The sequence below is a fragment of the Miscanthus floridulus genome, chromosome 4, assembly GCF_019320115.1.
Source record: "Miscanthus floridulus cultivar M001 chromosome 4, ASM1932011v1, whole genome shotgun sequence".
Taxonomy (NCBI): domain Eukaryota; kingdom Viridiplantae; phylum Streptophyta; class Magnoliopsida; order Poales; family Poaceae; genus Miscanthus; species Miscanthus floridulus.
Genome location: NC_089583.1, coordinates 39,691,891 through 39,836,069, shown reverse-complemented (window position 1 = coordinate 39,836,069; position 144,179 = coordinate 39,691,891). Strand labels below are relative to the sequence as shown.

The 144,179-nt window shown below is 45.0% G+C and overlaps 1 protein-coding gene and 1 long non-coding RNA gene across 2 annotated transcripts; one reads left to right on the top strand and one right to left on the bottom strand.

Moving 5' to 3' along the window:
* Positions 1-48,027: 48,027 nt before the first annotated feature.
* LOC136551373 (uncharacterized) lies at positions 48,028-100,656 on the top strand. The gene is made up of 3 exons (XR_010782539.1): positions 48,028-48,172; positions 49,128-49,179; positions 100,531-100,656. It is a non-coding gene; the product is annotated as an uncharacterized lncRNA (long non-coding RNA).
* An 11,508-nt stretch (positions 100,657-112,164) lies between these two features.
* On the bottom strand, positions 112,165-119,719 carry LOC136551372 (serine carboxypeptidase-like 7). The gene is made up of 14 exons (XM_066542937.1): positions 119,387-119,719; positions 119,081-119,229; positions 118,911-118,987; positions 114,766-114,888; positions 114,352-114,454; positions 114,180-114,217; positions 113,934-114,035; positions 113,705-113,788; positions 113,378-113,551; positions 113,197-113,268; positions 112,996-113,117; positions 112,793-112,906; positions 112,611-112,656; positions 112,165-112,512 (listed from the first exon to the last, which is right to left on the bottom strand). The coding sequence occupies exons 1-14, from the start codon at positions 119,587-119,589 to the stop codon at positions 112,429-112,431; spliced, it is 1,491 nt and encodes a 496-aa protein (XP_066399034.1). The 5' UTR covers positions 119,590-119,719; the 3' UTR covers positions 112,165-112,428.
* Positions 119,720-144,179: the final 24,460 nt, after the last annotated feature.

Sequence of the window (144,179 nt, the reverse complement as noted above, 5' to 3'; positions counted from 1 at the left end):
TTGATCGCCTAACCAAGATAGGTCATTTCTTACCAGTTAGAGATAAATATCGAGCGAAATAGTATGCAAAGCTTTATCTTGATAGAATCTTCAGTCTACATGGAGCACCCAAGACCATTGTCTCTGACAGAGGGTCATTGTTCATATCCAAGTTTTGGAAAAGTCTACATGAGTCTTTAGGAACTAAACTTATCCGTAGTTCTACTTATCATCCACAAACAGATGGATAGACTAAAAGAGTAAATCAAATTCTTGAAGATATGTTGAGAGCATGTGTCCTTTCCTTTGGTGCTAAATGGGATGAATGCCTTCCCTTAGCTGAATTCTCATATAACAATAGCCATCAAGAGAGCATTAAAATGGCACCATTCGAAGCACTGTATGGCCGTAGATGCCAAACACCTTTAAATTGGTCATAAGCTGGAGAATGTTGGTTCTTTGGACCGGATGTGGTCAAGGAAGCTAAAGAGAAAGTTAAACTCATACAAGCTAATATGAAGGTAGCTCAATCCCGATAGAAAAGCTATGCTGATAAGAGGAGACGACCGCTAGAATTCAAAGTGGGAGATCATGTCTACCTCAAGGTATCACCGATGAAAGAGTTCATCGTTTTGGGATTCGGGGAAAGTTGGCGCCCCGTTATGTCGGTCCTTTTCAGATCCAACAATGATGTGGACCGGTCGCCTATCGCATCAAGCTACCAGATCACATGTCAGTTGTGCATGACATCTTCCATGTATCCCAGTTAAAGAAGTGTCTTCAAGTACCTGACCAAGTGGTTGACTTTGGTGATGTAGAACTAGAACCTGACTTGACTTACGCTGAGTACCCTATTAGAGTCTTAGATCAGAAAGATCAAGTCACTCGAAGACGTACAATAAAGTTCTACAAAGTACAATGGAATCAACACACTGAAGATGAAGCTACTTGGGAGTCCGAGGATTACTTAGAAGAAAACTTTCCTGACTTCTTCACTTCTATCTAGTTGCAATACCTTGTCTATATTGTAACTTGTCTCATTTGTCAATAGAATGGAAAACCCCCTCACTAGCCTTTTGAATAAAGTTGTAATGTGTTAGCTTGACACATTTCCTTTTCCATTACTTAGCTCTAGGTTTTAAATCTCGGGACGAGATTTCTTTAAGGGGGAAGGGTTGTAACACCTCTGGTGTTTTGACCTAACACTAAAACTTGCCATGTGATCATGAGCATTGCAAAGCATTCATAAAGTAGAAAATTTTGAATGCATTCACTAAATAAGCCTTATTTCATAACGTTGTTATTTCATGTGATGTGTTTCAAAACCCTAAATAAAGATCATGACCACAAGGGTCAAATTTCATGTGATCATGTGAGGTCATGTGTCATTTGACTCAAATAACCCTAATGGGCCATGTTACTGGTCAAAAATCAAAGTTAAAGTAAAAGGAAGACAAATCAAATTTGAATTCAAATTCAAATTATAAAAGTCCTTTTTGCCCCTTTTGACTAATTCAAAATCCATGTGGAATTTGGGGTTGAGGCAAAAAGCAAAGTTGAAGATTATTTTATAAGGATCAACTTTGGTATTCAAAGTTTTTCAAGTTTACATATAAAATTTGGAGTAATTTTGAAATGATTCAAATACTCAAATGCACCCCAAATTCAAATTTCAAAATGGAGGTAGAATTTGAAAATGTTGCTAGAAGCAAAGTTGTAGAGTTTGAAAAATTGAGCAACTTTCATTTTTGGAGATTTTCAACTTCTTTAGAAAAATTGGGAGTAATTTGTAAAATTAATGCAGTGGCAATTTTGTAAATACTTCAAAATTTGAAAAGCAGTCGGCGCCACATGGTTGTCGCCGCCGTTTAGATTGCGCCGCTTCCTCGCGCTTTGACATGCAGATGGTGCCATGGCGGGTCCGTGCGTGCGTTGTCAACGCCAGGAAAACCCCTTCTCGGCTATAAATAGCAGCAGCAGCCGCCGTCGTCCCTGTTTTCCCCTTCTGCTCTGCTCCGCCGCCAGCTAGCTCCGCCGCTCGCCGTAGCCACCGTCGAGCAGTCTCCGTTGTGCCCAACTATGCCAACACGATCACCTCGGCCTTGCGCTTCTCTGTGGCTTGCTCACGTCGCTTGGGTTGGTCGGAATTGCCCGGCGCAACGTCTTCTTCCCTGAGCCCGGCCGGAGCTCCGCCACCATCGACTCGACGTGGCCAGGCCGTTCCAGACCGTCTCCGTCTTCACCAAACATACCGGCGTGACCATGGTGAGCTACTAAACACGATACTCACTTTGTTTTAGACTCTACTGTGCCGTTGCCGGGGTTACGCCGTGAGCCGTCATGCTTGAGCCGCCATGGCTGGCGTGGAGTCTTCTCCGATGCACCTTCTGCCATTCAAAGGGCGGGGATGGGTTCGTAGGAGTGCGTAGAACATTTGGGTGCGGTCTGCCTCGTCGGAGCGTCACCGTCGGTGCATTTTGGGCCTGCTAGTGATGGCAGCGCTGCCGTGACCTGTATGAGTCACTGACGAGTGGGGTCGGGCTGTCAGTGAGAAGGAAGGAGAAGAGCAGTGATGTTTTGTTATTTTCTGATTTTGAATAGTGCTAAATCTTTGGAAATTTGTAGAAAAATAATCATAGCTCCAAAAATTCTGAAATTTTGTGTGTAGCCTCTGTACATGCTCTAGTATGGTTCAAAATTTTGAAACTTGAAATTTGAATATATTTTTAATGTTCAAATATTCAGTCCATTAATTAATAAATGCAATTTCCATGATTTTTGTAGGCCACTGAATAATTCCAAAAATTATAAAATTTGTTTTGGCACACTAATTTGTCATGATGAAGCTTTCATAAAATTTTCAGGTCATTTGGAACAAGTTCATTTTTGGGCTTATTTCCAAATTAATTCGAAAATAAATAAAAGCAAACCCTAAGTGTTTGATTAGTGTTTGATCTTGTTTTGGTCATCTTTTGTGACTAGTAGGGTTTCAAGATCAGTTGGGTCAAATTACATGTGTGGTTCTTGATGGTAGGATTACAAGTTGGTTTTGTTGGCTTGCAACTGTACCGTGAAGGAAAATCTTATTCAGGGTGTTTTTACATTTCATGTACCGTGAAAGCATCATGTTTACATTATCATCATGTTAAAGAATATGTTATCATTTCGTGTAGAACCCGAGAGTGAAACGATTCTAGTTGAGCAAGTTCTGGAAGAATCCCCGGTTGTCACGGGATTCGATAATCGTGATACTGATCCGGAACCTGAGATCGTCAACGAAGGCAAGCCCCGGTTTATGCATTAAACCATTACCTTGCTTACTTTGAAAAGTTTATCACCTATGTTACTTATTGCATTAAGTTGATTTATTCAAATGTTACCTACTTGATGCATTTCCTACCTTGTTAATTATTTACCATCCTTGAAGATGATTTTATTTACAAAGGCGTAGAATGCTTAGTATGCTTTATAGTAGGCTTTTAAAGTAAAAGTTTCGATACAATCAAAGATGGCATACTGGCCAAAGAAAGAAAGAAGATAGAATGAACTAGAAACTAGTCGGGTGACTTATCTTGAATGTTGGATAATGTTGTCGACTATGTCGCTTAAAGGCCACTCATTGTGGATCTTATGAATGAGACACTTTGTAGTACTAGTCACATACTCCGGTAAGCCTACTTCGGCTAATCCGATACTAAGACAAATGCCTACGCACTAGGAGTGGAGAGATGGCGGGAGTAGCGTGTACCCTCATGGCTGGAATGTGGCCAGATTTGAGGTGTGCTGTGCTCTCGGGTGGCGTGGAGATGGCTTAGTATAGGAGGATCCGGTAGCGAGGTTGATATATGCAAGATTAAGTTCTACATATGTCGTGTGATAAGGAATCCCCAGCTAGGACTTGAATCAATTCAAATTGCCGGTGCTCCACAGATATGGAGACTCGATTCATTACAGAAGCAATGCAGGACTGGTGAATTACTAAAACATGAGAAAAGAATGGAATGAGAAGGAATGGAATATGGGAAATGTACATTTAGTTGAGATAATGAACTAAAAGAACTTAGGGGTAAAACTTGAAAATAGAATGAAGAATAGTAAGCTTTTGGCAAAGAACTTTTGAATCTTGCTACATCCTTACCTTGCCCCAAACCCCTGCATCTCTAAAGTCTTACACCCCATTACGTTGGGTTAGTCTTGTTGAGTACCTTTGTACTCAGGGTTTGTTAACCCTTGTTGCAGGTGAGTCGCATGCGTAGGCTTGTTTTGGTCCCTACTGCATGTCTGTGTTTGAAGTCAATGACGATGAGGAATGATGAATGGCCTTTGGACAAGGCACTAGTTTGTTTGATAAGTAAAGTTAATGTAATATTATCCCGCTACTATGGTTGTATGACACTTATGGTATTGTAAGTTTGAAAACAACTGGTTTGTAAATTATGTTATCTTAAGACTTCCGCTATCTTTACTCTGATGTATATATTTGAATAAACTATTGTAATCTGCAATATCTATGAGTGGGATCCTGTTTGAAAAGAGAATCGTGGATGATTCGGGTTTCCCAAGGACACCCGACAGACCTATTGAGTTGTTGGGAACTCGTGAACGCTATCCGAGGTCTGTTAAGACAATGATAGGTGCACGTGGGCCCGATTTCTTAGGAGGTTCTACCACAAACATGTACTTATGCTTGCTTTATTTTTCAATTATTTTGATAAGAATCCCGGATGGGTAGCAGATTGCTAGAGTTTGGAGAAGTTAGACTTGTGATCAACCAGTTAGTTGTCTCTGTGGAATTGGAGTCTTCACCCAAAGATCAGAGTTGTCTTTTTGCTTTTTGTTGTCTAAGGTTATATCCTTTATACTAAGTATGTTATCTTTTGAGCATTGTCTTTTGATATTACCCTTATTTGTAGCTATATGTGTGATTTGACTTTCTGGGCTCACATATGGTGTGTATCTGGTTTTGTTCTTAAAACCGGGTGATCACTTCTCACTAGGCCTTAAATGCATATGCAAGTAATCCAACACCTAGTGGCACTAGATGATCGAGTTGTCCTGATAAAAGCTCCACTCTTAATAGTTCGACCATTTATCCTAAATGTGATCACACTCTCTATAGTGTCTTGATCACTGAAAACAAAATGGCCCTATAAATATCACCTTTGCCTTGAGCCCATTTTATTTATCTTTCTTCTTTTCCAAGTCTAGAGCTTGATCAACATTATCACATGTCCACCATCAACAACATGGACTTCATCGTGCTCCATCACTTGCATTGGACCATCTTATCTAATCACACACTTAGATGCAAAGATTAGTCCAACTAGGTTTCATCAATTAACTAAAACCAAACTAGGGCTTTGAATCTCCCCCATTTTGGTAATTGATGACAACCTCCACAAAGATATGAAATAAATTCAAATTTGAATCCATGTTGCTTGCCCACGCATTTTACCATGTGTAAAGGATTTGGACAAGTTTCATGAACCCCTATTTGTAGCATTTGCTCCCCCTACATATGTTCTAAGAGTTTGGATTGAGATCTTGCACATATGCATAGATTAGAGTTGTGGGAGAGTAATGTCTACCAAATTATACTAAGGTATAAGAGATGGACCTTTGAAGCGTGAGACCAATTGGAGTGCACCAAATATACCATCCTTAGCACCATTGTTAGTTAGATACCACTTGGAATTACTTGCAAAACACAAACACTAGATACCACATGAGATCAACATTAGAAGCAAGGCTCTAGTACCACTTGTGAAAGCAAAGCAAGTAAGCAAGGCATATCTAACTACCACCTATGCATGATAGTTTTGCATTTCATCAATCAAACCTACAACTAGCATACACCACACAAGCATGGAATTTTAATTTAAAACTTGTGCCATGCAAGCAAACATATGAAATGCACATTCAAATTCATCAAACAAGTTCATGACCTTGCTCCCCCTACTTGTGTGCTTCAAAATTTTAATTGATCCTCTTCCTTTATTTTTTCTCTCCCCTTATGTCAATACTTCCCCTTTGTCATCTATCTATCTTATCTTTGCAACTTCTCCCCCTTTGTCATCAATGACCACAAAAGGTTCAATTTTAAATAAGTTAAGATTTTCAATATCAATCAATGGGGTGATGACCACTTTCCCAAATTTGGTCTAATCTAGAACACTTGCTAAAGATATTTAACTCGGTTTGATCCAAGGACAAGCTTCTTCACACCTCATTTTAAGGGTTATCTTGACCATGTTGAGTTAAACACTTATAGCTCATTTCTTGATTAAACACTAGGTTCACAAGCCCACAAACATGTCATATGCTACCATGAGATCAAGTCAAGCATAGAAGCAATAGTGGTACCATAAAAGCATCAAATTCAATTAATTTTCATGAATGAGGCTATTACTTGTGAGGAATGACTAGATGCACTAAACAAGTCCTTAGCAAAGGATGTATGCATGCCAATCAACTTTTACCTTGGATTGCTCAAAGGAGAGGCATGTCATATAAGTGGGGGTGCATCAACACATATTTGAGAAATCCAATATGTTCAACTCATTTCTTAGCTTGCAAAACATCTTCTCATCAAGTGGCTTGGTGAATATGTCGGCAAGTTGATCTTCAGTGCCCATACTCTCAATTGAAATGTCCTCTTTTTGTTGATGATCTCTTATGAAATGGTGGCGGACATCAATGTGCTTTGTTCTTGCATGTTGAACCGGATTGTTGGTTAGCTTGATAGCACTCTCATTGTCACATAGCAATGGCACATTCTTGAACTTGATTCCAAAGTCAATCAATGTGGCCTTCATCTAAAGAATTTTTGCACAACAACTACCGGTAGATAATTCAGCTTTGACGGTTGATAATGCAACACTATTTTGCTTCTTTGATGACCATGAAACAAGTGATCTTCCCAACAATTAACAAGTGCCTGAGGTGCTTTTCCTTTCAACCTTGCATCCCGCATAATCCGAGTCGGAGTAACCAACTAGCTCAAACTTTGCACCTTTAGGATACCGCAAACCAACATTTTGTGTATGTTTTAAGTACCTCAATATTCTCTATAGCCTTCAAATGACTTTCTCTTGGTGAGGCTTGGAATCTTGCACACATGCACACACTAAACATGACATCCGGCCTTGATGCGGTCACATAGAGTAGGCTTCCAATCATAGAGCAATACAACTTTTGATCCACCATGTTACCACTTGCATCATTATCTAAATTGTCATTTGTTCCCATTGGTGTACTAATGGCCTTTGCTTCATTCATGCCAAACTTCTTAAACATGTCTTTGATGTACTTGCCTTGACTCACAAATGTACCATTCTTCAATTGCTTGATTTGAAGACCAAGGAAGTAACTTAACTCTCCAATCATGGACATCTCAAACTCATTAGTCATCATCTTCCTAAACTCTTCACAAAAGTCTTGATTGGCTGATCCAAATATAATGTCATCCACATAGATTTGTAACACAAACAAGTCCTTTTCCAATCTTCTTGGTGAAAAGTGTGGTGTCAACCTTGCCCATAATTAACCCTTTAGAGAGGAGAAAGTCCCTCAACCTCTCATACCATGCTCTAGGTGCTTGCTTTAAGTCATACAATGCCTTCTTCAACTTGTAAACATGGTTGGGCTTCTTGTTATCTTGAAAACCAAGAGATTGCTCAACATATACTTCTTAATTGATGTAGCCATTGAGAAATTTAGTCTTGACATCCATTTGATAGAGCTTGATGTTGTGAGCCAAGCATAGACTAGCAAGATTCTAATTGCTTCCAATCTAGCAAACGGGGCATATATTTCTCCAAAGTCAAGACCTTCCACTTGAGTGTAATCTTGTGCTAACAATCTTGCTTTGTTCCTTACTACTATCTCATCTTGATCTTGCTTGTTTCTAAAGACCCATTTGGTTCCAATCACATTGTGGTTCTTTGGTCTCTCCACTAACTCTCATACTTGATTTCTAATGAAGTTGTTCAATTCTTTATGCATTGCATTCACCCAATCAACATCCTTCAATGCTTCTTCTATCTTATTTGGTTTAATGGATGACACAAATGAGAAGTGCTCACAAAATGAAGCCAATCTTGATCTTGTTTGTACACCTCTAGAAATATATCCAATTATAGTGCCCAATGGATGATCTCTTGCTATATTGATTGGTTGGAGTGTTGGAACATAGTTACTTGCACTTGCTTACTCATTTGATTGTGATGATGCACTAGCCACTTGATCTTCTTCATTGTCATGAGAGCCACTTGTACTTGCTTGATTAGTGTCAACTTGCACATTTGAGTTAGATAGCACTTGCACTTGATCATCTTCTTCATCTATCACTTGCCTAGGCCTTAATTCACCAACATCCATGTTCTTCATGACATTTGAAAGTTGAATGCCTCTAACATCTTCTAAGTTCTCATTCTCATCTTGGGAACCCTTGGTTTCATGAAATTCTACATCATATACTTCTTCAAGAGTACCACTAGCCAAATTCCAAACTCTATATGCTTTGCTAGTGGTTGAGTATCCAAGTAAGAATCCTTCATCACATTTCTTGTCAAACTTGCTCAATCTAATTCCTTTCCTCAAGATATAGCATTTGCAACCAAAGACCCAAAAATATGCAATGTTGGGCTTTCTACCATTCAAGAGCTCATAAGGTGTCTTCTCTTTCAATGGGTGATAATATAAGCGGTTGCTACAATAGCAAGCCATGTTGATTGCTTCGGCCCAAAAGGATTGACTCATATTGTACTCACTAAGCATTAGACCTTGCCATATCAATAAGTGTTCTATTCTTCCTCTCAACAAGGCCATTTGATTGTGGAGTGTACTTGGCCGAGAATTGATGTCTAATTCCAAAGTCATCACACAACTCAACAATTCTAGTGTTCTTGAACTCACTACCATTGTCACTTCTAACTCTGTTGATGGTTGTTTCAAACTCATTGTGTATGCCCTTGATAAATGATTTGAATGTTGCAAACACATCACTCTTGTCCACTAGAAAGAATGCCCAAGTGTATCTAGTATAGTCATCCACTATCACAAAGCCATATTTGTTTTCACCGATGCTATTGTTTTGTGTTGGTCCAAATAAATCCATGTGCAACAACTCAAATGCCTTGCTATTGCTCATTATGCTCTTATTAGAATGGGTGTTTCCAACTTGTTTGCTGGCTTAACAAGAGCTACAAAGCTTATCCTTTTCAAATATAACATCTTTCAAGGCTTTAACCAAGTCATGCTTAACCAATCTATTCAATTGTTTCATTCCAACATGACCAAGCCTTCTATGCCATAACCAACCCATACTAGACTTAGTGAACAAGCATGTTGATAATTGAGCTTCACTAGCATTGAAATCAACCAAGTATAGATTCTCATATCTAAATCCTTTGAAGATCAAATTAGAGACATCTACACTTATGATCTCTACATCATCTACTCGAAATATGCATTTGAATCCAAGATCACACAATTGAGCCATGGATAGCAAATTGAAGTTCAAGATCTCAATTAGCAACACATTGGATTTGCTCAAGTCATTGAATATTGCAATCTTACCAAGCCTTTTGACCTTGCCTTTTCTATTATCACCAAATGTGATACTATCATAACCATTGTTATCATTGGTGCTGATTGAGTTGAACATTCTTGAACCACCGGTAATGTGTTGAGTGCACTCACTATCAAGAACCTAATGCCTTCCTCTGGCTTTATAATTGAACTACAAAAGAAGATCAATTCTTTTTAAGTACCCAAACTTGCTTGGGTCCTTAAAGGTTAGTGACCAAGCTTTTTGTCACCCAAATGGCTTTCTTCTTTGAGCCCACAATTGGTGTACCAACAAACTTAGCCTTCACTCTATTCACACCCTTGGTAAGCAAATAACAAGAATCAAACTTAATTGAGGATACATTAGTGTTCTTGTTCTTGTTCTTGCAATGTTGCTCTACATGCCCAACTTGCTTGCATCTATTGCAAAACCGACCATTGTTCTTCACAAAACTAGTCTTGTATAGAGCAAAGGCCGCCTTGCCTTTCTTGGGGGTATAGCCCAATCCCTCTTTATTGAGAGAAAATCTTAGGCTACCCAAGCACTTTGGCAAGTGGGCCTCACCACCATAGGTATTGCCCAAGGCACGAGTGAGCTCATTGACCTCCTTCATGGTCTCATTCTCAATCATAAGTGAGGCATCACAAGTGAAACCATCACTCATAGGTGAAGTGGAAGTGGATGATGAGCTACTTAAAGGGTTAGTGGGAGCAACAATGATAGGCTTATAGAAAGATTTATCAATTATGTCACTTGTTAAGCCTTTGTTACATGTTACAACATGCTCCTTCTCATTTTGCTCATTAGGTAGAGAGGAATGTGCTTTTTCAAGCTTCTTGTAAGCCTTGCTAAGCTCCTCATGGTCTTTGTTTAGACTCTCATGAGATGCATTGAGCTCATCAAAGGCTTCCTTAAGGGCTTTTAGTTCTTTATGTAAGTCTTTGCATTCGCTTCTCTTAATGTCAAAATGTTCTTTAGCATCTTCCAACATGTCAATTAGTTCATTTCTAGTTGGTTCATCATCATCATCATCACTTTCACTTTCATTATCATGTTCCTCATCACATCCATCATCACAAGTTTATACCTTAGTGGCCATAGCCATGAAGCAAGTTGATGGAGTGTCGAAGAGAGAAGACTTCTCATGTATGGCAATGCTTGCAAGAGCCTTCCTCTTGGTGGTCTTGTCATCATCACTATCACCATCATCACTTGAGGAAGCATCACTATCCCAAGTGACCACATGTGAACCACCCTTCTTCTTTTTCTTGAAAGTCATCTTGTCCTTCTTCTCCTTGTCCTTCTTCTTGTCCTTCTTGTCATCATCTTCATTCTCACTATTGTAGGGGCATTGAGCAACAAGATGATCCTTTCTACCACACTTGAAGCACCTCCTTGCCTCATCCTTGTTCCTTGATGATGACTCCTTCCTCCTTGCATGATATCCCTTCTTTACCATGAATTTGCCAAATCTCTTCACAAAGAGAGCCATCTTTTCATCATCATCATTATCCTAAGAAAATGAGCCTTCATCTTCACTTAATGTGTCTTGCTTGGCCTTGCCTTGGATGATGTGGCTTTGAATTCCACACTCTTATTCTTCTCATCTTTCTTCTCCTTCTTTTCTTCCTTCTCATCATCATCTCTATATGTGTCATCGGTCATCATATCTCCCAACACTTGGTTTGGTGTCATTGTGTCCAAACCACTCCTCACTAGAATAGTGGCTAATGTACTAAATCTTGAAGGTAAGCATCTCAAGAACTTGTGGGAGAAGTCCTTGTCCTTCACCTCCTCTCTAAGTGCTTTGAGATCATTGACAAGCACTTGAAGCCTATGAAACATCTCTGACACACTCTCATCTTCCTTCATCTTGAAGCTTCCAAACTTCTTGAGAATGTATGCCTTTGCACCCTTCACCGCTTGAGTGCCCTTAAAGGATTCCTCCAACTTATTCCATGCCTCATGAACCATCTTAATGTTCTTGATTTGTTCAAATGTTCTCTCATCCAAGTCATCATGAATGGCACTAAGAGCAATGTCATTGTTTTGTAGCAACATTTCTTCGGCCGTGGTAGGAGCTTCAGCATTGACAACCTCAATCTTGGTCTCCACCACCTTTCACACCTTTCTATTGATTGACTTGATGTAGGTGGTCATCTTAGCCTTCTAATATGGATAATTTGAGCCATCAAATTAGGGTGGCTTCTTGGTGTTATTGATTTGAGCCATTTTGACACTAAAGGTTGTTAAGCCTCAAATCACGGTGACCATGGCTCTGATACCACTTGAAAGGTCCTAATGGCTAGAGGGGGATGAATAGCCTATTAAAAATTCTACAACAACACTAAAACAAGTAATTAGTAAATAAGATGACAAAGCAAATTTTGCACTAGCACTACACTTGTGTTGCAAGCCACCTACCCACTTCTAATCTTTATGATATCTAGTATATCACACAAGAGCTATGTCGCTAATTTACACCTAGGTGATCAAAACTAACTTGAGATCTACAACTAAAAGGCTACACTAGCTACAACTACCACTAGCACTACACAAGGTAAATGCAAAGTAATGTAAGAGAGTGGTAGAAGAGATATACCGCCATGGCAAGTGATCAATCAATGAATACCAAAGAATACCAAGGAGACAAATATGACACAATTAATTTTTCCTTCGAGGTTCACTTGCTTGCCGACAAGCTAGTCTCCATTGTGGCAATTCACTCACTTTGAGGTTCATGTGCTAATAGGCATCACACGCCAAACCCACAACCAGGTGTTGCACAACCAACACAAGATGAGGATCCACAAGCCACGCGCAATCCACTAGAGTTTCCTTTGGCGCTATACTGGGGAAGGCACAAGAACCCCTCACAATCATAATGATCAGAGCCGGAGAAAATCACCTTCCTCCACTCGATGATCCACCAATCACCAGGCCATCTTGGTGTCGGCAAACACTAAGAGTAACAAGATCTCCACCAGCCCAAATCGTCCAACTATTGCCACAAGATGCTAAACCACTAAGCAATGAACTAGAGGCTCTCCAATCTCACTCAAGAGGATGAAATCAAGAGTGTAAGTGAGTAGAGTGGTGTGCTCAGCTCTCAATGGGTGTATGTAGGTGTTAGAAGTGCCAAGAGGGTGGCCATGGCCGGTCACCACCTCAATTTATAAGCCCACAAGTAAATAGAGCCGTTACCCTTTGGAGCAGCTTTCTGCGTGGTCACTAGACATGGCGATGAGCCACCGATAGGGAGTGTCGGTGCCACCTCCAATGGTCACTAACGACTAGTTTGACTGGTTGACCAGTCATCGGACACACGGCAGTGGAACTAGACAGGGCTTGGTAGTGCCACCCTGGCCAACACACCAAAAATCGAAGTCTCTGGATAAAAGAGGCGGTGCATTGCCATGGGGTGGTGGTGACTATGACGGCACCCAACTCCAGAACCCCTTCTCTGTCGTAGAACCGGCCAATTTATAAGGGCACAAGTACAATGGTAGCCCACAAGCGGTCGCACGATCATACTTGAGCCCATATAAACCCAGTAGTCTGTCGAGTACCACGACGGGTCTCGATAAATGATCCACAAACAACCAAGATCGTACATGATTCAACATACATGTCACATATTACATAAAGCTCACAGATACATTTCCATCATCAGAGTATGAAACAAAGTTATTACAAACCAAGTTTGATAGATAATAGCGGAAGCAAATTAAGTTTCAAAGTAGCATTTACCAACATAGTTTAATACAGTGCCAACATACGATCACAGTCCACAAAAGCATGTAGAGGGATTAGTAAAGAAGCCTGCCCAAGGCTTACTCCTCATCCACAGCGGGATAGAAGCAACTCTTGCAATACCCATGATAAACTATGCCATCTGCAACAATGGGAAATAAAACCCTGAGTACGAGAAGGTATTCAGCTAGACTTACCCATCATAAACCAGAATAAATTGACTCCAAGGATTATGCAAGGCTATATAAGTGGAGGTAGCTTGACAACATTTGCATAAAAAGCGATTAACTTACTTATACAATTATAATTCTATTATCAAGTTATTTATAACTATCCATCTCCAAATCAGCAACTATCCTGTGCCAAACATGTGGTATATCATTTTAAGAGCATACAATAGTAACCATAGCAAGTATAGTAATTCCATGTTTATCCGAACCATCATATTCCATAATATAATTACTACGATGTTAGGGCTAGCCAAGTTTCTCACTATCTAGGAGAGACGGCGATTCGAATCAATTTCAACCAGCTAGGAATTTATTCCTAACACAAACCCAGGCGGACCAGATCAACGGTCACCTTAGGTCACCTTTGGTACAACTCAAGTCCACATGTCGCGGGTTCGCCCAGCGCCGCACAATCAGGGACAACCAACTGCCAGGACGTTTAGGACTATCCTGCCCTTGGGCTCATGTCTGTCTTCCCCGCATATCCTTACTACCATCCAGAGTGTGCACTTTGATAGAGCGGGGCCCAGCCTGAGTTGAGCTACTCGGCTTTATGGTTGGAACAAGTTATCCGGCCAGCTAAGTGATAGGCATGCGTTCAATCTTGTCAAAAGTGCCAACAACGGTATGGTGCTTAATCGGCATAGACGGAATGACATGAGTCAACCTACCATAGACTCCATCTGGCCTCGATTTACATTACCATATGGTTCTTTTCCACGATAGCAAATATAGCCAACCGTGCTTCGGTATCCACCTATATCTCGCAGGTGACAGAAAATCACCCGACTTCTACCGATGTAAGCATGGCTAAGCATATATTCAATCCTGGACCTACATAGGGTTAAAGGAGTATTTCTGGACAAGGAAATTATATGCATCAAGTGGTTCCAATCAACTCTTATAACCTAATGCATCAATCATAAAGGACTCGAGTAATATTTTGTAAAACACTGGGAGACTTAGAATGCTCTGGGGTTTGCCTTTCAGAAAAGAAGTGGGGCGGTGGTTAGGGCACTTCAGAAGCTCTTCTGGGGTTTGCTCCTCTTCTTCAGGGAGCTATGGCTTAAGGAATCTCCTACTGGTCCCCTTCCTCTCCTTCGTTGAACTCCAGCAACGTTATCTCCTCTGTCGATCCTAGATGCATGAATATGGCATAAGATATTGCGAATGCATATATGCTGACAAGTATAGTATGATGACCCATGATGAATGCATTCTTGTATGTATTCTTAATAGCATGGTGTTAAAGTAATAACAAGTGCATCACATTTTAATGAGTATGTGCATATCTCTTCTTGATTACTAAATCAAACACTTCAACAATTCATTTACTACACCAGAAAACAGCAGCTACTTGTTTTACTCATAACTGAAGTTCTGCTTATCCAAATGCTCTGATCTTGGACTTTCTAGAAAGCTTATAAAATTGTCTACAACTTTATTTTAATACTCTTACTATGATTCAAGAGTTATATAGGGCAAACAAATCGTTCAATCAAATCTGTCCAGAAAGTAAACATTTTGGACAGCAAACTTGTAACAGCTAGAACTCAAAAACCCTAAGCCCTATGACTGTGAAAATTTAACAAAAGGTAGATTAGTAAGTTATCGACAACTTTTTTATTAACAAGTTTTACAGCAAAGACCATTATCCATATGAAGTCATCCACACAATCGAAACTATACATGCAGCCTTGTATTTGAATTATAAAGTGATAATTAGTTATTTGCATACAATCAATGGCTTCTAAGCATTACCATTAACATCAACAGTTAGTATGCATCATAAGAACCATAGAAAACATCATGGTTAATCACAATCTAATTATTGAAACGCATTTATTAATTCAATTAAATAATTAGGGTAAATAATAAACATACACCAAATTTGCACAATAAATTCTCAGAAAATTACATTAGACTCCTAATGCTCACCATATGCTACTGTGAAAATTTTATACCATTTTCATATGTATAACATCCTATGCAAAAATGATAAGCTAGCAAGGGTTATTTTAGTGAAAATGGAAAACCCTATAGAAAAGTGTCAAGCAACAGATTATATATTTTTTCTAGCTTCACATTAGTGCCATACTATTGTACAAAAATTTGCATAGCAATATTTTACATATTTTTATCCCTACAAATTTCCTTAGAAAATGCCATTTATTAATAAATAAATAGAAAGACCATATTTAAATTAAGTTTACAGCAAACTTATTATTTTTTCTATCTAGAGCATATCAATACAAAACCCACAAAATTGGAATCACAATTTTAGGAGTTTTCTAGCTCAAGATATCTAATTTACAAAATTGTAAACATACAAAAAACATTTATCTAAATGCATTTAAATCCCCTATAAAAATATTAGAAACTATACATATCATATTTTTACAAAACACTACACTTCATAAGGAACACAACAAAATTTGGTTCACAAGATTTGGATCTCTACAACTCCACTTATCATTTTTCAAAGTTTGCATCAAATCTAAAAACAAATGAACTAGCTTTAGCCCTACAGTCACTGGCAGGCAGGACCCGTAGGTCAGTTGATCCCACATGTCAGCGACACAGGAAGCAGGGGAGCGGCGTAGCTCGACACGGCTTAGCCCCAGCTCGTCGCTGGCGAGCCCTTCGACGAAACCAAGTGCACAGTCGTGATCTACATAACAAACCGCATCTAGTATCCTAGGTGGTGGCAGCGCAGGTGCGGCGGAGCGTGCTCGTTGCCGGCCATGGCGGCGCTGCTCCGCGGTGCACCAACCATCTCTGGCCTTGGCAAGTCCAGGCGAGGAGCGCACCAGCATCACGGTGACCATACAGACCTATATAGGTGACCTAGGCGGCTCGAGGTGGTCCGACGAGCTCCGGCCACGTGCACGGTGGCGCGGAGGTGTGAGCGCGGCGGCGTGGGTCACCGTGTTCTACGCCGGTGAGACAACTAACTATGGTAACATCATTACACGAGCTAACACACATCCTACCCAAGCCCTAATGCAAACAATTAGAAGCAACACGCGCATGAGCCAAGCAGTGGTGAGTTCACCATGGAGGCGGCCATGCCGGCCAAGAACTCCGGTGAGGAAGAAAATGGCGAATACGCCCTCACTTAAGCTTGTCAGCTGCTGCAATCAAGTCGAGGAGGTAGAGGGGGATGTGGCACAGCTATGGGCGAGATGGAGGTGGTGGCAGTGCGGTGGAGCGCACGTGAGGCAACGGCGGAGGTGGTGCGGTGCTCGGCGGCGCTGTGCTCTTCCGCGACGAGAGGAAGGGCGAGCACTGGAGAGTGAGAGAGCAGGCGGGAGTGAGTGGAAGGAGGTGTGGGGTGGTGCAGATAACGAGCGCCAGCTCGTGGCATCGATGGTCAGGCATCGGCCAATGGCGGCCATGCAGTGGCCATGCTCTGCTGCCGGTCGGCCATGTCCGGGCACGGCGCGGCGTTCATCAGGGCGCGATCAAAAGCTTAACAACGTGATTTCAAGATGCTAATTCTCTCAATACAGATCGATTCAGTGAATGGCGCTCAAACGAAACTTGTAGCCCTAAGTACCAGCTACAATAATGCTTAAGAAACCAAAGTCCAAATCTCAACGGTTAGTGAGTAAAGTCATCACCAAGTTGAGGCTGTCGAACTGTTAGTGAAGCATGACTTAGCAAAAATTCTAAGTGCTGAAAATAGTGTAAATCTGATTTTTGTGAGCCAATTTCTAGCATGTTAGGAACTAAACTAGTCTATGGCCCAAAAATAAAAGTTGTTCCTCTCATAAAAAACTACAACTTTGCTTTAGTGACCACATCCATGCAAGGTCTCTATGACATAGTTCAAACTAGGTCAAACCTACTACATTCAAATGATGGTATACACTTAAACTATGACCTAGTGACCAAATTTGCCCTAGCCATGAATACCAAAGTTGTTCATAATGACATTCTAAACATGTTTAAGCTATTCCTAAGGTCACACAATCATTTCATACATTGGTTACACATAAAGCTTTCCAGGTCAACATACATAGCATCACTTAAGGACTTGATCATGCAAAGTGACCTTCATAAACATTATTCCATTAGTCATCCTAAGTGTAGCTAAGATGTTTTAGTGACTCACATCAACCATTTACATGTCTTCACTCATGATCATATGCATATATACAAGGAAACATAAAATAACAAGCATGTTTCATATGTTTCAATCACATGTTTCAATTGTAAAAGCTTATATATGAATGCTCGATGTTCATGCAATGCAAGTCAAATTATGCAAGCTTAACACCTAGGGTGTTACAGCCCCTCCCCCTTATAAAAATCTCGTCCCGAGATTTGCAAGATGTACCATTCTTGGAAAAAGGCGGGATAAACCTCACGTAAGTAATCCTCTCTTTCCCACTTAGCATCTTGTTCACTATGATTATTCCATACCACCTTATAGAACTTAATGATCTTACTCCATGTTACTCTTTCCATCTCTTCTAACACTCAGATTGGCTTTTCTTCATAGGTCATTGAAGCTTTATGTTGGTGGGTGTAATAGCTTCCTCAGGTACACGAAGACATCTCTTCAACTGAGAAACATGGAAGACATCAAATATTGCACTCATCTCTAGTGGAAGTTGTAACTGATAAGCAACATTCCCTTTCCGTTCAATAATCTTGTATGGACCTACATATCTAGGCGTGAGCTTTCCTTTCACTCCAAATCTTTGCATTCCTTTCATGGGTGACACTTTCAAGTATACGTAGTCTCCCACCTCAAAAGTCAGTGGTCTTCTTCTTTTATCCGCATAACTCTTTTGTCTGGATTGAGTGGCTTTCATATGCTGTTGAATAATACGCACTTGTTCTTCAGCTTCAGTGAGAAAGTCGATACCAAAGTATCTCCTTTCATCGGGCTCAATCCAATTCAATGGGGTTCTACATTTTCTACCGTACAAGGCTTCAAAAGGAGCCATCTTGATGCTTGCTTGATAACTGTTGTTGTAGGAAAACTTGGCTAATGGTAACCATTTCTCCCATGAACCCTTGGAAGATATAACACAAGCTCTTAGCAAATCTTCTAAGATCTGGTTCACTCGCTCAGTCTATCTAGAAGTTTATGGATGGTATGTCGAACTTCTAATTAGCTTAGTTCCCAAAGCCTGGTGCAAGTGCTCCTAGAAATGGGCTATAAACTGTGGTCCCTGATCTAAGATTATAGTCCTAGGTACTCCATGTAGTCTCACGATCTGAGAAACATACAACTCAGCGTACTTCACCATGTTATACCTTATGTTCACTAGTATAAAATGTGCTGACTTGGTGAGATGATCTACAATGACCCATATTGAATCATGACCTTGCTGTGTCATTGGAAGGCCTGTGATAAAGTCCATACTAATTTCTTCCCATTTCCAACCTAGAATAGGCAATGGCTGAAGTAACCCGGCAGATTACATATGAAGAGCTTTTACTCTACTGCAGTTATCGCACCTAGCGACATATGTTGTGATCTCCTTCTTCATCTTAGTCCACCAAAAATGGGTTTTCAAATCTTGATACATCTTACTGCCACCTAGATGGATGGACAATTTGGACGAATGAGCTTCATCTAGAATTTGATTTCTAAGCTCACGGTTCTTCGGTACAACAAGTCAGTCCTCAAACCATAGCACACCCCTTTCATCTAATATGAAATGCTTAGTTTCTTGCTCTTGCATCTTTCTCTTAATGTGAAATATACCTACATCTGTCTTCTGTAATTCTATGATTTTACTCTCAAGTGAACAACTGATAGTGATATTATGCAGTACAACAGGATGTAGCAAATTAAATCCATCTTTCAACAATGCTTCCACAGTGTTGCAATGAAATTTCCAACTAAGTGCATCGGCTACAACATTGGCTTTCCTAGGATGGTAGTGCACTTCCAAATTGTAGTCCTTAATCAGCTCTAGCCATCTTCGTTGTCTCATGTTCAGCTCAGGTTGGGTAAAGATGTACTTGAGACTTTTGTGGTCAGTATATATATGACATACATTGCCCAATAAATAATGTCTCCATATCTTTAGTGCATGAACCAATGCTGTAAGTTCTAAATCATGCGTAGGGTAGTTGACTTCATGTTTTCTCAACTACCGAGAAGCATATGCAATAACTCTTCCTTCTTGCATGTGCACACACCCCAAACCTATACCTGATGCATCACAAAATACATCAAAAGGCTTTTCAATGTTGGGTTGTGCTAAAACAGGAGTTGTAGTTAACAGAGTCCCAAGGGTGTGAAATGTTGCTTCATATTCTGATGTCCACTTGAACTTCTCATCTTTCTAAAGTAGCCTAGTCATGGGCTTAGCTATCTTGGAGAAATCTAGAATGAAACGACGATAGTAGCCTACTAACCCTAGAAAACTCCTAACTTCATGAACCAAAGTCAGGGCCTTCCAATCCATGACCTCTTGTACTTTTGATGGGTCTACAGATATTCCATCTCTTGATAAGATATGACCTAAGAAAGGTACTTTACTCAACCAAAATTCACACTTGCTAAACTTTGCATATAACTTATGCTGCCTCAATCTGGATAGAACAATCCTCAAATGCTCTGCCTTGTTCTCTAAATAAATCAATATATCATCGATAAACACGACCACGAACTTGTTGAGCTCGGGCATGAATACCAAATTCATCAGGTACATGAAGTAGGCAGGAGCATTCGTTAGTCTGAAAGATATAACCAAATACTCATATAGGTCGTACCTAGTGGAGAAAGCAGTTTTAGGTATATCCTCTGGCCTGATCTTTATCTGATGATAGCCAGATCTCAAGTCAATCTTGGAGAATACCTTTGCTTTTGCCAACTGATCGAACAAGATGTCAATGCGAGGCAACTGAGTACTTGTTTTTGATGGTCACAGCATTGAGTGGCCTGTAATCCACACACATTCTCAAGGACTTATCCTTCTTCTTTACAAACAATGATGGACATCCCCATGGAGATGAACTAGGTTGAATGAGACCTTTGTCCAATAGATCTTGTAGCTGAATTTTAAGTTCTACTAACTCATTTGGTGGCATCCTATAAGGCCTTCTTGAGATAGGTGCCGTACCGGGTACTAACTCAATCTTAAATTCCACATCCCTATTAGGTGGTAAACCTGGTAACTCATCTGGGAATACATCAGGAAACTCACAAACCACTGGGATATCACAAAAGGTAGTGGTTTGGATAGCACAAGCTAAGTGGTGGAGTTCAAAATTTCGGGAGAGTGGTACTAGAAAAGCATCTCCTCCCTTGGGTTCTCTCAACATAACAGTCCGAGTGCTAGTGTCAACGAGAACACCATGATCGCTCATCCATTTTATGCCTAAGATCACATCTAAAGATAATTCGGGTAATACTATCAAATCCATAGTATACTCCCTCTCTTGTATAGAGATGAGCACGTTTCTGACTATCTTATTTGTAGAAATAGTAGCCCCAGCTAAACTTATGTTATAACCACCCTTGCTTACTTCAATTATTTTCTGATCATGTCTAGATGCAAATGCTGGGCTCATAAATGAATGAGAAGCTCCCTGAATCAAATAAAACAATAGCAGGATGCTTGTTGACAAGAAAATACCAGCCATGACAACTTCTCCTGTGGGCACTTCCTCAATAGTGGTATAGTGCACGTATCTAGGACGTGCCCTTGAGTTTGCCTGCCTCTAATTGTTCTAATTCTGATTGCCATTCTTCTTAGGGTGGGGCCATTCTTTGGCCCAATGACCCACTTGATTGTAGTTGTAGCAAGGTTGATTGCTCCTAGGTCCTGTGGTCCACCATTCCCTTTGGGTAAGGCAATAGTGAATGCCTTACGGAATACCTTCTGAGGCCTGCTGTTCTGAGCTTTTGGTGGTGGAGGCCTGAACTTAGGTGCAGGTGGGCAGAACTGTGGTCTAGCTATTATAGGAGCTCTAGACTGTGAAGATCCGGGGGCACCTACCTCAATTGCACTCTTGCGGCCCTTAGCTACCGCATGCATATTGTTATGGTTTTCTTGGGTCAAAGCATCACTAATAAACTCGTTGTAGGTGGTGCACTTGCAATTGGCCATAGTCTTCATCAGCTTTGTGCTAAGACCCCGCTTGAAGCTCTCTATCTTCTTCTCTTCGGTATCAACAAAACCTAGGGCATACCTAGATAGGTTGTTGAAAGCATGCATGTATTCAGTGAGGGTCTTAGTCCCTTGTGTGAGCCTCATTAATTTAGTCCGCCTTCATACGCATCAGCCCTAGGGGAATGTGATGTCCCTAAAAGGCCAACTTGAACTGCTCCCATGTTACAGGCACATTAGCAGGTAGAGAGGATAATAAATATGTCCACCAAATCCCTACTATCCCTGTAACTGATGGGATGCATACTTAGCCTTTTGGTGCCCGGTGACCCTTAGCAGATGAAACTTCTGCTCAATAGTGTTGAGCCACTCGTCCGCCTATAGCGGTTCCTCTACCACCTTGAAGATAGGAGGCTTTGTATCCAGAAATTCTTTGAAGGTGCTGCGCTAGTTTGGCTCAGGCCCTTGTTGCTGTGGGTGGGCATGAGCTATGTTCCGCGCAATGAGGTGCAGAGCTTCCTCCATTGTCCTTTGGCTTCCCAAGAATTGGGCAAAGAACTCCTAAGCAGACGATGGTGGCGGTGGTGGTAAGTCACCGTCGTTGCCATCATGGCTACTGCTAGCTCCTGCATGGGTGCGAGTCATCTACAAAGTTGCAACAATAAGTGATTATTGAATGATGTCAGGAGATTGCAGATGAATTTTATAATCATGCCAAACTAAAATTACTGGAGGGAATCTTAAATTCATACAATAAGAATAGTGGCATAATAATTCATTCTCGCAACATGACACCACCAATTTGATCACTTATTGGACTCATAGTGCGTTAACATTCAAATCATGATCACCGATAAATGAACTGGAATTGCATTAGCGTTTAACCAAACGTGAGATAACATGCAAATACCAATATTACATGATAGTCCAATCACCAACACCAAACTCAACTATAGGTCCATTACACAGATAGCGATGATACATCTAGTGTTTCCACTAGTCACTAAGCAATCTAATCCTCATTATGATCACTATCAGGGTCAGAGATAGGATCATCTCCCTCCTCTGGCTCCACTTCTTCCTCGTCCTCCTCATCATCTTCTTCCATATTTGGACCATCTTCTTCCCCATCAAGGATTGGGTTCAGCTGGTTGTTCAGATAGTGCACCTCATGCTAAAGGTCCATCACTCGAAGCTGAGCCTGTGCAAGCTACTAACGCAAGCCCCTTTCAGCACAGTCCTACGTGGTACTTATGGCATGGTGCCTATCTCGTTCTATTCTTGCTGTAGCGGCATGATTGTTTGCTGCGTCTCGCTGGCACGTAGCTGTGGACGCCTCGGCATAGGCGGCCTCCAGCTGCTCTTGTAGGCTTGCAAGCAATGCTTGATCATCAGCTCTTGCTTCTTAGGCTGCTACACCCCCCAATGTGGCCGAAGCCTGGATTCTTTGAATTCGTAAGCCCTCTTTTCCCCTGCTCTTTTCTTTTTCCTGGATCTCCATTTTTTAACACTTGCTTTGTGATGTTGGGACCAGCCGAGGGGGCTGGTCTTCAAGGATAGTCCGGTTCCGCTGTCGAAGGACAAGGTCATGGCGGTGGCAAATTGACTCGCGGCCGAGTGGGACAAGAAAGCAAGGGAGGAGATGAAGAAGGTGAAACGACTGAAACAGGAGGCACAGGATCGGGGAGAGGATGTGAGCAGTGAGGACGACGATGATGATGATGATGATGATGACGATGATGATGAGGTAGCCGTCGACGTGGATTGGGGCATCCTAGAGGACGAGGACATGCTGACAAGTGGCCACCCATCCATGTAGGGGCCCTTCCCTTTCCACATGGAGGGAAGTGAATCGATGACGTCGGTGGAGGCCGGTGAGTCTGCCGCTTCGCACAGCGTGCCAGCCGAGGACTGGTGGATGGGGGAGGGCGGGCTTGCTGCCGCCAACCCCGAGGCAACGATGGAGGGGATTAGCTCTGGTGCCACGCCCGACGAGACGATGGAGGGGGGCGGCTCTGGTGCCGTGCCCGATGAGATGATGGAGGGGAGCGGCTCTGATGCCGCGCCCCGTGAGATGATGGAGGGGGGCGGCTCCGGTGCCGCGCCCGATGAGACGATGGAGGGGAGGGGCTTCGGTGCTGCGCCCGATGAGATGAACCCCCCCTGCCTTAGAGCAGGGGGTAGGCTCAAAACGGTCCCGCCCAGATGAGTCGGGGCAGGGATCTGGGGATCCATCCCCAAAACACTTCCGCCGGCCGAGGACGTCAACGTAAGCTACTAATTCCCCTGTTTTCATCCTTTTTCCATTTCTATTTTGACTTAATGGTTATTACCTTTGTGCAGGTTCTTGCGGATGGGTCACCCCCTGGGGCTAGCGCCCAAGAAGAGTCTCGCCATTCAGGCGGTACAAACAGCGTTGCCTGGAGTCACCCCCATTTCAGGCAGGAGTGGTGCCAACATTGGGGCCATGTTGGCCAACCCGACGGCGCCCGTGGTGGCTCCTACGCTCGCGGAAGTTACTGAGCGAGCAGCCTCCTTCATGGCGGACGTGGAACAGCTGACCGAGGGCCGCATACCACCGGTGGAGGTGGTCATGACCGTGCCAAGCCAGGATCAGCCGGGCACGGATCGTGGTGGCGCCCGAGGGCATAGTGCAATCCGCGCCACCAGGAGCCCAGGTGGATCCGCCCGTGGCACTTGAAGCGGCCCAGATGGAGGAGGGTCCAGCCGGAGGGTCCTCGAGTGCAGCGGTGGTGCCGCACAGGGTCAGGAGGGAGCTGCCCCCAGCCCCTTTGTCAGGAGGAAGCCGCTCCCCTGCGCGGGGGGAGCCGCCGCTCCAGTGGATGGCCGCTCAGGACCCGACATCGGCTCTTTTCTCGCTTGATGATCATTCCGAGAGCATGGAGCGGGAGGGTCTTGACATCGGGATCTTGACCATGTTGAACGCCCTGGACCAGGCTAGAGGAGACCTCCGTGAGATCGTTATCCCTACTACTCAGGTATTCTCTGGGCTTTCTTCTTTCTTCGCATGTTTTTGTGTTTTCGCATTTCTGATACCAGTCTTCTTCCTCTTCAGATTCTTATTGCTCGTAGCTGGAAAAAATCTCAATTCCTCTGCGAGCAGAAGGCGGAGTGGGATCGCCTCTCCGAGGAGGCCCGGCTATGAGCAGACATGGCTACCCAGCTTGCTACCGCCTAGGAGCGGGAGGCCCAGGTGCGTCAGGACGTGGAGGAGGCCCATAGGATGTTTGAGGATCTATCGGCGAGGTCTAAGCTGGATGGGGAGGAGATTGCTAGGCTCCAAAAAGAGCGAGACGAGTTGCTACAGAGGAATGCCGTGGCCAACAAGAAGGCCGGCGAAGTCTTGAAGGAGCTGGAGATGGAGCGGGACCTCTGGCGGAAGGCCGAGAGTAGGGCCACGACCCTCTAGCAGAAGGTGGATGAGGACATCGAGGTGGTCCACTCTCTCCGGGCGAAGCTCGGTGACACGGTGAACCAAAGGTTGAGCGCTGAAAACGTCTCCATCAAGCTAGAAAAAGAGGCTGCCTATGCACAAAGGGCCCTTCAGGTTGAGAGCGATGAGCACTGATCTTCTGCAAGCTGCGGTCGGGGTGGTCCTTAATGCCCTGAATGTGATGGAGCTGGTGGAGACCAGCCCACTCGCGGCTCGTGTCGTAGGTATCATGGCTCGGGTGGGCCAGCTTGAGGAGAGTGCCTTTCACACCGGGATTACCCAGGCCTTCACCGTCGCCCATGCTCATTACGAGAAGGAGATCAACCTGAAGGTGATGAGCGAAGGCTTCCCTTCCACCTACGAAGATGAAGAGCTAGAGGAAATGGAGGAGATGGTTGCTCCCCTTGCAAAAAACCTGGCAGACAATCTGAAAGAGATGGTTCTCCCTCCGCAGGAGTAATTAGTCAAACAATTTTGAGAATAACCTATATGTAATATGTGGACAAGTGTCGGTATTTTTCGAGTCTGGACGTGGTTTCATGATTTTGTGTATTGATTTTTTATGATCTTACCAATCTGTTCCCCTGAATTATGCCATTGGTCATGATGTGAGGAGATTGTTTCGAAAGAAAGAAAGGAGGTAGCCATACCTTAACCAGCCCCCGAGTAAGGTCCGATCCCCTGCATTTGCTGGGGTCAGGGGTTACTGGAGATCAGAACTATGGCTTTGGTGATAGGGTCGATGAAGCCCATGGATGACATCGCAATATTCCCCGCCCTATCTTCCAATAGAAATCCCAAACTGGGGATTCTATGGGCTCGGCAAGGTGGGGCCTTTGAACCTGTGTCCCTGTATTGATTGGCTCAAGCCCCCGAGCCTTGTTAGGGTCTGATAGGGGTCGGCCGTTATTTGCGTGTTACCCCGTCCTCAGTTTTCACAATCGAAGGGGCTGAGTGAACGACACTTGCCTCGACAGCTCAAGTATCGTGCTCAACGAGCTCACTAACGGGTACGTTCGTGTGGAATCCGGGTCCATCATTTGCTGATGGGGTCGGCAGAGCCCTCTGGTGGCACTCCACAACTTCTTAACCCGCCTCCCGGTAGATGCCTGAGCCGTTTGATAGGCTCCGGCGGCCCGATGGCCTCTCCTCGATGGAGATTCTATGGGTTTGGCTCGGGGTTAGAATCGAATGAGAAAAGGTCGAGACGTCCCTGTCCACTTCTGAGCGGAGTCAGGTAGGGCCGCTGGGGCTTGTCTTGGTTATTTCTCCCTGGCTCTGTTTGGCATGAGGCAGCCTCGAGCCCTTCGCGGGCCGACCTTCGAACCTCAGCCTATGGTTGCCTATATCGAATGAGGCGACGGCCGTTTCGTGATGCGACACGAAGCGTTGGGATGTTTTGCCTACGTATAATATAATTAAAATGAAGGCGGGGTCAGTAACGTTACCTTGGCGGTATGAGTGACGAAAGGCTCCTACCAAATGTGTCTGTGCGGGGTTCAGATCCTGATGTTCATGATGAGGTTGGAGTAACCTACATAAGAATCGCTATTCTTTGTTTTTCGTATCTCGGTGGTGGTCCAAGCCGTTTAATTAGCTTGGGCAACCTGACAGCTTCTCCTTTGGGGGAGATTCTGTAGGCAGACCCCTCCGAACCCTTCCTGAGAAGGCAGACGTCGAAGCTAGAGATGCGAGGGGCGTTGAGCATGATTTTTCTGGTGAACAGAAACACCATAGCTATCGAGGCGTAAGGTCTGCTAGTTCGTCCAGTTTTACTCAAAGTTCTATGCCCGTGTTTCGCATCCTTAGTTTCTAGCGTACGAAGGGGGTCAGGTGAGGAGGATGTCTAGATTGGTAGACATCCTTGGTAGCCCCCGAGTGGTGTTCGTGTTCCCGCTTTTTGACAGGGTCAAAAGCTCGAGAAAGAATTTTAACGCATAAAGTAAGAAAGCAGAGATGCTTATCTTTCTTTGGACATTCGTCTGTCATGTCTTCTGGGCCGAATGGCCGGCCCAGGAGATCTGAAAGGTCCTATCGTCGGATTGTCCGTGGTCCTGCATGGGGAGATGAAGGGCTGTCTGCCTATGTGGGCGCCTTAATTGCCACGTCCGTAGTGGGTCAGTGGCTGGCCATACCCAGGCAGTGGTCAGTTTGACCAAAGAGGGATGCCTCATCGACCGGGGTGCGTCCCATCAGTTCCGGCGTGTCCCCTCAGATATCAATCAGCATTGATTCCGTATTTAAAGAGGGGAAGGGAGAGGGTTTTTGTCCAACCTTTCGCCTTTCCTTAGCTACAGCGCCTCTTCTTTAAATAGGGAGGGGGAGAGGAGCTCTCATCCCACCTCTTCTGCCTCTGAGCCGCTATCTCTCCTCCTCCTTCCTTTCTGCCGAATGTGTCCATGTGTCACGGCAGTTCCTGAGTGAGGAAGAGTAATGCTAGAGAGAGAGAAAACTCACAAATTTGCTCGTGAGTCTGGTGTGTGATGTCGAGCCGGAGGTTATCCAACGTAGATGAGATGGTGCGTGCTGCCCTTGCTGAGGAGTCGCTGCTGCCGAAGGAGAAGAGGCACCGGTGGACGTCATACGTCGTCGACTGCGCCGTCGTCCGCTGTGCTCCTCCTTTGGCGGGAGGCGTTTCCTGCCCATACGCTGTTGTCAGGGTTATGGCTGGGGATGATGGCGTAGTCCCCAGACACCCTGGCGATGGCATCGCTGTCGAGGTTGCGGCTGACGACGATGGCATAGTCCCCGAACGCTTTGGCAGAGGTGTCGCTGTCGGGGTTGCGGCTGACGATGATGGCGTAGTCCCCAGACGCTCCGGCGGAGGCATCGCTGTCAGGGTTGCGGCTAACGACGATGGCGTAGTCCCCAGATGCTCCGGCAGAGGCGTCGCAGATGGTGGTGCCTTCGAGGATCCAGTGAAGCGGCGGGATATCAGGATGTCACCGATGGAGAGCATGGCATGGTGACTGTAGTAGACGAGCTAGCCCGTGTACACGCCCCGGGCATCGCCGATGGAGAGCATGGCGCGGTGACCACAGTAGACGAGCTGGCCCGTGTACACGCCCCGGGCGTCGCTGATGGAGAGCATGGCGTGGTGACCACAGTAGATGAGCTGGCCTGTGTACATGCCCCGAGCGTCGCCAATGGAGAGCGTGGCACGGTGACCACAGTAGTACTTGTAGTAGAGCTAAGCAGAGACTGTAATGAAATAACTTTGTGGGGAAGCCCCCGAGTAAACAGTCCTCTGAATTTATCTGTATATTGTTCCTTTTTGTAATGAAATCGCTTTGTAAGTGACGAATTTGTGCAAAAAATGAACAAAATTACATCCTTTGCTTATGGCAAGCAATTTTTTATCTTTCTCCTTTCTGTAGGAATGATTTTAGTGCTTTCCGACCCTTTTGATGGTCTAAGTCATAAGAAGCTAGGAATGTGGGTGAACTAATTCTGATTAAACTGGTGAGCAAAGAGGTTGCAGCCGCTGGGGCGTGGGTGTCTCGTAGTCCTACTAGTTGTATTCAGAATTGGTTCCCAAAATCTTAGCCCTTGGGACTCGTTTATGAGGCGAATGGAAAACTTAGAGAATGTTCGTAAATATAACACAGGAGGTTTTTTTGCAAGTGTAATACTTGTATTACATATGTCATATGTTACGATCACATGCCAGCCCCCAAGTGAGGTCTGACCCCTCCTGATTAGCAGGGGTCGGAAGTCACTAAGGATCGGGGTTTTGTTATGACAAAATCTGATGAGGAAGAAGTGTAAGCTTATTTTAAGGATAGAAACGACGTAGCTGCTCGATGTTCTAGGCATTGGTGAAGACCTCGCTGTTGATGGTTTTCAACCGGTAGGCGCCTGGGCGAAGTACTTTCGCGATGACGTAGGGTCCTTCCCAGAGCGGGGAGAGTTTGTGGCGGTCCTTGTTGCTCTGCACAAGACGAAGGACGAGGTCTCCGACGTTGAAGGCTCGACCCTACACTTGTCGGCTGTGGTACCATCGTAGTGCTTGCTGGTACTTAGCCGAACGGAGGAGGGCGATGTCACGGGCTTCATCTAGCTGGTCCATGGCGCCTTGGTGAGGTGCTTCGGCCCCTTGTTCATCGTATGCTCTGATTCTTGGAGCTCCAGTAGTTGAGGTCCGTTGGGAGAACAGCCTCAGAACCATAGACCATGAAGAAAGGTGTGTAGCCGGTGGCCCGGCTAGGAGTTGTCCTTAGGCTCCAGAGCATGGCTGGGAGCTCAGCTAGCCAGCGTGCACCGAATTTGTTCAATCAGTTGAAAATTCTAGGTTTGAGGCCTTGAAGAAGCATGCTGTTTGCGCGCTCGACCTGCCCGTTCGTCTGGGGGTGTGCGACGGCTACCCAATCGATCCGAATGTGTTGTTCATCATAGAATCGAATGAATTTCCTACCGGTGAACTGCGTGCCGTTGTCCGTGATGATGGAGTTCGGTACTCCAAAGCGATGGACGATGTCGAGGAAGAACAACACGGCTTGCTCGGATTTGATCGTGGATATTGGTCGAGCTTCAATCCATTTTGTAAACTTATCTATGGTGACAAGTAGATGGGTAAAGCCCCCAGGCGCCTTTTTGAGTGGCCCAACCAGGTCGAGCCCCTAGACCGCGAAGGGCCATGTGATGGGGATCATCTGGAGAATCTGGGCCGGGAGGTGTGTTTGCCGAGCGTAGTACTGGCACCCTTCGTAGGTGCGTACAATTTGCTCGGCATCAACTACTGTGGTGGGCTAGTAGAAACCTTGTCGGAATGCATTCCCAACCAAGGTTCTTGGTGTGGCATGATGACCACAGACTCCACCATGGATGTCGCCCAGCAGGAGTTTTCCCTGTTCACTAGGGATACAGAGTTGCAAAATTCCGATGTGACTTCATTTGTAGAGTTCGCCCTCTACAAGAACGAAGGATTTGGCGCATCATACGAGCCATTGGGCTTCCGTCTTGTCTACCGGTAGTATGTCGTGGAGGAGGTAGTCGAGGTAAAGCATTCTCCAGTCATCGGGAGGGTCGGAGTCCACTACTGGGTCCTCTTCAAGCTCCATGACCTCGGGGTCAGGAGGAGCAGTTGGAGGATCGACCCCTGGAGTCGGACTAGATGGGCCATCGTCGGCTTGTTCTAACCCCGCGTAGCGCACCAAGGGTTTGTGTTGATCACTGGCAAAGACGCCAGTTGGGATTGGCTCTCGGCCAGATGCTACTTTTGCAAGCGTGTCGGCCGCTTCATTGAGGCGCCTGGGGATGTGATTGAGTTCGAGGCCATCGAATTTGTCCTCCAGCCATCGAACTTCTTGACAGTATGCCTCCATCTTAGCATCGTGGTAGTATGACTCTTTCATGACCTAGTTGATGACCAGCTGAGAGTCGCCCCTGACGTCGAGGCGTCGGATGCCCAGCTCGATGGCGATTCGTAGGCCATTGATGAGCGCTTCGTATTTTGCAGTATTGTTTGATGAGGGAAATGGAGCCAAACCATATACCTCATATGGACCCCGAGGGGAGATACAAAGACTAGTCCTGCTCTGGCGCCCTTCTTCATCAGCGACCCGTCGAAGTACATTGTCTAGTACTCTTGATCGATGGCTGCTGGTGGCATCTGGACCTCGGTCCACTCCACGATGAAGTCAGCCAGTACCTGAGATTTGATCGCTGTTTGGGGAGCATAGGAAATGCCCTGATCCATCAGCTTGAGTGCCCACTTTGTGGTTCTTCCCATAGCGTCATGGCTATGAATGACCTTGCCGAGGGGGAACGATGTCACTACTATCACAGGGTGTGACTCAAAGTAGTGGCGTAGCTTCCTTTTGGTGATGAGGACGGCGTAGAGGAGTTTCTAGATTTGGGAGTAGCGGGTCTTGGAGTTGGATAACACCTCGCTGATGAAATACACAAGGCGTTATACCTTGAAGGCATGCCCCTCTTCCTCTCGCTCTACTACTAAGGCGGAGCTAACCACTTGGGTGGTGGCCAATATATAGAGTAGGAGGGATTCTCCATTGCATGGAGGAACTAAGACCGATGGTTTAGTTAGAAATCGCTTAACCATGTCAAGCGCCTCCTAAGCCTCGGCCGTCCACTCGAAGCGGTCAGCTTTCTTTAGGAGTCGATAAAGGGGGAGTCCTCGTTCACCGAGGCACGAAATGAATCGGCTGAGGGTGGTGAGGCACCCTATGATCCGCTGAACCCCCTTTATGTTTTGGATTGGGCCCATCCTTGTGATGGCTGATATCTTCTCCAGGGTTGGCTTCGATGCCATGCTCGGAGACAATGAAGCCAAGCAGCATGCCTCTCGGGACCTTGAAAACACATTTTTTCGGGATTGAGTTTGATGTCGTTTGCCCTGGAGTTTCGCAAAGGTTTGCTCAAGGTCAGCGACCAGGTGGTTAGCTCGTTTGGTTTTGACTACGATGTCATCGACATAGGCCTCAACGGTTCACCCGATGAGGTCTCCAAAGCAATTGAGCATACAGCGCTGGTACATTGCCCCAGCATTCTTCAGACCGAATGGCATTGAAACATAGCAAAATGATCCGAAGGGGGTGATAAAAGATGTCGTGAGCTGGTCGGACTCTTTCATCATGATTTGATGGTAGCCAGAGTATGCGTCAAGGAAGCAGAGGGTTTCGCACCCTGAGGTGGAATCGACTATTTGGTCTATTCATGGCAAAGGAAATGGATCCTTTGGACACGCTTTGTTGAGGCTAGTATAATCGACACACATTCTCCATTTCCTGCTCTTTTTTTAGACAAGAACAGGATTTGCTAACCACTCTGGGTGGTATACTTCCTTAATGAATCCTGCGGCTAGTAGTTTGGCTATCTCCTTGCCGATGGCCCTGCGTTTCTCCTCATCGAAGCGGCGCAGGCGTTGTTTCACCGGCTTGGAGCCCGGGAGGATCTGGAGAGTATGCTCAGGGACCTCCCTTGGGATGCCCAGCATATCCGAGGGTTTCCACACAAAGATGTCTTTGTTGGCGTGGAGGAAGTCGACGAGCATGCTTTCCTATTCGGAGGAGAGCACGGTCCCGATACGGACTTTTTTGCCCTTGGAGCTGCTGGGATCCAAGAGGACCTCCCTAGAGCCTTCTGCTGATTCGAACGACCCGGTTGATTTCTTTGCATCGGGTGCCTCTTCGATGACCTTCTCCCTGAGGGTGGCGAGCTCTTCGGAGGCAATGACTGCGGATGCGTGTCCGCAGCATTCGACCTCACACTCGTAAGCGCGCTGGAAGGAGGTACCGATGGTGATGACCCCGCGGGGGCCCAGGCATCTTCAGCTTCAGGTACGTATAATTGGGAATGGCCATGAACTTCGCGTAACATGGTCGCCCTAGGATGGCGTGGAAAGTCCCTTGGAACCCCACTATATCGAAGGTGAGGGTCTCAGTCCGGTAATTGGACCGATCCCCAAAAGTGACGGGCAGGTCGATCTGCCCTAGTGGTACGGCTTGCCTACCAGGCACGATGCCATGGAAAGGTGCTCGGATGGGATGAAGGTTCGTTCGGTCGACGCCCATCTCATCGAGTGTTTTGGTGTACATGATGTTGAGGATGCTACCCCCATCCATCAGTACTTTGGTGAGCCACTTTGAACCGACGATCGGATCGACGACAAGCGGGTACCTTCCCGGGTGTGGGACGGCATCCGGATGGTCGATCCGATCGAAGGTTATGGAGGATTCCAACCACCGGAGGAAGGCTGGCATGGCTGGTCCAGCGGTATAGACCTCGTGACGCCCGACCTTCTGGTGGCGTCTGGAGTCATGGGCCATTGATCCTCCAAAGATCATGAGGGCACCGGTCGGTGTTGGGAAGGCGTCGTCCTTCTCCTCTGTGTTGTCTATGGTGGGAACAGATTCCTTCCCCTGCTCCCCTTTGTTGAGGCCCCCAGCCAAGTATTTGCTGCATGAGGCCGCAATCCTTGTATAGATGCTTGGCCGGGAAGGCGTGGTTTGGGCATGGCCCTCGAGCATTTTCTCGAAGTGGTTCAGAGTGCCTTCCGCGGGCTTTCGACCACCTTTGCGGTCGGCAGCGGCCACGAGCGAGTTGTCGTGCCGTTGCTTCTTATTTTTCTTTTTGGCGGGATGGTTGGAGGCGCCTTCGCCGGCGTCCTTGTCCCGCCTCATCTTTCCGTCAGAGCGATCAAAGATAGCTCCGACCGCCTCCTCTCTAGAGGCGTGACTGGTGGCGATGTCCAGGAGTTCCTTGGTAGTTTGCGGGCCCCTGCATCCTAACTTGTGGACCAGGGATTTGCATGTTGTTTTGGACAGAAAGGCTCCTATCATGTCGGCGTTGGCGACGTTAGGGAGCTCGTGCACTATCAGGAGAAGCGCCGAATGTACCCATGAAGGGTTTCATCGACCTTCTAGCGGCAGTTTTTGAGGTCCCATGGGTTTCCAGGGCATTTGTACGTGCCCTAGAAGTTGCCCACGAAGATCTCTGTTAGATCCGCCCAACTCTGGATAGCATTGGACGGTAGGTGCTCCAGCCATGCTCGTGCCGAATCGGCCAAGAACAGCGGGAGATTGCGAATAATGAAATTGTCATCACTCGCACCACCGGCCGACATGCAAGCCGATAGTCTTCGAGCCAAAGCCTAGGATTTGTTTCACCAGAATATTTAGGGATGTTGGAAGGCGGTCGATACCTTCGGGGGAACGCATCATTAAGGATGTGTCGACCGAAGGCCTGAGGGCCTGGCAGGCCGGGGCTCGGGCTTCGGTCCTCGTTGCTGTCGTAGCGTCTGTCAGGGATGATAGCCGCGACATGCTGCTTCTCCATCGTTGCTGTGGGCATGTCTCCGAGCGTCGATGATGCTGCAGTACATCACGGCCATGGCCGAGGCATTGATGTACTGGGACGACTGGAGGGCTACCCGCTGGCTGGTGGTGTTTGGTGAATGGACACGTCCTTGGTGGGATGCACTGAGGGCGTGCGTTAGCTGGTGTCGGGTTCACATCGTTGAGACAATGAACTTTCCGCTTGCTGCGCCGCTGCACGCTCGAGCAACTTGCAAATTTCTCAGTGAGCGTGGCAATCCTCGGACGTTGTGGCCTCCGGAAGGCCATGCAGCAAGGCGGTTGCTGCGGCGATGTTCTGGCTGGCTCGGGCAAAGTGAGGAAGGGCCCCATCATCAGTGAGGATCCTTTGATGTAGGGTGCGGGCTGTGGCACGCGCGCGCCCCCCATCTTTGCGGCGTTCAATCTCGCGATTGATGTCCGCGTACTCCCGGACGAGCCCTTGCTTGGCCTCATTGATCTCTTGCTGACGAGCCCTCAGCTGCTCCATCCTTAGGCAAGATGGGGCTGTCATCTCTTCCCCGGATCTGCTGTCAGGGTGGTTTGTAGGGGTGACCTCTTCCCTGGAGGTGCTTTCGACGTGACCTTTGGGGGTCTGTGTCATGAAGCAATCCTGGGAAGGGTGGTGGCCCCCCCTACTAGAATCCAAGCTAGAGAATGATCATGGCTCCTTGTTGAGGAGCCCGTAGAGGGTCTCTATATCCTGCTCAATCGCCCCCATGAACAAGATGTCCATGGGTGATTGAACCATACATAGCGCCAGAAGGCGTCCAGCGGTCGCCGCAGCATTGCGGAGACCGAACAGAAACGCTATCGGGGCGCTCCGTATGGACCCTTCCGGACACAGGGTGGCATTGTGAGAGGCCTCCTTTGATGACTGGGACTCGCAAGGAGTTGCCCTGGCGGGCCCTCAAGCCTAAGATGGCTGAGGTTGATGGAAGGGGGAGATGGGATGGCTGAGTGAGTCAGTGCCAACTCTCCTCCTAGTGTGATGATGAAATCTAGGTCGTCGAAACACACGTGTGCGCCCAGGGCCCAAGTGATTGCGTGGGTGGCCATCCGAGGCCTAATTTAGAACGCGCAAGCTCCCCTACCTGGCGCGCCAACTGTCGGTGTTTCGTACAAGCACCGGCAAGTAAATTTATAGTAATACGCGTTAGGCTCGGATGGTGCGCTAAAGGACACAAGATTTATACTGGTTTGGGCCGAAAGTCCCTACATCCAGTTTGTTGCTGCTCATGTTATTAGCACCATGAACGGTTTGTAGTAAGGGGTACAAACGATCGAGAGAGGGACTGGTCCCAAGTCTCTGATGGAAGGGCTAAAGGGAGGTCAAGAGGTTCGAAGCCACTTGACTGTGTGTATCTGTGTGTCGTATTGTTCAGTCTCAAGAGTCCATCCCGCTGATGGAGGAAGCGCATCCCCTTTTATAGAGGAAGGGGGTGGCTTTTACAAGGGCAAGGGTTTAGGATGTATACGCTACTTAGTCTTGTGGCTCACGTCTACCTAGCTTCATTCTTCATTTTGATGAGTACGAAGGAAGATAAGCGCCTACAATACTGTTGATGTCTCTGTAGAATATCAGGTTGATTACAGAATGCTGCCCTGCGCAGGGTGTGGGCTGTAGTACAGTGGTTTTGACTTATTGGCCTCTCCTAGTCTTGCTCCGCACGCCTTCTGGTTCCTGTGAGTCTTCGTCGGAGGGATGAGGGGTCGGGGTCTAGAGCAACGATGTGGTCAAGGCCTTCTGACTTGGCGGACCTGAGGGGTCGGGAAGCGGGTGCCGCTCCCTTGGGTCCATAGCGTGGTGACGGAATGTCCGTCGTGCGTGGAGATATTAAGTCCTTTTCTAGAGCATAGCGGTTGCCGTATATCTTCATCGGGTTGCGTGTCCCAGGGCTGAAGGCGGCGCCTATAACTCTACAGGGCGAGGAGCACGCACCTGTACAACCTTCTAGGCTCTGTGGTGCCCGGAAGGGTCTAAAGCACCTGTCCTGTCATCCCGTGGCAGTACTTTTCCTGCCAGGGCATAGGGTATGGTCCTTGGAGCCATGGTTGACCCGAACGTCTTGTCTTGCCCTATACTTATCATCGTCGGGCGAAACAGAGACCAATTCCTATCTCTCGGGTGAGACCGTCCTCGCCCCTCTGGGGTCGGGCGAGGCAGAATCTATCCCTCAGCCCTCGGGCAAGACCGAGCCCGCCCTCAAGGCGTCGGGTGAGACGGAGTTTATCCCTTGGCCCTCGGGCGAGACCGAGCCTGTCCCAATGGCGTCGAGCGAGACAGAGATTAACCTTGAGCCCTCAGGCGAGGCAGAGTTATCTCCCAAAGGCGTCGGGCGAGGCAGAACCAAACTCCTGTCACTCAAACAAGGGATGAAACGGCGCCCTTATGCGTCCAGAAGTTTTTCACGTTCGGTGGTTATTGGTTCCACCTTCTGGGGTACCCCGGTATTAGGTCCCCGACCATAACCGAGTAAGAAATTTATAAGGGGAGGAACAATGCAAGTATTGGTTAATTATTATCATGATGCATGCACGTTCCGTACGTCCTCACAAACTTAGGAAAAATTTATTTCTAGCGACATACACGGTGGCATACATACGTTCTCTCATATATGGCGTAACTAGTCGAGCTACACGTTTCATTGTTAGTGTACCTGCATAAGAATTTCATTTTAGCCCAAACCCCACAATTATATATGCAGAATGTAAATCTAAATACTTCCATATATGTATACCCATACATATACTTCTGTATCAAAGCTACCCGATGACAGTTTATACCCACAATTAAATACGCACCATATACACATGCAAGCATGCATACATAGCTGTACCAAAGCTAACTCTCCCTGACCACATGCTCACATCTTGCGGTCATGCCACTCATCAACTTACCTTCTTACCTTAGCGTAGAGGCATTTGATCCATACATTACCATTCAAGTGAATGGCATCCATACAATAGCACACCGTATGGACGACGAAATTAAAAACCCCCAAGTTAGTACTTAAATAGCCACCTAATAGTCCTTAATTTGGGCATAAGGAAAGTGATCACTGGCACACTTATATTTCAAATACCTATTTATATAGCTATTAGTTGCTACAAAAGGGTTTTGGAAAACAAAACTTTTGTTTTAAATACACATGTGACAATTTATGTTGAATCTTGCTCTGATGCCAGTTGTCGCAAAACCGACCAATTTATAAGAGCACAAGTACAATAGCAGCCCACAAGCGGTCGCACGGTCATACTTGAGCCCATATAAATCCGGTAGTTTGTCGAGTACCACAATGGGTCTCGATAAATGATCCACAAACAACCAAGATCATACATGATTCAACATACATGTCACATATTACATAAAGTTCGCAGATACATTTCCATCATCAGAGTACGAAACAAAGTTATTACAAACCAAGTTTGATAGATAATAGCAGAAGCAAATTAAGTTTCAAAGTAGCATTTGCCAACATAGTTTAATACAGTGCCAACATACGATCATAGTCCACAAAAGCTTGTAGAGGGATTAGTAAAGAAGCCTGCCCAAGGCTTACTCTTCATCCACGGCGGGATAGAAGCAACTCTTGCAATACCCATGATAAACTGTGCCATCTGCAACAATGGGAAATAAAACCCTGAGTACGAGAAGGTACTCAGCTAGACTTACCCATCATAAACCAGAATAAATTGACTCTAAGGATTATGCAAGGCTGTATAAGTGGAGGTAGCTTCACAACATTTGCATAAAAAGCGATTAACTTACTTATACAATTATAATTCTGTTATCAAGTTATTTATAACTATCCATCTCTAAATCAGCAACTATCCTATGCCAAACATGTGGTATATCATTTTAAGAGCATACAATAGTAACCATAGCAGGTATAGTAATTCCATGTTTATCCAAACCATTATATTCTATAATACAATTACTACGATGTTGGGGCTAGCCAAGTTTCTCACTATCCGTTAGAGACGGCGATTCGAATCAATTTCAACCAGCTAGGAATTTATTCCTAACACAAACCCAGGCGGAATAGATCAACGGTCACCTTAGGTCACCTTTGGTACAACTCAAGTCTACATGTCGCGGGTTCGCCCAGCGCCGCACAATCAGGGACAACCAATTGCTAGGACGTTCAGGGCTATCCTGCCCTTGGGCTCATGTCTAGCTTCCCCGCACATCCTTACTACCATCCAAAGTACGCACTTTGATAAGTAATAGGCATACGTTCAATCTTGTCAAAAGTGCCAACAATGGTATGGTCCTTAATCGGCACAAACGGAATCACATGAGTCAACTTACCATAGACTCTGTTCGGCCTCGATTTACATTACCCTATGGTTGTTTTCCGCGATAGCAAATATAGCCAACCGTTCTTCGGTATCCACCTATATCTCATAGGTGATAGGAAATCACCCGACTTCTACCGATGTAAGCATGGCTAAGCATATATTCGATCCTAGACCTACATAGGGTTAAAAGGAGTATTTCTAGACAAGGAAATTATATGCATCAAGTGGTTTCAATCAACTCTTATAACCTAATGCATCAATCATAAAGGACTCGAGTAATATTTTATAAAACACTGGGAGACTTAGAATGCTCCGGGGCTTGCCTTTTAGAAAAGAAGTGGGGCGGTGGTCAGGACACTTCGGAAGCTCTTCTGGGGTCTGCTCCTCTTCTTCAGGAGCTGCAGCTTGAGGAATCTCCTGCTAGTCCCCTTCCTCTCCTTCGTTGAACTCTAGCAATGTTATCTCCTCTGTCGATCCTAGATGCATGAATATGGCATAAGATATTACGAATGCATATATGCTGACAAGTATAGTATGATGACCTATGATGAATGCATTCTTATAAGTATTCTTAATAGCATGGTGTTAAAGTAATAACAAGTGCATCACGTTTTACTGAGTATGTGCATATCTCTTCTTGATTACTAAATAAAATACTTCAACAATTCATTTACTACACCATAAAATAGTAGCTACTTGTTTTACTCATAACTGAAGTTCTGCTTATCCAAATGCTGTGATCTTGGACTTTCTAGAAAGCTTATAAAATTGTCTACAAATTTCTTTTAATACTCTTACTGTGATTCAAGAGTTATATAGGGCAAACAAATCGTTCAATCAAATCTGTCCAAAAAGTAAACATTTCGGACAGCAAACTTGTAATAGCTAGAACTCAAAAACCCTAAGCCCTATGACTATGAAAATTTAACACAAGGTAGATTAGTAAGTTATCGACAAATTTGTTATTAACAAGTTTTACAGAAAAGACCATTATCCATATGAAATCATCTACACAATCAAAACTATACATGCAGCCTTGTATTTGAATTATAAAGTGATAATTAGTTATTTGCATACAGTCAATGGCTTCTAAGCCTTACCATTGACATCAACAGTTACTATGCATCATAAGAACCATAGAAAACATCATGGTTAATCACAATCTAATTATTGAAATGCCTTTATTAATTCAATTAAATAATTAGGGTAAATAATAAATATATACCAAATGTGCACAATAAATTCTCATAAAATTACATGAGACTTCTAATGCTCACCATATGCTACTGTGAAAATTTCATACCATTTGCATATGTATGACATCCTATGCAAAAATGACAAGCTAGCAAGGGTTATTTTAGTGAAAATGGAAACCCCCATAGAAAAGTGTCAAGCAATAGATTATATATTTTTCCTAACTTCACATTAGTGCAATATGACTGTACAAAAATTTACATAGCAATATTTTACATATTTTTATCCCTACAAATTTCCTTAGAAAATACCATTTATTAATAAATAAATAGAAAGACCATATTTAAATTAAGTTTACAGCAAACTTATTATTTTTCCTAGCTAGAGCATATCAATACAAAACCCACAAAATTGGAATCACAATTTTAGGAGTTTATCTAACTTACAAAATTATAAACATACAAAAAGCATTTATCTAAATACATTTAAATCCCCTATAAAAATATCAGAAACTGTATGTATCATATTTTTACAAAACACTACACTTCATAAGGAACACAACAAAATTTGGTTCACAAGATTTGGATGCTCTACAACTCCACTTATCATTTTTCAAAGTTTACATCAAATCTAAAAACAAATGAACTAGCTTCAGCCCTACAGTCACTGACAAGCGGGACCTGTTGGTCAGTTGACCCCACATGTCAGCGACACAGGAAGCAGGGGAGCGGCGTAGCTCGACGCGGCTCGGCCCCAGTTCGTCACCGGCGAGCCCTCCGGCGAAACCAAGTGCACAGTCATGATCTACAGAACAAACCGCATCTAGTGACCTAGGTGGTGGCAGCGCAGGTGCAGCGGAGCGTGCTCGTCGCCGGCCATGGTAGCACGGTGGCGCTGCTCTGTGGTGCGCCGGCCATCTCCGGCCTTGGCAAGTCCAGGCGAGGAGCGCACCAGCATCACGGTGACCATACGGACCTATATTGGTGACCTAGGCGGCTCGAGGTGGTCCAATGAGCTCCGGCCACATGCATGGTGGCGCGGAGGTGTGAGCGTGGCGGCGCGGGCTACCATGTTCTGCGCCGGCGAGACCACTAACCATAGTAACATCATTACATAAGCTAACACACATCCTACCCAAGCCCTAACGCAAACAATCAAAAGCAACGCGCGCGTGAGCCAAGCAGTGGCGAGTTTGCCATGGAGGCGGCCATGGCGGCCGAGAACTCCGATGAGGAAGAAAATGGCGAATACGCCCTCACCGAAGTTTGTCAGCTGCTGCAATCAAGTCAAGGAGGTAGAGGGGGATGTGGCGTAGCTATGGGCGAGATGGAGGTGGTGGCAGTGCGGTGGAGCACACGCGAGGCGATGGTGGAGGTGGTGCAGTGCTCGGCGGCGCTGTGCTCTTCCGCGGCGAGAGGAAGGGCGAGCACTAGAGAGTGAGAGAGCGGGCGGGAGTGAGTGGAAGGAGGCATAGGGTGGTGCAGATAACGAGCGCCAGCTCGCGGCATCGGTCAACGGCGGCCATGCTCTGCTGCTGGCCGGCCACGTCCGAGCGCGGCGCGGCGTTCATCAGGGCGCGATCAGAAAGCCTGACAACGTGATTTCAAGATGCTAATTCTCTCGATACAGATCGATTCAATGAATGGCGCTCAAACGAAACTTGTAGCCCTAAGTACCAGCTACAATAATGCTTAAGAAACCAAAGTCCAAATCTCAACGGTTAGTGAGTAAAGTCATCACCAAGTTGAGGCTGTCGAACTGTTAGTGAAGCATGACTTAGGCAAAAATTCTAAGTGCTGAAAACAGTGTAAATCTGATTTTTGTGAGCCAATTTCTATCATGTTAGGAACTAAACTAGTCTATGGCCCAAAAATAAAAGTTGTTCCTCTCATAAAAAAACTACAACTTTGCTTTAGTGACCACATCCATGCTACGTCTCTATGACATAGTTCAAACTAGGTCAAACCTACTACATTCAAATGATGGTATACACTTAAACTATGACCTAGTGACCAAATTAGCCCTAGCCATGAATACCAAAGTTGTTCATAATGACATTCTAAACATGTTTAAGCTATTCCTAAGGTCACACAATCATTTCATACATTGGTTACACATAAAGCTTTCCAGGTCAACATACATAGCATCACTTAAGGACTTGATCATGCAAAGTGATCTTCATAAACATTGTTCCACTAGTCATCCTAAGTGTAGCTAAGATGTTTTAGTGACTCACATCAACCATTTACATGTCTTCACTCATGATCATATGCATATATACAAGGAAACATAAAATAACAAGCATGTTTCATATGTTTCAATCACATGTTTCAACTGTAAAAGCTTATATATGAATGCTTGATGCTCATGCTCATGCAATGCAAGTCAAATTATGCAAGCTTAACACCTAGGGTGTTACATTCTCTTTGTTGAAATAGGGTGGTGCCACCAGACAGGCCAAGGCAGTGCACCATCGTGCACATTGCGGTGCACACCACCACTAGTAGTGCCAGCGCTAACCTTGGCTACTCGGCCGAGGCAAAGTGGTCACTGCCACAAGGGTGGCGGTGCACCGGACAAGGGGTGTCGGTGCCTTTAGAGGTAGCACCTCATTCCCTACTTCGCCTTTTTCAACTCCTTTGCAAAGTGTGCCAATACCACAAGTGTTTCACCATCACATGCAAATGTGTTAGCATTTTCTCAAATATTTTTCAAAGGTTAATCACTTCTCACTAGGCCTTAAATGCATATGCAAGTAATCCAACAACTAGTGGCACTAGATGATCAAGTTGTCCGATAAGAGCTCCTCTCTTAATAGTACGACCATCTATCCTAAATGTGATCACACTCTCTATAATGTCTTGATCACCGAAAACAAAATGGCCCTATAGATATCACCTTTGCCTTAAGCCCATTTTATTTTTCTCTCTCTTCTTTTCCAAGTCTAGAGCTTAATCAATATCATCACATGTCCACCATCATCTTGCTCCACCACTAGGATTGGACAATCTTATCTAATCACGCACTTAGATGCAAAAGATTAGTCCAACTAGATTTCATCAATTAACCAAAAACAAACTAGGGCTTTCAAAAGGGAGAGGGGATTATATTAAAACTCAGTATAGGATATCATCAAATTACGCATGAAAATAATCTAAAATAAAAATACATAATATTCTGTTTAGATTCTTCCATTGTCTTCTTCCCCTTGGCTTCCCTCGAATGCTAGAACAAAAAGTGCAATCCCTATGCTGAATCCAATGACCAACTCCTAAATATTGCACATACCGCAAGATCCAACGCTTTAGAACTAGTCTAGAACGCATCTGAACCGATGAAAAATATCGTTAGTTGCATCGTCGGGTACAATATAGGCTGCAGATACATCACCTCTAAACCTTGATTTTCTCTCTGCGATCATCGACGAAGAGATCGATGACCCAGAGTGCCTGTCCTCGTTGGGAGTGCCCAGAAGCACCCCTCCCCTTGCAAATAAAGGCCACAAATTGGCCGCCTGCCAATGAAATCGACGTCAGCAACGACGATCTCGTCGTGGCAATCACCGAAGTCATCGCAGCAAAATACGATCCTGACTAAAAATCATCTGATTTCATCAAAAGATTTATTTGGACTAAATCCTAATCAACTAGATATGAAACTGTGGGAAAAAGGATGTGTCTCCTCCCCTTCTTGTCCCTGGCAGATGCACCGGAGAGGAAGAAGGAGAGTGGCCCTAGGTGTGGCGGGGGCAGCAGTGGTAGCGAGGGAAGAGTTGCGGTAGGCAGCGTCTTGGTGGCGGCTCTATGTTAGGGAAACAGGATGGTGTTATAGAAGACGCAGACAGATATGCTCTGTGTGTTTTTCCTTTCAGTTGTCCTTAGAGGTTTAGAAGCTTGTGAAGATTGTAGACCCGAAAGACATCTTTAGAGTCTTTTAAGCCACCATGGAATGAATAGTCTTCATCTAGATAATTTTCCACTAATACCAAAGAGGTTAGGAACTGAGGACACCGGGCGCTAGTTACATGGTCCCTCCAGACATACAAAGAAACAAAAGAGAGAAGAACATGAACACCAACAATATACATGACAAGAAGAATAAATAACGACAAACAACATACACGAGGAGGAACAACAATGCTACAAGGTCAAGGTATAAACTGTCGATCGCCCAAAAATGCACCACCAAGTGACAAAGTCCTAATGATCTCAATTCCACATGCGACCTGTGATGCACGTCATCTATCGAACACATTTGAGATCCAATTGTCATCCTCCAATGCCACTAGAGGAGAGGAAGCCTCAAGGGAGGGAGAACCAATGGCCAGAGAGAATCAGGAGATACATGGGAGGGGATCATGGACATATGTTGAGATAATGCAATTGAGGATGATAGGATGTGAGGCAAAGAAAAATTAGTAGCTAGACACCATCCAGTGAGCAGCTTATGCACCCATATAGGAAGTGTAAACAAAGGACACTATAGAAAGGTTGTTGTTAAGACTGAGAGGAACCTCCACAACAATGCCTACAAGTAGGCTGCAACATCGATGATGCTACCACCACTGGATCGAAAAAACCGGCGGTACTCTGCAGTTATAGGGTGGAGAAGGCTGTAATGATGCCTCCAAGGAGATTAGTGGCGCCCGAGGTTGTTTCCATGGACAACACTGACATGTCAGGGCATGGCTTTCGCCTAAAGCTCCCTCTAACCCCTAAACTGTAGAGGGTAATGAGTCCAAGGCACAACCTTACCCACCAATACGCATATGCGGCAAGCATGGGCGCGTTACCACGCCCAACATTGCATGAGCACCCACTTCATGAGGCTTGAGCCCTTGACAGCTCGCAAAGAGTAGTGGGACAGGTCACCAATGGTTGTGGATGAGTGCCCCGAGTAAAGAACAAAGGCAGACAGACACAGGAGCCACTACCACTACGGTGCCGCCAAGCACCTACCCATAAAGCTTATGTTCTCTGGCGCCCTGTAGTCAGTAAAGGATGCGACGAGTGTGCAGCATGGAGCGCCTATCACTTTCATGTCCTGGAGAATAGCAACAATAGCCACCGCATGATGGCTTCATGGCGCCGATAGGCCACCGCACTGCTAGAGCCGCTGGAGGGCATGGTGCACCAGATGAAGGGCATGATGGCCTTGGAAGACATGGATCTGACTCGTCACCGAGCATCCAGAAGCGGAGCAAAGCTTGGAGAAGAGAGAGAGGGGGAATGAAGGGTGAAGTGTGTTGTGGATGGCTGTCTTGTTGGACGCTCGTCGGCAAGATATAATTTGAAACATCACCTCCTAGTACGCAACTTATTCATGTCAAAACATCAATCTAACCATATTAATATTTTACAACATTTACTTCCTTCACTCTATTTCCACGGTCCGCAAGATATAATTTCAAAAATCACCGCACAAAAATTATGAAAACATTTTGCGATGATAACCTAGTCACCCAAAATTGTTTACCCAAATCATTTCGTTGGACGTGAAAAGTTAAAAGGTTGGACAACGATGGATCACCAGAAAAATATCTGAGGGGGTAAAATATACTAGTGAGTAGAAAAAGCAAAAGGATAAGGCGACATATATATCATTGCAACTTATTATGAGGTTCAGGATATGTATGTCAATGTCTCACGTAAAAGAAGACTGTTCTTTAACAAACGTTATTACTAGTATATAATAGTTTCTCTTATATAATACTATAATAATTGTACGGTGTGTCAAATCAAAGAAAAAGAAACTAGTGCGTGTCATATCCTATCGTTTTGGTAGACCGTACCACGAGTTTTGGTTGTATCTCAGGCGCGGCAGGGTGCCGTTGTAATGATGGGACCTGCGAGGCGAGCGCATCTAGCATCTTCTTACTTAGTTATGTTCACACAGTGACAGTGCAAATCAAATGGCCAGGGGCGAAGCTGCCTTGTGCATAGGGGCACATGCACCCCTAAAATTACAAAAATAGTGAGTTTGATTAGAATTTCACCATATATGCACTATGTATGAGACACATCTATGCACCCACAATGCAAGTGCACCGTCCTCTAATTTTCTCTAGCTTTGCCACTGCAGCTAGTCGTCGCATATCAACAACGTCGTGACTGAAAAAAGTCAGGGCATAAGTCGTGTTTACTACAGGGGTCCACGCGCGCACCTATATATGTCTCCGACACCCGTGTCCATCGACAACGAGGAACGCGTTGGTCGATCATCTAGTATGTACGTGTTCTTAGTTGGTGTTTCATCGTCTTATCCTTCTTTCTCGCGACTGAAAAACCTTCTTTCACTTGTATACTCATCTCGGTACAGTGGCGCATGACCTCTTGTTTGTTTGATATTTATCTCAGATCCTTGTATAAATTAATGTGCTATTGTGCACTAGCTTACATCTTGACCTTGCCTTATCCCTTGTATTGTTCATCATAGAGACAAAGCTTGTCGAGCAAAGTATCCACAGAGGACTAGGAATACGAGGACGTCGTGGAGGTGTGTATATGTTGACGGTGCTCCTGACGCACCTACATTGGCGAAGCTAGAGGAAATTAGAGGAGGGTGCACTTGCATTGCGGGTGCATAGACGTGCCTCATACGGGGTGCATATATGGTGAAATTCTAATCAAACTCACTATTTTTGCAATTTTTGGGGTGCACGTGCCCCCCTATACACAAGGCAGTTTTGCCCTGCGCACCTGTTGACTGTGTTATTCACCTTGCGGCTATTCCAGACAAGTCCCAGAGAGTAACCCCTTCTTTACAGTGTAATTGTTCTTCTTACTATGTTTTACTATGCATTGGGTTATAGGAGTTGCTTAATTAGAACCCACAGGCATACACATCTTCAAAGCCTACCTGCATTTTTTTGGCTAAAGGTATGGCTTTCAAAGAGGAGAAACCATTCTCAATATCCCCTGTTATGTTCTGTTTAATATTCCATGTCTGAAATATTAACTTTTGGACGTAGCATGTTTATTGCAACTGTTTTTGTATGTTTGTTTTACTGCATATGTTATTGTACTCTGATATGCATGGTACAAGTTTTAGATCACATGTTTTTTCTAGGAAGAACATATATTCCTTAAACAGGTACGTAAACTTTGATGATATATCTTTTTGGTTCACATGCTTTTCTTTTTTCAGTACAGGATGACTAGGTCACTGAAGCGTAAGAGAGTTGGAGCACCACGCATCCCAACTTTTGAGTACGTACATCCTCATACCAAGTGGACTCATGTGTTCGAGTGTTCCACAAATTCCACGTGGAGAGGTTTGCCCCGGGCAAAAAGAGGCTTTACATGGTGTTGTTGGATGAGAACGTAATACATATATGCTCCTTTAGTTTCAGCTACACTGAATAATATTTATACTGACCTTGAAGTATCACATCTATTTATTTTTTGTAACAGGCTAAAAAAATGGCTGCAGTCATATATGATCGTGAAGTGGATCGACTCGAGCTTTTCTTGTAGAGGGTCGAGTATAGGGGGCAGATGTCCCCCGAACCAACTATGACATCCCAGGAGTACAAGTGGGCAGATAATCACATTGTGTGTCGTTTTACCTCAGTGACAACAGTTAATGAGGTCATAAACATGGACGAGAAGTAGATCCCATTATTCCCACCTTTTATGTGTTTTAACAAAGTTTGGGAGTTCTGTTCTGTTAATGATACATACGTTGGAAAGTTCTCCTATTTTCTTTTGTATAGGCTGTTCTTTTCTAACCAAATATTTATTAATTTATTTCTATTTAAATGTTAGATGTTATTGGTATGATTTTCATGGTTAGTTTAATAGAACAAACCGACGGTGACTATAATCGAAAGATCCCAACTATACGTATGGTTCTACTGGATGGCACATATGTATATATAGATCATGGATTTTAATTTTTAGTGTTTCAAATAATTCAAAAAAATAATTTAAATTTCTTATGCTTTCTTGTAATCTTAATTGAATTTTTAGCTATAATGTTGTGAAGATAACCGTGTTCGACAAGTTAGTGATGGATAATCTAATGAAATAGAAAAGGCTATTAGATGATCGTGCTATTGTTGTGCTGACAATGTTACGTGAAAATAGTCTCGGTAAGTATGCAACTAAACTTAGTCCTATATAAATGACATGTCATCTTGGTTATGTATTATTTGGTTAGTATTTATTATGGTGCTCTTGACTATGAAAAACTAATGCCACAGGCATTATTCTTTAAATTGGAATAGAAAGTCGACTTGAAACTATGGAATTTAGTAGGATTTATTTTGAGCCGAAGATCGCAGCTGCGTATGAAACCAGGAGAAGGTAATTATAAATTTTATTATTGAAGTTGTATTATTGTTTCATTTATATTGTCTACTAATTACTTGTAGTTAATTGTTTCTATAGGATAAATAATGCAGACCCAGAGATCAATTCACCTGATCGCTGAAGGTTAGGCTGCCGCTGTTGCTGTGTAACACATCAAAAGAAATAGGTGAAAGGCTTGGAAGAGGGCCAAGGCCCAACCATATCATCCCCTTTCCCTGGCCCAAGTCGCCCTCCCCCTCTATCCTCTGCAGAGAGCGTTCCTCTCCCTGGTAGCTTCTGTTTTTCTCCTGCCCGACCTCCCTCTTCCCTAGCACGCCCCTTCCTCTTCCCTGCACTCCTCCCTCTCTATACCCTCCTTCCAATCAGCAAGAACCAAGGGAAAGGAGGAAAAGTGGAGAGGATCGAGTAGAGCTACATCTTGGGCGCAGATCGACCTTTTTCCTAACTGTTTCTTGTTTCCCTAGATCGGGGACGGCCAAGGTGAGATGTCTACCTTTGTATCTTCTAATTGAGGTGTTTTAGATGGTTATTGGTCTTGGAATCTTGTGGTTTTGTGGGAGGAATCACCCTTGGAATTCAATCTAGGATTATGCTTCCTGACAGTTTGAGCATTGTATCTGTTCTTGTAGTTTGTGAAACCTAAATTTATTTTTCTCCGAAAGTGGATAATAGGAAAGTTGTAGAGTACCTTGATATCTTTTAGCTCATTAAATTTCATGATTTTACCGTGAATGGTTTGAGAGATAAGACTTTTCTAAGTTAGCTGTCATGTTCTGACAAAGTTTTGGACAGAACTGGATCTAGCAGGATTTTGACAACCTTAGAGGCTTTATATGACATTAGAAATCATAAGAGACTTGTAGTACTTTTCATTATCTTTACGGACTGGTAAATATCATGTCTTTTGGATAAGAGGAACTCTAGATATGGATTTTAAAATTTAGATGTACTGTTTTCTCTCCAAAATGTTTCAATTAAGTTTTGCTCATGCATTAGGCCATCTTGCTGACCCTATATGCAAATGTGAGTAACATGAAAGTTGTAAATTATGAAGTGGTTTGCTATCTGGTGAAATTTGATAGATGTTGGGCATAAGGGTATGAAGATATAAAAATGTAAAGCCTGTTGTCTCTATTCTCGAGCAGATTCTGAAGTCTATTTTCAACTCTGGATTAAACCGTCTTAAAGGCATGATGAAAATATTGCGCCTATATGAAAGTTGTAGGTATTGGTCTATAGATTCTGAAAGTGTATTATGTTGCTATCATAACCTTAAAGGGTTAAAAGATATAATAAACTGAAGTAGCATTACTGCATTTGACTTGGCGCTTTGTTGGTTGTTTTGCTTGTATGTCGGGTTGTGGAGTAGGAGTACTGTACCTACTATTTGTATTTGTTAAAATGAGTTCTCTATGATATTATACTACTTAAGCAGGCGGTAGTGCTTCGGATCACATATAAAGCGATCATCACTTCTTTGGAGGCAAGTGAGTATAGCGATGGTTTGCTATCATTCTGGCTTTGTTATTTTCATCACCTTTAGTATAATGTCTATAATAATGTCATAGCATTAATAACCAAATCTTGTGATCTTGTTTATTCAATATTATTTAATTGAGGATTTCATGTGGATTACACCACTAAGGATCACCCATGGCTACGGCCATCCCCGGTGGAGAGACATATCGTTGATCGGAGATGAGGACCATGGGCGTGACAATAGATTGATCCGTGACTATGAGGAGGGGATGGGGTGGTGATTTTTTGAGGGAATTGCTAGGAGGTGATTTGGTTGGTGGCAAAACAAGCCACGACAACTAAGGGTAGATCAATGGGCGCTACGGGTTAGTGGTTTTGAGTTAAGCCAAGGGATTTGAGCCAAGCCATGGAGAGCATGAGCCACGGAATGACCCATTGGTTGCGTCGGGTGGGTGCGGATGCAGTTGGGTTTGTTGTTTAGGACCGGCTATAGAATATGTTATTTTGTAGCCAGCTATATGGAGAAATAGTTCTAATTCTATTATTCTATATGATATGATCCCGCTAGGGTTTGTTCCTGATCTTTCGATGAGAGGTGTGGGATAACTCGATTGATGGGTGGAGACGACGTTCACTGGCCTGGCTACAGCTTTCCATGCTACGCCTTAGCAACCGATACACCACCTCCAATGGCTGCTGCGATCTTGTGGAGTGCGTCACCCGACCACTAGGGCACTCGTCCTGCAAGCAATCAAAGAACTAGCAAGAACAAGTATAGCAAGTACTGAATTACTAGATGTAGATGAAAGTTTCAAACTCAATCTCAATTAAGGTGGGGTTCCAAAGACAAGAAGACGGCAGCTGATCCAGCACGCACGCTTACAAGCAAGTAGCGAGAGCTAAATTTGATCTAAACAAAACCCAACTAATCTTGGTGGTGGCTAAGGAGTATATGAAGGTAGAAGGATGACCACTAGGGTGTTGGGGTCGTTCTCCAACCCTAGGATGAGTCCCTAATGGACCCAACTTGATACACGGCCCATTGGACCAAACTAAGGTGACGCAACACCTTTGGACAGACAAGCTCTTAGTTGTAATTCAGTCATTGTGGCCGCCTCGAAACAGATATGGACTTGATTCTAGATCCATATGAAAATAGACTTCATAAGGATTCCATGAAGTACTTGAACACCCCAATCCGAGTCCATATGCGACCGTGGTGACCATCACAAGTTGGAGCTGTCCTAGAGTCCGAATTCAGTCTCCGTGAATCCTTGTCCCTTTCGGTCCTCTCCCTGGTTCCTAAGCAAAACAAGAGTGCACGTGTCTCCATGGTCTAAATATGATGGATAGGAACTCAAGAGTGAACTTACTTGATGATTAATTTGACGAGCATGGGCGCGAGTAATAGGACTAGAAACTGATACTCGTGTCGGCGTGGATGTATCGTTGGTGTTGATGTCCTCATCACTATATTAATATATGTGGTTAGCCCACAATCCTGAAGATACAGTTGAAGTGTCATCGGTGGTTTATGTTAATTTTATTAGAGCACATCAAGTGCATTGCATCATTTATTGATATTGGAAGTTTTGTCATTGACCTATGGTCACGACCGTACTGGTACAACATCATGGGATGTAGCTCCACATCTTGTTTGGTGTGTAAGGAGACATTTTGCATTGCATTCATATGCATTCACGAAGTATATTGAAGTGGTATGTCCATGTTGTTATGAAGCTCTACCATATGGCAATGTTCTAAATTGGAAGGCAGTCATTTTTATACTAATATGGTATCATGTTTGTTCTATAAGTGGAACTCTAGTTTAAATCATTGATTAATTTAACTTGTGGTTTAAATAGTTTGTTAAAACAAATTTGCTTGTTGTTGGTATAAATTAATGCACACAGATAAATCTACAAGCGCATGGATACCGCTGTAGCTTTTAGTCAAAAGTATTCCAAGTATCATAACCATAGGGAAACGTGCAAAACTAACTATGATCTAACTTAACTAAGGGTAGCAATAAGGTTAGGATAAATAGGAGCGCATAGAGGATTACTAAGGTTCTCTAGTTCTGACTTTGGTAAGTTGTCTTCTACTATTCAACTTGGGACATTACTAGGGAAAGACATCAGCAGACGATGCTTTCCTTCGTAACCGGCTCCTAGGCCTACAAACACGAGGTGGACTACAGAGGACTCAACGAATGTGTCACACTTGCGTTCTAACGCTACTTCGCGATCTACTACCGATCCAGAATATAGGGTGCATCCATGATTAATACTTTACTCCCCCTAGGAAAAGAATAAAGCACTCAAAAGAGTTGTGATCCTGATGAATAATATAAACAAGATGCTTACTTGAATTAGAAGTTGATTACTAGAGAAATCATAGAAGCAAGCTCAAGTAGAACTTGGATCCGCCAAGGTTTAAGCCGTAGAGAGAGCACCAACAAGACAACACCTCCTCCAAACTTTCCCTCACTCTCTATCTTATTATTTCTATTTATAGGACTAGATCTTATGTAGGACTAATCTTCTCTTGATAGCTGGCTCTGATCCTAATAAGGAGGATATGAATTAGGGTTTCAGAATGGCTCTTCAGAGGGGAGTATAGGGCTGTGTATATAGGGGGTAGCGTCAATTCTAGACCCTCGGATTAAATTGACTTGAATAAATGGTGTAGATGTGATCTTTAAGGTGGTGGAAAATCGACGTTCGAAGGAGAGGCTGCCAAGTGGGGACCGAAGATCGGTTGGCCTGCAGGTGGGGTCGGCTGAGCCAGGTTTTGGTGGAGTGCCCTTTGGAGTCCTCTAGATCCTTCTGGTGCTATTTACACCGTGGATAATCACGATTTACTTTGGCAAATAGGTCCACCTTGACGGTTTTATAGATAAACCCTGCTGAAAACACAGATTCACCAAAACTCATGGAATTTATTAGTTTAAACCCCTAAACCTATGTTTGGTGATGGAATTAAGTATATATGCAGGTTACGTTGATGGTTTATAATTAGTGTTAGTGACCGTCAATAAGCTCCCCCAAGCTTACCCTTTGTCAATGCTTGAGCAAAGTTAAACTTGAACAATAGATCAAGAGTTGCTACAATGCTTTCACACCTCAAAAGTACACTTGCGTTCAAACAAGAATTCTCCTTCGGATTAGAATAAACTGATCTGACTTTCAAACTTACCCATATTACGTTCAACCAAGGGGCTTCTTAGCCTTTACTTCGGTCTTGAACAATTAAAAGATAGAACGATCAAGTCAAGCACTATGTCTCAAGTTCTTTGTTCTACCATTGTTCTAGAATTTTTATAAGTTTTCAAAATAAAACTCAGAGATTCCTTTTAATGACACTCTCAACTCTCTTAATATATATGGTATTTATGGATCCTCACCAAGGCAATAAAGATGTCATGCCTTTTTTTTCCTACCACTAAGGCTTTATGTGGAGTTCATAGGTAGGGAGAAATCTAGAGCATACTTGCAATGCATATATTGTAAAGTCAAACAACAGATCTAAAGAGAGCTGAGTCATACAATCAAATCAAGATGTGCATATGTGTGGATGTATGGTGGATATATATGATGGCTAACCTAATTCTACTTTGCTCTTTGAAAACTTATCTCTCTTTTAAAACTTGGAAACATTTTTGCGAGAGAACATGGGCTATCTTATTCATCTCTTTTTTTCAGGCGGGCATCTGAGTACCCATTATTTTAGATATGTCGGACACATGTCCATTTTTTCTCAACTCCTTTTTTTCTCTTTTTTATATGAATAATTTTTGCATAGCCCATGCCTCTTTTCTGCAACAAATTTTTTTGAGAGATAGCAACAAGAACTTGGAGTATTTATTTGGTGGATGAGAAACCTATCAAACATGTTTTTGTGTTCTCTCCTAGTGTAGGAGTAAAACATTTTTTGGTGAATCTAGATGGAAGGCAAGTTTTTGAGTACTCCTAGTGTCGGAGCAGCAGGTGTATATATGGGTGGTGTGTACTCGATCTTGATTTTAAGAGCATGACAAACCTCTCATAAGGGTCAACAAAGCTTGATAAACTTTAATGCAAAAGCAAGCATCATATATGTGAAAGTTTTCCTAGCCTAAATAACATGTATGGCTCTGGTGGAAATTCAAGCTTTGTCATATAGGAACTCATCATGTAACATTTTTGTGTTTTTTAAAAAGTAAATCTTTAGAACTTTAATGTCACTTAGAACAAGATAAACAGGAGCTCAGACCTTCTCATATTATATCCGTCAATTATCTAGACTTAGATTAGGCATATGCTACCCACGAGTTTCAAGTTCAGAGTAAATCCTTATATCAAAACAGTCGTATTCAAAACTCGGAGAGAATTTAAGGCTGAAAACTAGGTACTTGAAAGGAATTACAACAGAGCAACTATTTATCATTTTCTATTTAAGAGATTATTTAGAGTCCTCTTTATTTGTTTCAGCTCTTAAAAACAAATTAAAGCAAACTAGACATATCTTTTTATTTTGTTTTCAATTTTACTAGATCCACATTATTACTATAAATGACTAATGCAAAGATAAATTTTTATTTTATTTTATTTTTCATTTATCATCATTTTTTACTTTTTAAAAGAAATTAAAACTAGAACAAAAGAGGAAAGAATACTTACCTGGATACACGAGTGTGCATCTCCCCCAAGCTAGCTCTTTCGATGAGGGTTCGGTGTTGTAAGTCCTTCGAACTAGACTTCTCCTCATGAAGTTTATTAATCGAGTACCTCGGTTTGCTCTAAAGATGAGGGTTCATGTGATGATGCCTCTAATGGTGATGTCACCTTCTGTCAAACCCGTCTTGATTTCAAGTTTAGATTTTGGTTTGACAGGTTCAGAACACTTGTAGAAATTTAGAGAATCAATTGATTCCCCCATACTTTGCTTGAAGTCTGTCCTGATCATAAAGACAAGGTAGAGATCAAGTGCATGGGTTCTATTGGTGGGAAAATACCAACATAACTAAAACTTTATTTATTCTTCTCTAACCTCAGGCACATTGAATATGATAGAGTTGATGTTATGTGCTTTGTTCATTTATATCATGGGTGATAAGATCAAAAGATTGAGCATGAATGTAGCATTTAAGTATATTTGGCTAAAATGGTTGAGTTTCTTAACCTATGGAAGGATTATCTATCTGTGCATAATGTATCAACTTTTACATGTGTAGGGGACCGTGACGCCTAAGAGGGGGGGGGTGAATTAGGCAACTTAAAAATCTACTTCTAAACTATGGCCTCTTTTTCTAACCCTAGCAAAATCTATGCAATAGATAAACTATCTAAATGTGCAACTATGGTTTTGCTAGTGTGTTGCTATGTCTACCGCAAAAGGAGTAATACAATCAATGTAAATGCAGAAGCTAAAGAGCAAGGTAGAGATATGCAAACTCTCGTTGACAACTTTGGTATTTTTACCGAGGTATCGAGAAGCACCTCTAGTCCTCGTTGGAGCCCCTCGCAAGGAATCCCTCGCAAGGGCCAAGCTCCCGGTCGGATAACTCCGTGGATAGCCTTGGGCCTTCCCCACGCGCAAGTGGGTCTCTAACATGCCTTCCAGCAAGCCTCTCCTGGATGCTCCCCGCCGTCTTCACTATCAAGCTTCCGGCCGAAATGCCGCGGGCCTTGTTCTCTTCGGTACACGGTGGCGGACACACCACAAATACGGTTGGTATGATCTCGCAAGACTACAAGTCCCTCCAATGTACAACAATGGTGCGCACAAGCACCGAGTGGTAAGAGGTATGCAAACCTCACTAAACGCTAGGCCTAAATCTAGAGCAAGCACATAAGCGGTGGTCTAATCAACCTAAGCACCTCACAAAGCACCTATGCTAATCACCTAATGAATCACTAAGTACTATGCAAGTGGAGATCACTAGAATGGTATATCAACACCCTTGATATGTTTCCTTTGCTCCAGACACTTCAAATGGCCGGTTGGGGGGTTCTATTTATAAGTCCCACTGAGAGAGTAGCCGTTGGGGATGAAATCCTGCTTTTCTGCTACTGACCGGACGATGATCATGTCCTGACCGGATGCATCCGGTTGTCCCGACCGTTGGAGCCGCAATCAATTGATCGAACGCTGCCAGCGTCCGGTCACATGCCACCGGACGCGTCCGGTCGCAATTTTGCTGCTCTGAAACCTTTCTGTACTCGATCGAACATTGCAGTCCTGCATTCGGTCGCTGTAGCTGATGCCTTCTATTGTCGAGCCTCTTGATCGGAGCATCCGGTCGCTATATGCCAGCATCCAGTCTAGCGTCCAGTCACCTCTAGGAGCTTGTTTCTTCGCGATCTTGCGTTCAGCTTGGTTTCTATCTTCGTGCTTAGACTTTGCTTGATATCTGGGTCTTTTCTTGTGCTTCTAAGGTCTTGCTTATGGTGTTGATCATCAGATCCTCACGTCGCCTTCGTCCAACTCATGTCTTGCACCCTATTGAATTATAAAACAATCACTTGCAAATTTATTAGTCCAATTTGGTAGTGTTGGTCATCAAACACCAAAATCCAAAGTAAATGGGCCTAGGGTCCATTTTTCTTACAATCTCCCCCTTTTTGGTGATTGATGACAACACGAACAAAGCAAGCAAATAATAAAAATTTGCAATTTAAAAGCTATCTACTTGCTAGGATGCAATGCAAGGGACAAGGTTATATGATGCTAAAGGATACTACTTGTAAGACTAAAAGATACTACATAAAAACTTATCTTACCCTTGCAAATGTCCCCATGTGGCGTTATGGATTTAAACCTTGCTTCCTACAAATTCTCCCCATTACATAGGCAATCCATAATCCACTATCCTCCCTTTCTCGGACCATTACCATTTGTAGACACCACTTATAGACCATTACCACTTGTAAATTATTATGATCTAGCTTTTAGTCCTACAAATTAATGCTTGCTTTTGGTCCTCTAAATTCTCCCCCTTTGGAATCAAACACCGAAAAAGAAGATATTAGGCACAAGGGAGGGTCAAACTTTGTGATCCTTTGTATGAAGAGTGGAATAGGTCACAAAATTTGACTCTCATATTATATAGACTAAGCTCCCCCTAAATATATGCATACATATGGTAGAAGGCAAAGCATATGCATAGTTGGCAAAATATTGCTTAAGGGAATTTAATCTATATATTGCATGGAGAAAGCATATAAATATCAAAATGAAATCAACATGATGATATTGGTTTAGAAATACCACATGTGGAAACCAATTTAATTTCTACCACTTGCAATAGGTGGTGGATATTTAAAGTATGATGCTTAACTTCGGGGACTCCATTTTCCTTACAATGAGACTACTACACACATGATAAGCTTGAAAAGATGTTAGTCTCAAAGCATCCAACTTGTAGAGTAACCTTCCCCTAAATTTGTGCACATAAGTATGGAATACTTGTAGGAAACATGCACATTGATTTTAGAATAAAAATACCACTTGAAAGATGACATCACATGAGTGTGAAAGTTATTTTCGAAGACGATATTCAGGAGAAATTATCTACAATTTAGACTTTGGCACATATTAGATGAACAATCGAAAGACAAGCTATGTGACATGCTCCTAAATACTTTTAAACCATGTAGATTTGCGCCAAGGGTTAAGAATGAAACCGAGCAAGCCTACCATAAGATATACCTAGTGTATGTATGACAAAAGATATAAGCATACAAATGTAAATCTAGGCATGAAATGTAATTAGATGCTTAAAGATATCACTTGTAGGAAATTAAATCTAATACTACTTGAAGAAAATTAAATCTAGTTACCTAACATGGGAAAGGGAATTTGGGTCCATAGTATTCACTAACCCACTTGGCAATGATTTTGTCCATCATGATGCACCCCATGACATGCATCCATACTTTGCCAAGTCTCCAAATTTCCCGACATCCATCGGACTTCTCACTTTCCTTTCAGGATCCAAACCTTCTTGGTGCTCTTCATGTTGGAGATGATTTCCTTTGGCACCCAAAAGCGTTTGACCCCATTGTTGGCTTGCTTGTTCATCTTGATGGCCACCACCTTGTCATTTTTCTTCTTCTTTAACAAGTATGGTGTGGAGGCCTTCTTGTCCACCTTGTTGGTGTAGGTGTTGGAGAGCTTGCTTGTTTGCTTCTTCTCTTTCTTCTTTGCTCCTCCCCCATTCTTCACCTTGCACTCATAGGACTTGTGACCTTCCTTGTGGCATACGTAGCAAACCATGGTTTGTCCTTCATCAAGCTTCTTCACTCTCTTGACGGTGTTGATGAAGTTGGGCTTGCTTCGCCTTGCCTTTCACTTGAGTCAAGTCCTTGGTGAGGCGAGCTACTTCTTGCTTGAGTTGCTCATTTTCCTTTGCAACATCTTGTGTGAATGTATGTACAACAACTTTCTCAACATAAACTTGGTTGCACAAAGATGAGTCTAAACATAAATCATTACAAGAAGTAGAGACATTCTTTTTAGACATGTTAAATATAGAACTTTTCTTTTATAGATGCCTTGGTGGGGGTTGTATTAACGGTTTCAAGATTAGCAACTTTATTAGTTAGCTCATCATAATGTTTGCACATGGTTTTCATTTTAGCAAGCAAACTTTTAGCATCTTGTGAGCTAGCTAAGTTTTGTTTTATTTTTTTATTTTTCTTTATAAGTTGCTCATCATTGATTGTGCGTGCATTTGTTGTTGCACTAGCCTCAAGCTGCTCAATTTTAGTAGATAGTTCAACATTGAGATTAGTAAAGTTCTCATATTGTTCAAGCAAAGTTTTGTATGTTTCTTGTGAACTACCTAGCTTTTGTTTTAATTTTTTGAGCTTCTTTTGTTGACTAGTACAAACTTAGCATAATTAAGATTTTGTTGCACAATTTTATCATAAGAAGGTATTTCATCATCACTATCACTCTCACAAGAGGATGAGCTTTCGTTACCTTGTGTCATAAGGCACATACGAGAAGAGCTTGATGATGAGTACTTGCACCTCTTGTGATGGTGTTCTTCTTCACTTGAAGAATCATCCCATGACCTTATTGATATAAGGGGTTAGTTCTTGCATGCTTTCTTCTTTATCTTGGGTGTGGGCTTGATTGGATAAACTTCCACAAAGTGCCCCAACTCGCCGCATCCAAAGTATCCTCTCTTTTTTTGCTCGTTTCTTTGATTGGTGAAAATGAGATCTTGGATTTGGATGGGCACACCCTTGACATTGAGCCTTTGGATCATCTTCTCCACCTTGTTGATTAGTTTGTTTGATCCTTCATCAAGTTCGGAGGAGGAGGAGGAAGATTGATCATCTTCACTTGAATCTTCATCATCATCATCATCGTCCTCATCTTCTTCTTCATCTTCACTTGAGGAGCTTGAGCTTGAGCTTGTCTCATCTTGCTTGCCCTTCATTTTCTTTTTCTCGCTATATGCGAGAGCTTTGCCTTTGCTTGATGAAGAGGCTTCTTCTTGACCCATCTTACGTGGCATTTCAAATGCTACTATCTTGCCAATGACTATGCCCGGGACCATGGTGCTTAAGTCCTCCATGTTGTGAAGGATGGTGATGATGCTTGCATATTTCTTTTGTGGTAGCACGGAGATGATCTTCCTCACGATGTCCACATCATCTAGCTTTGTTAATCCTATTAAATGGAGCTCATTGACAATTAGATTCAAACGAGAGTTGTCGGTGCAGAAAGTGACCAACTAGTGAATATTTGTAGTTTTGTTGTACGTTGTGATAGGAGGTGGCCTAGCACTCAATGACACAGGGTTTATACTAGTTTAGGCAACATGCCCTACGTCTAGTTTGGGTCGGTCAGTGACTTTATTCCTAAGCCCAGGTGCTCGAAGTTTGTAGTGGGGTTACAAACGAGAAGGAGAAAGAAGGGTTGTACAAGAGGTTCGGTCAGAAGGGCCGAGAGCGATAGGAGCTACGCTATGAGTTAAGTGTTCAAGCATGTGCTTGAGGTCCAAACCCAATGGTTCTGTGGTTGTGAACTAGTGAACTTGATCGGTGCTTGTTAACTTAAAGAAGGGCTCTCCTTTGTTGGGGGAGCGCATCCCCTTTTATAGATAAAGGGGATGGCTTTATAAGTGAGAGGGTGAGGGTATGTATGCTACTGAGCTTTGTTGCCCATGCCGGTGGGTACAAGATAATGGTAGGCGTCTACAACACTGTTGATGTCACTGTAGAATGTCAGATGCATGTGAGAGGTCGAGTTGCTTTCTTTAGGAATGGTAGATGTCGGTACCTGCAAATATTGTTTGATGCCTAGAGGCATGTGAGGAGTTTCACCACGTTGACCTGGTATGGTAAATCCTGGCACCCACAACACTATTGATGCCTAGAGGCATGTGGGGGGGCCTTATCGTATGGGAGTTTAGCGACGCCCATAATACTGTAGAGGGAGATGTCGATGCCTATAATTCTATTTGTGTTAGGGTGGTTGTAGAGTACTGTTCCTATAGGCATACAGGGTATGGTCCCTGGTATCGTGGTTTGACTTGCACGCCCTAGCTTGCTTTCTCCGTTCGTCCTCTGGTCCTTTCCGAGCAGGCATCCCTGGTCGGATGGCCCCAGTTGGCTTTAGTCGCGCCAGTGGAGAAGAGTGGCGAGCAGGGTTCCTTGCGAACCCCGGTCAGAGACGTGGGGTCGGAGTCAGAAGTAGTGCTTGGGCTAGGCCTTTCAATCGGAGAGGCCATCTGAAGGCGGCCGGAGTCTGAAGCGAGCGCTCTGGTCGAAGAGGTGGGCCAAAGTAGTCGTCAAGCGGGTGCTGTTCCTCTTCGGCCAGACCTTTTGGTCGATGATTGGACCGCCCTTTTGGCGTGTCATTTTAGACTCTTGGGCCGGCCCATGAGCTACGTGCTGTCGGCTCAGGCCGAGTCCTAGGCGTGGAAGCTGATCCCCGGGGGACCCCGGGTTTATGAACCCGACAGGAGCCCCCGAGCCTCCAAGCGGTTTGGGCAGAACCATCTAGGGGGAGGTTTTCTGTTTCGTCGGTGGGTGCGCGCGAGCGCACCCGCGGATGTAGCCCTCGAGCCCCCAAGCGGTTCGGGCAGAACCGTCTAGGGGATGTTCATTTAGCGGGCGTGTGTGCATGTTTTTTAGTTTGAGATAGAGTTTGTTTTAACCAAGACGTCATTGTGCAGCCGAGGCGTTTTAGTCGTTTTTAAGAGATTGGGTGAGAGGGAGCTCATGGATCCTGGGGTCGGTGCGTGCCGTGGGATCGGGCGAGGTAGTTAGTTTGGACGAGACAGAGCTCACTAATCCTAGCATCGGTGCGCGCCATGGGATCGAGCGAGTTAGTTAGTTTGGATGAGACAGAGCTCACTGATCTTGGCATCGGTGCGCGTCGTGGGATCGGGTGAGGTAGTTAGTTTGGAAGAGACATAGCTCACTGATCCTGGCGTCGATCCGCGCCATGGGATCAGGTGAGTCAGAGTCGTGGGGTGAGATTGGGGTCGCGGACCCAGGTGCTTTGGAGCGTAGTTGGATGGGGCGAGATCGGGGTCGTAGACCCGGGTGTTTTGGAGCATAGTCAGAAGCGTAGCCGGATGGGGTGAGATCGGGGTCACAGACCCGGGTGTTTTGGAGCGCAGTCAGAAGCGTAGCCAGATGGGGCAAGATCGGGGTCGCAGACCCAGGCTTTTTGTGTCTTGCAGCCCCCAAGCCCTAGTTGGGCCTTAGTAGGGGTCGGTGTGAGTTGTGTGCGTTACCCCATCCTCGGTTCCTCACAACCAGATGGGCTAAGTTTTGTTGCTTATCCCGATCGCTCAGGCTCGAGTGACGCGCTCGGTGAGTTCGCTAATGGGTGTGATCGAGTGGAATCTGGGTCCATCGTTTGTGACGGGGTCAGCATAGTCCTATTGTGACATTCCACTACTCCTTTACCTACAACCTGACAGATGCCTGGGTCGTTCTGGAGACCGACCCGGGTGGCCTAACGGCCTCCCTTTGATGGAGATTCTGTGGACTTGGTGAGAGGTTTAGGATCGAACAAGAAGGTTGAGATGACCTGGTCTGCTAGACTTGGCGAGGGCCGCACGGGGCTCATCTATGTTTTCTCCCCTAGCTCTATTGGTTTCTCATGTCAAATAAGGCAGCCGCTGCTTCGTGACGCAACACGGAGCATCGTGATGCATTTCGCTGCACGTGCGATGCTTAGTTCCTGAGCCTCCGGGTGGTTCAGGGCTTGAATCGTCCGGGAGGCATGGGCGTATGGAATGAATGCACGTATGGATGTATGAAATGATTATAAGGAAATAGAGGGGGTTGGTAGTGCTCACCTTGATGACTTGAGTGACGGGGTTCGGAGAGCTTCAGTCGGAAATGTCCGACCGAAACCCACGCTCGTCGTTCGTGACTGGAGTCGGCATGACCTACAAGTAGTTTTTAGTAAAAAATGTAATAGTTGAGTTCGTGGGTGAGCCCCTGTGTGAACAGTTTTTGTATCAATGAACACATCAGTTCTATTCTCTATGATGGAATCACTATCCGTTCCTTGTTTTATCATGGCGTAGCTATTGTTTTTGTCATTTCTTTTTTGCACCTGCCTGTTAGTTTCATAGACTGCAGCTTTTTTAAGAACCTGGGCATGGCCTGTGGGGCTCGGCTGCTCATAACCGTAGGTTGTGGCGGGGTGCGTTCGGTTAGGACTGAGAACAAAGTTACATAGGACAGTCAATGAAAAAGGAATGTGCTTCCATTCGGGGACAAATTTGTTTACCACGTGACAATAAAAACAGAGGTAATATTCGGTATTATACCCTATGTAGCTTCCGAGCGACCTAGGCTGAAATTGTTCGGGTCGGAGTGTGAAAGGATCAAGATACCCAAGAGGGGGGTGAATTGGGCTAATTCTAAATTTCTTTGCAATAATTAAACTCTACGGTTAGCCCAATTAACCCCTTGTGCCTAGAAAGTGTTTCTATTGATCTAACGCACAAAAAATTAGCACCCTAAGTTCCAATCCTACTCTAGCATGACAATTCTAGGAATGTAAATGACAAGAATTGAATTACAACAACAACAACAACAACAAAGCCTTTAAGTTCCAAACAAGTTGGGGTAGGCTAGAGTTGAAACCCAGCAGAAACAATCAAGGTTCAAGCACGTGAATAGCTGTCTTCCAAGCACTCCTATCTAAGGCTAATTCTTTGGGTATATTCCATCCTTTCAAGTCTCCATTTATTGCCTCTACCCAAGTCAACTTTGGTCTTCCTCTACCTCTCTTCACAGTTACTATCCTGGCTTATGATTCCACTACGCACCGGTGCCTCTGGAGGTCTTCCGTTGGACATGTCTAAACCATCTCAACCGGTGTTGGACAAGCTTTCTTCAATTGGTGCTACCCCTAATCTATCACGTATATCATCATTCTGAACTCGATCCCTTCTTGTATGACCGCAAATCCAACGCAACATACGCATTTCCGTGACACTTATCTATTGAACATATCGTCTTTTCGTAGACCAATATTCTGCACCATACAACATAGCAGGTCTAATCGCCGTCCTATAAAACTTGCCTTTTAGCTTCTGTGGTACCCTTTTGTCACATAGGACACTAGATGCTTGCCGCCACTTCATCCACCCTGTTTTGATTCTATGGCTAACATCTTCACCAATATCCCCGTCTCTCTGTAGCATTGATCCTAAATATTGAAAGGTATCCTTCCTAGGCACTACTTGACCTTCCAAACTAATATCTTCCTCCTCCCAAATAGTAGTGCCGAAGTCACATCTCATATACTCATTTTTAGTTCTACTGAGTCTAAAACCTTTGGACTCCAAAGTCTCCCGCCATAACTCCAGTTTCTGATTCACTCCTATTTGGCTTTCATCAACTAGCACTACATCGTCTGTGAAAAGCATACACCAAGGGATGTCCCCTTGTATGTCCCTTGTAACCTCATCCATCACTAAGGCAAACAAATAAGGGCACAAAGCTGACCCTTGATGTAGTCCTATCCTAATCGGGAAGTCATCCGTGTCTCCATCACTTGTTTGAACTCTAGTCACAACATTGTTGTACATGTCCTTAATGAGCCCGACATACTTTGTTGGAACTTTATGTTTGTCCAAAGCCCACCACATAACATTCCTTGGTATTTTATCATAAGCCTTCTACAAGTCAATAAAAACCATGTGTAGGTCCTTCTTCTCCCTATACCACTCCATAACTTGTCTTATTAAGAAAATGGCTTCCATGGTTGACCTTCCGGGCATGAAATCAAATTGGTTCATAGAGACCCGCGTTATTGCTCTCAAGCGATGCTCGATAACTCTCCCATAGCTTCATAGTATGGCTCATCAACTTAATTCCCCTATAATTAGTACAACTTTGAATATCCTCTTTATTCTTGTAGATCGGTACCAATATACTTCTTCTCCACTCATCAGGCATCTTGTTCGATCGAAAAATATGGTTGAACAGCTTGGTTAGCCATATTATAGCTATGTCCCCGAGGCATCTCCACACCTCAATTGGGATACCATCTGGTCCCATCGCCTTACCTCCTTTCATCCTTTTCAACGCTTCTCTGACCTCAGATTCTTGGATTCTCCACAAAAAGTGCCTATTGGTGTCATCAAAAGAGTCATCGCTCAAAGTAAATGCTCAAAGTAAAGAGAGAAGGAGGAATGCGGCGATGTTTTGCCAAGGTATCAGAGAGTTGCCACTCCCCACTAGTCCTCATTGGAGCACCCACGCAAGGGTGTAGCTCCCCCTTGATCCGCGCAAGGATCAAGTGCTCTCTATGGGTTGATTCTTTGACACTCCATCGCAGTGAATCACCCACAACCGTTCACAACTTGAGTTGGGTCATCCACAAGCTCTCTAGATGATCACCAAGCTCCCAATCACCACCAAGCCATTTAGGTGATGGTGATCACCAAGAGTAACAAGCACGGACTCTCACTTGACCACGACAAGCCTAATGAGAAGGGTGGATGCACACTTTGCTACTCTTGATCTCACTAATGAGGGCTCTCTTTGGGATTCTCAAATCTCAATCACCTCACTTGGACCTTGCTCTTCTTGGCACTCTCAAGGGTGTTTCTCAGCTGCTGGAATGAGCAAAAGTACCCCCACATGAATGGAGGTGGTATTTATAACACCGGCTGAAAAACAAACCGTTATATGCCTCTGCGGGGTGATAGGACGCTCCAGTCATGTTGACTGGACGCTCTGGTTCAGTTCACCCTGAACTTTAGTGATCAAAGTGTGATCGGACGCTGGTCAGCGTCTGGCCAGCACTGACCGGACGTGTTCGATCGTGATTTTCCCTCTCTGGAACATTACTAGAGTCGACCAGGACGCTAGCCCTCAGCTGTTCGGTCACTTCACCTCTCAGCGTCTGGTCGCACCAGACAAAATCACCTTGGTCAAATGAACTGACCAGACCCTAAGCTAGCGTCCAGTCACACCGAAGCCAGCGTTCGGTCAGTATTTGACCCTCCATTCACTTCCAACTCTCGATCATATGTTAATGAAGTTTGCTCCATTGGATCTAAGGGCTATTTAGGAGCTACCTAGTGCTAGTTTTAGCAAGTGTGCACCACACCTAACCCACTAGACTCACCTAGGTCAAGCTACCCGTCCATACCCCCCTTAATTGTATGGCCAAAGGAAAAACAAAGTCCTAAACTACTCTAAGTGTCTCTTCAATTCCAAACGACACTTAGAACTAGTCCATCCTTAACCTTGTCATCCATCCTTTGACAACCGAAAACAATTTCCATCATAGGGGCATGACCACCTTGATTGCCCATTCGATCTTCATTACCATGACCTAACTTAATTGCCTCTACAAAACACACGTTAGTCACAGTAATCACTTATTGTCATTAATCATCAAAACCCAACTAGGGGCCTAGATGCTTTCAATCTCCCCCTTTTTGGTAATTGATGACAATACTATCTCGAGTATGTGAAAGAGATAATGTTTTTAACATGCTTGGTTCATATAAGCTTTTGGCAATAAGAACAAAAGTGTTAGGCAAGCTTATATGACCCAAGCCAACATGATGTACTTAAAAGATATGAAATAAGCATGAGTACAAGTAATAAAGCTCATTTGCATCGGAGTACAATGCAGAAGCAAAAGCAAATGAGCATAGCACAAGTGATATGACATATAAATAATTCAAAGTAGAGAGCACACATGTCATATATCACGATCACGTAGATATCACTATCACATAAATATAGTTTAATGCATAAGAGGTAAACACACGACGAATGCATAATAGTGTATCACACATAAAAACTCCAAATGTAATAGATAAGCTAATAGATAAACTAAGCTTCCCCTAGATATGTCGCTCCTCCTAAGTCTAACATACTTGATCCCTCTCCTCCTTTGGCGTCAAACACCAAAACCTAGGGGTCAGTCGGTGGGGCTGCAGCGGACGAGTCGGGCGCTGGGTGTGAGGAGCAAGCTAGAACTGAGTGCCATCATCATCTGACCCTAAGCTCTAAGCTATCTGACCCTCTAGAGCCAGAAGCGATGCTGAAGCAGTCTAGGTCAGATTAGGAACTGGAGTTGTTGTAGGCTATGCTGGTATGACTGTATCAGCTGGCTTTGATGATGCTACTGAGGAAGGCAGCATCTCTATAGTCCTGGTAATAGGTGCAACTGTAGAAGGACCTGGGACATGTAAATATGGAGGAGTAGACTGCCCTGTTAACTCACTTAAGGAAGCTCCAAGGCTCCTGGACACTGTAGTCTCTAGCACTAGCAGCGAGGAAGTTTGAGCCGATGTGAAGCCTGTCTGAAGAGGTGTGAACTGCGAGGCTAGCACTGGCGAGGCAAACCACTAGGACGCCTCCTCTGTAGGTGAAGCAAACTACGCTGGTGGCTGTCCCTGACTTTGAAGCCCACTAGGTTGTAACGCTAGAGTCATAGAAGTGGTGGCAGTCTGAACAAGCTGGGGTGAAGGTTGTGGCGGTGGAGCCCCTAATAGTTGTCACAACATGCTGCATAAATCTAAGTAGCTGCTGCTGCATGAGGATCTGCTACTGATGCATGGCCTACTATTGCTGCTGTAGAGCCTGTGTTTACTGCTGAATAGCTAGCTGCTGTTGTTGGAACTCATCCTGCCGAGTCTGGAACTGTGCAAGAGTGGTAGCGGTCTCCTGAGCCTGGTGTGCCTGATCCCGCCTCATCCGCTCAAGTATGGCAAGAAGAGCAGGGTTTGTGTGCGGTGCAGGTGGAGCTGAACTAGAGCTATCAACCTCATGATCATGTCGATGTGTAGGCATCTAAGGAATGTCGTGGTAGTCCTCGTCTGAGCTGTCACTGGGGTCGCTCTCGACCATCCCCTCCTGCTAAGCAGGCTCCTCCTCTATAGCTACAATACCCTTGATAATATCATCCTACTAGGGCTACAGTCTCTGGTACCTCTAGACGACGGCACGACTAACTAGGTGCAGTCGGTGTACTATGGCAGATCATCTGAGTCAGGTTATATGCAGGGAACTCTATCGTAGCACTACTGTACTTAGCTAGCATCTCAGGCGGCCTCACTGTAACTGCCCTATGAATAAGAAATGTGATCCAGTGGGCATAGGGCAACTGTTGGTGACCTATGAACCCCTCAACAATAGTATCCTCTATCTATGAAAGAAGGAGATCCCAAATGTCAAATACGGTCTGCTGCATTAGGGAGTTGAGAAGCCATAGCTGTATACGAGTCAAGCCCTCTCTATATCCCATCCTCGGAAGTAATGTCCTCCTCATTATAGCCTCAAACACGCGTGTAGTAGGAGTGAGATCACTAGGGTTCCTTCTCGACCCTTCGCCAAAAGGCTCTGTGAAGCAGTGATAAACCAAATCTGTAGAAGGCACCATACCACCATGAGGACATCTAGGAGGTGCTGTCTATCCATAGCAAACCTCATGTAGCCTAACAAACTGCCCCTGAAGCCTGAGTATCTCCCTAACCCTAGTACTCGTCAGCCTATAATCTCAGCCTCTGAATGCAAAGTGAATGTATTCGTGCTACGGGTCAATCCATAGTGTAGCATAGAACTGACGGACCCAAGATGAAACATATAATCCTATTCGTCCAATCAAGTCTATCAGTCCTAGCAGATATGCAAGGTAGGGGTGAATGTGCTCTCCAGCTGCTGCAATAATAGACTCTATGTTGCACACCCTCTGAGGTCTGAATACAGCTCCACTTTTAAGATATGCATTGTAGAAATCCTCCTGTAATGGTGTGTAGAAGCCCTCTGAAGCTCTGTCATCCCTCCTCAGTAGGAACCACTACTCAAAGTCCATGAATCTGAGCTGCTGCACCTGCTTGGCTATGGCGGCCCTTAGATCTAGATATATCACTAGAGGCAGACCCTGTGGTCTAAGCGGTGGACTGAGAACCCTCCACTATGTATCTACCCTTGGTGTGACTAGAGCTTGGGTATGACCAGAGCGGTGAAGCTATGGCTGAGGTGCCTACTCTGTCTCCTCGGCCTGCTGTCCCTCCTAAGTCTGCTCTTTTGATGGTGCCTGCTGCTGTGACTCCACCTGAGGCTGACCCTCATCAATGGCAACACGCCATCCTCCAATCATGAGAGTCCTAGCTGCACCACCATGAAGGTGCTCAACCTACTCAAGTGTAGCCCTCGCTTCTGGTGAAAGCTGATCTACGATCCGAACTCCACTGTGAGTACCTCCTCTCTCGACATGCTTTGCAGCCTATGCAACTGCGGCTACTCTAGCTATATCTACATCTGGATACTTGCGCTTCCTTATTGCCAGCTTCTTTGTCGCCATGCCTTTTGGATCTACAGGCAAGCGAGGCGGACGCCTTCAGATCCTCATCACCTGGACCACCTTCAGCGTTCTTTACATGAGCCATCTAAAAGATCTAAAGAGTACAACTATCGCTAATAAGAAACAATTGCCCACTATCTCTTTCGAGGCTTGGCCTCGATCCGTACTCGCGAGCTTGGCCCCGAGTTGACTGACAACTGCAAATATGACCTCAACGACACCGACTCGCTGCACGATAGAATAGATAGGATATACAAATAATCTTAATTATCCATCTAGAGATTCAAAACCCTAATAGAGCAAGCAATTAGGTACGAAATTGAATCGAAGGCTTGCTACCTAATGAACCGGCAATCCAAAGAGGCGAGACATGATACGCGGGGAACCACCGAATCGGGTAGGGTTTGTAGTGGAGGCACTAGCGTAGAGCAATATCACAGTGGCAGAGGCCCCTAGGGTTTGGGCAACGCAGGTGCTCAGGCAGGGCACGACGGTGGCATTGGGATGCTGCTACACGGTGCTGGTGCTAGGGCACGGCGGCACAGGAGCTAGGGCACAATGGCGCAATGACAGCTTTGTGGGAGCGGCGGTGATAGGGCTGCTATGTGGGAGCTCGGTGGTGCGCGGGTGGCTAGACAGGAAAAGAGTCCAGAACGCACATGTTTTCTACTGACCGGATGCTGCGGTAGTAGTGACCAGACGTTGTCACCTAGCGTTCGGTCGATTCCAGAGAGGTCCAAATCCACTGGAATCATGACCGCACGCGTCCAATCCCAACTGACCGAACGCAACCAGAGTTCAATGCAAACTATCTCCTTCGTCTTCGATCGACCGGACGCTGAATTGCCTTCTGACCGGACGCTGAGAGAACACTGTTTCAGTGTCCGGTCACTCCTTCTCAGCAGCAGTCACCTCCTATGAACTGACCGGATGCTGGACATCAGAGTCTGGTGGAGCGTCCAGTTACTCCTTTTCCAGCAAATCTTCAAAGTCCTTCGTGCTGCCTGTTCTCAATCAAGTCCCAACTCTAATAAGATCCAAATAAACACCAATTGATACTGATAAGTGACATCTCTCAAACCCTCCAATTTTTAAAAAATATTTTGCCTTAGGCTATAATTCATTTTAAGAAAATAGGCAATAAGAGGGCAATTGAAGATAAACGACAAAGCAACATTCATGCATATGCAATGCAATACTTGAAAGTAAATCTAGTTGCTTATCAAGTTTGATCCAAGGTTAAGCTTCTTCACATGCTTTTCGGTGGTTATCTTAACCATGTTAGACAAGCCCTATATGCATTACCAAACATTAAACATGTTGTATGTTACAATGCAATGCAAGGGACACCATAAGCTCATCTTTTAGTAAAGTTGCTAAAATCAAGAACATTGAGCTCATTCTGCAATCTACAAAATGTTGCCTCATCTAGCGGTTTAGTGAAGATATCCACCAATTGATCCTCGGTCCTTACACCTTCTAATACTATATCATTTTTAGCAACATGATCTCTAAGAAAGTGATAGCGGATACCTATGTGCTTGGTGTGAGAGTGTTGAACCGGATTATTTACAAGTTTTACCGCACTTTCATTGTCGCACAAAAGAGGTACTTTTTCTAGAACTACACCATAGTCTAGCAAAGTTTGTTTTATATAAAGTATTTGTGCACAACAAGCACCCACAACAATGTATTCTGCTTCAGCAGTGGACAAGGCCACACTATTTTGTTTTTGGAGGACCAAGATGTAACAGAACCGACCAATTTATAAGAGCACAATTACAAAAACAATTGCCAAAACAATCAAATTCTCGCACTTGAGCCTATATAAACCCAGTAGTCAACTGAAACCACGAAGGATTTCAAACTAACTTGCATACAACCAAGATCACAGTAATTCAACATAACACATCACACGTTACAATATTTCACAAACAGTTTGTAGATAGATTACAACACATCAGAGTCATAGTTATTACAAACCAAGTCTTATAAAGTAGCGGAAGCAAATAGTTTAACTCACACACACGAGTTCAAATACAAGTACCAGCTTGTCGATCACATCCCACAAAAGCATTCGGATAAGATAAACAGAGATCATGCTCAGTGATCTAGTCTTTGTCACCCACTGATTGGAGATAGTACTTACAGAAGCCTTGATAAAGAAGGTCATCTGCAACAAGAGGGAATAAACCCTGAGTACAAGAATGTACTCAGCTAGACTTACCCATCGAAAATCAAAATAATTGACACTAAGGATCATGCATAGCTTAATTTAGTGGATCTGGCTAACACTTCCTTTTTGGCGAAAAAGCATAGGTAATAATGATTAACTTTTAACCTGAGCTAGCAGTGACTTTTAGCCATTAACCTGTCATCTATATTAGCACCTATACTAAGCAATTATTTGAGTAAGATGCAAACATTATTAACCATAGCAGGTATAAATCATGGCAACATTATCATCATCATCCATTTAACCATATCATTAAATTAATTGAATCTACATTGTCGATGCTCAGTCAAGTTCTCACTATCCGGGAGAGATGGCGATTCGAATTGATTCCTATCCAGCTATAGGGGTATTCATAAACACAAACCCTGCTTCCTTCTAGAGCTAGTGAAGAACTTCTTCTTCTTGCCATCGAACTTGATGCCACTTTTGTTTAGCTTCTTTAGCATCTTGGCGGTTTTTCTCACCATGAGAGCAAGGCTTGCATCATCAACTTCATCATCACTTGAGCTCTCATACTCAAGCCTTGCTTTGCCCTTCTCTTGACTAGCTTTGAATGCTACATCTTTTTCTTTCTTTTTAGTAGAGGATGAGCCATCTTGAGGTGTGATGTGCATGTACATCTCATGAGCATTGATCTTCCCCAAGATTTGTGTCGGTGTAGCGATGGAAAGATCACCTTGATGAAGCACGGTCACAATATGCCCATATTTGTCAATGGGGAGGACACTCAAGATCTTTCTTACAAAATTGGATGGTTGCATTTGAGTTAATCCAAGCCCATTGACTTCCTCTACAAGAACATTCAAACGTGAATACATTTTGAAACGACCTCAATTTCCGCGAAGGGAAATCCACAGCGTCGAAGTGTAATAAGATCATTATAGATCATATTACCCAAATTCTAGTCAAATATCACATCCATACAACGATAAAATTAGAGTACAACTAGTGCGGAATTACATAATTTATTACATCACCGCATTGGCGGAATCAAGAGTAGCATTCATTCAGAATAGCTTGAAGATAAGATCGCCAAACTCGAGCGTAGGCACGAACCCCTCATCCGTCAAACTCCTCGGAGCTATACTCCTCAGCAGAACCTGTGTGCCAAAATTTATCAGTATGATTTGTACTGGCCACTCCCATCCTTATGAGCATTGCTTTGTGGAAATTGGATGCAAGGGGAACAAAGTCAAAGGAACCTATAAAGCTAGGGTTTCCTATGCAATATCATATCAAGTAAATAGTAATAGTTGGTCAAGTTTTAACACTATTCCCACACACATTCCACACCATTCCCTTTTCTGAGCCAGGTTTCGATCCTGGGATCGACATACCACCATCTCCATATCATCACCATACCATCCCATCGCTCAGTCGATAGGCCAACTCCCTCTCGGCACTGTCTCAAGGCCCGTAGCCCCTGGCTACGACCGACACTCTCTCACGGGGGAAGAAGAGAAGGACTCATCTCACTATCTAGTTTAAGCGAAACCCAGGAAAGATCCATAGCCAACAAGTCGGCACATGTATCGATCGATCAACCATACACTCTGCAGAGGTTTTACATAACCACAAGATCCGCCTTCCTCGCTGACCGTCGTCAACTAGGCTGATTCTGGCCGCTTGCTAGCCTAGGATAATGCCACTCTACCATTCAGCCCTGGTTCACCGCAAGTCAAGTCTAGGGTGGCTAAAACTGTGAGTCATGAGCCAAGTCCACAAGGTCTCCATGAAGTCTCGGAAGGGTGTGGGGGAAACCCTCCATGCCCCATACCTCCTTACACTGTCCGCTGTCAACCTAGCAGTAGTGGTAGTATCCTACCAAGTAGTCCAGCCATCCCGCACCATATAGGGCGAGTGGTACATAAGGCTTCCCGGTGAATCTGAGTACTAGTAAGTCCTTAGGGGTGACCAAGCCAGAATGTCTCCATCAGGGTTTCCATTTACCGTGCCACTATAGCACCTCCATCCCGGGCTCCACCTATCACAGGTTCACACCTAGGTCCACCTCATATACCATTTTACCCACCACAGGTATCCATTCCGGGGGTGCCCAGGTAGCACCCCATGGCAAGACTTGCCCCAGGCTCTTCATATACTCCAACTTGGTCGACACAACCCTCACCCTCCACACACCCAAGTCACACACGCAGCACTCTCCCCATAGTCCAGGTAACACCAGTTTCCACCACGCACATAGTATAAGCGTAGTAAAAGTATAAGTAATGAAATATATAGCAGTATGCGTGTGTCTATCCTAATAGCAGGGTATGCAGGGGTACGGTTGCGTCAAGGTAAAGGCTTTCAAGCAAGCATACTACCATGCAAGTCCTAGCATAGTATAATTATAGCAGTAAAGTAAAGCGATAGCAGTTCTATATTAGCCATGCGTAATAGGTGCTACAAGATTGGGTGGGATGTGGCACCTTCAGTGTAGTCGTCTCCTATTCTCCTCATGGTACTCACGGTCCTCGTCCGTCAGGTTCCCCTCCGAGTCTACATCGTTTGCATTATAGTCGTGTTAGCGACGTCTATAGAATAGCACAAAGAAGCAATGAAAATTCAAAAGAGCCAAATGCACTCAAACATGGGTTCATTGCGTAGAGCTTGATTTTAGATGAATTTTGGTCCTGGTTTTGTATTTTTCCGAGGTCATATGAATTAGTTATGAATTTCTAGAGTTTAAATCATTTCTGAAATTGGATAAAGGCTGGATTAATTCTGGGCTAACACGTGTCATGCTGTGGTTGGTCCACAGTGGCTTGCTAACGTCAGCATGATGTTTTTATCATGGTTCCGAGCTGACAGGTGGGGCCCAACTGACGTCAGCAAGACGCCAGCATGACGTCATCAACATCGTCCATACCGACAGGTGGGGCCAAAGTCTATTGGGTCACTGACAGGTGGGTCCGGTCAAAGTCAACGCCTAGTCAACGGTCAACGGTCAATGGTCAATAGTCATGGTCACTGACATGTGGGCCTAGTCTACTGACGTCAGCAGCTGATGTCAGCGTGACATCATCATGACGTCACCTCGACTGTGCTGGCTTCCGACGTGTGGGTCCCATGTGATGTCATCATGACGTCAGCATCTGACGTGTGGGTCCAGGGTGTCCGTGTCACTAACAGGTGGGGCCAGGTCAACGATCAACATTGACCAGTCATCGATCAATACGGGCCGGATCCGAACTGGGTTGGTTAGGCTTCGGGTTGGGCCGGTCTGGGTCAGGGCCGGGCCGAACACGTGGCACGCTGTGAGGCAGCCACGTCATGGTTGTGGGCTCATATTGGGCTGCGGTCTATGGTGGACCAATTACTGCTGGTCCATGGACCACAGACTAGTCTACGGTGGACCGAGTCCACCCATCGCCTCTCAGGCATGGTCCAAGAACACTGGGTGCACTTGCAGGTGACCAGCGAGGGGGAGGTCCTCTATTTCTCCCATGGCGGTGCTCCTGCCAGCGGTGAGCTCGCTGTGAGTCCCTGCGGTGGCGCTGGTGTCCGATTAGGGAGGGGAAAAACTTCCTCGGGCCACGGCGACTACGTCTACGGGGTCAAGGTGGCGACCAGAGCTCCCCAAGGTGCTGGCCATGGCGAGCAGTGGCTCGGCGGTGCTTGCCGATGGTGAAGTCGCACGTGCGGCCTTCCAAGTGGCTCGGCTTGAGCGGGTATAGGCTACTACGAGTCCGTGGGGGTACGGTGAAGTGTCTAGGGCTCAAGGCGGGGCTTCGGCATTTCCATGTGGCCGGTAGGGATTTCCCGATGGCCATGGCGCCATGGGGACGATGGCGAGGTGCGTGGGTGATCAATGGGGCTCCAGCGGGGTAGTCATGGCATGTGCGTGGGTGCGGGTGTTCCCAGCGGCCGGTGATGGCCTTGGCCTGCACGCTCCTGGTGTGGAGCACCATGGTCGGTGTGACGGAGTCCGACAGCAAGCAGAGGGATCGAAAGGAGGGCTCACCGTGGGTGCTGTGGAAGAGAGGATGGCGAGGCCGTGCAACTCTAGTGTGGCCGTGCAGTGTCGTGCCGAGCTGCGTCAGTGACGAAGCACCGGCATCGTCTTCGGCTCCGATGACCTCCTCCCCCGCGGCGGCTTCAGCGCTTTCTTCCTCGCCTCCCCTCCCCTTCTCCCTCCTCTCTCTTGGCTCGGTGTGCTGTGGACAGCCACCAAGTGGCGGCGGGCGATAGGACAAGCGCTAGGGCTCTCGGCCGAGGCTCTTATAGCCGAGCGGGGATCGGTGAGCCCGGTGATCGGCGGTTGGGGATTCAAGGGCGATCGGGGTGCAAGCTAGCATCCAACGGTGTGCGCAGGGTTGCGTGGGCGTGGCGCAAGGGAGAGACAGGACCATGCCCTGGGCATGACCCCTGGCCCACCCTGCCATTTCTGTCGGGGCTCTATCGCGCGGTGGTTTGAGCGTGGCATGGGGAAGAAGCACAGTAGCGCTGACGTGTGGGGTCCAGCAAGGCAGCGGCTGCAAGCGAAGACGGGGAGACACGCGGGCATGGGCAACGTGCAGCTATCACGTGGGGCCACGGTGACAGCGACCGCAAGCGAGGCTGACGGGCGCGCGAGTGACGCTGGGCCGCACAAGCCGAGTGGCTGGCTGGCTGCAGCGCGTTGGCGGGGCTGGCTGGGCCGGTTGCTGGTCATGCAGGTTGGGCTAAGCAGCTGGCTAGGAGGCCTTCTTCTCTTCTTCCTTTTCTATTTTTCATTTCTTTTCCATTTGTTTGAATTCAAATTTGGTTTGAAATTTGAATTTAAATCCGAGGTAACTTGTTCATTGGAGTTTAGGGAATTTTGTTTAATAATAATTTTATGGAATTGTTAAGCATAACATAAAGCAATGAGAATCCAAATCACAATTTAAGTTAACATGTATGCAACATCTATTTGATAGAAATTAAATAATCATAATCCACATATGACATGCTATGCTTATGTGTTGACTTAGGTTGGGTTACTTCTAATGCAACTCCTGGGTTGGGTTACTTTACATGACACTCATCATCACATGGAAGTTTGAGAAAAATTTTGTAGTTGGTATTTTTGGTGTGTGGATTTTTGGGTTGTTACACATTTCATTAGCACATTCTTTATGAAGCATTGGAAAAGAGTTGAGCTTTTTCATGACAAGATGATAGCGTTCCTCATGCTCACTCTTTGTTCCCTCATGGAGCGCACAAACATCCGACCATAGTGCATGGGCATCTTTGTGGTTCCTTACCCGGTTGAACACATCTTTACAAAGGCCTCTAAATATGGTGTTTCTAGCCTTTGCATTCCATTTTTCATAATTCAACTCATCGCCTTGTGGGTGTGCGGCATCCAGAGGTTTTGGGAAATCTTGTGAGGCGGCTCTAAGTATTCCAACGTCTAGAGCTTCTAAGTATGCCTCCATGCGGATTTTCCAATACGGAAAATCATCCCCCTCAAAGATAGGAGGAGGTCCATCCCCATGAGACATCTTTCTCTAGGCGGTTAAGCCTAAATACGTGAGCACGAGGCTCTGATACCAATTGAAAGGATCAAGATGCCCGAGAGGAGGGGTGAATTGGGCTAATTCTAAATTTTTTCTGCAATAATTAAACTCTACGCTTAGCCCAATTAACCCCTTGTGCCTAGAAAGTATTTCTATTGATCTAACGCACAAAAGTTTAGCACCCTAAGTTCCAATCCTACTCTAGCATGGCAATTCTAGGAATATAAATGACAAGAATTGAATTGCTCAAAGTAAAGAGAGAAGGAGGAACGCGGTGATGTTTTGCCGAGGTATCAGAGAGTCACCACTCCCCACTAGTCCTCGTTGGATTAATTCTGGGCTAACACGTGTCATGCTGTGGTTGGTCCACGTGGCTTGCTAACGTCAGCATGATGTTGTTATCATGGTTCCGAGCTGACAGGTGGGGCCCAACTGACGTCAGCATGACGCCAGCATGACATCATCAACATCGTCCATACCGATAGGTGGGGCCAAAGTCTATTAGGTCACTGACAGGTGGGTCTGGTCAAAGTCAACGCCAGTCAACGGTCAACGGTTAATGGTCAATAGTCACGGTCACTGACATGTGGGCCTAGTCTACTGACGTCAGCAGCTGATGTCAGCGTGACATCATCATGACGTCACCTCGGCTGTGCTGGCTTCCGACATGTGGGTCCCATGTGATGTCATCATGATGTCAGCATCTAACGTGTGGGTCCAGGGTGTCCGTGTCACTGACAGGTGGGGCCAAGTCAACGATCAACATTGACCAGTCATCGGTCAATACGGGCCGGATCCGAACTGGGCCGGTTGGGCTTCGGGTTGGGCCGGTCTGGGCCGGGCCGGGCCGAACACGTGGCATGCTGTGAGGCAGCCACGTCATGGTTGTGGGCTCGTATTGGGCTGCGGTCTATGGTGGACCAATTACTACTGGTCCATGGACCACAGACTGGTCTACGGTGGACCGAGTCCACCCGTCGCCTCTCAGGCATGGTCCAAGAACACCGGGTGCACTTGCAGGTGACTAGCGAGGGGGAGGTCCTCTGTTTCTCCCACGGCGGTGCTCCTATCGGCGGTGAGCTCGCTGTGAGTCCCTGCGGTGGCGCTGGTGTCCGATTGGGGAGGGGAAAAACTTCCTCGGGCCATGGCGACTGCGTCTACAGGGTCGAGGTGGCGACCAGAGCTCCCCAAGGTGCTGGCCATGGTGAGCGGTGGCTCGGCGGTGCTTGCCGATGGTGAAGTCGCAGGTGCGGCCTTCCAAGTGGCTCGGCTTGAGCGGGTATAGGCTACTATGAGTCCGTGGGGGTACGGTGAAGTGTCTAGGGCTCAAGGCGGGGCTTTGGCGTTTCCATGTGGCCGGTAGGGATTTCCCGATGGCCATGGCACCATGGGGATGACGGCGAGGTGCGTGGGTGATCAACGGGGCTCCAACGGGGTAGTCACGGCATGTGCATGGGTGCGGGTGTTCCCAGCGGCCGGTGACGGCCTTGGCCTGCATGCTCCTGGTGTGGAGCACCATGGCCGGTGTGACGGAGTCCGGCGGCAAGCAGAGGGATCGAAAGGAGGGCTCACCGTGGGTGCTGTGGAAGAGAGGATGGCGAGGCCGTGCAACTCTAGTGTGGCCGTGCAGTGTCGTGCCGAGCTGCGTCAGTGACGAAGCGCCGGCATCGTCTTCGGCTCCGATGACCTCCTCCCCCACGGCGGCTTCAGCGCTTTCTTCCTCTCCTCCCCTCCCCTTCTCCCTCCTCTCTCTTGGCTCGGTGTGCTATGGACGGCCACCAAGTGGCGGCGGGCGATGGGACAAGCGCTAGGGCTCTCGGCCGAGGCTCTTATAGCCGAACGGGGATCGACGAGCCCGGTGATCGGCGGTTGGGGATTCAAGGGCGATCGGGGTGCAAGCTAGCATCCAACGGTGTGCGCGAGGTTGCGTGGGCGTGGCGCAAGGGAGAGACAGGACCATGCCCTGGGCATGACCCCTGGCCCACCCTGCCATTTCTGTCGGGGCTCTATCGTGCGGTGGTTTGAGCGCGGCATGGGGAAGAAGCACAGTAGCGCTGACATGTGGGGTCCAGCAGGCAGCGGCTGCAAGCGGAGACGGGGAGACACGCGGGCATGGGCAATGTGCGGCTATCATGTGGGGCCACGGTGACAGCGACCGCAAGCAAGGCTGACTGGGTGCGCGAGCGACGCTGGGCCGCGCGAGCCGAGTGGCTGGCTGGCTGCAGCGCGTTGGTGGGGCTGGCTGGGCCGGTTGCTGGTCATGCGGGTTGGGCTGAGCAGCTGGCTGGGAGGCCTTCTTCTCTTCTTCCTTTTCTATTTTTCATTTCTTTTCCATTTGTTTGAATTCAAATTTGGTTTGAAATTTGAATTTAAATCTGAGGTAACTTGTTCATTGGAGTTTAGGGAATTTTGTTTAATAATAATTTTATGGAATCGTTAAGCATAACATAAAGCAATGAGAATCCAAATCACAATTTAAGTTAACATGTATGCAACATCTATTTGATAGAAATTAAATAATCATAATCCACATATGACATGCTATGCTTATGTGTTGACTTAGGTTGGGTTACTTCTAATGCAACTCCTGGGTTGGGTTACTTTACATGACACTCATCATCACATGGAAGTTTGAGAAAAATTTTATAGTTGGTATTTTTGGTGTGTGGATTTTTGGGTTGTTATAGTCCTACCCCCTTAATAGAATCTCGTCCCTGAGATTAAAGCGTAACGTACTCTTCGAAGAGGTAGGGATAACATAGCCGGAGGTCAGACTCTTTTTCCCATGTTGCTTCTCTCTTAGTATGATTACTCCATTGAACCTTGCACATAGGAATAGTCTTGCTACGGGTCTCTTTGGTATCTCTGCCCAGAATTCTAATAGGATGTTCTTTATCCTCAAGTGTATCTTGAATGTCAAGTGCACCAGTTGGGACTGCTTCATCGGGTACTCTTAAACATTTGCGTAGCTGGGATACATGAAATACGGGATGTACACCCGTTAATTCCTCAGGTAACTCAAGTTTGTAGGCGAGCTTTCCAATTCTCTTACAAATCTTGTATGGGCCAACAAATCTAGGGGCAAGCTTGCCTTTCACATGGAATCTAACCGTTCCACATAGCGGGGATACCTTGAGATAGACGAAGTCCCCCACATTGAACTCCAGTTCTCTTCTTCTTTTGTCAGCATAGCTCTTGTATCGACTTCGAGCAATTCTCAAATTCTCTCTTACCTGAGCAACTCCTTCTTCTGCATCTTGAATCTTGGCGGAGTCAAAGAACGATCTTTCTCCTGGATGGGACCACATCAAGGGTGTCTTACAAGGTCTGCCATACAGAGCTTCAAATGGCGACATCTTGATACTGGCTTGGTAGCTGTTGTTGTAAGAGAACTCGGCATAGGGTAGGCATTTCTCCCAATCAGAGCTGTAATTCAGTACACTAGCGCGAAGCATGTCTTCTAAGATCTGATTTACTCGTTCTGTCTGTCCATCTATCTGTGGGTGGTAAGCGGTACTAAAATCAAGTTTGGTTCCAATAGACTTGTGCAGAGCTTCCCAGAATCGAGGACACAAATTGAGGACCACGATCAGATACAATACTAGAGGGAGCTCCATGCAGTCTGAGAATATGCTCAACATATAGATCCGCTAATTTCTCGGCGTTGGTCTTGGTCTTTACTGGTACAAAGTGAGCAATCTTGGTCAAGCGATCAACAATCACCCAGATGGAATCATTGCTTTTCTGTGAACGGGGCAATCCAACTATGAAATCCATGGATATGTCCTCCCATTTCCACTCAGGAACGTCAAGAGGCTTTAGCAATCCTACAGGCCTTTGATGTTCAGCCTTGACTCTGTTGCAGGTGTCACAACGTGCCACATGTCCTGCAATGTCTGTCTTCATGCCTCTCCACCAGAAGTGTTTCTTTAGGTCTTGGTACATCTTTGACCCTCTAGGGTGAATACAATATTTGGAATCGTGAGCTTCTGACAGAATTTCCCCTCGTAGTACTGGGTCAGATGGAACGCAGATTCTGTTCTTGAACCAGATGGTTCCTTGTTCATCTTCTTGGTGGTTGGTCTTGTAGCCTAGTTTCATTAGACCACGGAGATACTCAATCTCTTCACAACTTTTCTGAGCACGATGGATGCGATCTGTGAGATCATACTGTATGTGGAGCTCATTTAGCAAGCCATGCGGTAGTATCTCTAGTTGGAAATCATCAACCTCCCCCTGGAGCTCAGGTGGTACTGATTCAGTGATCAAGGTGTGACAGTAACTCTTGCGACTAAGAGCATCTGTGACTACATTAGCTTTTCCCGGATGATAGTGAATTTCTAGGTCATAGTCCTTGATCAACTCAAGCCATCGGTGTTTCCTCATATTCAAATCTTCTTGAGTGAAAAAGTACTTCAAGCTTTTGTGATCGGTGTAGATGTCACACTTGTTGCCTATCAAGTAGTGTCTCCAGATCTTCAAGGCATGCACAACTGCTGCTAACTCCAGATCATGTGTTGGGTAACGGTTCTCATGTTCTTTCAACTGTCGAGAAGCATAAGCTATCACTTTTCCATCTTGCATCAACACACAACCGAGTCCTTGACGAGATGCATCACAATAGACTACGAAATCTTTGCTGATATCGGGCAATGATAGCACATGAGTTGTGGTAAGCTTCAGTTTCAATTCCTAGAAGCTTTGCTCGCACGCGGGCATCCATTCAAACTCCTTGGTCTTCTTCAGAAGATTGGTCATTGGACGGGCTATCTTGGAGAAGTTTTCGATGAATCGGCGATAATATCCAGCCAATCCCAAGAAACTTCTAACTTCTATCACATTACGGGGTTGATCCCATTCTTTCATAGCTTCAATTTTGGCTGGATCAACTATGACACCCTCAGCTGATAGTACGTGGCCTAAGAAGGCAACTTCCTATAGCCAAAACTCACATTTACTGAACTTTGCGTATAGCTATTGTTGGGCTAGTTTCTCAAGCACCGTTCTCAGATGATGTTCGTGTTCTTCAGCGGTGGATGAATAGACAAGGATGTCATCAATGAATACCACCATGAACTTATCCAGTTCATCCATGAAAACCTTATTCATCATGTTCATGAAGTATGCGGGAGCATTCGTGAGTCCAAAGGACACCACGGTGAACTCAAACTGACCATACCTAGTCACAAAAGCTGTCTTCGGGATGTCACTCTCTCGAATCTTCATCTGATGATAGCTAGATCTGAGGTCAATCTTGGAGAAATACTTGGCACCTCGAAGCTGATCTAGCAGATCATCAATCCTTGGCAAGGGGTACTTGTTCTTGATGGTGACTGCGTTCAAGTTCCAGTAGTCAATGCACATTCTCATTGAGCCATCCTTCTTCTTAACAAACAGAACGGGGGATCCCCAGGGTGAAGCACTAGGCCTGATATATCCTTTCGAGATGAGCTCATCAAGCTATTTCTTGAGCTCAGTCAGTTCATCAACTGACATGCGATAGGGTCTCTTGGCAATGGGTCCCATTCCCGATAACAGATCAATGATGAACTCAACATCATGGTCTGGTGGCATACCCGGTAATTCTTCAGGGAATACATCGGGATAGTTCTGACTACTGGCACATCATGAATTGTCTTCTCCTTTTTTTGTGATTCTGAACTTGCTTTAAGGGCACATAGGATAGAGGTGGACTTTCTAGACTGGGGTTCACATCTAATGACTTGGCCTGATGGGTGGGTCACTTGGACATATCTAGGTGAACATGATATGATACCTTGGTGAATGGTTAACCAATCCATACCTAAGATGACATCTAGGTTAGTGGAAGGTAGCAGGGTTAGGTCGGCTCTAAAGATAAGACCCTCAATGGTAAGACTCACTCCCTTACATATGTGGGTGCACTTTAGGTCTCCTAAAGGTGAGCTAGTGATGATAGGATCTTTATGTGGGGTTACAGATAGGTCATGATCTCATGCAAACTTGGATGATATGTAAGAACAAGTTGCTCCAGAGTCAAATAGCACTGATGCAATATTGCCATTAACTAAGAACATACCATACACAACGTCAGGGGAAGCTTGTGCTTCCTCGGCATCCAGATGGTTGAGACATCCATGAGTAGCTGATCCCTTGAACTGAGACTTCTATGTAGCTGAGTTCTGAGGGCACTCAGTGGCTTTGTGACCTGGTTGGCCACAAGCAAAGCAGGTGAAAGGCGTACCGCCTGTAGGGGTTGGCGTGGGTGCCTTCCAATTTCTAGTGCTTGGTGCGGAGCGGTTCTGTGCTGGGCGTTCATTCGTTGAGCGGGGACGGTTGAAACGATCCTGACTGTTGCGGTCCTAAGCATAACGGTCCTGGGTGTAATGATCCTAAGCAGGGTGGGAGTATTTGGCGGTGTGGCCTCCACTTCCCCTACTCGATCCAGGGTTGTCATCCCTGTTATGGTGAGAGCGTTCCCTGGATGGTGCATCTCTATGGAACCTCTTGCGATCATGACCACGGAGAGACTCCTCAGGCTTACGTTTCCTCTCCCTATACTCTTCTCCAGCTTCAGCACGGTCCTTCTCAATCTAGATGCAGCGATCCACCAGAGCACGCAATGTGTTGCTCTCAATACCACCAAACTTCAGCTTGATGTGCGGGTTAAGTCCCTTGCGGTAATAGTACAACTTCTCCTTTTCTGAGTTCACAACATAGGAAGGTGCATAGCGCAGAAGGTTGGTGAAACGAGTAGTGTACTCAGTCACCCTATCCTTCCCCATCTTGATGTTGCGGAACTCCTCAGCTTTGGCCTCCATGATACCCTTGGGAATGTGATACTCAGTGAATGCTTCGGCGAACTCATCCCACGAGATGTTAGTAGGATCCTCATGGGAGTCACTGAAACTATCCCACCAGGCACGTGCTGCACCTGTGAGCTGGTGTGTGGCAGCTCCAACACACTCATCATCAGTGAAAGTAGTGAGGTCAAGCTTCTTCTCCATTTCCTTGAGCCAGTCATCGGCTACAAGCGGGTCAGGGTCGGTGCCATCATAGGTAGGTGGCCTTAACTTTAGAAATCCCTCTAGCTTCCTTTGGAAGTCATTCTGCTGACCTCCTTGATGACGGTTTGCTCCTTCAACAAGAGCTGCAAGAAGTTAGGTCTGTTGTGCCATCACTTCTGCCAGGTTCGGTGGTGGTGGTGGAGGAAGGTTCTCCTCAGGTGGCAGAGTATTCTCTAGGTGGAAAGGTATCCCTCCATGTCCATGACCATGGCCACGACCACTGGTTGTTGCCACCACATCCCACATTGGGTTCAACCGGTTCAGGGGTGGGCGCACATCCTCGATTCATTAGGCGATTAGAACGGTGGTTCGGCATCTGCAATACGGATCATAGAGAGTTTAGTGCTTGTGCCATAAGTGCTTATAATTCAATATGTTTACATGATTTTGATGATTTAAAGAAAAACATTTATACTATCCAACACTCATTACAAAAGAAGCAATAAGATTCAATAAGATGCAATAAGATCCAAAACATTCATTACATGGTTTTCATTACACAGCATCATCTCCAGTAGCTACACTTGAAGACGTGCGAGAATCGTTCTACTCATAGTGTCTCATAATACATCTCATAAGGGGTACATCATGGGGTACAACTTACGGAAGCTACTGACAAGACTCATGACCACGCAGGGTCATCTACTCTAACTCATACACCGCAGCTAGGATACGATTGTTCTCGATCTCGATCTCCTCGTCAGACTTGTGAAGTCAGGACACGTACTTCAAGGCCTCGGCGAGCTCCTCAGTAGGCTTGGCTCTAGGTAGGGTAGGGCAGGCATCTAGGTTGAGGTGAGTCGGGGCTAACTCAAACTCCTCTATCCTAGGCTTCGTCTTGCTGCGAACCTCCTTGGGTAGCTGATCCTACATACCCTTCATCTCCCTAAGGCGCTTCCTGTCAGACTTCTGCCAAGCCTGCCATGTCCTTTCACACTTGTCCTGTAGGTACTCGGTCTACCTGAGTGCCTCGATCAGGTGACCCTGGTTGTGAACGGCCTTCTTCCTGGACTCCTCTAGCTCCTGAGTCAAGGTCTTGTTCTGAGATTGGATCTTCAGCATATCAATCCCCTTGGATCTCTCTCTATCTCCTCTGCGGTTGAACTCAGCCTTCTTGTCATCCAACTCACTCTGTAACTCCAAGACCTTGCTATCGAGGTAGCAGTTCCGATTGCCTAGGTCGGTTGCTTTGTCCTGTAAGTCAGCGACCTTGGCTCTATGGTCCTCCTCACGATGGTTGAGCTCATCCTGTAGCTTGGCAACTATCTCCAGTAGACTAGCTCGCTCCTGTGCTCCTTGCGAGTCTCGCTCCTAGTACTCCCACCGGAGGGCCTGGTCCTGACATCTCCTCTACTCTAGCTGGGTCACGTACCTATCCTGCTCTAGTAGGTGAATAGCTGAAACACGAAGGCATCTATCCTCCTCAGCAAGGATAACTCTGCCTGCTACGAAACTCTGCTCACTGGGGGTAAGGCTGAGGTCGAGGGCCTGGGGAAGTAGACGGAACTCTGTCGTCTTCAGGTGCTCGTAGTGGTCCCTCATCACTCTACGAAGTGCCTTGTGCGAGATAGCTCGCAGTCCCTCCTCGACTGTGTCCTCTATAGTCAACTCGGTGAAAGCTGGGATAGAAGGTAAGGTAGTGCTAGCTGGGAACTCCACTGAGGTGACAATCGGTCCTTCGATTCCTCCTTCCTTTGCTGGCTTCCTGGTGCAGGTGACCTTGACAAGCTCATCGGGGACACCTAGCGTTACGAGAACTCGGTAGAGGGTCTGTGCAAAACCCCTGAGCTCACGTAGGTCAAAGGTAAGCTTGGCGTGGTCCAGAGGTAGCGGTCCTAGTGGCGGCCAGTCGACATTTGTTGCCATCTGCATGTTTCAAGGGGACAGGTGTTAGTAGGTCAATAATAGATAAGCCTTGCATAAAAGTAAATGCAAGGTCGGTATATAACCGAAAGAAGGGTTGTTTACGTCCAATTCTATCATCCATTTCTAAGGGTTTCGTCCTAAGGTCAAGTATGGCTCTGATACCAACTGAAACGACCTCAATTTCCATGAAGGGAAATCCACAGCGTCGAAGTATAATAAGATCGTTATAGATCATATTACCCAAATTCTAGTCGAATATCACATCCATACAACGATAATATCAGAGTACAACTAGTGCGGAATTACATAATTTATTACATCGCCGCATTGGCGGAATCAAGAGTAGCATTCATTCAGAACAGCTTGAAGATAAGATCGCCAAACTCGAGCGTAGGCACGAACCCCTCATTCGTCAAACTCCTCGGAGCTATACTCCTCAGCAGAACCTGTGTGCCAAAATTTATCAGTACGATTTGTACTGGCCACTCCCATCCCTATGAGCATTGCTTTGTGGAAATTAGATGCAAGGGGAACAAAGTCAAAGGAACCTATAAAGCTAGGGTTTCCTATGCAATATCATATCAAGTAAATAGTAATAGTTGGTCAAGTTTTAACACCATTTCCACACACATTCCACACCATTCCCTTTTCCGAGCTAGGTTTCGATCCTGGGATCGACATACCACCATCTCCATATCATCACCATACCATCCCATCGCTCAGTTGATAGGCCAACTCCCTCTCGGCACTGTCTCAAGGCCCGTAGCCCCTGGCTATGACCGACACTCTCTCACGGGGGAAGAAGAGAAGGACTCATCTCACTATCTAGTTTAAGCGAAACCCAGGAAAGGTCCATAGCCGACAAGTCAGCACATGTATCGATCAATCAACCATACACTCTGTAGAGGTTTTACATAACCACAAGATCCGCCTTCCTTGCTGACCATCGTCAACTAGGTTAATTCCGGCCGCTTGCTAGCCTAGGATAATGCCACTCTACCATTCAGCCCTAGTTCACCCCAAGTCAAGCCTAGGGTGGCTGAAACTGTGAGTCATGAGCCAGGTCCACAAGGTCTCCATGAAGTCTCGGAAGGGTGTGGGGGGGAAACCCTCCGCGCCCTGTACCTCCTTACACTGTCTGCTATCAACCTAGCAGTAGTGGCAGTATCCTACCAAGTAGTCCAGCCGTCCCGCACCATATAGGGCGAGTGGTACGTAAGGCTTCCCGATGAATCTGAGAACTAGTAAGTCCTTAGGGGTGACCAAGCCAGAATGTCTCCATCAGGGTTTCCATTTACCATGCCACCACAGCACCTCCATCCCGGGCTCCACCCGTCACAGGTTCACACCCAGGTCCACCTCATATACCATTTTACCCACCACAGGTATCCATTCCGGGGGTGCCCAGGTAGCACCCCATGGCAAGACTTGCCCCAGGATTGTCGTATACTCCAAGTTGGTTGACACAACCCTCACCCTCCACACACCCAAGTCACACACGCAGCACTCTCCCCATAGTCCAGGTAACACCAGTTTCCACCACGCACGTAGTATAAGCGTAGTAGAAGTATAAGTAATGAAATATATAGTAGTATGCGTGTGTCTATCCTAATAGCAGGGTATGCAGGGGTACGGTTGCGTCAAGGTAAAGGCTTTCAAGCAAGCATACTACCATGCAAGTCCTAGCATAGTATAATTGTAGCAGTAAAGTAAAGCGATAGCAGTTCTATATTAGCCATGTGTAATAGGTGCTACGAGATTGGGTGGGATGTGGCACCTTCAGTGTAGTCGTCTCTGTTCTCCTCACGGTACTCACAGTCCTCGTCCGTTAGGTTCCCCTCTGAGTCTGCATCGTTTGCATTATAGTCGCGTTAGCGACGTCTATATAATAGCACAAAGAAGCAATGAAAATTCAAAAGAGCCAAATGCACTCAAACATGGGTTCATTACGTAGAGCTTGATTTTAGATGAATTTTGGTCCTAGTTTCGTATTTTTCGAGGTCGTATGAATTAGTTATGAATTTCTGGAGTTTAAATCATTTCTGAAATTAGATAAAGGCTGGATTAATTCTAGGCTGACACGTGTCATGCTGTGGTTGGTCCACGTGGCTTGCTGGCGTCAGCATGATGTCAGCATGACGTTGTTATCATGGTTCCGAGCTGACAGGTGGGGCCCAGCTGACGTCAGCATGACGCCAGCATGACGTCATCGACGTCGTCCATACCGACAGGTGGGGCCAAAGTCTATTAGGTCACTGACAGGTGGGTCCAGTCAAAGTCAATGCCAGTCAACAGTCAATGGTCAATGGTCAACAGTCACGGTCACTAACATGTGGGCCTGGTCTGTTGACGTCAGTAGCTGATGTCAGCGTGACATCAGCATGACGTCACCTCGGCTGTGCTGGCTTCCGACATGTGGGTCCCATGTGACATCATCATGACGTCAACATCTGACGTGTGGATCCAGGGTGTCCGTGTCACTGATAGGTGGGGCTAGGTCAATGGTCAACGTTGACCAGTCATCGGTCAATACAAGTCGGATCCGAACTGGGCCGGTTGGGCTTCGGGTTGGGCCGATCTGGGCCAGGCCAGGCCGAACATGTGGCACGCTGTGAGGCGGCCACGTCATGGCCGTGGGCTCGTATTGGGCTATGATCCACGGCTACGGTCTATAGTGGACCAATTGCTGCTGGTCCATGGACCACGGACTGGTCTACGGTGGACCGAGTCCACCCGTCGCCTCTCAGGCGTGGTCCAGGAACACCGAGTGCACTTGCAGGTGACCAGCGAGGGGGAGGTCCTCTGTTTCTCCTGCGGCGGTGCTCCTACCGATGGCGAGCTTGCTATGAGTCCCTGTGGTGGCGCTGGTGTCCGATTGGGGAGGGGAAAAACTTCCTTGGGCCATGGCGACTGTGTCTGCGGGGTCGAGGTGGCGACCAGAGCTCCCCAAGGTGCTGGCCATGGCGAGCGGCGGCTCGGCGGTGCTTGCCAACGGTGAAGTCGTGCGTGCAGCCTTCCGAGTGGCTCGGCTTGAGTAGGTATAGGCTACTACGAGTCCGTGGGGGTATGGTGAAGTGTCCAGGGCTCAAGGCGGGGCTTCGGCGTTTCCATGTGGCCAGGCAGGGATTTCTCGATGGCCACGGTGCCATGGGGACGATGGCGAGGCGCGTGGGTGATCAACGGGGCTCCAGCGGGGTAGTCACGGCATGTGCGTGGGTGCGGGTGTTCCCAGCGGCCAGCGATGGCCTTGGCCTGCACGCTCTTGGTGTGGAGCGCCATGGCCGGTGTGACAGAGTCCGGCGACAAGCAGAGTGATCAGAAGGAGGGCTCACCGTGGGTGCTGTGGAAGAGAGGATGGCGATGCCGTGTCGATGTGAGGCCGTACAGCTCTGGTGTGGCCGTGCAGTGCCGTGCCGAGCCGCGACAGTGACGAAGCACCGGCACCATCTTTGGCTCCGATGACCTCCTCCCCTGCGGCGGCTTCGGCGCTTTCTTCCTCTCCTCCCGTCCCCTTCTCCCTCCTCTCTCTTGGCTCGATGTGCTGTGGACAGCCACCAAGTGGCGGCAGGCGACGGGACAAGCGCTAGGGCTCTCGGCCGAGGCTCTTATAGCCGAGCGGGATCGGCGAGCCCGGTGATCGGCGGTTGGGGATTCAAGGGCGATCGGGCGCAAGCTAGCATCCAACGGTGTGCGCGGGGTTGCGTGGGCGTGCGCAAGGGAGAGACAGGACCATGCCCCGGGCATGACCCCTGGCCCACCCTGCCATTTCTGTCGGGGCTCTGTCGCACGGTGGTTTGAGCGCGGCGTGGGGAAGAAGCACAGTAGCGCTGACGTGCGGGGTCCAGCAGGCAGCGGCTGCAAGCGGAGACGGGGAGACGCGCGGGCATGGGCAACGTGCGGCTGTCACGCGGGGCCACAGGTGACAGCGACCGCAAGCGAGGCTAACGGAGCGCGCGGGCGACTGCTGGGCCGCAAGCTAGGGCCGCACTGAGCCGAGCGGCTGGCTGGCTGCAGCGCGTTGGCAGGGCTGGCTAGGGCTGGTTGCTGGTCGTGCGGGTTGGGCCGAGCAGCTGGCTGGGAGGCCTTCTTCTCTTCTTCCTTTTCTATTTTTCATTTCTTTTCCATTTGTTTGAATTCAAATTTGGTTTGAAATTTGAATTTAAATCCTGAGGTAACTTATTCATTGGAGTTTAGGGAATTTTGTTTAATAATAACTTTATGGAATTGTTAAGCATAACATAAAGCAATGAGAATCCAAATCACAATTTAAGTTAACATGTATGCAACATCTATTTGATAGAAATTAAATAATCATAATCCACATATGACATGCTATGCTTATGTGTTGACTTAGGTTGGGTTACTTCTAATGCAACTCCTGGGTTGGGTTACTTTACATGACACTCATCATCACATGGAAGTTTGAGAAAAATTTTGTAGTTGGTATTTTTGGTGTGTGGATTTTTGGGTTGTTACACATTTCATTAGCACATTCTTTATGAAGCATTTCACAAGAGTTGAGCTTTTTCATGACAAGATGATAGCGTTCCTCACGCTCACTCTTTGTTCCCTCATGGAGCGCACAAACATCCGACCATAGTGCATGGGCATCTTTGTGGTTCCTTACCCGGTTGAACACATCTTTACAAAGGCCTCTAAATATGGTGTTTCTAGCCTTTGCATTCCATTTTTCATAATTCAACTCATCGCCTTGTGGGTGTGCGGCATCCAGAGGTTTTGGGAAATCTTGTGAGGCGGCTCTAAGTATTCCAACGTCTAGAGCTTCTAAGTATGCCTCCATGTAGATTTTCCAATACGGAAAATCATCCCCCTCAAAGATAGGAGGAGGTCCATCCCCATGAGATATCTTTCTCTAGGCGGTTAAGCCTAAATACGTGAGCACGAGGCTCTGATACCAATTGAAAGGATCAAGATGCCCAAGAGGAGGGGTGAAATGGGCTAATTCTAAATTTTTTCTGCAATAATTAAACTCTACGGTTAGCCCAATTAACCCCTTGTGCCTAGAAAGTATTTCTATTGATCTAACGCACAAAAGTTTAGCACCCTAAGTTCCAATCCTACTCTAGCATGGCAATTCTAGGAATATAAATGACAAGAATTGAATTGCTCAAAGTAAAGAGAGAAGGAGGAACGCGGTGATGTTTTGCCGAGGTATCAGAGAGTCACCACTCCCCACTAGTCCTCGTTGGAGCACCCGCGCAAGGGTGTAGCTCCCCCTTGATCCGCACAAGGATCATGTGCTCTCTATGGGTTGATTCTTTGACACTCCGTCACGGTGAATCACCCACAACCGTTCACAACTTGAGTTGGGTCATCCATAAGCTCTCCAGATGATCACCAAGCTCCCAATCACCACCAAGCCGTCTAGGTGATGGTGATCACCAAGAGTAACAAGCATGGACTCTCACTTGACCATGACAAGCCTAATGAGAAGGGTGGATGCACACTTTGCTACTCTTGATCTCACTAATGAGGGCTCTCTTTGGGATTCTCAAATCTCAATCACCTCACTAGGACCTTGCTCTTCTTGGCACTCTCAAGGGTGTTGCTCAGTTGTTGGAATGAGCAAAAGTACCCCCACACATGAATGGAGGTGGTATTTATAATACCGGTTGAAAAACAAACCGTTATGTGCCTCTACATGGTGATCGGACGCTCCGGTCAGTTCACCCCAAACTCTAGTGATCAAAGTGTGACCAGACGCTGGCCAGTGTCCGATCAGCACTGACCGAACATGTCCGGTCATGATTTTCCCTCTCTAGAACCTTACTAGAGTCGACCGAACGATGGCCCTTAGCGTCCGGTCACTTCAGCTCTCAGCGTCCGGTCACTTCACCTCTCAGTGTCCGGTCGCACCAAACGAAATCACCTTGGTCAAATGAACTGATCGGACCCTGAGCCAGCGTCCGGTCACACCAGAGCTAGCATCTGGTCAGTATTTGACCCTCTATTCACTTCCAACTCTCGATCATATGTGAATGAAGTTTGCTCCATTGGATCTAAGGGCTATTTAGGAGCTACCTAGTGCTAGTTTTAGCAAGTGTGCACCACACCTAACCCACTAGACTCACCTAGGTCAAGCTACAGGTCCATACCCCCCTTAATAGTATGGCCAAAGGAAAAACAAAGTCCTAAACTACTCTAAGTGTCTCTTCAACTCTAAACGACACTTAGAACTAGTCCATCCTTAACCTTGTCATCCATTCTTTGAAAACCGAAATGATTTCCATCGTAGGGGCATGACCACCTTGATTGCCCATTCGATCTTCATTACCGTGACCTAACTTAGTTGCCTCTACAAAACACACGTTAGTCACAGTAATCACGTATTGTCATTAATCATCGAAACCCAACTAGGGGCCTAGATGCTTTCAGAGTGCTTTACAGGAGTAAGTGTTGACTAAAAAAGTGGTAATACCAAATTTTAGGGGAAAACAATGTAGCTATTCAATGTTCCAAGTGTTGGTGAGAGCATTGTCATTGTTGTCCTCTAGTCGGTAGGTGGTCAGTCAGATTACTTCAGTCGCTGTATAGGGTCCTTCCCATGGCAGAGAGAGTTTGTGTTTTTCTTTTGTTGATTGGGTCCTCCGGAGTATGAGGTCACCGACTTCGAGGATTCTCCCCCTGATCTTTCTTTCGTGGTACCTGCGGAGAGTTTGCTGATAGCAAGCAGAGTGGATGATGGTCATCTCGTGGGCTTCTTCGAGCAGGTCGAGTGCGTGTTGCTGAGCCTCCGTGGCTTGGTCGTGGTCGAAAGCCTTCACTCTTGGGGCATCATGGTTGAGGTTAGAGGGCAACATTGCCTCAGCTCCATAAGCTAGGAAGAAAGGTGTGAACCCTGTGGATCGGTTCAAGGTCATTCTCAGGCCCTAGAGGATTGCTAGGACCTCTGCCACCCATCGTCTGGCGTACTTGTTGAGTCTATCGAAGATGCGTGACTTGAATCCTTGGAGGACCATGCCATTGGCACGCTCGACCTGATCATTGGTTCATGGATGTCTGATTGAGGCCTAGTCGATCCTGATCCCGTATCCATCACTAAAGTCTAGGAACTTCTTCCTGGTGAAGTTGGTTCCATGGTCAGTGATGATATAGTTAGGAACGCCGAACTGATAGATAATGTCGAGGAAGAATTTGACCGCCTCTTTCAAGCGGATGTTGGTGATGGGCATGGCCTCTATCCACTTGGTGAACTTGTCGACTGCTATGAGTACGTGAGTGAAACTGCCTGGGCCCTTTTTGAGGGGTCCCACCATATCGAGGCCCTAGACCACGAATGGCTAGGTGATGGGGATGGTTTGGAGTTCCTGCGCCGACAAATGTGTTTGCCGAGCATAGAACTTGCATCCTTCACATCTGTGGATGACCTCCTCTGCATCTCGTTGCGCAGTGGGCCAATAAAAACCTTGACGAAAGGCTTTCCGACCAGCGACCTTGGGGCCATGTAATGTCCACAAATCCTTGCATGGACCTCGAGGAGCTACTTCCCCTGGTTGGTGGGGATACACTTCATGAGTACCCCTGATGGACTTCGTTTGTAGAGCTCATCACCGAGCGCGATGAAGGTCTTGGCGTGTTGAGCGATCCATCAGGCTTTAGTCCTTTCGGGCAGGAGAACCTCCTCGAGGAGGTAGGCGAGTAGCGGTACTCACCAGTTAGTTTGATCGAGTGCCAATATGGTGACGTTCACGGGTGACGTCGTCGTAGAGGTACTAGGGATCGGAGCCCCCGAGCGCCAGCTGGGTGTCGGGGTGTGTCTGGATCAAACTTTCCAAGATGCGGGCAGATGGCTTGTGGACGTTGTTGATGAAGACCCCACTCGGGGATGGATTTCACCTAACAGCCAATTTTGCAAGGAAATCGGCGGTGTCGTTGTCCCTTCGAGGGATGTGATGTAGTTTGATCCCCTAGAATTTGTCCTCGAGCTTATGCACCTCTTGGCAGTACACTGTCATGAGGGGCTTTTGCAAGAAGACTCCTTCATGACCTGATCAACGACTAGTTCTAAGTCACCACGAATGAAGAGTCACGTGGCACCAAGCTCGATGGCAATGCGTAGTCCGTTGATAAGGGCCTCGTATTCCGCGGCATTGTTTGAAGCTAAAAAATGGAGGCAGATGGCGTAGCGGAGCCTACTTCCATCTAGGGAGATTAGAACCACTCCAGCCCCCAAGCCAGGCACCATTACGGACCTGTCAAAGTACATTGTCTAGTACTCTTGGGTGATGTCCGAGGTCAATAGCTAGACCTTCGTCCATTCGGCGACAAAATCTGTGAGAGCCTGAGACTTAATAGAGGTATGAGGGGTGTACCTGATGTCATGGCCCATGAGTCTGAGTGCCCACTTAGAGATCCGCCCCATAGCGTCGTGGTTGTGGATGATGTCTCCAAGTGGGTATGAAGTGACGACCGCAACTTCATGGTCGGTGAAGTAGTGCAGGAGCTTCCTGGTCACCATTAGGATGGCGTATAGGAGTTTTTGCACCTAGGGGTACCGGACCTTGGGGTCGGTAAGTACCTCCCCGACAAAGTATACGGGTCGCTGTACCTTGAGCTAGGTGTCCCAGCTCCTCCCTTTCGACGACCAGGGCGGCACTAACCACATGGTTGCTTGCCGTGATGTAAAGGAGGAGAGGTTCTCCCTGTTCAGGAGAGATGAGGATTGGGGCCAACGTGAGGGACGCTTTGAGGCTTTCTAGAGCCTGCTGGGCTTCCTCAGTCCAAATGAAGGCATCCGTCTTTTTGAGGAGCTTATAGAGTGGCATCCCCCATTCGCCGAGCCAAGAGATGAAGCGGCTCAGGGTAGCCAGACAGCCAGTGAGCCTTTGTACGCCCTTGATGTTGCCTATGGGGCCCATGTTGGAGATGGCCGTGATCTTTTCGGGGTTGGCCTCGATGCCGCGCTCGGACACGATGTATCCAAGTAGCTTCCCCTTCGAAACCCCGAAAACACATTTCTAGGGGTTCAGCTTGATGTTGAACCTTTGGAGGTTTGTGAATGTCGCGGCCAAGTTTCCGATCAGGTCACAAGCTTGGGCTGTTTTGACCACTATGTCATCAACATAGATGGCGATTGTTGGTTTCGGCCGCTCGGCTTGATCAGGCTAATCGAGCGGGTCGATTTGGTCGGCGAAGCATTACTGCATGCACCTTTGGTAGGTGGCGCCAGCGTTCTTTAGGCCGAAAGGCATGGTCACATAGCAGTACGAACCATACAGGGTGATGAACAAGGTCGCGAGCTAATCGGATTCTTTCATCGCGATTTGGTTATAGCCTGAGTAGCCATCTAGAAAGGAGAGGATCTCGCAACCTGAGGTGGAGTCAACTATCTAGTCTATGCGCGGCAAAGGAAAGTGATCCTTTGGGCACGCTTTGTTGAGCCTAGTATAATCAATGCACATTCTTCACTTCCTGGTCTTCTTTTTTACAAGAATGGGATTGGTGAGCCAGTCGGAGTGGAATACCTCTCTGATGAATCTGGCTACTAGGAGTTTGGTGATCTCTTCACCTATAGCCCTATGCCTCTTGTCATCGAAGCGACGTAGGTGCTACTTGGTGGGCTTTGAGCCTGGGATAAGGCGCAGTGCGTGCTCGACGACCTCCTGCGGTATCCCGACATGTTAAAAGGCTGCCATGCAAAGACATTGCAATTGTCGTGTAGGAAGTCGACGAGCTCGCATTCCTATTTGGCCGGGAGCTGGGTCCTGATCCGAACTGTCTTGGTTGGGTTGGTGGGGTCGATTCCCACCGCCTTGGTTTCTTTGAGCGGGCGGAAGGCCATCGAGGAATTTGGTTTCTTGTAGTCTGGGACTGCCGGAGCCAATGATTCCCTGAGCCGTGGGAGCTCGGACGAGTTGACAACCGCAGTGGCGAGCTTGTAGTGCTCGCGGTTGCATGCGAAGGCATGCGAAAAGGCGCTGCTCACGGTGATTACGCTGTTTGGTCCTGGCATCTTTAGCTTGAGGTAGGTGTAGTTGGGGATTGCCATGAATCTTGCGTAGTATGGCCGCCCCAAGATGGTGTGGTAGGGCCCTAGAAAGTCCACCACCTTGAAGGTGAGGACCTCCGAGCGGAAGTTGGCTCGGCTGCCGAACGTGATGGGTAGATCGATCTGTCCGAGCGGGTATGCCTGCGCTCCCGGGATTACCCCATGAAAGGGGGAGCCCACCAAGCGGAGCTCTGATTAGAGGATGCGCATGGTATCGAGGGTGTCGATGTATAGGATGTTGAGGCCGCTGCCTCCGTCCATCAGCACCTTGGTAAGGCGCTTCTTGTGGATGATGGGGTCAATGATGAGTGGGTAGCATCCTGGTCTCACGATGTGGGAGGAATGGTCCCTCTGATTGAAGGTGATCGGAGATACTGACTAGCTAAGGAAGGAGGGGATGGCTGTCTCGGCGGCGCATGCCTCTCTATAGCGAACCTTGTGTTGTTGTTTGGACCAGATGGCGTTGGATCCGCCGAAGATCATGATGCATTCGTTAGCATCGGGGAAAACATCCCCATCCTTGCTTGTCATGCCTCCTTTCTTGGCCGCCGCCTCCTTGCCATCTCCCTCCTTTGGCCCGCTGGCCTGTCGGAGGAAATGTTTGAGGAGCTTGCAGTCCTTGTAGAGGTGTTTGGCGGGGTAGGCGTGGTTGGTGCACGGGCTATCCATGAGTTTGTTGAAGTGGTCAGGCAGCCCTTGTTGGGGCTGCTTGCCCGTGTGATTAGTCACGGCTACCATCGTGGAGTTGTTCGATCGGCGTTGATCCTTTTTGTTCTTCTTGCCCCTCTGTGTGGAGGGGCCCTCGTCTGGGTCCACGCGTTTGGCCTTGCCTTTTTCCCAGCCTCCGCCAAAGACTGCTCCAACCGTCTCCTCACTAGAGGCGTGGTTAGTGGTGACGTTGAGCAGCTCACGGGTGGTACGGGGTTTCAGGTAGCTAAGCTTGTGGATCAAGGACTCGCAGTTTGTCCTGGAGAGGAATGCGCTAATGACATCTGTGTCAATGACATCAGGGAGGGAGTTGCATCATTGGGAGAACTGTGGATGTAATCCCATAGGGACTTGCTGGGCTCCTGCTAACAGCTCTTAAGGTCCCAGGAGTTTCCAGGGCAGACATACATCCCCTAGAAATTCCCGACGAAGACCCTCTTGAGGTCCGCCCAGTTGCAGATGCTGTTGTGTGGGAGGAATTCAAGCCATACCCGAACATGTTCCCCCATGCAAATGGGAAGATACTGAATGATGAAATAGTCATCATCCACTCCTCTGGCTCGATAGGCGAGCCGGAAGTCTTCGAGCCAAATGCCTAGGTTTGTCTCCCTGGTGTATTTGGCAATGTTGGTGGGTGGTTGGAATCGCTGCGGGAACGGTGCTCTCCGGATATGCCGGCTGAAGGCCCATGGTCCCAGGCCCTTAGGGCTGGGGCTCCAGTCGTCTGGCCGGTGACCGCGCCTGGGGCACGTATCTCCACTCCCCTCAATGGTTTGGCTAGGATCCATGTCGCCTGCTGCCAGTATGGTGGACATCATTATCGTGTCGGGCATGATGCTGGTTGCTGATAATGCTACGAGCGTCCTAGAGTGGATCGGGCCACTCGAGTACTAGCGATCGGTGTGGGGTAGGCGCTAGGCCAGACCATGGTGTAGCTGCCGCCCCCCGAGCCATGCCTGATGGCTATAGGGGCAAGTGAATGGAGCGATCTATCTAGTGCATCCCCGTTCCCCCAGTGGGGAGAGAGGGCGTGGGTCGGAGTCACGATGTGGAGCTTTCTGCCTGTTGGACGGCGGTGGCTTCTACTAGAACCTGGAGGTTCCAGTAGACTGCCCGCTCTCGGGGGTCGATGGGCTCAGGAACACCGTGCAGAAGCATTATCGCATCAGCAATGTTCTAGCCAACCCAGGCAAATTGAGGGAGATCGTTCCCCTCATTCATGATGTCATGTTGGACCTGATAGGCGCGACCCCAGGAGCCACCCGCCAGGCCACGCGCATGGGGCGCAACATGTTGTATCGACTGCGCTAGTGCAGGCGGTGGCTGGTTCTGCTACCGTTGTCGTAATTCCTCAATGTGCGCTTGTGTAGACGTGAGGGCCCCCGCACGCGGGTCCGGAGGGGAGTGAGTCTACGTAGACTCCACAACCACTGGCAGCTATCCTGGAGCGTCCGCCATAGCATACTCCTAGGACGGACGGTGGTGGGGTGCCACATTGCCGATGCTAGAACCGTCGCTCTCGCCCTCATCATCCGAGAGTTCGGTAGGAGCGTAGCCTGCCATTCCCATGAATTCGGATGCGAGGGGGATGACTCCAGCATCTTTTGGAGCCTCCGAGCATACGTATCCATGGAGGACGTGAGGCCATAGGGTAACCGATCGTACGGTGTTTGTGGCGTGGTTGATACAGTCCCTCCGGGTGATCGGTGGGAGATAGTAAGCAAAGAGTAAAGAACATTACGCATATTACTTACAGTAGGGTTTGAGCAGAGAGTTTGCTCGGAAAGAAGCGCAAATGTCACGTCATCGAAGTCATGCGTCCCGGAGTTGATGGAGGGCACCCCTCCGATGGGTGCCGGAATGTGAGCCTCCTCGCGGAGGTGTAGTACACTGAGCCGATCAGCGATGAAGTCCAGGCTTCCGAAGAGGAAGGCCTAGGATGGCTCGAAGATAGGTGGAGCCCACATCCCAACTGGTGAGAGTGCGGCAAACTCCTGCGAGCCGAAGCGAATCATATCGCCCAAGCCCGCCACGATGAGGGTGGCAGAAAAGTGGGTCATCCGATGACCAAAAAGTATTGAACGTACAACGTCTTTCCCACGGACGGCACCAACTATCGGTGCAGATAGTGACCTAGTGAATATTTGTAGTTTTGTCGTATATTGTGATCAGAGGTAGCCTAGCACTCAATAACATAGGGTTTATACTGGTTTAGGCAACGTGCCCTACATCCAGTTTGGGTCGGTCGGTGACTTTATTCCTTAGCCTAGGTGCTCGATGTTAGTAGTGGGGTTACAAACGAGAAGGAGAAAGAAGGAGTGTACAAGAGGTGCGGTCAGCTCCGGTCGGAAGGGCCGAGAGCGACAGGAGCTACGCTATGAGTTAAGTGTTCAAGCGTGTGCTTAAGATCTGAACTCGGTGGTTCTGTGGTTGTGAGCTAGTGAACTTGATCGGTGCTTGTTAACTTAAAGAAGGGCTCTCCTTTGTTGGAGGGAGCGCATCCCCTTTTATAGATAAAGGGGATGGCTTTACAAGTGAGAGGGTGAGGGTACGTATGCTACTGAGCTTTGTTGCTCATGCCAGTGGGTACAAGATAATGGTAGGTGTAACATCCTGGTGTTATTCTTGCCTAATTGCACTTGCATTTCATATTTATGAGCATCATTCATCAATTCATGAGCATATGTCACTTGAAACATGGGAAACATGACTTTGAAACAAATGTATCATTTCGAGTGTTTTTCATCGTTTTAGTATCTTTAGTGCTTGATTATTGTATGACCAAGGTGTGGTATAGCTAAATATATTGTTAAACATCTTAGCTATGCTTAGAAAGTCATTAGGAACCATGTTCATGTTGATCATTTTGCCTGATTACGATTTCAAATCATGGTTTGACTTGTTTTGACCCTAGGACTTTTTGGTTTGACTGTTTAAAAAATACCACTTAGAATGTTTGCATGTCAGAGCAACCTAAAACAAAGTTGTAGCAAATTACATAAGGAACAAAAGTTATTTTGTGACCAAGTCATGAAAATGTGCACAACATGCTCAAAATGGTCCCACAAGTCAGAATTTGGGTTGATTTCAACACTTAGAAATTTCTAAGTATAAACTTCAGTTTTTAGTTTCTTGAACCCGACTTTGGCATGATTTTACTCTCTGTCCTTTGCGAATTAGGTCTTGATCATTTAAGATGAATTACAGATGGTACTTAGAGCTACAACTCTTGTGTAGATGGTATGAGCTAATACTTCACGGTTTAGTAGAAAGAACGTTGTCAAATTGCACCGTCAGGCTCTGATCGCGGGTCTGATGGTCGCCTTCGTCAGGCCGAGTGGCCGACCGCCGTCAGGCCAAGTGCGCCAAGTGGAGTCCGTACGCCGTCGCCGCCCCCACAGGTCAGACCGTCGCTGCCACGACATCGCCACGCGGCTATTGGCTCGTCTATTTGCTTCGCCTACGCCGTGTCTCGCCTCGTCAGAAACCGTGGAAGTCGAGCGCAGCGCCCTCTGTTTGCCGCCGAGAGCGTTGTGGCCTCCATCTCCCTCGCCACTGCATCCTTGCCGCCTTCAGCTAGCCACAGCGCTGCCGTAGTTGCCTTTAGCGCGTCCACCTCACGGTTGAGCCGGTGAGTCTTAGTTGAGCTCGCATTTTTTTCTTCTTCCCCGCGTCGAACGCCATTGTCGCCGTGAACTCCGTCGAGCTCCCGTGCGCTCGCTGCTGCATTTCACCTCGCTACATCTTGCCCACAGTTTTCCCACCATCTCCTGTACCTATTCCTCCCTCTGGTCGAGCCTATCGTGCTGTGTCGTTGGCGCTTACGCCGAGTCCGCAGTCGCCATGCTTCGACCTCACCGGAGTTGGGCTCACCATGGCCGGAGCATTGGGGGCGTCTCCTTTCTCCTTTCTCTTCTTGGATAGCGTCACCATGACCCCGTGAAGCTCATACCGAGCTTGGTCTGGGCAATGGGGACTCGCCGTCGCCGAAGTTCCGCAGCGACCTCGCCGCAGTCCGCCATTGCCGACGTAGTCATAGCTAGAGAGTGGTAGCGGTCGGGAAAAGGGTATGGGTAGGTGCGTATCGTCACTAGGAACACGCCGGTGCCGTCGGTTTCGTCGGGGAGATCACCGTCGGTGAGCTCGGCCATCGCCGCGCCGATGTGTGCCGTCTCCCCTGTTCCGTGTCAATGACACGGGGGTCCCGCATGTCAATCGCCGAGCCGATGAGAGCCAGGCTTGGGCTGCGCTGTGTCGTGGGCCGTCGGGTCCCTTCGGGCCGGCCCAGCAGCGCTTAAGTGAATTATTTTCCATTTATTCTTTGTTATTTGAAATCAAAAATGGTTTGAAAAATGTTAGGATGATCAAACTTGCTCCAAATTTGTTGAAACAAATTTTTCTAGGTTCCTTATCACCAGATCTACTTGGGAAAATTATTGCATGTCATTTTTGAGATACTTTTCTATAGGATTTTATTTAATCATGTAAATTGCTGATAACTTGAAAAATGTGTATAAAAATATATAGGCTTCAGAAAAATATGATTTCAAGTTTGTTCATCTTCTTATGTCATGTACTTCCTAAGGAAAATAGGTTTCATGCATGTGCTATGGGAAAATTTTGAGGTGTAGTTCAAGTCCCTTTTATGGCTGATTTTTGTTATTTTTGCTAAAAAGCCAAAGTTGCATAAAACATGCATCTGATGATTTTTGTACAGTGGTTATATGCTATGAAGAACCTAGGAAAAATATTAATTCTGTTGTTTGACACTTTTCATAGTACAAAGTAATTTCATGCTCATTTTCATGCTATAGCTTGTCATTTTTGTGTAGGATAGTTTACTTATCCAAATGCCATGAAATTTTTATGGTAGTCTGTTTAGGGTAGTAGTATGCTACTGCAATTTTCTCAGATTTTTAGGAGCATCAGAAATATAGGTTGCTATTCAAACCTATTATTAATTAGGGTTTAAGCAAGTGTTGCTTTAAGTGTGATTAAGGAAGTAGTAAAGCTTTGGTGTATCTTTGAAGCATTTCATAAGATAGGTTAACTTAACATATTAGTAGTAGAAGAGAATGCAGTAGATGACATGTGCTTGTAGTATAGTTCTTAGATGATGTTGACTACCTTGCATTTTAACATATCCATTGCATGCATCTCCTTCGATGCACCGTTGCATAATCACTTACGCGCATTGCATCATACAGGATCGCAAACCGAGAACCCAGTCGTCATCCCCGAGGAGCCCGAGGAGCAGCTCGAGGTGCAGCAGCAGGAAGTGCCAGAAGTCGACGAGGAGGACGTTGAGGAACTTCCGGAGTGCCCCGATCACCGTCCGAGCTCCTTCGAGAGAGGCAAGCCCCGGAGCATTTTCTCCCGGTTTGCAATTATTTAATTAAATACTTTACTTTAAATGGATGCATTACGTTCAGGAGTTGTTTGCAACCGTTGCTGCATTATGCCTTGCTTACCTTTGTTATACTATATCCTTGTTACCCTGGTATCCGCAGTCGAGTCAATGCTTAGCTGGCTTAGACCGGTAGAAGTCAGGTGATTTCCTGTCACCTGCGAGCTATAGGTGGTTACCTGGATTTGCTTGGATGACTATGAAGTCATGGTATAACTAAGTGTTAAATGAAGTTGAGACCGGACGAAGACTTGCAGAGTTCTGGACTGTAGTGTTTCCGTCTGTGTCGATTAAGGACCGACCGTTGTTGGGCCTCGAGTCATGTTGAACGCATGCTTTACATTTAGCTGGCCGGATAAAGTACCTTCCGACCGCGAAGCTGGGAGATTTTTCGGGCCGAGTAGATTGCCCGCAACGCACTGTACCGAAGCAGGTGTGGTAGGACACGGGGGCGGGATGATAAGACCAAAGTGCAGTCGGTCGGCCCCCGAGTACATGTGGTTCCTGGCAAACTCGAGATTCCTGGAAAGTTGACTCGGTGATCAATATCTCACTTTAGCGGGTGAGTGAGGTTTGTGTAAGGAATAAATCACCAGCTGGTTAGGAATCGATTCGAATCGCCATCGCTCCTGGATAGTGAGCACTTGACTTGAGTTACTTCATCGTAGTAAATGTTATGGAACACTTGGACAGTTATAGTGAATATGACAGTATGGAAGTTGCTTAATGATCATTGGTTATCATTATCTGCTTAATCACATGTTTACTCTAGAATAGGTGCAAATCTAGATGACAGGTAATAATAATTAACTTGGCAATAATGCTTTTAGAAAGGTTCTTGAAATGCTAAAAATGCTTCTTTCTGCAAATGAGTCAGCTACCCTACTATAAAGCCCTTCATAATCCTTGGTGTCAATTATTTTCGGTTATGTCGGGTAAGTCTGGCTGAGTACCTTCTCGTACTCAGGGTTTTATTCCCACTTGTTGCAAATGGGCAGATGTACTATGGCTACTGTATCAACTGCCTTTATCCTGCGATGGGTGATGCTTAGGACCATGGGCATGGTCATTCCTTACGTCTCATCTGATGCTTTTGTTGGAGATGATCATCCGCTGGCACTATATTTAAACTCCGCGTGAGTGTGTGTGTGGTTTGAACAAATGACTTCCGCTACTTTTATTCGAACTGGTTTGTAATAACTATGTTTAAATTCTGATGTATCTGAGACCGCGAACTTTTATGTAATATGTGATGGTGACCGCTAAACTTATTACGATCATGGCTGGGACACGAGTTGGTTTGAAATCCTTCGTGATTTCACGGACTACCGGGTTATACGGGCTTAAGTTTGTCAATCGTCTGCTCTGGTGGATGATTTTCTTACTTAATTTCGTATAATTGGTCGGTTCTGTCACAGTAGGCGCCTACAACTCTGTTGATGTCACTGTAGAATGTCAGATGCATGTGGGAGGTCATGTTGCTTTCTTCAGTGATGGTAGATGTCGGTACTTGCAAATATTGTTTGATGCCTAGAGGCATGTGAGGAGTTTCACCATGTTCACCTAGTACGGTAAATCCCGGCGCCCACAACACTATCGATGCCTAGAGGCATGTGGGGGGCCATACCGTATGGGAGTTTAGCGGTGCCCACAATACTATAGAGGAAGATGTCGGCGCCTACAATACTATTTGTGTCAGGGTGGTTGTAGAGTACTATTCCTGTAAGCGTACATGGTATGGTCCCTTGTATTGTGGTTTGACTTGCGTGCCCTGGCTTGCTTTCTCCATTCGTCCTCTGGTCCTTTCCGAGCAGGCGTCCCTGGTCAGATGGCCCCAGTCGGCTCTGGTCGCGCCAGTCAGAGAAGAGTGGCGAGCAGGGTTCCTACGAACCCTAGTCAGAGACGCGGGGTCGGAGTCAGAAGTAGTGCTTGGGCCAGGCCTTCCGATTGGAGAGGCCATCCGGAGGCGGTTGGAGTCTGAAGCGAGTCCTTCGGTCGGAGAGGTGGGCCGAAGTAGTCATCGAGTGGGTGCTATTCCTCTTCGGCCAGACCTTCCGGTCGGTGACTGGACCGCCCTTCCAGCCTATCATTTTAGACTCTTGGGCCAGCCCATGAGTTACATGCTATCGGCTCAGGCCGAGCCCTAGCATGGAAGCCAGTCCTCAAAGGACCCCGGGTTTATGAACCCTATATGAATACATATCACGAACAAGCTCATCATCATTCATTGTAAAGGAATCAAAATTTTGTTTAGCCAGACAATGTTTTTGCTCACGAACATTAGATGTGCCGTCATGGAGCTCTTGAAGTTTTAACCAAATTTCATGTGCCGTATTTAAAGTGAACACTTGGTTAAACACATCCATGCTAAATGATTCAAACAAGCAATTCTTACCTCTAGCATTTAAATGAATTTCCTTTTCATCACTATTTGTGGGTTTATCAGGATTCTTAATGGGTTTCATCCCATCACGAGTGACTCTCCAAACACCCAAATCAACCGTCTCAAGGTAGCAAGCCATTCTAGCTCTATAATAAGGGAAGTTAGTGCCGTCAAAGTGCGGAGGCCTAGAGGTATCCATCCCAACCACTCTATATAACCTTGGCTCAACGGCGGTTAAGCCAAAGGTCCAAATTAAGCCAACCGGCTCTGATACCACTTGTAGGGGACCATGACACCTAAGAGGGAGGTGAATTAGGCAACTTAAAAATCTACTTCTAAACTATGGCCTCTTTTTCTAACCCTAGCAAAACCTATACAATAGATAAACTATCTAAATGTGCAACTATGTTTTTGCTAGTATGTTGCTATCTCTACCACAAAAGGAGTAATACAATCAATGTAAATGCAGAAGCTAAAGAGCAAGGTAGAGATCTGCAAACTTCCATCGATGACTCTGGTATTTTTACCGAGGTATCGAGAAGCACGCAAGCTTCCCCCTAGTCCTCGTTGGAGCCCCCTCGCAAGGAATCCCTCGCAAGGGCCAAGCTCCCGGTCAGGTAACTCTGTGGATAGCCTCAGGCCTTTCCCACATGCAAGTGGGTCTCTGACGTGCCTTCTAGCAAGCCTCTCCTAGATGCTCCCCACCGTCTTCACTATCAAGCTTTCGGCTAAAATGTCATGGGCCTTGTTCCCTCCGGTACATGGTGGCGGCCACACCACAAACGCGGTTGGTGTGATCTCGCCAGACTACAAGCCCCTCCGATGTACAACAATGATGCACGCAAGCATCAAGTGGTAAAAGGTATGCAAACCTCACTAAACGCTAGGCCTAAACCTAGAGCAAGCGCATAAGCGGTGGTCTAATCAACCTAAGCACCGCTTATGCGCTTGCTCTAGGTTTAGAGGCCACAAGGCAGCCCAGCGTCATAGCAGTCCTCCGGCGTGATGTAGAGGCGGTGGCGGCACTTCCCATCGCTGGCAGCGCCCCCTCTGTGATCAGTTAGGGTTTAGGATTGTAGGTGGGGTGCTAGGCGGCTCAGGCGAACCTCATGACTCGAGCACCCTAGCCCCCACCTCCTATTTATGGTGTTGTGCGATGGGGGGCCACCAACCATATTAGGGTTGGGCGGACCCGATCAGGGTGCGGATCCAAGGGTCCAATAGGCCATTTGGCCTATTGGTGGAGATCAACTAACATTCCCCCCTTGATCTCACATATAACTTAAACTTAACTTACTTTCTTTTGTTCTCATTCCATCATAGATCAGTGCATAGAGCGTGCCTCATCGTCATGGTCTCTTGCCATTAGATTAAACAGCTACAATGCACCACTCTATTTGAAACAGATTCTTAACTAGGCCCTTATTGTCCAGGAATCATAGGCTTTCCCTTAAACCCATGCTGGCTACATGTTCTCTAAACACACTGGGTGGTAAGCCTTTTGTAAGCGGATCCACAAGCATCTTTTCTGTTCTTATATGCCCAAGACTAATTATATGATCCCGGACTTTGTCTTTCACAACATAATACTTTATGTCAATGTGTTTGGCAGCACCACTTGACTTATTATTGTGAGCATAACATACTGCTGGATTATTATCGCAGTATAACTTAAGTGGTTTATGTATGTCGTCTACCACTTTTAACCCGGGCATGAATTTCTTTAGCCAATTCACCTGTCCTGTATCCTCATAACATGCTACAAACTTGGCATACATTGTGGACGATGTAGTGACGGTTTGCTTTGACCTTTTCCACAATATAGCTCCTCCTGTGAGAGTGAATATGTATCCTGACGTGGACTTTCTTTTATCTCCCGCATAATCAGAATCTGTATACCCCTCTATGTGTAGGGAATCAGATCTTCTATACGTAAGCATGAGACCCTTCGTACCTTGCAGGTAATGCAAAACTTTCTTTACTAATTTATAGTGTTCTATTCCTAGATTACTCTGATATCTGCCAAGCAACTCTATAACAAATGCTAAGTCAGGGCGAGTACACACTTGAGAATACTGTAAACTTTTGATAGCTGAACTATATGGAACCACGTTCATTTGATTGATCTCATATTGGTTCCTAGGACATTGAAATTCCATATATCTGTTGCCCTTGACTATGGGAGCAGGTGATGACTTACAATTTTGCATACTATATTTCTTTAGAACTTTTTCTAAGTATGCCTTTTGTGATAATCCTAAAACCCCATTTCTCTATCTCGGTGAATCTCTATTCCTAGGACAAACGAAGCTTCATCGTGATCCTTCATATCAAACTTTGAGGACAAGAACTTCTTTGTTTCTAGTAGTAGATTAACATCACTGCTAGCGAGTAAGATGTCATCCACATACAAGACTAGGAAAATGTATTTCTCATTCTTGAACTTTGCATAAACGCAATTGTCCTCTATATTTTCTTGAAACCCAAACTTTCTTATTGTTCTATCAAACTTTAAATACCACAGTCTTAAAGCTTGCTTTAATCTATAAATGGATTTCTTTAGGCGATATCCCATACGTTATTTTCCTTCCACAACAAAACCTTTCAGTTGTGCCATGTAAACGTTTTCCTCCAAATCCCATTTTAGGAATGCCGTCTTTACATCCATCTGATGTAATTCTAAGTCATAATGTGCTACAAGCGCCATGATGATTCTAAAAGAATTCTTACATGAGACTGGAGAAAATGTCTCATTGTAATCTATGCCTTCTCTTTGCGTGAAAACCTGTCGCCACAAGTCATGCTTTAAACCTTTCTATATTCCCTTTGGAGTCATGTTTAGTTTTGTAGACCCATTTACAGTCTACTGTCTTGGCTCCTTTAGGAATTATTTCTAATTTCCAAACTCTGTTGGTTTTCATTGATTTCATTTCATCTTCCATGGCTTCAAGCCACTTGGATGAGTGAGCGCTTCTCATGGCTTCTTCAAATGAGGTGGGATCACCCTTCATTTGAAATTCCTCACATTCATAAACTTCATAATCATCAGGAATGTCTGATCTCCGGACTCTTTGAGGCCTTCTAGGGGCCTTGTTAGATGACGCTTGTTCTATATGACGTTGTTGTTGCTCTTCCTCATGTATGACAACGGGTTCTATGGGATCCTAAAGGATAGGTTCCTCATGTTCATTCATTGTTGTCATAGGAGAACTAACAATAGGTGCTATTACTACAGTGTCTAGCACTGTTGGTACAACAACAACAGGTAGCGTAAAAAATGATTCCTAAACCATAGGAGTGGGCATGAATACCCGCTTCTCTTCAAAACTAATTTTTTGCACTACCATGCTCTCCCTAATCATATCATCCTCCAAGAAGACAGCATGTCTTATTTCTACAAACTTCGTTTGTCTATCAGGACAATACAAGCGATAACCTTTTGACTTTTCTAGATAGCCAATGAAATGGTAGTTGTTTGTCTTGGAGTCTAGCTTCCCTATGTTTGGGTTAAATACTTTTGCCTCAGCAGGACAACCCCACACACATAAATAATTTAGTGAGGGTTCCTTTTCTGTCCACAACTCATATGGTGTTTTGGGCACCGACTTACTTGGTACTCGATTAAGAGTATGAATGACGGTTTTTAACGCCTCCATCCATAAACTTATTAGTAAGGTAGAGTAACTTATCATGCTTCTCACCATATCCATTAAGGTACGGTTATGTCTTTTAGCTACTCCATTCTGCTGAGGCTCGCCCGGTGTAGAATACTAGGCTACTATGCCATTTTCTTGTAAGTACCTTGCAAAAGGTCCAGGACCATGGCCATATGGGGTGTGTCGACCATAGTACTCTCCCCTATGGTCGGACCTTACTACCTTAATCTTTAAGTTGTGCTGATTCTCTACTTCAGCCTTGAATATTTTAAATGTATCCAATGCTTCCGATCATTCTTTAATTGGATAAATATAGCAAAAACAAGAATAGTCATCTGTGAATGTTATAAATGAATCATAACCATTTACACTCTTCATAGTAAAAGGACCATAGTTGTCTGTGTGAACTATTTCTAAAATTCCTACGCTTTGTTTGACATCTTTCTTTATTTTCTTAACATACTTTCCTTTTATGCAATCTATGCATTGTTCTAAATCTAAAAATTCTAAGGGCGGAAGAATTGATTTCTTAATCAATCGCTCTATTCTCCCCCTCAAAATATGGCCTAAATGATAGTGCCATAATTTTGAAGATACATCATGTACTCTCTTTCGCTTATTTGTTGCATTCATAGATGAGGAAGAATTCTCATTCTTAGTACTTACATCATTCACATTCTTATAAAGTGATAATAAATAAAGCTTATCTTGTCGGAAGGCAAGACCAACACATTTATTATTATAAATAATTTGACATTTGCCATTACCAAAATGGTAATCATATCCATCGTCATCTAAACGTGACACACTTATTAAGTTTCTTCACAAAGAGGGTACAAAATAGAACATCTGAAAGCTTAAGTAGAAAACCATCAACTAATTCTAGAGAAAGATCTCCAATGGCTTCAACTTGAGCTTCAACTCCATTTGCTACTTTATTCTTCTTCCTCCTCTTTGCAGGATCCTCCTCATATGGAATCCCTATAATGAATTTACAACATGAACAGTTGCCCCTGAATCAATCCACCAAGTAGATTTTGCATAACTTAAATACAAGGATTCATCTATGAATGTAATGAAATCGTCACCTCTCTTTAGTAGGCTATTCAGGAAGTCTAGACAATCCCTTTGGTAGTGTTCATGCTTCTTGCACCATTTGCACTGATCCTTCTCAACTTGAGCATTGGAATTCTTTTGATGGTGCTTAGTCTGAGGGGCTTTCCCTTGAGGTTTGGCATTCTTATTGAAGTTCTTTTTCTTGTCCTTGACAAGGTTAGCAGAGTTACCCTATAAGGACTTCAACCTTTCCTCTTCTTGAACACACATTACGATGAGCTTTTCTATGTCCCACTTGTCGGGCTGCATGTTGTAGTTAACAACAAAGGTTTCATATTCCTTTGGCAAGGAAGCAAAAACCAAATGAATTAGGAACTCATCCTTGAGCCCCAAATCCATTAGGTTCAGCTTTGAAGCCGTGTTGCTCATCTTCAAAATGTGCTCTCTGATACCACCACCAGTATATTTTTTATTGAACAATTTCTTGAGCAACGTACTAGCATAAGCCTTAGAAGAGCCAGTGAACTGACTCTCCACCTTTTTAAGGTACTCAGTGGCGGTATCACAGTCTGGGATAGACCCCCTTATAGCATCTGAGATTGTGGACTTGGCCACCATCAAGCACTTGCGGTTCGAGATGTCCCACTTCTTGCGCTCGAGATCATACTTCATGCGCACTTCTGCACGATCTCGCTACCGAGCAGTGAAATCAGCATCAGATTCGTTTTCTTCCCTCACCGGGTCCCCTAGCTCAGTAGGACATGGGGAGGTGAGCGTTAAGTCATTCTCGGACAGCGCAAGTGCAAGCTCATACTTCTCTTGCCATACTCTGTAATTGCCCCCTTCTAGGGGTGGTATGTGCGAGATGAATGCCATTGGGTTGAGTCCTGAAAAACATTATCAGAGATAGTGAGAAAAAATATATATATCATTATAATTACATGCTTTAATTTAACGTTGGTCAAAATGAAAACATACAATATTCTTATACACTAATTCTACATCACTGTTGGGCAAAAATAGAATTAATGCATGGAAAGCTTATGATTAAACATCATAATATTGCTATTATCAACGTTGGTCAGAAAAATAACAATATTATAATTTACTGATTAAAATTTGACTACTCTTCTAATTAAATTCTCCAGTTGGTTCGAATTTAATTAGAAGATTATAAACTTTAATATTGCAGCAGAAACATAAATAAATAATAATTATCTACTTTTCAGAAGCATTTTATTGTTCATATCTACTTTCTGAAAAAAGGTAACACGTTGGTGTAATTTTACCAGAAATTTAAACTCTCAAAATTCATTCAAATCTACGTCTGAAAATAAATAATTTTCAAACTTCATTTGCGGTTCATTCTGACTCGGCCTGCAGCAGCAGTAAACGGCCTAGCAGCGCGCGCGGCCAGCACAGCGCCAGCGCAACCCAAACCCAATTCGCGTGCGCGTCCGCTCGCGGCGCCTCCCCCACGCCTAGGCCGCAACCTGGGCCTGGGCCGGGAAAGTTCTCGCCCGCTTGGGCCAATTCTGGCCCAATCAATCTGAGACGTCCACTTTGATCCAATAGTAGAGCGACGATGTTGCTGGATCAAAATCCCCCCCGACCGCGGCTGCCTCTGAAAACCCTAGACATTTCTTCTTTCCCTTCTCTCTCTCAGCGCAACGAGCAGCAGCGGCGACCGAGCGACATGGCGCTGTTGCTGGCCCCTTCGCCGGCGCGTGCGCTCCCCACGAGGGTGAGCGCGCCATCGTCAGCGGACTAGCGGCGGCGCCCTTGGCCGGAGCTCGCACAAGACCTACCCCGCTCGGCCTTCTTCTCGCGCGCCGGCGAGGCGGCAGCGCGGTGCACGGCGAGGTAGGTCTCTTCCCCCTTTCCCCTTCTTCTTTTCCGTCTGGATGTTTGTTCTTCTCGGATTAGTCCGATTTGGGGATTAGGGTGTGGGTAGGGTTAGGGTTTCGCTTTTCTCTTCTTCCTCGAGTCTAATTCGCGGGTTAGGGTTCGGCTTCGCGTGCCGAGACCCCTTTCTCTTCTCTGTTCTTCACCCGATTAGGGTTAGGGTTCGGTGACCCTCTTTTTAAATCCGAAAACCAAATCTCACCTCCTTCTAGTTGCTACTCGGTTTTCTCATCCGATAGGCTAGATCTAGACCCAGTGAGGCGTCTGATACCATTGTTAAAACTAAAACAAGATCTCTAGGCATAAATCTAGGATATCTACTTGTACTTTGAACAAATAACGAGTCCTAGGATATCTACTAGTACTGGATTAGAGATAGAATGATAGAGAGAGGGGTGAAGGAGTGCAAACCATCGGCTGCCTTGGAGGAAGATTGGCTCGCCATCGCAGTGCTTGGCGATAACCCAGTGGTAGTGCAGTAGCGGTGTCGTCTGGGGTCGGTGTAGAGGCCGCAGGGCAGCCCAACGTCGTAGCAGTCCTCCGGCGTGATGCAGAGGCAGTGGCGGCGCTTCCCGTTGCTGGCAGCGCCCCCTCTGTGATCGGTTAGGGTTTAGGACTGTAGGTGGGGTGCTAGGCGGCTCAGGGGAACCTCGTGACTCAAACGCCCCGGCCCCCACCTCTTATTTATGGTGCTGTGCGACGGAGGCCCACCAACCATATTAGGCTTGAGCGTCCCTGATCAGGGCGCGGATCCAAAGGCCCAATAGGCTATGGTGGAGATCAACTAACACAAGGGACATCAGTGGCGGATCTAGGATTTCATCGAAGGATATGCCACCCTAAAATTTTCATATATAATCTAGTAAAATCCATTTAGCAATTTAATGACAAATTGTAAAATTTGCACAGTAGTTCAGCATCATATATACTAAATAAAATGAAAGGTTTATTATATTGAAAGGTTAAGATAAAAATTTGTGCAAATTATAATAGATGTAGTTGAAACACCAAACTAATAATTTAAAATATACATAGAAGAAGCAAGATAAGTACGGCACAATGTAACAAAACACTTGTGATGATATAATCATAATTCATAGACGATGTAATCTCTTTATAATAAAGAAATAAATGAAGAACACAGACAGACGGAAAAAAAATACTGGTAATGATGACTCACTTGCGATTAAACAAACAATTAAACAGAAAAATACTAACTGGACGACATGGGCGAATCCTTGGTTCTGCAGTCTTGTTCGCATGAGGCATGGTCACATCCGCATGGGGAAATCAAGCATGATTTTAGAGATGAGAGATCAGGCATGATTTAGAGATGAGAGATCACATATGAGAAGGATTGCAAAAGAAAAAAGAAGATCGATACTATGCACGAGAAATAACAAGAGGATTATATTTCTACAAAGTGCAAACCTCTTGCCACAGCCACAACCATGGTCGGCGTCAGGCAGCCTGTGACCCATCGGCGAGACGGCAAGTCGATGTGGGGACGCGGAACGCCAGACGGTGTGGTCGATCTACATACGGACGGGGCGCCGGGAGCCCAGGACGGTGCGTTCTGCGTTGGTGCGGAGTCGTGGAGGACAGACGGCAAGATCGCAAATGGGATAGGATGATTGCGACTTCGATTTGATCGAGCGACGAGCAGTAGAATTGGAAAGTCGAAGGTCTGCCCATGTGATCCAGCCATCCATGGATGCGTTACTGCGCAAGGTAAGCCGGCGGCGAAGACTAGATAAGATTGTTTTTTACCCGTCTGTATACCGCTATACCCTATACGGTATACGTACGCTCGGCTAGACAGGGTATGCCGGGGCATACCCGGCATACCCTGTAGATCCGCCACTGAGGGACATTAGTCCATTCGAGGTCACTGCCTAGGTCAGAAGTTTGGACTACCGTTTGCGGGGGAGTGCATAATGTCTTTTATATTTCTGGAGCACAAGATTGATCTAGAGCCAATTAGAGTGGAGCAGGACTTGACAATTGAATGCTACCCAGTCTGCATGTTGGGCTCGTCAGAGATCGTCATAAGGAGAACTATCAAATACGTTAAGATTCTATGGACTAACTAGTCAAAGCAAGAAACAACTTGGGGGCTTATAGTGCAAATATACAAGAAGTATCCAGAACTCTTTACGACCGGATGGGTTACGTGAAGGGGTGGCTTTTGGCGGCGGTGGTCGGTCACCCCCTGAGTCGCCCCGAGAAGACGATGCGGGGGTCTCTGGTAGCGATCTTTCTATTGAAACCGGGTATAGAGAAATATAAATTTAATTTGTAAATGGATCGTATTGTTGTCTCACAACCTTTTTCTTTACATGAAAAAATGACTGATTGGATTCTAAAATTTTGAAATGCAAAAAGATGCCTTAGTTTGTTTAATAGCCTATTATGTCATTGAGATAATCAAATTTCACTGTATCACTTTGTCCTTCAATTTAGTACTTCTTTTGCCAAAGTTGTAAAAATTCTCATCATGATTTATCCCCGTATGATCATCTTATTACGTTGAAATTTTTTTGCCTCCGTGGCAGCGCACTGACACAGACCTAGTTTACACATAGGCATCTAACTATCCATTCACAGCAAACATGCATTTTTATTCCGCCTATGAACAGCAATCCACAGTCCATGTCTTCGTGATAGTGCGAGAATCCGGCAAATGTATGAGTGGATATTAGAGTGGATTGTTAAGTATCCAGCGGTTGAACATGGCAAAACACCTCTCCGGCTCATACTCCGGCGCCGTGTGCCCACCACCCTGCAATTCCAATGCAAATCCATTCCAGTTGGTGACAAGATACCTGATTAACATAAAGATGACATCAACAGACCAAATGTGAATGCTCGAGAAAGTACTTTGATTGTCGCGAACGTCATGTTGTTGGAGTAACTTATCGTGAACCTGCACAAAGTAAGAACAGAGATGCATGAATAATGAATCATCCGCGACGAACAGAGAGGAAAATAGAAGGTTTGGCAACAATCAGATATAACTATCTAAGAGGCTGAAGAGGGCAGGAGGAAGATTAAATACCCACCCGGCGGCTTGGCCACCGAGATGCCACGCCCTCCACTCGTCGACGATGGGGAAGTTGAGCGACCTGACCCAGGCCTGGGTGCCCAGGTGTGGCACCAGCAGGTCATGGTCGCCGCTGCAACCAACCATAAAGCATATGCCATTCAATTCAACATGCATGTCATCAGGAGACAGATTTATCAGAAAATTGCAGGGGTGCCTTACCTGTATACCAGGGCGCGGTAGCCTCTGGACGTCAGGTTCCGGTGGTACTTGATGGCACTCTTGAGGTCTTTCGTGTAAGGCAGATCTCCGTCGTGGCACCTCACCCACTCGTCCACTGTTCCCTGATCAGTTTAGTGATCGGTTTGCTTTAGCCTAGTTTGATTCTCATTAATTGCTGACAAAACCAACAATGTTACTCACCTTCTTGATCCCAAGAGCTTCTCGAGTGCGTTTATCATTTGCCCAGAAATACGACAGGTAGTAGCCGTAAGTCTGCAGCACACAATGACAGATATATAAGGTTACAGATAAATGAAAACAAGTCATTTTTATGTAGTACAGAACTGATCAGGTGCTTTATTTATGGATGATGTGGACTCACGATGCAACCAAATGGAGGACGAGCTGGCGGATGATTTAGCATCCCTCTTCCCATCTCCGCCCTCAGGATCCTCCTACCATCTGGGCCGCCCATTCTGCTGACGACATTTGGTGCAGGAGAAGCGTACACGCACCTGTCCAGTAAAATTTGGGCTTTGTCAACTTCGTTGATGAGCTGCACAAGGCAGTGTAACCATTAGTAAGTCAGGCATTAGGTCATGTGGAACGATAATCAACAAACGACAAGCGACAATTAACCATGTAAATTGAAGCATACATAACAGCGTATTTGCAGGTACTAGCTACCATACATTCAGAAGAAGCTTACACTGTTGAAAGTATCCAGAGCCTGAGCACACAGTGCGTTTGCAGGATTAGTGTAGTCCTCTCCTTGGCAATGCCCCAATATCGTCTAAATGCAAATAGTAGCAGAACAATAGCGTTAGAGAAAGAATATGCACTGCACAGTACAGTGACGTGCACTTAATTAAACTGCGCTAAAATTGTATACAGAATTGCAGATGGGAGTGGAAGAGCTAGATGATCTTAGTTAATACCTCATACAATTGATCTGATATAATACCAACTCCATGAGCATAGGGCACTTTCGAAGTAGAATCAATACTTTCGCCCGTGGCTGCGTTACCAACCAGATAGCCCTAAGAGGATATAGAACAACAAAAGAACATGTATATCATCAGGCTAAGTCACCGACTAGAAAAGTTAATTGCATGGTATTTTCTTTGGCTATAGACTAACTAATATCCCCTTCCATTTTGGAGAAAATTGTATGATGGGCATACCTTCAAATTAGGAAAGGGCCTCCTTCCAACCTCAATACCTGAAGAGGTCAAGCACAACTAGCTGATCAGTACATGAATCACCTCAAAGACCCACCACAATAGCCGTATATGATGGAGAATTGCCAAACTGAACTGGTTGTTACTTTTCTGTAGCAAACAGATCAATCAATACCTTCTGAAATCATCTGCCCAAGGAATGGTACAATTTTCCCAGCATAGGAGTCTCCACCAATGTAGAAAGGATTCGCTAGGTACTCGGGATGATCACTAAACCACTGGGAACCAATGAAATATACATTAATAAACATTAAAAGATTCCCAACTAACTTTATGCAAGTGATTGATTAAGGCCCTATTCGATTAATTCCATACCAACGGGATTGGAGTGGATCGAAGGGGATTTAACCCCTTTTAACCTCTTCAATCCTTTTTGATCCCTACCAAACTGAACAAAGCCTAAAGACTTGTTCAGTTAATCCACAATGCAAGGGAATTGGAGATCCCCAATCTCCTTGGATTGGGTCCTTCGATTCCCTTGAAATGAACATTAACCGAACAAATGGGAGGCGATTTATTCAGCACACACCTTGACAAGGAAGTCACGTAGCTGCAGTGTGGACGAGATGTCTCCGACATCATAGCCTTTAGGATCTCTGGAAAAGGAAAATCCAGCTCCAACCGGTGAATCGACAAAGAGGATATGTGACACCTACATGCAGAGTGAGTGATTTAACAATCAACTGCTGCTACTCAATTAGACTGAAACACTAGCAAGTACGTAGCAAGAGAAATATAGTACTTGATCCACCACCAAGCTACCCAGCTTAACCAGTTAAATACTTCTCCAGTTTTTGCTAATAGTTTTCATCAGTATCACCATTTGAGGAGTGTTTTCCATCTTTTATCACCAGACTAGTCAATGACATGTACACGTGGAATACCTAGTCCTATTTCACCACTAACACAGACATCTAATCTTGTATCCGAACCGATCCCATATTTTGATTTCACCGAGTCGGAATGCAACACGTATAGTATCAAATGATACAAATGTACTCGCAAAAAAAGATGATAGAAATGTAGATAGTCAGATGAGACCTGATCCATATAATATTGGTTGGGAATATTTCTTTGGTATTCAGTAAAAATAACAAGAAAAAGTGACAATTAGAATTAGCTATTTAGTCTAACAATTTGTCTTTAAAATGAAGTCAAACTTTTAAAACCACATTGAAATAATCTTTTTAAGAACTATTTGGATTTGAAATTGGCTTAAATTTTCATTCAACTCCTTTTAGTATTTTCCTTGAATCCAAAACTTTTAGATAAAAGTTGTGTTCATATGAAATTATATATTGTTTGTATCGAAAAAAAGAAAATATATATCGTTAAGATTTTTTATTTTTGTAATGTTTTAGTCAATTTAAATTTTATTGTTTATATATATTTTAATTCATTAAAATATATTGAAGTTAGAATTGTAAATTTGACCTTTTCCCCTTATTTTTATTTATTAGATTATTTTAATAAGAATTTTAAATAGAGTTGAAATCTAAAATTAATAATGCTTTTTAAAAAATATAAGTAACTTTTGGTATAACAAAGATGTAACTCTCTACTAAAATGGGCTAAAAACTGGTATGGGCCATGATAAAATTGGGCTAAAAAATAACTATCTTGATATGATATCTGACAAGCTACATATTATCTAATAAATTTTTTTAAAATTCAACAAATATGAAATATAATCTTTATTTAGTATGACATCTGACACTCTACGAGCTCGCCTCTATAATTCTAAGCGCGCTATTAGTACATGAATTATTTTTAAAGACGTACATTTTCTATTAACAAAGACTGACGGTTTACGCCCTGTTCGCTTGGCTTATAAGCCGTACTTTTTCAGCCAACGAACAGTATTTCTCTCTCACAACAAATCAACTAACAGTACTTTCAATCATGGCTTATCAGCCAAGCGAACAGGGTATTAATGGGCAGTTTACAAATGTTGTCAGCCTGTCCACCTAAGATGTTTGTCTTTGTCAATGGTTTCCAAGAAAAACCAAAGTGTCTTTCAACATTTAAATCCATGACATTCAATACATACAACACCTTCATACCACTGCACTACACAATCGTTTGTTATATGTTATTATTAACATTTTGTGATCTTGTGTTGAATATTTTAGTCCATAAACGATATCAAATGAAAAAATTAACTATGAAGTTTTATTTGTCGAGCTCTACAATGTTGATTATAGGGTGCGGCCATCAAGATAGTTTGAAAAATTCAAAAAAATGAATCTCACAGTTAGGGATGAAAACGGATCGGATACGGACGAATATCACCGATATTACATTTGTTTTCATATTTCTGTCCGGATTCGGATTCGAATACGGATAGTGTCAACTATGTCGGATAGGATACGATTGGATATCGACATCATAAATATGCGATTTGAGTATTCGGATACGGATACGGTATCGGATGTTGGATATCCGGACTCAGATACGGACAGATCTCAACCCCTCTAAACGGATTCGGTTTCGAATACGGTCAGAAAATATCCGTACCGTTTTCATCCCTACTCACAGTCTAAGAATTTTGTTACAAATATTAGAGACTTTAAATATTTTTGAATAAAAAAATTTGTCAACTGCAAAGTTGTAAATTGTGTTGAGAAGTATAACTTTGATACAGATTATATCAATGTCCAATGTCGTTTGAAATTTCTGAACTTTAAATTTTGAAATCTTATAACTTAAAATGAGTATTTAGGAATACGGATGACTTTAAATTAAAAACTTGTTGAGAAGTACAACTTTTATGTAGACCGTGTTAATTGAAGTTTCAAAATCTGAGCTTAAAACAAAATTTTGATGCTCTAAATAACTTCAAATAAAAAAATATAAACTACAAAGTTGTATACCGCTTTGATGTCCACAATTCTAGTATAAAGTTTGCCTTCATTTGAATTCATATAAAAAAAGTCATAAATGTTTTATACAACTATTCCTAGAGACGGACCCTTATTACTAGAGGCAGGCCCTAAGGATGCCCTCCTCGGTTAATCGATTTAGAATACCCTCATTCATTAATCGATTAACAGAGACATACGTCCTAGGATGTCCGTTTCTGTTATAGGAGCATTAATTATCTAAGAATGCCCACCCCTAAAAATGATTAACAGAGGTTATAGGAGCATTAATTATCTAAGAATGCCCACCCCTAAAAATGATTAATAGAGGTTAATCAGGTGCCTATCTCCTAAAGTTCTTTCTGTATGAACTTAACAAATTTTAGATTAAACATCTTGACCCCTAATGATTTCAATCAAGTACAAAGTTTTAGACCTTATCAAGCACTACGACAATGATATACGACATGTCTCCATCCATGCTCATTTGAAAAAAAACAAATGTTTCAATTTCAAAATCTTAATAAAACATAAAATGTATATTTGGATCTAAAATAACTTTATATGGAAAGGTCTTTAATTAACCTATTCCTAGGCTAAAAAAACATTTATAGAGGCGGACTGTGACTGCCCCAGTAAATTATTCGAACAGGGTAAATAAAAGATTAAGGCCCTATTTAGGTCCCTTGGACTAATAACTAGTTGACTAAACTTTAACCCTTAAGGATCCAAACAGAAGGACTAATAGGTAGGCTAAAGTTTAACCAAAACCTCAACTAGTTGTTAGTTCACTAATCCATAGAATCTAACTATCAGGGCTAACAACTGGTTCTAGTCTATAGAACCCAACAATTACTTCAGTATCCAAACAGGTATGCACTAACAACTAGTTAGCTAATTTTTAGCTAGCTATTTTCTAGCACTGACAACGAGTCCAAACGGGGCCTAAGAAATAGAGCACATGCATTACGTATATCGGCCCGCTTATTGATGTCAGAATATCGGTCCAACCTTAATATTTTACAGCATTACTTCCTTCACTCTATTTCCACGGTCTCCAAGGTATAGTTTCAAACATCACCTTACATACCTTGTACATACAAAAATTATGAAAACATTTTGCGATGATAACCTAGTCACACAAAATTGTTTACCCAATCATTTCGTTGGACATGAAAAGTTAAAAGGTTGGACAGCGATGGATCACCAGAAAAATAACCGAGGCGTAGAATATATACTAGTAATGGATAGAAAAAAGAAAAGAAAAGGATAAGGTGACATATCATCATTGGTTGGAGTTATGCAGCTCATTCGCAGCCTGCTCGGGAGGCCGTATCGTATCGTGGATTATTTACTGCTGGCTGATTTGGTGTGAGAGAGAAACACTGTTCCTAGCTGAAAATTTACGATCGTTTACGAGCAAGCGAACAGGCTGTCGGTTGTTGGTTTCAACCAGCCTAAACTAGCCAGCCAACAATGTTTTTTTCTCACAATAAACCAGCACCAACCAGCTCAGAAATCAACCAGCGAACAGACCGATGAGCTTATATGTACGTCAACATCACACGTGGTAAAAGAAAACTGTTCTTTACAAACGTTATTACTATAATAGTTTCTCTTATATAATACTATAAATAACTGTACTGTGTGTCAAATCAAACAAAAGAAAAAAAGTTGCGTATCGTATTGGTACTTTTTTTTTATTGAAGGATCTGGAGCGGCATAAGACCCTACAGTATTGTTTATTGAAAAAAACAAAATGGGATCGTGTTGGTACTCGGTAGAAGAAGTGAAGAAGGCAAGAGAGATTTACCTTTGACCACGAGTTTTGGTTGAATCGCAGGCGCGGCAGGGTGCCGTCGTAGGGCTCTAGGACGAATCTGATGGGACCTGCAATGCGAGGCGAGCGCATCCAGCATCTTCTTGCTCAGTTTAGACAGTGCAAATCAAAGTCGGTCGCTGCAACTGCATGCATCTTCTTACCAATCTCGTAGGCGAGGCCGCTGAAGACGGAGCAGCGGTCGCCGCCGGTGAGCCAGAAGAGGAAAGGGGCGTCGCTGGCGGCGCCGGACTCGGACTGGACGAAGTAGTAGAAGAGCTCCACGCTGGCGTCCTCGTCCACCTCCACGTACCTTTAAATTCAGTTTCCAGTTTCAGAGCAACAGCAATTAATAAATCCTTATGTGCCCTGAGCTAGTAGTACACCAGGACGACGACGACGACGACGACGACGACGACCGGTAGAAAGAACTAAAAAGGTTGGCACGCCACGCAGACGCAGGCACGCACCCTGTTTCGAGGTGGAAGGGGAGGTCCCCGTCGAAGCCAGGCAAGCTGGTGACCACACGCCCGGCGGAGGAGCTGGAGGCGAAGGCGACCACCAGGAAGGAGAGGAGGAGGAAGAGACAGCGGGAGCGGAGGCCGTGCCCGAGCGAGCGGAGGCATCCAGGCTGCAGGAGGTGGCGTGGCCGTGGCCATGCCGCCGCCGTCATCTCGTAGACGTACTTGCAGCTCAGTTACACAGTTGCCGTCGCACGGTCGCAGTTGTATCCTTGTAGGTGGGTGGAACAACGATGGCTGGATGGAGAAAGAAATCAAGCAGCCATCTGTTCGGGGACGCCACCAACCGACACGACGCAGCAGGCGGCCAGCCATACTGTACTACTCATATTATTTTATAAGGAAGCTGTACTACTCTATATTTACTCCAGCTGTCTCAGAATGTTTATCGCCACTATTTATGTACCAATACTTTAGACTTGATTTATAAAAAATACTTATAACACTTTTATTTTTAAATAAATTTATTAAAAAACTAAATTCAAATATCTATCAATGATACGAATTATATATTATAAATATTAATATTTTTAAATATATATTTAATTAAAGTTGTAAAACGATCGATATTTAGGGACCGGAGTATGTTTTATATATAATAGATATAATATATTATCTGTTTCTCCTATATTATATTTTTATTACACAGTAATTTAGAGCACTCCCAGTATGCTGAACAAGCGTTCGTTTGCTTGAGCTCCTGCTCCAGCTGTGCTGGTAGCTCTGACACCGAAACCAGAGGATCCACACCAAACACCCCAAGAGCAAGTGCAATGATATAGTCTGCTGCCGGCGAAATAAACTCCAGCCTGGCTTTCATTAAATGCAGCAGCGGCAGCCAGTAGCACGTTGCACCCAATGCGGAGCCTGCGCAGCAGCAGAGCAGCCAGTAAAAACGTAGCACACGCGTATCCACCCGCTTCGAGCCGGCGTTTTGCGAGACGCCCGCTCCGCACTCTCTCTCCTGTCCTCTCTCTGCCAGCAGGGATTCAGCCGGCTTGCAGCCAGCCATAATACTTGCTCTAAGCGGAGGAGTCGGAACCGTTAGGCGTATGGAGGAGAGCCACAGGTGTATGAAGGTCCTTTCCGCTTGGGCTCCGACGGAGCAATAATGCAGGGAGGGTCCATCTAAACACGTCCTAACTGATGCTCGAAGAGAGGACAATGTAGTTAAGCTATGTTCGGCTGCTATTATAAGTCGGTTTATCAGTCATGGTACAATATTTTTCTCTACCAATAAATTAACCGTATAAATTAGCATAAGTGGCTTATAGACCAGCCGAACAGAGCCTTAAGTATCCATTTTCGACACCACAAACGGATGCTTCATCTCTCTAAGGTCATGTTTGGTACGGTTTCCGTACGGGTTTTGTCTTTGACTCCAACTGTGACAGCGGAGCCGGTAGAGCCGCACTATACATTGGGTCATTTGGGAGAGCTTCAGCTTCTCGAAGAGAATCACTCCCAATCAGCAAAATGCTCAAAATGCTACCTGATTTAGGTGGTGATTAGAGAGAATCACTTCTCCATTTACACTAATAGCCAGGAGCTAAAAAAACCTGATTCACTCTGCTCCTTGTTATATTCTCGTGAGGATCATGTAGAATCCATCATCATCAGCTCTCCACCCTACTCCGTCCTACTAGGAATCTAATGTAATCATTCTATAGAATTAAGAAACAGAGCTGAAGAATCAAGGAGTAAAGCTCTCCCTAATAGAACCTAAATGATCAGAGCTTACATCCTGAACAGAGGAGCCTCACATACAACGGTTCTGGAGCCATCTCTGTGTTGTAATTTTTACAAAAATACGCCTGGAAGATGCGCGAGACAGCGAGGTCGTCACCTCACGAGGCGACGGCGCGGGCTCGTGCTCCCATGCCCTGCGTCAATGTAGCGATGGCTTGGACAAATCCCGTGCGACTGTACAGCAACACGCCGTTTCCATGGGAGAAGAAGGGACGCCGGCACGGGAGAAGAAGATGTGCGCTGGCACCAGGAGCAGAACGCAGCGACCGAAGGTAGCAAGGGAGCGGAGGACCAACCGTTGCCCCTTGACTTACGAGTACGACACGAACTCCCTCACACGAACTCCCTCCGCCACCATCGTCCGCTTTGAACTCATCGCTCGTACCGTTTCAACGAAATAATAATATTTTTTTCTCATAACAAATCAGCATGAGCATCAGTATAAGCCATTTTTCCAGCCAGACGAACAGGACGGACGGCCCTGTTCGCTTGTCTTATAAACCGTACTTTTTCCATGAAGAAATATTATTTTTCTCTCATAATAAATCAGCCAATAGTTCTTTTCAGTTTATCTTTTCAGCGGAGCGAAAGAAAGCATGCATGAGGATAGAGATGAATGGATGGATATGCACGCACACGATGACCACCAGGAACCGGAAGGGATGAGGAATCTTTTCACCTATTTTCCCCTCTATTTTTAACATTTCTTTAGTGTTACATGGAGGGAGCAGAGGCCTTGCAATTATCTATTATGCTCATAGTTACGAAGAAATATTGTAGTTATGAGCAATATTTCTAGTATGCGTTAACCCTTTTTATCAATAATTCAGAAGCTACAAAATAATATACAAAGATATTCTTCATACTTGATCATGATTGCGTACATGAATTAAATAGTTTACGGACAGCCAAATTGATAAACCATCCTACAAATGCCTGCGCGCGAGTTTCTAAGAACTTAGGGACAGCACGTTGTGTATGGGTTGTACATGCCTAAGCTCTTTTTATTTTTAACTGTCTAAGCGTAGGGTTAAAATTTAGAGGTGTCATATTGGGTGTCAAATCGATGTATCACATGTAAGTGTTTATACAATAATAATAAAATAAATTACAGAAGTTATCGGTACTCTACGAGACGAATTTATTAAGCCTAATTAATCTGTCATTAGCACATGTTTACCGTAGCTTTAATGTAGTACCATATTGTCAAATCATGGACTAATTAGGCTTAGAAAATTCGTCTTGCAAATTAGTCACCGTCTATACAATTAGTTATTTTTAGTCTATATTTAATACTCTATGTATGTGTCCAACATTTGATAAAATATAGACTAAATTTTAGAGGAGGAACCAAACAAGACAACGGTATGGATACGAACCTGCTGTCAGGTGCTATCGATTCGCCCGCGGAGCTGACGACAGAGAAGTCCCAAACTCCCTCTAAAATCTAGCATTGGGAAATCTAGATGCATTGGTAGAGAACAGAGCTTTACTCCCAGTGGGAAACCCCCTCTAGTCTCGGTTCCCCACCCGGAAGCAAGTATCCGGGACTAAAGGGGGTCCTTTAATCCCGGGTCAGGAACCGGGACTAAAGGAGGACCTTTAGTCCCGGTGGGTAACACCAACCGGGACTAAAGGTGCCTCATGACATGCCACGATGGCCGGCACCTTTAGTCCCGGTTGGTAATACGAACCGGGACTAAAGATTTTTTTTCTTTTTTCTTTTCTTTTCATTTTTTTGTTTTCTTTTCAAAACTAGGTTTTCGAAGTCGTATTGTACGCTGCTAATTATACATTTATACGCGCGTATAGTATGTTTCGGTTCAAGCACAATGAACGCATCATATATATATTTACATGCATGCATGCATGCATATGTGTATTTTACATTATATTATTTCATGTGCATATATTACAAAAAAATTGCATTACAGTTGTTGTGATATAACAAGTTTTCTCTCATCCTCTAGCTTGACTTCCATGGTAGTGTTGGGTCGAAGTAGAACTCGCCTTTGGAATCGATGACCTGCTTATTAAAAAATTCAGCTATAAACTCTTGAATTGCTTTGATTTGGTTTTGCCGTATGACCTTTTCCTCCAACCATCGAGTCTACAGGTTTGAATTAAAGGAAAATAAATTAATATATGTACATATATATATATAAAGACATAGTAACACAATCAATAATAATAATTAAATAAATATATAGTATATTTCTAACGTACTTTTAGTCTCTCTGTAGGAGTTCTTTGGGAGACCACCTTGATAAACTTGCAAACATAGTAACCACAGTAGTTGTTCCCCTATTCCTGCCTCAGACACCACTTTACGAGAAAAAGATTTGTCATCCAATCTGGTGATCCGGTGAAAGCTATATGTTTAATTAATAAAGATGATGCGATTTAGGGGACTTACTTTCAAAGGGATTACATTCAGTGGCACTTTGCATTTTCCCATGTGTTGCTTCTCAATAAAGGTTTTCCAAATACTGCCCAATAAAAAATTTGCCACGTCATCATATATAGTTAATCATCATGTTTATGTGTATATATAGTTGCTAGAGATACCGAAATTACCTCTGGATAATATCTATCATATCTTGGTAGTCTTGTTGTGGTTTTCTCATCGAGTCATAGATTATCAAGTGACTTTTCACCAGATCGATGTCCATCAATATCCAGTGATTGCTGCATGTGTTTATAGGATATAACGCATAATACTCATTAATTAACTAGAATCAACATATGAGCCATTAAGGATGATCGACATTATTAACACTCACTTGAAGTTGTAGAGAAAGAGTATATCCTTCTTGTGGCGTTGGTTCACTAAGAAGTTCATGAGGTTACTCTCTGACTCAGACTTCTAATTAGTCTTTGGAGTAACTGGGTCTTTGAATACTATATGGGGATCAACAAAATCAATTTTATTACAGCCTTCCTTTCTAAGCTCTGTCATTGTAAATCTGCATATATATAGTACTTGTTAGGATAATTTATATGCATATACACACATATGATGAGTTTAATAATAGATCGAAAGAATTATTACTTATAGGCAATAGCAGCTAATGATAACTTTGTACAGAGAGGTCAGGTGGCATAGTTGATGAAATTCTGCAAAGTCAATATACATAACATCATCGCCACGGAACCAATGTTCGTCTCTAATTCTGACACCAACGCAGAAGTCTCCACCGGTAGACGCCTGCATGTACCACTTGTTTAGCAGGTACATTTGCGTCCCCAGATCAGATAAGGCTTGAGGGTTGTATAGACTCTGGCCTAGTACAAATTTTTTCTTCCAAATATCAACCTCCGCCGCACTCTCAATGTTTCCATCACCAAACATCTGGTAAAGGTCAAGACCAGTCTCATCAATAAATTCATCAAGGTGATCCAAATCGACATCTGGAGGTATGTTTGCCTGATGCATTAATCCTAAAGTACGGTGATTGACAGACTACTGCGACGATATCGGGACATTTGAATAAATAACCATCCGTACTAGTTGAACTTGCTTACGTGATCATCTCGGCGAGCATTTCTCCACTGGACGGCACCATACTTGCCACGGAAGAGCTCCGATTCTACGAGGAAGGGAACACGGTCTTCCACGACCGTTGCCGCTCTCCCTCGTAGAATCAAAGCTCCTCCTTGACGTCCATTACCGCTCGGCAGAGAACATGATTGCCGAGCTGAACATGGTCCGCAAGTTCAACTAGTACGGATTTTATATAATTTGCTAACTATTTTCTAAGTTTTTTATTTCATAAAAAGTTAAAATAAAAAGTACGGTGATTGACAGACTACTACGATGATATCGGGACATATGAATAAATAACCATCCGTACTAGTTGAACTTGCTTACGTGATCATCTCGACGAGCATTTCTCCACCGGACGGCACCATACTTGCCATGGAAGAGCTCCGATTCTACGAGGAAGGGAACACGGTCTTCCACGACCGTTGCCGCTCTCCCTCGTAGAATCAAAGCTCCTCCTTGACATCCGTTACCCGCTCGGCAGAGAACATGATCGTCGAGATGAACACGGTCCGCAAGTTCAACTAGCTACTTTAACCTTCTTTCATGTAAATATGCAAGTTTGAAGTGATTTTGAGCTCAAATTGCTTACAAATGAAAAAAAAAACCACAATAAAGAACTATATATATATATATAGTGAACAAAATGAGATAAGACAATGGTGAAAACTGAGAGTATGAGATTGGTAACCTTTACAACTGAAGAATCGACGGAGAAATCAAAGAAATCGACGGAGGAATCGAAGAATGGATGGAGGAACAATGGAGGGAGGGAGGAAGCAAGAACACTACTGCAGTAAACTTCAAAATATGCTGAGCTCGGGCTCGGGGAGGAAGGAGACGGCCGGGATATAAAGGGGGGTCCTTTAGTCCCGGTTGGTGGCTCCAACCGGGACTAAAGATAACTTTCCAACCCCGGGCAAAGCCACGGCCCGGGAGTAGACCTTTACTCCTGGTTGGAGCCACCAATCGGAAGTAAAAGTATACCTTTAGTCTCGGTTGGTGGCTCCAACCGGGACTAAAGGTCCCTGCCACCTCTGTCTGGCGCAGTAGCCGTTGGGCAGGGACCTTTAGTTCCGGTTGGAGCCACCAACCAGGACTAAAGGTATCTCTAGTCCCGGTCGTAAAAAATTCCGGGACTAGAGCCTATTTTAGCCGATGATCAAATGTCTGTTCTCTACCAGTGATGCATCGATGCTCACCATTCCAATCGAACAAAATAAAATTTCTTTTGCCTTCCAATATCGTGCGAAAAGAACAAAGAGGAAATGGTTAAATGATTATTGGCTTAGATTGGATTTTTCATTTTTTTTATGGGCATCGTCTTGATACGTTGCCACCCAGAACAAAGTTGAAAAGGACATTTGATACACTGCGGGTGCTCTTATATATACGTCTACACGTTCCCTGTAGCGTTGCCTGTCGTGTGTGTCGTGATTTGCAGCCGGCCAGCGGCTGGATTTTTTTTAATATAGTTTTGTGTATGGATATTAAAAACATATATGAATTCTTCCAAAAATAATAAGATACCCAACGACTTCTAAAATCATTTTTAGCAAACGACTTAAGATAAAATCGTGCACCAGTAAAACGATTTTCTTTGATAAAAGTCGTTCTGAATGAATAAAGCGTTCTTCGCAGGTAAAAGAAATTCTAAGCACTCATAGCTATTTTTGAGTGTTTTTTAGTCGATTCAAAACCAAGGACGAGGACCTCTGAAGATTTTAAAATCTTTCTGATAGACGTTAAAAATCAAGCACAATAAATTTCTTTATATCTTACATTAAAGCATTTGTTGCTTTAACAGTTTTGAAATCAATGCCGTAAAAAAAAAACAGTTTTGACATAAAGATAACATTTTGCACCCGTGTATTACTTAAAGTTGTTTTTTTCAGAGGAATGGTTTTTGGAACTTGTTCCACTAGTAGAAATTCAAGTCCTCCACTTAAGATGAGTCTTCATATTTTTTGGATTTATTTTAGAATTTAACATATTCTTTTCATGATAGATAACGTTCCTATCGACAGTAAGACATCTGTATTGACAAGCTTAGTCTTTACGAGTGTTTGAAGAGATAGGATATATGTACATATATTCATTATATGGTGAGTACGCTTGTAGTATGTTTGTACTGTAACTCGTAAGAAACATATATGATAATATGGTATTATTTTTGGATTCTGCAACTTTCGTTATGCACATGCATCAAAAGAACATGTATAATGACAATGTTAAAAGGGACGTACAATTTGTTGCATAGTGCTTGAGCAGATGATAATGAGCTAGCTATTTTTGTTTGATTTAATTAGACGAACGCTAGTGCAATAAAAGATAAATTTCGTATGAGAAATTAACAAAATATTGACTTAACTCAAATCAATAGCTACTGTGTGCATTTCTTATGGTGGAAGACGAGCTTCATGTCAGGTCATGACATGAGTACAGTGATGTTGGCTAAAGTTTTGTAGCTCCAAACTTAAAATGTGAACGAAGAAAGTGAAGAATGAAGGAGAGAAGAACGGACGGACAAAGGAAAAAGTGGGAGCTAAGAGAAAACATAACCGCATTTTAATATTAAAATATAGTTTTGTAAGAACAACTCTAAGAAATTAGTTAAAATTAGATTCTAAGAGCATCTCCAGGAGTCTTTCTAAATATCACTCTCTAAATCATCATTTAGAGAGTCATTTGCATAAAAATCGCTTTCTATATCTTTTCATTTTTCAACAGTTCTTCTATATCTCGTGCACACTCTAGAGAGTCATTCTCGTATTCTATTTTTTTGGGCACACCCAGTGCCAGAGGCTTCCACATGAGTGGGGTCTGGGGAAAAAAAAAACCGAGGTAAGCCTTCCCTCCGCAAAATCTGCGGAGAGGCTGCTCCGAACCCGCGACCTGGTGACTCTGTGAGACAGCTCTCACCATTGCACCAGGCCTGTCCTTCTCGTCTTCTATTTGTTTTGCTAGCGAGAAATCCAGAATAGAAGATGGTTAGATAACCATTCAGAGAAGCTGTTGGAGGATAAATTTTCACCAAAATCTCTATTCATACTCCCTCCGTTCTAAATTATAAGTCGCTTTAATTTTTTTGTACATCCATTTTGCTATGTATCTAGATATAATAATATGTCTACATATATAGCAAAATGAATGAACCAAAAAAAGTCAAAGTGACTTATAATTTGGAACATAGGAGAAAAGATATGGAGAGTCTCTCAGAGATGCTCCAATATGTTTGATTTAGACTTTGTAAAATTTCTATTTTCTATATATATATATATATATATATATATATATATATATATATATATATATATATATATAACTACTATCCTGTAGCTGGCTACAGAATAACTTATTCTGTAGCCACTTTGAGTTATGATAATTACTATGTTAATTTACGAGATTATAGTAACTCCTTACTAAGTGGTTTAATATAATGTTATGGTAAATATCCCCATGTGTTATAGTAACCCAACTATCGTAAATATGTATTGACATTATGGTAAATTAGTATATAAAATTATAGTAAATGGAGGTGGCTACAGAATAACTTATTTTGTAGCCGGCTACTGAATAGCCTCTCCCTATATATATATATATATATATATACACACACACACACACAACATGCCACGTTATCCAAGCACCACGCGGCCCGGGGGGGGGGGGGGGGGGCACTTCCAAACTTTTGCCAATGCTAGGTGGGCCGTGCGCTGCACTTAAGGCTGGATAACGAGCTGGCTCGACTTGGCTCGTTAAAAACTCGAGCTGGCTCGTTAAGCTCGCGGGCCAGTATAAAAAATACACAAAATATAATATTTGCATTTATCTAAAGTTTAATAATAATAATATAAAAGAAATGCATCTAGATCAGTTACCAGTCAATTTATAGGGTCTAGACTAGTTATCAGTCAATTGTAAAGTGCAAGACATGAAGTAATATAAAAGCTAATATGAGTTTTGATACTTTTTTTCCTAAAAGCTTGGCTCGTTTAGCTCGCGAGCGGCTCACGAGCTAGCTCGAGTTGACTCATTATAGCTAACGAGCTAAAATCATGACTCGGCTCGGCTCATTATCATAACGAGCCGAGTCGAGACAGCCACGAGTCGAACGAGCTAACGAGCTTCAAGTTTTTCGTCCAGCCTTAGCTGCACTACAGGGGCTCGACTACTGGAGATTTCCTGGACGAGCCATGAATTCCAGACACCGGAGACTGGCGTGAGAAGCCAGCCGTAGGCATCGAAACTTTCTAGCGGGAAAAGGCTCGTCAATCCCGTGAAATCGGGGCAGGCCGCACGCTAGCTTTGTTTAGCGAGCAGAAGAATAGACGAGGATAGCTCATTGGGTACAACAGCATCTCCCAGAGTTCTCTAAATATTACTTCTAAAAAATCCTTGTTTGTCAACTCTTAAAAAAAATTTAGGAGAAAAAAAATTATCTTCTAAAAAATCCTTGTTTGTCAACTCTTAAAAAAAATTTAGGAGAAAAAAAATTATCTCCAATAGTTCATAATATTTGACTTTAAAAAATCAAATGAAGGTCCCATTTAACTCTTTTTTTCTGCAGTCATTTTTTTTCCACTCACCATACAAAACCAACCATCATGTACAGCAACAGCTAGCCATGTCTTTTGGAGATCACACGCTGTCGCTGGTACGGTAGAATATGTTGAACTTGCTAGTAGCTTTTGCTTGCCGGCCCGAGCACTTCATTGGCTACCTAGCATAGCAAGCATATATAGCTAGCGAGCTGCTACACATTGTGTGGCTGCGCGCGCGCACTTGTCCAATCTCGGTGTCGGTAGAGAGCCCTAGCTAGCAGCTAGCGCTGTTGCTGTTGGCCACCATGTCGTCGAAGCAGGAGAAAGAGGAAGAGGTGGAGCTGCCGTGCATGAATGGCGACGTGGGGACAGACGACGACAACCGCGGAGTCGAAGGAGGAGGAGGAAACGGAGGCACGGAACGACCTGCTGAGGAGAACATGGAGACGGAGAAGCCACGTGAACGGAGGCGATCGTAGACGGCATCCTCATCGCCGCTGTACTCATCGCTGCTGTCGAAGTCGTCGCGGCGGAACGGCGCGCCGCCAGTGCTGAAGAGGCGGCGGGCAGCGACGACGCACGCTGGGGCTGGGCAGAGCGCTGCGGCGGCGGGCGTGGCCCCGGAGGCGGAGGCGGACGGCGCGACGAGGAGGAGCTTCTTGAGGAGGCTGGCCACGGCCAGCGGGGCCCTCTTGCAGGCGACGGCGAAAGCCATGGGATGATGTCTCTCTCTCTCGCCCTCCCTCACCGAGGTGGTGATGCCTAGATGCCTTGACAGCGAGGGGAGTGGGGTTGGGTACCGGGGTGGTGGCACGCGCGGGAGGTGCATGGCGTCTCTACGCGTGGCTTGGTCCGCGTAAAGTTACGCGGAAGGGGGAGGAATTTCTCAAGTCCTAAAAGATTAGGAGTAAATATTAGGAGTCGTTGGAGAGGGTTTTTCCTTTATCTTTCTAAAAAACAAGGATTATGAGGATGTTTAGAGAACTCTTGGAGATGCTCTAAGTAGACTTATTAAAATTAGAAATAGCATTCTAAAAGCAACTCTAGGCGTTTTCTATAATAACTTGCTGAACCAATAAGTTTAGTGAGTTATCAAAATAAGTAGCAACCTTAATTTATTTTTCTGTCCAATAAAATTTCCGTATACTATCTTTCTATAAACGATTTTGCATTGGAAATCCTGAACTACTTGTATCCAACAAAATCTTTTTAGTAGTTTTTTTTTTTACTCTTACCACTTTCTTACATGGAACCATTTATTTTCATAATTTACTCGTGCATCCAATTTACTCTGATCTCTCGAGATAAAGTCAGACGTAAATCGGATACTGAGTTACTATTCTTTTTTGAAAAGCATGGCAGTAGCTGTGCCTCTCTATTAAGGAAGAAAAAAATTATGTACGGGGTGGGTTTGAGTTGAAAACAACGACAGCCGCGCCATGAGCGAGCGGAAACAGAAAGTAGGTGAAAACTAAGGGGGTTGCAAACAATGTGCCCTTCTTTAAAGAAATTAGGCTTTCTTTGATTTGGTTGGCAACCTGTGTAGCCGTAGAATGATTGTTGTCGAAGATCCTATGATTGTGCTCCTTCTAAATATTCCACAGTTCACCAAGTTGTTACTATCGTCCATGAAAACTTACGAGTTGGACGGACGGTTTACCAAGTTGTTTCTTTGAAGTAGTTTTACTAAACCATTGGAAGGGTTTTTTTTTTCTCCCTTTACAAAAAATCTAAATACGAAGTTCATCTATGAAATTCCCTCTAAGATATACAAGAAATAAAAAAAATTCGCCACGTGCTACCCTCCGTCGGTGTTGCAGAGTTTGGTCGTTCCTGCCTTCCCGGATAATTTGCAGGTTTGCAGCATAGTCTGGTGGTTTCGTGATGCAGGTTTGCAGCCAAGTCCCGCACGGCACTTGCTGGCCACGTTGCGTTGCATAGTCTGGTCTCGTGATGGCTGTACTTGACGTACTCTCGATTTGCTTATATATAGCTAAGAGACACTGGAAGCACCCTGTTGTATCGGAGATTATCCACCCAATTAGTTAGCATGTCGTCAAAATGATGATATAATTGAGATACGTTTATTGGAAAAAAAAAGTTGGATATATGCTCTTTCGTCTCCTTTACCGTCAGCCTGCTTTCTCTTCTCTCAGTCTACTTAGTGGCAGAATCAGAATTTTTTTTTGAGGTCAACTTCGGGGGATCCCCACCTAATTTCCATTCCAAAGATGCCGTTGACCCGGTGGGTGGAGGGGCAACACCCAAAGGTTTACATCAAGTGATCAGCAGTTGGGGGGAGGATGAGATTACATAGAAAACAAGGACCTCCAGTTACTAGCGATTACAAGGTCCTTTCTCGGGATCCTGCAGCTCCAAGACGCCGCTGCTTCCTTGCAGGTGGCAACGAGCCTGTCAGTGCTAGGTTCTAACCCCCTGAACACGACGTCGTTCCTGTGGCGCCAAATCTCCCAGCAATAGAGCAAGATCAGAGGGTGAGCTACCTTTTCGTGCACATGGGGCGGTACCTGAGTCTTCTAGAGTTCAGCGATCTTGGCGATCCCCTCTGGCCGCCATCCGATCCGTTCCCAAAAGCTGCGAACGAAAGGGCGCCTGAGAAAAATGTGATCGGCGTTCTCGTCGTACATCTTGCAGATCTCGCATCGTGCGTCCTGGAGGATATGTTTGTGAACCAGGGACGTTCGGAACGGATTCCACTGCGTCAAAAAAAAGTTTTTAGGGGCGGTTGTAGACCATTTGTAGAAGCAGTTTGTCCGACCACCTCTACGCAAGAGTCTCTAGGAGCGGCTGGTGTTTCTAGCCGCTCCTACAAATTATTTTGTAGAGACGGGTCATATTACCAGCCACCCCTATAAATAGATTTGTAGGAGCGGCTCATATTACCAGCCAACCCTACAAACATGTATTTGTAGAGGCGGTTTAATTTAGAACCGTCCCTACAGTACGTTTTTCCGCAAAAAAAAAAAATCAAATTTACAATTTAAAATCGTGTTGCCGAACGTGCCACGACCAACGTTCCGAACCGCGTTCGCGTTGCCGAATGACCCGCGATATTTCGAACCGCGTTCGCGTTGCCGAACGTCCCGCGACCAGCGTTCCGAACCGCGTTCGCGTTGTCGAACGCCCCGCGACCCACGACTACAAGAAGAGTATTCTATAAACTACAATTACAATTCCAATTCACAAGAATATATACAATTCATCATTAATATATAAATTCCATATACATTGTTATCAACGTCCTAGAGCTAGTCTTCAGTCTCACGAAGGTGTTGGTACTGAGGATTTGTACCTAACTCAACCTCGGTCATGGTAGGCGCCTTGACGTGTACAATCTGGTCCAATATGAAGTTGCAAGGTCACCGACGAGCTCTAAGAGTTTGGTCATCCTTGTATGTGTCTCTTTTTCATTCCTTTCTCTTCTCTCCACTACAAGAGAACAAGTTTCGATTTAGTATTTCATATCATTTACGAAGTTTTTATACTACGAGTGAAGAGGTTCAAACTTACCCTTAAGGAGTGTCTCCTGTAGGTACCGGTGTTACTCATTATAGAACATATATAGTATCCACGATGTACACTCCCAGACTTCTGCTTGGGGCACTATGTGTTTTGCATATGAAAATGTTAAGTAATGCTTTTGACAGCCATGTAATGGAGTATTGAAGAAGTAAGTTACACTTGCCGCACATAGTGTTTTTATAGCTAGCTTTTTCTTTCTTGCTGGATCATGCCTTCCATGATGATTAGTGACATAGAACCTAAATGCCCTGTTCGAATTATTTTAGCAAATACAACTTGTTAGTATCCAAAAGTGAACGTTACAAGTATATATACAAACATATAAGCTAGTGAGAATTGTCAATATGTATACGTCTTGAGAATCGATATGAAGTCTTTGTATGTCGTCGGGTCCTTATCTAATGAATCAAAGACCCATGCCATGCTCCTTCCAACATCGACGGCTATACAAATCTAGTGGTTGCTACATGGATTTAATCATAGAACTAGATAAGCTCTTTTGCATCGAATAAAATATATTGAACAAAGCTTTAAGTATAGAGTTGAGCTTACTCGAAGTTGTATGGTAGCCATATAGTAGAGTGTTGTTGGAGATTTTTGAAAGCCAGGGCAATGTATGCCGTAACCTTCAGGGACTCTTCCCTTAGTTTCGCCGTACATATGTGCTCTTTCTCCCGAAGAGTCTTTGCATCAGATAGCTCTTTGGCATCAAGTGTCCACCGTTTAGGGTAATTGAAATTTGTTTGGGCTATAGCTTGAGGGTCCACATACCTGACTTTTACACTTGACATTTGTTTGACAATGTGCACTTGTATTCTACAAATTACGGCGTGGGTTAGTTACAACAAAATTCAAAGATTACATTCATATTATATCGAGAGGACAAGGACTTACAGGCACCACATGCGAATTAGATTCATCCCCATTTCTCCCAGGTGAAAGTATGTTTGCATGTCATTGAAGTCAAAGACAATTTTCCCAGCTGGGCTTCCAAATGTACCGGTGGGAAAGCATGCTTATATGATATCTATGCTCGTTGGGAGAACACGCAAGTACCAATCATGGAACCTTCTCATTCCAAGTGGTAGGCGCTGGATGTCCCAGTTTGGTAGGAAGGGCTTGCTCTTTCATATGTTTTGGGCAATCCTTTGACCATTTGATGGCATCAACATTTGGATACTGCTTTGCAATTTGGTGGAGTTTGCTAGTGATGGCCTCCTTAGAACCCCGTGATGGAACTTTTTTAACTTAGTTCTTAGGCTTGAACTGGTCATGGGAATACCACTTGGACACCGACGAGACATCTTTGATCGGAACATAAACTGGCCTTATGGTGGAGCTTTTCTAGAATTCTTTCCTTGGTGAGCAGCCACCCGAAGAACTAAACTTGTGGGGGAGCGAAGTTCTTCCAGACGAACTTGAAGGATGGGCACGGACGCTCTCCATGCGTCGAGGCATGGTAGATCATGCCCGAGATGAGTTTGTGGGAGTCATCCTTGAAGAAGGCTCGTTCTCTTGTCGGCGGGCGTCGTTGAACCCCATGCTGGGGAGTAGCTCTTCTAGCCGCTCCAGCTCAGCGGCGGCTTGAGCGGTCAGCCGTCTTTTGATGAGGTTCAGTAGCCCCGTGTCCATGACTTCCCGCACCGATGTCGCCTTCCCCTCAAAGTGGCTAAAGAGGCCCGGCATGTATGCAGCCAGTGGTTCATCCACCAGCCATTTGTCATGCCAGAAAGAAGTGTCGCGGCCATCTCCTATCTCCACTCTTGTGATGCTTTGGTACGCTAGGAGGAGATCACGCAGCGAAGCCTAGTGAGCTCCTGACATCCCCCCTCGAGGTTCTGTAGTCTTGTGTGTTCTTGCGCCCAGGCAGCCCAAGCTGAGGCCTCCGGGTGATGGAGGCGGTGGATCGGTTTGAGCAGGAGACATGCGTTTCAACTACTACAGATTTTGGACATCGCTGCTGCCAGCCTCATCACTATCGGATTTATAAGAACCGGTAATAATGTACCTTCACTGTCGTTTATAAACTTGAAAAATGAGAAAATAATTGGGGCTGGGCTAAAACCGGCAGTGAAGGACCATATCACTACCAGTTTATTGGCTTGAACCAGCAGTGTTTTGACGGCCACTTATCACTGCCGGTTCAAGCAAAGAGACAACAGTGATTGAGATCTATCACTGTCGGTTCTAGCCAAGAATCGACGGTGATAAGCCTACAATATAAAAGGCTACAACCATCCTCTTCCTCCTCCTCTCTTCCATCCTGAGAACAGAGACGTGCGTTTAGGCCCTTCCCTCCATTGTTGCGGCTGTTCTTCACCATAAAGCTAGCGTTTGGATTTTGAAGATGGCTTGATCTTTTTGCTTTAAGGTTAGTAACAAACATCCACTCCTTGATTTATTGCTTAATTAGCTTCATTTTGATGGCTACATTGCTTGATTTTCAATCTAGTTCTTTCTCCATTATAGAGAGCACTTTTCAATTGAACATTTGTGCAAGGCTCAAATTATGGTGAATCCATTATCCAAAAGGTTGGTGTCAATGAACACATTTAAATTCCTAGCTAATTATTCCATGGTGGTAAAGATCATCATTGTTAGTATGTGATGCTATAATTAGTTCGTAGAAGTAGAGTAGAATAATTATTCTTCATTATTTTGCAATAATTGTTTTTTACTATGGTTTTTAATTTACAGGACCAGGGCTACCAATTTCAACTTTTCAATAATTATTGTGCAATAATGTTTTTCAAAATTGGTACTTTCGAGCTATAATTACTGTTCATGAAGCTCGATTTCTTATTAATTCTTTGTAATTTCCGTCTTAATATTTTTTGTGCAGAGATGGATCGATAGTGGATGCATCTGTCCTGAATGGACAAGTGGTACATACATGACATCAGCCAGTTTATCACCGATGCCAAAGCCCATGCTGGGAATAGGAACCCTGTCTTCTGCCCATGCAAAGATTGCAAGAATCAAGAAACTTTTATCAAATTGAGTCTATACGATCGTACTTGATTACCAGGGGTTCATGCCAAACTATACGATATGGACTATACATGACGAGGTTGGTGTGAATATTCTATAGAAAAACAATGATGATGTGGCCATGCCTGACGTAGCCATCCACGATACTGACGAGGAACCCGGTGTCAACACGGAACCTATGGCCACAATTAATAATATGTTTAGGAACACGCTAGCTGACACACCGAGGATAACGATGGCATTTCTCAGCTGCTACGTAATGTAGAGACCGGATGTCTTACTGAAAGACAACTGAGAAAGCTAGAGAAAATAAGACAAGATGGTAAACACCATTGTATAGGAATTGTCTAATCAGTAAACTGGAAGCTGACATTATGCTGTTCGAGTTCAAATCGATAAACGGATTGAGCGATAAAGGCTTTGCTCAGTTGTTAGATATAATAAGGAAAATGCTATAAAAATGAGTTGCCAGAAAAGACATACTTGGCCAAGCAAATGATCTGTCCCATCGGCTTCGAAGTTGAAAAAATCCACGCGTGTTCCAATGATTGCATATTGTACCGTGGTGAAAAAGACAAAGACTTGGACAAGTGCCCCAAGTGTGAAGCTCCATGGTACAAGAAAGGGCCGTCAGATGAGGGTACCAAGACCATAGAAGGTCACGTAAAGGTCGTTTGGTATTTCTCTATAGCTCCCCAGATGCATAGGCTATTTGCATATGCAAAGTCAGCCAAGCTGTTGTGCTGGCATGGCGAAGAGCGTAAGAAAGATACAATGATGAGGCACCCCATCGATGGGCATGATTAGAGGACTGTTAATACTATGTTCTATAAGGACATCGGTGGAGAGGTAAAACACCTTTGGTTTGCTTTGAGCACAGATGGGATGAATCATTTCGACCAGGTTAGAAACAATCATAGCACCTGGCTAGTGACGCTCTGTATATACAATCTTCCACCTTGGGTCTGTATGAAGCGGTCATACATCTAGATGCACTACTGATCCAGGGCCAAGACAACCTAGGAATGACATCGATGTGTTTCTAGAACCAGTGATCGATGAACTAGTGGAGATGTTTGAAAAGGGTGTGCTGGATATTTGGGACGAGTATAAAAAGGAACATGTCACGACCAAAGGAGCACTTATCACTATAATCACCGACCTACTAGGTCGAGGTTTGTTGTCCGGAGAGAAGACAAAAGGGTATACTAGATGTGTCGAGTGCTTGGACGACATCGATCCGGTAAATCTGCCAAATAACTTAAAGATAATTTATATGGGACACCGTAGGTTCCTACCTAGGGATCACCCTTACCGCAGGAACAGAAAAGATTTCAATGGTACTATTGAGAAACGCTTAGCTCCAAAATATCGAGACGGGCCTGTGATGCTTTGAGAACTTAACAAAGTTGGAGGTTGTCCTTGGGAAGGGGGACAATGTAGTAGCAGCGCCTGATGGTAGCGTTTGAAAGAAAAAATCGGTTTTCTGGAAACTACCTTACTGGCCATTTTTGAGTGTACGCCACTGTCTTGATCCCATGCACATCACTAAAAACATGTGTGCTAACACTCTTAACACCTTGATGGATACCGGGGGACATTAAAGGATTCACTAGCCACACATCTGGACATGCAACACTTGAAAATCAGGAAGAAGCTGCATCCCGTGAAGCTAGAGAATGGCCAGTTCGAATTTCTAGTTGCATGATGGACATTAAAGAAGGAAGAAAAGCATGATATTCTATATATGTAGTAGTATTTTGACTGTCGATCCATTTGATCCCGAGGCCACCATCTTCCTTCGCCTGGCAAACATCTTCCCAAGCCACAAGACACCTAGCTCCTGATGCTTTGTCTGTGCCTGTCCATAGGAAGGCTCTTCTCCTTGCGTCGATTGCCGCTCATATCCCTAGCGGGAGCAACATCGCTCCCATGGTGTAAGTGGGCACGACAGTTAGCACCGAGTTGATCAGGACCACATGCCCGATGGTACTTAGTAGCAATGCCTTCCAGCCCCTAAGGTATCGGTCCACCCTAGCAATGAGTGGGGAGAACACCGACAGCGGGAGTTTGAGGTTGAAGAGAGGCAAACCTAGGTAGGTCTGTGGGAACGCGCCTTCTCTGCATCCGAGAGTGTCTAGGATATCTTGGAGCGCTCCTAGTCGCAGGTGCATGGGAGTGGCCGTGCTCTTGTTGAAATTGATCTTCAAGCCGGTGGCCTCCGAGAACATGTCCAGGATTTGCTTTAGTCGGTGGACCTCCTCCCAATCTGGTCAGACCAGCAAGATGGTTTCATTGCCGTACTGTAGGACGGGACACGGGCCATTAGTCAGGGGGTGGTGGATGCTGGAATCTGCCTTGACAAGAGCTTGGAACAAGTAGGGGGACAAAGGCGTCTCCTTGGCACAGTCCCCTCTTGCAGGTGATCCAAGGGCCTAGGACGCCGTTTACCATCGTAGCTGACCTCGACATCGCGAGTAGTGTCTATTAGTTTGATCTCTACCAATAGGCCCAACGGCCTATTGGGCCCTTATCTCTGCTCCCTGATCGGGGGAGCCCAACCCTAATCTAGTTGGTTGGCCCCTATCGCACAGCACATATAAAAGGAAGGTGGGGATGAGGGATCGGACTATGAGGTTCGACAGAGCCACCACACCTACCTAAAGAAAACCCTAATCCGATCTAAAGGTCGTGCTGCCAGCGACAGGATGTGCCCCACCATCGCCACCGCTCCCTCTGCAGGGTCTCCACAGCATCACTGGTGATCGTCTCCACCGCACTGGACGCCTTCTACACCGCGGCACCGGCGTCTCCCCGCTGTGGTGCATCTACTGAGAAGGCGAGGAGCCTTCACCGCATCTACGGTTACACACAGAGGGGTACACATTTGATTCTTATACCGCCCGAAAATCGACGCTCGGCCGTCGGATCGGCGCGGATGGCCAAGATTGATCAGGTCGTCGCCGGACCAGGCGGCTACGCGCGCCAGGCCCAGGTTGCGGCCTAGGCGTGGGGGAGCGCGCGGGAAGGGCGTGTATGGCCGTGGGCCATGGGGCGCCTTGCTGTTTTGGGCCGAAAGAACAGTATAGAAAAGAATGAGTTTTTCCTTTTTTCTATTTCCAGCAAATATTTATTTCTGGAAAATGAATAAATGGTTCAAAAGAAAAATAGAAAATGTAATTTTTCCCTGTGGGTAAAATTCAAGAAAAAGAAATTTTTTCCAATAAATGTTTATTTCCTGGAAATTGATTAATGGATTAAAGAAAATAGAAAAAATAATTTTCCCTGTGGGTAAAATTCAAGGAAAAGAGAGTTTTTCCACAGCCAAAGAAATTATTTATTCTCCAAGTAATTTGTACCAAAGTGATATTTAATTGGAGAAAAAGAGATTTTTTCCACTGCTAAAGAGAATGTTGGTTCTCCAGTTATTTTGAACTAATGTGGTATTTAATTAGAGAAAAAGAGATTTGACATGATTATGATGTTGTTATTTTCTGACCAACGTTGTTAATAACAATATCATAATTTTAATGATTTATGCATTAATTCTACTTTTGCCCAATGGTGATGTAGAATTAGTGTATAAGAAAAGTTGATAATTTTAATGATTTATGCATTAATTCTACTTCTGCCCAATGGTGATGTAGAATTAGTGTATGAGAACAGTTATAAAAGTTAATGATTTATGCATTAATTCTATTTCTGCCCAACGGTGATGTAGAATTAGTGTGTAAGAACAATTGTGAAAGTTAATGATTTATGCATTAATTCTATTTCTGCCCAACGGTGATGTAGAATTAGTGTATAAGAATAGTTGTATGTTTTGATTTTGGCCAACGTTGGAATCAAGGCATGCAAATGATGTTATTTTTATGTTAAGAAAAGTTTTGACCTGGTTTTCATCTTGTCTAAGGTGGACTGGGTAGTCACCTCACCGTGTTCCACTGAGTTTGTGGCACCGGTGAGGAAGACAAAAGAGAATGATGCCGATTAGGCAACTAAAGAGAGGGATTTTGAATCCCAAAAGATGTCCTATGCTCTTGAGCATAGGAAGTGTGTCACTGCCAATAAGAAATGTTTGGCTGTGATAAAAACACGATTGAGCCTGTAATTGTGGGCTCAATCCCAGAGTGTAACACGGTCACCGAGTACCTTGATAGAATAAAGAGTCAGTTCACTAGCACTTAAAGACATGCTACCCAGTTGATAAAGCAGCTAGTAATAGAGTGTTACTCTGGAAATGGTGGCATAAGAGAGCTCACAATGTGTTGTCGAAATTATGGCACTGTCGTTTAGGCCATATTTTGAGAAGAAGAATAGAAAGACAAGTTAAGAATAATATTCTTCCTCCATTAGAGCTCTCAGATTAAGAACAATGCAGGGAATGCATAAAAGGAAAGTATGTAAAGAACATTAAGAAAGATGACAAATGAAGCGCAATAATTTTATAGATTATTCACACAGACATCTGTGGTAAGTTTCCTATAAAGAGTGTGGATGGTAATGATTCGTTCATAACATCCACAGATGATTACTCCTATTATGGCTATATTTATCCAATTAAAGAAAGAATAGAAGCATTGGATAAATTTAAGATATTAAAGATTAAAGATAGTCAGGTCTGACCGTGTGGGAGTACTACAGTCAGCATACCCCATATGGCCAAAGTTCCTAGACCTTATGTAAGGTTCTTACAGGAGAATGACAAAGTAGCCTAGTATTCTATACCGGGCGAACCTCAGCAGAATAGAGTAGCTAAAAGAATCAATCGTACCCTGATGGATATGGTGTGTAGTATGATAAGTTACTCCACCTTAGAGTTGAGCCTATGGATGGAGGCGTTAAAAACTCCATTCATATTCTCAAAAGAGTACCAAGTAAGTCGGTGCCCAAAACGCCGTATGAGTTGTGGACAGAAAGAGTACCCTCACTAAACCACTTGCGTGTGTGTGGGGGAGCCCTACATAGGCTAAAGTATTTAACCCAAACATTGGGAAGTTATATCCTAAAATAGTAAGTTGCTATTTGTTTGGCTACATAGAAAAGTCAAAAGGTTTTTATTTCTACTGTCCAGAGAGACACACAAAGTTTGTGGAAATGAGACACGTTATTTTCCTAGAGGATGAAAAGATGAGGGGGAGCATGATAGCTCAAGAAATTGACCTTGAAATGAAGCGGGTGTATGTGCCCACTCCAATGATTCATGAGCCAATTTTCTCACTACATGCTGTCACTGCACCGACAGTGCAAGATACTATGGTGTCAGCACCTTTTGTTATTCCACCTGTGGCAACAATGAATGAAAATGACGAACCTGTTCTTCAGGATTCTATAGAACCTATTGCCACATATGAGAGGGGAGCAACAATAGCCTCAAACAGTAGATGTGCCAAATATGGAGGCCCCTAGAAGGTCTCAAAGAGTTAAAAAATCAGCTATGTCTGCTGATTATGAAGTGTATAACACTAATGAATATCAAATGGAGGATGATCCCACCTCATTTGAAGAAGCCATGAGAAGTGATCATTCATCAAAGTGGCTTGAGGCCATGGAAGATGAAATGAAATTGATGAATGCCAATAAAGTTTGGGATTTGGAAATAATTCCTAAAGGAGCCAAAACAGTAGGCTGTAAATGGGTCTACAAAACAAAACTTGACTCTCAAGGGAATATAGAGAAATATAAAGCGCGACTTGTGGCAAAAGTCTATATGCAAAGAGAAGGAATTGATTACAATGAGACCTTTTCTCCAGTCTCATGTAAAGTTTCCTTCAGAATCATAATGGCATTAGTGGCACATTACGATTAAGAATTACATCATATGGATGTAAAGACGGCATTTCTCAACAGAGACTTGAAGGAAAATGTTTACATGGCACAACTGAAAGGTTTTGTCATGAAAGGAAAAGAACGAATGGGATGCCGCCTAAAACCATCTTTAGTTTTTACCTTTGGTCGCAATTCTCTACATTTTCCAAAGTATTTCATGATAATATTAAAATATACTTCATAACATGTTTAAATAGATGAGTAATAAGTTAACATGCCATGGAATCCCAAGACACTAACTATTTGTCTACTCTACCACTACTTAGTCATATATTGTTATGATTTGGACCCATGGAGTGGTCAAATGATTATGGACATGTATGAAATTTTCAACGAATGATTTTTAGACCAAAGACCGATTGGTCCTGCTTTATAGAAAACATAGAATCCGCTGGGGAAACCAGCTTACAAATACAGTTTTAAAAGTGCCCATGGCACACCTCTTCCACAAGGCAGTTCGCAAAAGCATCTACTAAAAGGTCCATCAGAACTTAATAGAAAATTACATCCTCGCATAACGATGCACACACAATCTCTACACCACTACTGTCGGTGTTTTGTCACCTGACGAGTGAATTTATATGAACATCGCGCTGCTCCATGAAGACGATGGTAGCATCCAAAGACACAAGGAATTATACTGGTTTAGGCCGGAGCCCTACATCCAGTCTTAGAGAAAGATTGAGTGCGTATTCCTTGGATGAATGCTCTGAAGTTCTTACAATTGGGTATGCAAGAAGAGTGGAAGAGGTAGGAGAGTGGAGAGGGACTGCCCGAATGACATCTCGAGAGTCCATCCCCTTGAAAGGGTGCCCCGACTTCCCTTATATAGAGTCCGGGGCTAGGTCACGTACAAAGAGTTAGGTTCTCCTGACCGAGTGGTCATGAGTCTGAGGGAGGGGAAACTAGCTATCTTGGCTTGCAAGGAAGGCCATCTTGTCTTGGTGTCAACGAACACCCGAACGTGGTTGTCGTCATGGTGTTGTGCTCACGTCGTGGCATGGGGTGGCATGATGCTACAATGTCGGCCATGACGGCACTGTTTGCATGATGGTATTTCGTCATCTATCCTGTGCGACATGATCTCACCGTGGCCTTCATCATCATCTCTGGATCTCCTGGGGGCGTCGTACATGAGTAGGTAAGCACCCCGGGGTGGTCGATTGTCTTGCTGGTCGCAAAGCCGGTGGCCACAATCTAGAGCTCTAGGGTCATGGCCTTTGTTGGCTTAGCTAGCCTTGAAAGTCAAGGCTGTAGTCATGAGCCCCATCCCATGGTGGGTGTGGCCGTACGCCCGTCTTGTCAGAGCGTATTTGGGCGGCGGTTCACCGTACTTGTCGTCACCGCCTATTGGTGATGTCTTGTCTATGTGGCGTGGCAGAGGGATAGCATTTGTCTGGATTGAGGGGATAGTTGTCCCCTCAATCATGGTGGAGTGAGTGGGGCATGCCTGCCCTGATCAGAGCAGGCATACTAGGTGGAGCTCGGCCCTTTTCCATCCCTTCTAGGGGTCGAGATGGAGGAAAGGTCATGCGGAGCCGTGCAGCATATGGTGAAGGGAGAGGGAAGAGGTCGTGGCTGACTCTCTGTCTCAGCACTTGGCCTAGGCTATCGTAGCTTAGTTGTGCCTCGGTCGCTTGGGATTGTACTAGCTTATTTATCGTGGGCTGTTCGAGCGGCTAACTAATTGGTGCCTTGAGATACCTATGGTATCATAACCCTGACAATAGCCCCCCAAGCATCTTTACGATCATGAAGTGATTGTGAGGCACTGATTCTGTGTGTATTAGATGTGGGTTCAGAGTCATGGCTGGTCTGAGCTTGGAGCTTGACCCCTTGCGGGCTGGCGTGTTTAATGTGTTAGTTGGCTATTATGTCCTATCCCGTCAAGCCACCTGATGGTGTGGTACGCGACTGCTCTGCCGAGCCTGGCCATGTTAGTGTGCTACGTGTCGGGGTATGTGATCCAGGTAGGGCCGAGTGGTCTTGTCGACACTGTACCGACTCTGTGTTTAGGAGGATCTCGATTTTCCTGACCTCACGCGGGATCTAACATTAGCTGTGACCTCCTGAGTTCGCCATGCAGCGTAGGGGTTTCAGGCTGCACAGCCCACCCTTGGGCCTTTAAATAGAGGCCTTCCTTCTGTTTGAACTACTTGCAACATGCCTCCGAACTATCCTTAGTCCCCTTGAAAGGCTAAGTTTGAGAGTAGGAGTGTTTCTAGGTAGTGTGATTTTGAGCATGCAACCATCCAAGGGTGGATTGCATTGGCCAAAGGCCAGTGTTGCTCTTCCCAACAACTGGTGCTAGAAGGAGACTTACGAGCAGGGGGAGATGTGGTTGTGGTGCACCCTCACTATGGAGATCAGGCAATCCCATCGTGGATATGATGGTTCTTTCCTCACTCCATTAACCTCCGTGCGTGCTTTGGTGGTGCGTTTGAAAGCTCACCGGTTGAAAGGTCCTAATGGCTAGAGGGGGGGGGGGTGAATAGCCTAATAAAATTTCTACAACAACACTTAACAAAATGGTTAGACAATT

Excerpts from the sequence above, each read along its gene's own strand:
- LOC136551372 (XM_066542937.1), bottom strand. The coding sequence starts at position 119,589 with ATGACGGCGGCGGCATGGCCACGGCCACGCCACCTCCTGCAGCCTGGA. Across the intron at positions 113,552-113,704 it reads CTCTGGATACTTTCAACAGT|CTCATCAACGAAGTTGACAA; the intron begins GTAAGCTTCTTC and ends TGCCTTGTGCAG. Across the intron at positions 112,513-112,610 it reads TGACGTTCGCGACAATCAAA|GGTGGTGGGCACACGGCGCC; the intron begins GTACTTTCTCGA and ends TTGGAATTGCAG.